Source organism: Diuraphis noxia, unplaced genomic scaffold (genome assembly GCF_037042655.1).
Source record: "Diuraphis noxia isolate RWA-SAM2 unplaced genomic scaffold, SU_Dnox_SAM2 contig0004, whole genome shotgun sequence".
Lineage (NCBI taxonomy): Eukaryota > Metazoa > Arthropoda > Insecta > Hemiptera > Aphididae > Diuraphis > Diuraphis noxia.
In genome coordinates this window covers 41,987,697-42,126,416 of record NW_028301714.1, presented here as the reverse complement: position 1 = coordinate 42,126,416, position 138,720 = coordinate 41,987,697, and the positions used below count along the sequence as shown (strand labels likewise).

General features: G+C 26.4%; 3 protein-coding genes across 6 annotated transcripts; 1 reads left to right on the top strand and 2 right to left on the bottom strand.

Annotated features, from left to right (window-relative positions):
* Window positions 1–3,920: 3,920 nt before the first annotated feature.
* l(3)07882 (Nucleolar protein 14 homolog l(3)07882) lies at window positions 3,921–9,046 on the top strand. 2 transcript variants are annotated; one of them, XM_015516778.2, is made up of 14 exons: window positions 3,922–4,176; window positions 4,235–4,381; window positions 4,464–4,602; window positions 4,693–5,009; window positions 5,078–5,226; window positions 5,305–5,402; window positions 5,649–5,921; window positions 6,763–6,944; window positions 7,020–7,172; window positions 7,230–7,394; window positions 7,494–7,829; window positions 8,431–8,570; window positions 8,635–8,790; window positions 8,870–9,046. In XM_015516778.2, exons 1-14 carry the CDS (start codon window positions 4,036–4,038, stop codon window positions 8,964–8,966), a joined length of 2,493 nt encoding a protein of 830 aa, XP_015372264.2. In that variant the 5' UTR covers window positions 3,922–4,035; the 3' UTR covers window positions 8,967–9,046. The 2 variants fall into 2 exon arrangements, with proteins under 2 accessions (XP_089083362.1, XP_015372264.2); XM_089227236.1 differs by lacking the exon at window positions 7,494–7,829 and having other exon boundaries at window positions 3,921–4,176.
* Window positions 9,047–23,438: 14,392 nt separating this feature from the next.
* Window positions 23,439–32,210, bottom strand: LOC149056078 (uncharacterized). Its single transcript, XM_089226542.1, has 3 exons — window positions 31,927–32,210; window positions 31,205–31,315; window positions 23,439–24,936 (listed from the first exon to the last, which is right to left on the bottom strand). Exon 3 carries the CDS (start codon window positions 24,860–24,862, stop codon window positions 24,476–24,478), a length of 387 nt encoding a protein of 128 aa, XP_089082668.1. The 5' UTR covers window positions 24,863–24,936; window positions 31,205–31,315; window positions 31,927–32,210; the 3' UTR covers window positions 23,439–24,475.
* A 1,762-nt stretch (window positions 32,211–33,972) lies between these two features.
* On the bottom strand, window positions 33,973–133,603 carry LOC107167631 (G protein-coupled receptor dmsr-1-like). Of its 3 annotated transcripts, XM_089227402.1 has the most exons (4): window positions 133,176–133,603; window positions 98,017–98,079; window positions 46,416–46,843; window positions 33,974–37,150 (listed from the first exon to the last, which is right to left on the bottom strand). In XM_089227402.1, the coding sequence occupies exons 3-4, from the start codon at window positions 46,826–46,828 to the stop codon at window positions 36,271–36,273; spliced, it is 1,293 nt and encodes a 430-aa protein (XP_089083528.1). In that variant the 5' UTR covers window positions 46,829–46,843; window positions 98,017–98,079; window positions 133,176–133,603; the 3' UTR covers window positions 33,974–36,270. The 3 variants fall into 3 exon arrangements, with proteins under 3 accessions (XP_089083529.1, XP_089083527.1, XP_089083528.1); XM_089227403.1 differs by lacking the exon at window positions 98,017–98,079 and having other exon boundaries at window positions 33,973–37,150; XM_089227401.1 differs by lacking the exons at window positions 98,017–98,079; window positions 133,176–133,603 and adding an exon at window positions 95,539–95,606 and having other exon boundaries at window positions 33,973–37,150.
* Between the last annotated feature and the right edge of the window lie 5,117 nt (window positions 133,604–138,720).

The following is a 138,720-nucleotide window of genomic DNA, read 5'->3' as shown; positions in this document are numbered from 1 at the left end:
TTTTTAATAATCTATATTATAGATTCTATAATATATCCTAGACAGATAAGCCGTCTCTGTTCAGAATCGTTTTTCGTATACAATGATACATATCATTGCATTCAAATTTAACCTACCCTAGTCAAAGGTCCACCCCACCCCCTAATGTACAGCAGAGCGATACCCACTTACCCGCTTTTTTGTTTATTATAGTTTAACTTAATACTTGTCTGGATTACTTTATTAATCTACTCCATTAAACATCCCACATAAATGTATAATTCAGTTATTCTTAGTGCTTTAAAATCCGGACTCTGATTATAAGTTATCAAACTTACAATTTTGTTTTAAAAAAAATGTTTCATTTTCATAATATAATAGCTATTTTTTATTTTGTGAAAAATAAAAATAGATATTTTATGTGGCTAATATACATTTTAAAATTCAATAATTGTATTAATATTATAAGTTGCAATAGTAGCATAATTAAAAACACACATCATCATAAAATCAATACATTCATCAGCACTCACCTCAGAATCAAAACTTAATAGTTCTAAGTGGATCTATATACCACCAATCATCATTATCAGTTATCACCCATAGGCCATAACTATTACTATATACACCACTACAGGTGTAAATGATACCATACTATAGATGGAGGCATGCCCATCTCCACCCTGTAAACAATTTGAAGCACCTGGTATAATCGACAAGACTGGAATTATCAATCATTGATGTTTGGTGTTGGTGTACGCATACGGAATCGCAAACCAAACCGTCGCATTTTTAGTTGTCGTTCGCGGATAAATATCTTTACTTAAAATATCAGATACCTTGCGTTTTTTAAAAATAATAATTAAATGCTGTTATTTTATGTATATATATATTTTAAATAAATTACACGCATATATATTTATCGCAATCAATAAAAATATTTTGAATCAAAAAAAACCTGAAATTATTATTATTATTGTTATTATCCAGGTTGCACATTCCATAAAAAACGTGCGAACGTTCGTTTTCTTCTATGCGTAGGTTTAAAACTTGGCAGAAGACGACAATGTCACAGGAGCGATTTTCAAATTTATCAATAATAAATATTGAAAGGGATCTAACAAATAGTTTGGAGACAAAAACAATTATTGATACATTTTGAGAAAATAAAATAAGAATTGAGAAAATTAGTATTTTATTGAATATTAACTTAATTAAAATATTGTAATATCATAATAGCATATGAATTTATTTGTGTATTTATTTATTTGCAAGTAGCTATCCGGTTTATAAGCTTTTGGGGGTGCGGGGGCGAAGCCCTTGCGGCCACGCGGGTTAGTGTGACTTATACAATTCTAGCCTCCCCAAAAAATTGAGTATCTGCGGTCATTTGTTTAAGTGTTAACACCAATATATAAGAAAATCGCTTAATGTGAAATCCAGTGAAAATCCAATATTGTAAAAATTTAATTTTAATTTCTGGTGGACATTTTTTTTGTGATAAAGAGATTGACAAACTTGTAAGGAATCTTGTATTACATTTTAAAATATTAGATTTAAAAATAAAATTTTTTATGAATTTCTATCTTAAATAATTTGTGAATTTTCGTGATTTTTATGTATTTTATCAAAATTCAAACTTTGAATGCTTATAAAAAAATTGTGAATTTATTTTATTTTTCAACTGCTATTGTAACAATATGTTAGGGAGACTTGTATTAAATTTTCAAGCTTTTCTATCCAACAAATACATTTTTATCGATATTAATGTATAGATATTTTGAAAATTGCACGGTGTATAGAAATACTTAAATAAATATTTGGTGAAAATGTCATGTAATTATGGTTATTTGTCTTTAAGTTATATCAAAAACCAAAATCGATTATGTCGAAAACTGATTGTGAGTAAAATTTCCCGTTATCCCCTTAATTTTTAGTTTGTTTATCCCAATTATTTAGTTAAATATAAAGAATTTTAGATTCTGAGCGGAACGATGAATGTATTGATTTTACCATGATGTGTATTTTTATTTTTTTTTTTTGTGTCTGTTATCACGTTTTGGGGCAGTAAAAATGCTTCGATTTTTGACTTCAGTACCTCGTTTGATCAGAAAGTGAATCTAGTTGGTACTTTGGGGGTCAAAAGTAAAAAATTCTAAATACTTTTCTAAATAATCGAGAAAAACAAACTAAAAGTAAAGGGAAAAACGGGAAATTTTACGCACACTCATTTTTCGACAAAATCGATTGTGGTTTTTGATGTAACTTTAAAACGAATGACCATAGATACATGAAATTTTCACCGAATGTTTATATAAGTATATTCTATCCACCATGCAATTTTCACAAAATTTCGACTTAAGTTGAACTATTCATAGGCATTTGAAATTTTCAATCATTATTAGTTTTTTTTAAATTAATATCGATAAAAATGTATTTGTTAGGCAGAGAAGCTTGAAAATTGAATACAAGGCTCTTAACACATTGTTACAATAGCAGTTGAAAAATAAAATAAATTCATAGTCACAATTTGTTTTTATAAGCATTCAAAGTTTGAATTTTGACAAAATACGTAAAAATTACGAAAATTCATAAATTATTTTAAGCTAGAAATTCATAAAAAATTTTCTTTTTAAATCTAAATTTTGAAAATTGAATGCAAGATTCCTTACAAGTTTTTCAATCTTTACCACAAATAAAAAGTCCACCGGAAATTCAAATTAAATTTTTATGAGCGTTTGAAATTTAAATTTTTACAACATTGGTTTTTCACTTTTAACGATTTCCTTATTTTGGTGTAACTCTAAAACAAATGACCGCAGATACTTGAAATTTTGACTGAATGTTTATATAGGCATTTCATATATTTGATAAAATTTTCAAAATATTTAGATTTGGTTTGAGCTGTTTACTGACATTTTAATTTTTCAACTTTTTTAGCTTTTTTTTCTATAAATATCTATAAAAAATTATTTGTTCGGTAGAAAATCTTGGAAATTTAATACAAAGCTTCTAACAACTTGTAACAATATCAGTTAAAAAATATTAAAAATACGTAGGCACGATTTTTTTTTTATAAGCATTTAAAGTTCAAATTTTAATATAATACGTAAAAATTACGGCAATGTTCAAATTATCTTAGATAGAAATTCATAAAAGTTTTTCTTTTTAATTCTAATATTTGAAAATTTAATACAAGGCTCCTAACATATTTTTACAATAGCAGTTGCGAAATATAAGGAATACATAGTTACAATTTTTTTTTTAAGCATTCAAAGTTTGAGTTTTGACAACATATTATGTAAAAATCACGAAAATTCAAAAATTATTTTAAGCTAGAAATTCATAAAAAATTTTCTTTTTAAATCTAAGATTTGAAAATTTTTAGTAATCTATAATATATCCTAGACAGATAAACCGTCTTCGATCAGAATCGTTTTTCGTATACAATGATATAATATCATTGGATTCAAATTTAATTCCATCCATTACAGTAACCCACTTGTAACATACTGTACAGAAGAGCGACATCCACGACTTACTCGCCTTTTTTTCTTTTGACCCCTCCAAAGGCCCAAAGTACCAACTAGATTCACTTTCTGATCTAACAATTTAGGTACTGAAATCGAAAATTGAAGCATTTTTACTGTTCCAAAACGTGATGACTGACACAAAAAAACAACACACATCATGGTAAAATCAATACATTCTTCGCTCCGCTCAGAATCTAAAAGATTATGTTTTATGGAAATGGAACAAATATTCGACTAAATTGACCTTGAAATAACCATTTTATGGTACAAAAGATAGTGATCCGGTTTCTTCCATCTTATCACATTTTTCCAAGATTAAAAAAATACGTTATCAACGTTATGATAACTCATACTATTGTTATTTTTTATAAATAATTTTATCATCATAATCATCAATATAATATGATAAAATTAATTCTTAACACAACACAATAACACGTGAGTTACTGAGTTTTAACTTTTGAGTTTTGAATATTTGAATAAGTTGGCAATTTAATACTGTTCAATTTACAAATACTGTAAGATGAAAGTTAAAAAAAATAAAGAAAAACAACTTAATCCATTTGAGCTACACATCAACAATAAGAAGTTCACGATATTAGGTCGTAAATCCAAAAATGAAGTGGGTAAACCTGGCGTTGCTCGATCGAAGTCTATTCAAAAGGTATATAAGAATTTTTGTGTCAAAATGCATTTAGAATCATCATATGTTTTAATTTCAGAGAAAAAAATCATTATTGCTTGAGTACAAACTTAAAGATAAATCAAACAAATTTGTTGATCGTCGAATTGGTGAAAAAAATCGAGCAATGACAGCTGATGATCGTGTTATTGCCCGATTTACTGCAAGCAGAGTTAAAGCTCAAAAAGTATATATATTTATGTATAATTGTTATTTTTATAATCATGATAGTAATAATTATTTATTATAAATAATTATATTTTTAAAAGAAAATGAAGTATAACTTGGGTGAAGAAGAGGATCTTACTCATCATGGTCAATCATTATCTACCATTGAAAAATTTGAAAAGCCTATGAGTGATGATGATTCTGATTCAGATGATGATCGCAATGGTGGAAAGCTAGCAGGTTCTGAATACATTTATTTATTTTTACTGTTTACTTTTTATTGCATATCTTTTGTATTTTATTTTATGAATAGTGTATAATTTTATTTAGCCGAGTTTGTTGAGAAAGCGCATTTTGGTGGAGGTGTCTTAAGTCGAGCTGGTGAGGGCGAAACAAGCCATCGTGATTTGATTGATAAATTGATAGCCGAATCTAAATTGAGAAAGTATGAAAAAAAGCAACTTAAACAAGAAACAAATGAGCTGACTGAACAGTTGGATAAAGATTGGAAGGAACTCATGCCTGTTGTACCTACTAAGAATCGAGGCGAACAAGATATTGAAGACGAACCTCCTGCTAAAAAGAAAGTTGATAAAAATTCTTATGATGTTTTAATGAGATCATTAAAATTTGACCGTAGAGGAATGGTAAAATATTTAATTTTAATTTTAATAGTTTTAACAACGTTTATCTTCTATATTTATTTATCTGGTAGGCTAGTGATAAATTAAAATCTGAAGAAGAAATTGCTAAAGAAGAAAAAGAACGACTAGAGAAATTAGAATCTGAAAGATTAAAAAGAATGAAAGGATTTGAAGATGATGGTATTGTGAAACATAGGAGTGCTGACGATTTGGACGATGGGTATATAATATTATGTTTTTTATTACATTTTAATGGCTTTAGGATTATTATTTTCATAGTAATATAACTTATGTTTAGGTTTGATTTTGGTGACGATGAGATACAGCCTTTAGCCTACAACTCTGAAGGAAAACCTCTAAACACTGATTTAATTTCTGTAAATGAAGAACAAAACGGTAAAATATACTTACATTTTATGAATAAAATTGTTCACTGTGTCTAGACTTCTGACTATGGTTGGTTAGATTTAGTTGTCTAAGATGTCTTATGTCTGGCATACATAGCATTACTTATAAATTATAACATAGTGTAATATTTTTGTTTTATACATTATCATTACCTAATTATAAATTAATAATAATTGATTTAAACATTTATTTTAATTTTATTTAATATCTTAATAATATATAATAATTTTCTAGGCTTGAATGATGAGGAAAATATTGATGAAAATGAAGACGATGACGAAATGGTATCAGATGAAGAAGTAGAGGATGATAGTGAAAATGAAAACAATTTAAATAATGATATGAGTGATCTTAAAGAAGATGATGTGAGTTCCAATGATGAAGAAACAAATACATCCACCACAAATACAGATAAAAATAAATCAACCAAATTATTTGTTAAAAAATTGAAAGAAAAAAAAGTTTTAATGGATGAAGCAAGACAACAATTACCTTATACTTTTATAGGTAATGTTTATAAAGGGCGATATATTATAATATGTGCATTGTCTGTTTACTTGTCCCAAAATATTGTACATCGTTTGCATCATTGATGGATTATTTTTTGTGCATTGTCTGTTAACCTGCATTAAATTATCATACATCAATTAAATGCCAATCAATATTCTGAATAATATAAGGGTACAAAAAAAGCACTACATGATGTATAATAATCAATATTAGAGAATGAATAATTTAAGATTTTTAAACATAAAAATAAAAATAGTAAAAATGCATAAATATTTATTGTTTAAATGTTGACAAAATTCATTAAAAACTTGAAATTTTAACTCTACACCATTACATTTATACTTGGTATCACATTATAGCTTTGTAATATTTAAAAATTTAATATTATGTGAGTATTATTTAGTAATTTTAAGATCAAAGTTAGAAAACAAATTGCGTTTCGGGGGTGTACACTTTTTTTGATTTCTGTTGTTAAATAATATTGATGTAAAAATGATGTAGGACCTTTTAAACAGTCAATGTGCAATTGATTTATAACTCTAACATTGAACAATGCGTTATTGCCTTACAAAAAAGGTCAGAATTAACAATAGTGATGCGCAAACTACAACCGGTGTTAAAAAGTACATCTATTATCTAGATTTTAGAATGCTATCCTAAATAATATTTATAGTTCTTCATTTATGATATTTTTTATTAATTATTTAAATTTTTTCCAATAATGACTTCAATATTATGTATATTTTGTTGGAAAACTGTTAAAATTATCTAAAAGTAAAAATACCCATAATAACTCAACTAGAAAAATAACTAAATAAAATGTATATTTAAATTTCAGTTCCTGAATTATATGAAGGATTTCAAGAATTATTGGAAGATAGATCTATTACAGAGCAAACTGTAATTATTGAGCGAATGATCAAAGTAAATCATCCAAGCTTAGGCAATGATAACAGGTCAAATTTACAGCGGCTGTATCCTTATCTTTTTCAACATTTAAATGATAATTCTTGTTCTATAGTGAGTGTTATATGTTATACTCTTCAATTAAAAAAATTGCAGTTTTTTATATTTATTATGTTTTGTACTTTTTAGGATGGTTGGAAGATACTTAATTTATTAGCTCCACATCTGTATGAACTAACACAGTTTTTTCCAGAATATGCGGCCAAATGTTTAATTGAAGTATTGAAAGAAAAACATACCGATTTTGTTGATTCATCTCTAAAACAGACAACTTCAGATATGGTAATATGAATATAATTTAAATTTTGTTACATATAAATTATTTTGGTTTTTTTTTAGTTGATTTTTTTAAAATTGGTTCCTTTATTGTTTCCCACGTCTGACTATTATCATCCAGTTTGTACGTATGCTGTTATGATAGCAAGTGAGATTTTATCTCAAACCAAAATTAAAAAACGTTCAGATGTTGCATCATGTTTATTGTTAACAACAATTTTACTAGAAGTAAGAATGGTTCTTAAAAATAAACTTAATTAAACAATAATGAAGTTATATCTAATAGTTAGTTTTGATTAACGTTTTAATCTTTTGTATTATGTTTAGTATGTTCAGTTGTCCAAGAGATACATACCTGAAGTAGTAAATATGTTACGAGGAATGTTATTAATGGCTACTGAGAACAGTTCTATTAGTTATGTACAACAATTCAAGCCTAATATGAAAATACTAACTATAGAAAATAACAAAGCTCAAACAAAATGGTCAAAAACATTGAGCATAAATGAAATATTCAGTGAAAAAAATATAGATACTGAATTTAAAATGACTTCATTATATGTCATATTAGATTTGGTATTTAGGTTTAACAAATTATGTGAAGATATACCTAGTGTTAATGAAATTTGGGCACCCCATTTGTCGATTATAGCTACATTAAAGGTTATCTCAGATTTATTATTTTTATTAATTCTAACACTATCAACAATTTAATAGTTTATTACTACATATTATTATAAACTCAACAATTTATAATTGTATATTTAAAAAAAATTGTAATTTAGAAGCATGTGTGAAATTAATTATGTAATACTTGAGATTAAGATAAAGTATGAAGAATAATATCGAGAGAAGTGTATCTAAGAACAGAAAAATTAAACACAATAAAAAATTATGAGACGTATCAAAGTTAATTTCTTTGATACCCAGAGGAGAGATAATGTAAAGAAATGCAGAACAGAGTAGATAAATTTAAATGAGAGACTATGACTGAGAAAGAATATATAATGAGGGGACTTTTTTTTTAAGTAATATTATGTATTGTTAAATTTTAATATTTTGTTCAGTAAAAATATATTCTATTTATTAGTGATTACAATGTTTATAATCTACTAAGTATTTTAATAGTATTTTTCAAGTATATCTAGGTATACTGTATCAAGGGTTGCAATTTGTTATATTAAGTGCTTAAAAAGAAAATGCATTCTTTTTTAAAGCCAAAATTATAAGCACCTATAATATATTTTTAATTGTATTTTCTTAGATCAATTCTGAAGAAATGAATGCACAAATTGATAAAACAAAGCTGCAATTACAAATGATCGATAAAAAATTAGAAAAACTTCAGACAATATCTAATAGACCAAAAGCACTTCGCTTGTATGAACCAAGAATTCAAAAAATGTATGTTTCAATAATCAGTAATATAATAGTTGAACATATTATTTTTAACAATCTTTATTAATAGATACGATGGCCGTACATTCAAAACTGAGTCTAAAGAAAAAGCTGAGAGATCAAAACTCTTGCATCGATATAAACGTGAAATGAAATCTGCTGTTCGTGAAATTAGGAAAGATAATAGTTTCTTGTCTAAACTCAAGTACCATGAACAGACTAAAAGGTATGAAAAATATTTTTATTCTTAATCATTGCTGATAAATTGTATTTTGTTCTCTATTAATATTGTTATTATATTTTAGTGATGTGGAGAGGCGTAATAAAGTTAAGCAAATCTACAGTTGGGGTGCGAATCAAGCACATGAAATTAACAAGCTTGCTAAAAAAAATAAAAAATAAAACTTCTATGATTAATTATGTAAAATATATTTGCCAACACACCAATAAATTAATTATTATATGGTTTATCTTTTTATTAATGGTTTGTGTTTTTATTTAATTAGATAATTATATTCTTGTGCCTATCTACTTAATATATTTTAATAGACTTGAGTAGAGCCTAGAGAGTAACAGTTTAATGATAATCTATATTTTGTTTTATAATTGTTTTCAGTGTACCTTACTAATTTAAAAAAAATATTAAATTATAAAATTTATTTTAGTAAAATTTGTTCTTTTGGATGGGTATCAAGAGTTAGAGTAAAAAAGTTTTTTAAATCATTTGATTTTAAAATAGGAATTTAACATTATATGCGACTAGGTACCTAAAAACAATCCTTATTTAAACTCTAGTTGTATATATTATTATGTATTAAAAAGATTTACTGATATTTAAGAAGAGAAATAATACATCACTGTGGAAAAAAAAGTTAGATTAGGTTTATAATTGTTAAATAGTTTTTTTTACAAGAATAAAATAGGATATTATACCAAAACATTTGGTAGTTCTCTACCATTTTGTAATTTTGATATTTTACTGTTGAAAAACGTCAATTAAGTATTCAACCAAGTAGGTAAGTTATTTAAACAAAATATGATTGACAAAATTGCACAAATTCCTGTCATAAAGTTTAGTGGTTTGAAGTTTAAACATGTAATTAAATAGGTTACAGCTTACAAGAGGAAGTTACAGACTCAACTGTTGTAAGTTAATTAAGGAACTATTGGGACTCTATAAAATGGTTTATAATGAATACCTAATGAGTTATGACCAGAGCCGGGTTAAGTTCCAATGCTGCTATGGAGCAGAACATTTTAGCTGCTTACTCCCCCCCCTCCAAATTTATAACCAGTTAAAACTATTTTAGGAGTATAACTTATTTATGTATCCATAAATACACCCATATAAACAATTTTTATAAATAAAAATAATTGTAAGAACATTGTTTAATGAAAAAACAAAAAAAGTTAATATTGAAATGATATAAAGTTATGAATTATTTTAAAAATATTTCTTAGGTATTGAACTACAAAAATAATTGATAAAATTCATTGTAACATTTTATTTTTCAGATATGGGTAATTTAGATATTTTGACGCCTCTCAAAATTTGCGCCTAGGGCTTAGCTCTTTTTCACCTGGGTTGATGTGGCTTTGGTTATACTGGTCATGTAAATATCCTTTTTATTCAGAAAAAATCAGAATTTCATCAAGCAAGTGATATTAACAACTATTACTATAAAGTTGGTAATTTGGCAATATACTTTCTACATAGAAACATTAGAAACATAATATGCTTTACAATAATCTAGTCTACCTACTATTAGTACTATTTGAAGAAAATCATAAGTGTTTTGATAGAGACAAAGAGACGATTAAATTATTTGATTATATCAATTATCAAACTACGCATCGGTACTTACTGTAACTTATTAGTTCTTACTAGTTACTAAACGTGACAACTCAGTTTTAACAATTCTTTTGAAATTTTTAAATCTAATATTATTTATTAATTTCTTTAAACTGAGTTTAATCTAATAAGGTAACTATCATTTGATTTTATAATTATTTTAGAGATGAATTTTGTATTTAATTGAATTTGTATGCCTATAATAATGGTGTTAACCCGGATTGATTTTTTTGTTTTAAATAATTGAAACTTTAAATATTATAAAGGTTCTAAGACCTACATAGGCAACTACCCTACTTACTAATTACAATAATTTTATAATACAAATTGTTCTTATTATGGTGAAAAATGCAATTCATCGATTAATAGTAGGTACGGTTTCACATTATAAGAGAGCTTACTTAAGGCCTGACTAAATAATGTCGATTTTAATTGTGGGTTAAAGTGTAGGCGACTATTAAACCAGGATATTTATTTCAGAAAAGTACGTGTTCAATTATTGGTTGGTCGGCTATCCTTTGTGCGAATTTCTAGTGATATGATAGCTTGGATGCAATTAGGTAGTGACAGTTTTTAGATTGACATACTGATTGTATTGCACTTGGCATTTGGTATGAGAATGAGAAAACGTGGTCAATGCGACAACGTTCAACTTATCCTAAGACTTAAGTGTGACGCTTAAGCTTTAGAGAGATTGCGTTCAAATGCAAAAAGAACATTTTTTAACTCCACAGATGTAAAAAATGTGTACTGTAAAATATATTTTTCAAATCATTTACCGGTAAGTCGTTTTGTAGTTGTTATTTGTTAAATATGGATAAAGGTTATTATTATATTAAGGTTACGTTTTTACGTATTTCAATAGTATTATTGTTTTGTATTGTAATATATTTCAACTAGTATTGTACAATATTTAAATTTTAAAGGCTGACAGAATTGAACGGCGTACGGCAGTAGAAAACTAGTAAAGTTTGACCAGAAGCTACCAGCGATTAGGTATTTATTTATATGTCGGTATTTAATGTGATTATGAATAGAAGTCGATTATGAATATTAGTATACTAATATAATATAGTGTGTGTACGTCATGAATTTTTCAACAACGGTCGACGCCTGACGAATTTAGAAATTACAAAATCGGCGGATTCGATGTAAGCTTGAAGTATGGACTCATAACTATTTTCAGTGCGTTTAGCGTTATCCAAAGTTATTATGGTGCAAATGTACTTTACTGTCGCGATGTGCATAAAAAAAAAAATATATATGATATATCATAAGCGTATAATAGTGTCAATTTAAAGTGGGGTCGATATCATGCTCCATGGCCAATATATAGTAGTACCACAAAATAGTAATAAAAATAAATGCCTTCTTCATCAAAACCGCCTGAGCATGACGAAACAAATGCTTTCGGCTCTCCGGAATCGTTATATAAGTACCTATTTGCTATTCTGACTGTCAAAGATCACAGCAGCGATGACGTCGATAGACCTACTTACGTTAAGTCTTAAGTGCATTTTACGCACATGCACATGAGTGTACACAATGCCCGATTTTGTTCATTATTTAATTTTATTGTATTTCATCTTCAATCTGTCAGAAACAAACGAGTTTTAAATTAATTTTAATGTTAAATTTACGGGCGAATGTAAGTTCTTACACGGTGAAAAAAAGGTGTAAATATGCATATATACGATGTATATACGAATAAATATATGATGATTATTAGGGTTCGGAATTATATTCTTTTAAAATAGCCAAAATAAGATACTAATAATATTCTCTAAAAAAGTTGAAAATATTCTTGAAATATTCTTTAAAAATCATAATAAAATATGCGAAAAATATTCTTTTTTATTAATATATTCTCTTGAAATAAAAATATTAATTTATATGCAAAATAATACAAAAAAAAAACTGATATAAATAAGTATATGAATATGATTAAAAGTAATATGTAAAAAATAAGCAAAATAATACATGTTAATAAAAAATTGATTAAATTATATTAATAACAATAAGTTATTTTTAATTACGAAAATTTTTGAGAGCAGTTAACAACTATATTTTGCTCCATGTGTTCTGGTGTCATATTTGTATCACGGTCTGTTAATGTTTTTATATGTGCTAAATGAACGTTCGACGTCAACTGAAGTTACGGGAAAATTAATCGAATATATGTTCTTTATTGTACCTACGAAATATTCTTTTACCTTGAAATATTCTCAAATATGCTAAAAAAAACTTTTGCCATTAATTAATCGGTTTCATGATTTGTAAAGATTTCGAACCCCCACCTGACTGCATAGCCTCAAAAAAAAAAAAAAAAATGTGCAAAAGAATATATTCCGGCCCCTATAATGATTATACAATATAATACAAATCGCATAATGCATTTCACAAATAAATATTTGAAGATTAAAAATCTAAAAAAAAATCGCCTTTTTTGCTCAAAATGAATGATACATTCGTGACTTTGTATAAGTGTAAAACTGTATATGATCAGCATAGGCGGATATGTACGGACACACGGATGTTTCGGACAATACTAACAAAACTTTTAAGAGAAATAACTATAGACGTACTTTTTACTGTGTATAGTTATAACTTATAACTAGTTTTAAGATTATTAAACCAAAATCAAGTTCAATATCATTTTAAACCGTGTATAATACCTACATGATAACTACTGATATCAACTATGACAGCTGCTGCTGGACGCTAGTGTTTAATCACTGATAACGGATGATATTAAAACATTATAATATTATGTACCTATTGTATAAAAAATCCAAGAAAAAAATCCACAGAAAAAAAAGCCACGGAAAAAAAGTCAAATTACAATAATTAAATATATAACAATTAAAATTAAAGTATTAAATTAGGTATTATTTAAAAATTGTTTACACATTATTGGTCAAATATATAAAAAATAATTACATTTAAATATATAAAAAAATAAAATCTAAAGTATTATTCAAAATTTTTAAACATTGGTCATATTGTATACTGTATACATATATATATGTATATAAAATGATTAATACACAGGTGATATGTTAATTAATTTAAAAATTTTAACACAGTTGATCGTACTGTATTGTCCGTATTCATATATAAAAATAAATTTGTTAATATTATAATATACATTGAATAAAAATAACATAATATTTTGTGGATATTATCTTGAAATCAATTGATTTTTGTTTTACACCCTAGAAATGTATAAGTATAATGTAGTATATACGTTGTATAGGGTGATTATTTTTTAAATGTACATGTTGCAGTATGAACTATAATATGCTATCTTGAAATAAATAAATTTATGTGAATTTAAATTTTTTGTAATATACAATAGGTACATATTATAATGTTATAATATCATCCGTTATCAGTGATTAAACACCAGCGTCCAGCAGCAGCAGCAGCAGCAGCTGTCATAGTTGATATTAGTAGTTATTATGTAGGTATTATATTATAGCCATTATAGGAGATGATAGGCGAAGTGAAGGTGGGTGGTTAAATGCGCCGTGACACGTTTTAAAATTTCGCGCCCGGGCCAGGGGCGAATGCAGGAAAAAATTTCTGGGGGGGGGGGGGGGGGTTGAAAAAATTTAAAGTAGGTATTCTGAATACCGTATTCATAAATATCATAGTATTCATACTGTATTACACTTTTCTATATTTTATTTTAGTCACTTATACTATATACATTAATATTTAATGCATATATAGTATACATATTACATAGGTAATAATATAATATCATAGATAATAATTAACAACTATTTATTACAATTTGTAGGTTAGTGTAGGTTAGTTGTAGGAATTTCCGGTAGACGGCAATTACACTCGTCGTCTGTCTACATTACGTACATCATCGGATTGGCGGCCTTCGATGTCGATCAGTTATTAATAAGTTATAATATACTGTCATACTCACTTCGAAACTGCATTATCATACATTTTATTGGTGATTTTACTGTATCCATTAATTTACAAACCACGGGAGAAGGGAAACTTTTTAATAACTAATAATTTATTTTAATTTTTTTGAAATGTTATTAGTAATACACTAATACATTTGTTGGTCAGATTATTTATTTTTTGTACCTACTATTTCGGGGGTTGTTTAAACACCTACCCCCCCCCCCTGGCCCGGGCCCACCCAAAATTTTCAAAAACAATAATTTACATTTTGAATATTGGCATTCAGGTTGTTATTTTAGAATTTTTACTTTAAGTTTTAAAATTGATTTTATCAAATATATTATATATTATGTACTAATCGTGCATGGGGAGTATAACAAAACAACATTATATCTATAGGTACCTTTTATAACAGTGGTGGCCAAACTTTTTTTAACTCGGGCCATAAAATTTTTTTCTTTTTAAGTCATCAGAATTTTAGGTATAGGTATATCATTTTATATTTAACGACGTTTTTATTGTAATTAATAATTTTAATGACTTTATTTAATACTTAACTTAATAATTACTACAAATGAAAGAAAATTAAATCGGCTTACATTTCAAAAAATATTTTTAAATAAATTATTAAAACACATATAAAAATAAATATAAACTATTCAAAATATCGTTTTACACTTAAAAAACATATTTTAAAATGTATTAATTTGTTAATGAGAACTATGAGCTTGTTTCTGTTGACAGAGGATCTTTCGCGGGCCAGATATTAAATGATGGCGGGCCGTAGTTTGGACACCACTGTTTTATAATAAGTTATTATTAATAACATGCAATTGCCCGTATGATTATAACTTAATTTTATCTAAATATGATGTACCTATTCCGGTAAATAATTATTTATTAGTGTTAAAATGTATAAAATTGGATCATCACTTTTACATCTATAGTATCAGGCTATAAATCAGAGCCCAGAGATAGTGGAAACACTGGTAAAAAAAATAGTTTGATTATTGCAAAAAATGTTTTAAGGTATGAAGTTTAAACATAATCTTATCCAACAATAAAAATAATATGGTATTTTCATGTTCAACAACTTAAAACTTAACGCAAAACACAACATCTTATGTGTATTTTCATCCATGGGCAAGGTAGGGCACTTGCCCTCTCTCCCCTGGACAAAAAATATTAAATAATTACCAAGGCAAATTATTTAGATAAATTTAGTATCTTAAATTTGAGAATTTTTTTATCTTGATCCCTCCTAAAATTTTACCTATGGACACTCATGTTTCTATCGTGTTAGTAGACATATTAGGTATTATAGGCGTTTGACATCTTTAGTACAACTGAAACAGTAATACATAATATATTGTACGAAAAAATGATTAAATATAAAAATTATTATTTTACAATTTAGTAGAATAAAAATTTTATTGACTTATCCCATTCCAAAAATATTATAAAGTTTATTTTAAACAGTAAAGGTTATTTTAAAAGTAAGCTAGTGAGTATTAAGAATAAATGTGAAAGTATAGTTTTCATTATTTTCATTGTTTTATTGCGTATAGGGCTATTCTGAGTATAAGATAGCTGTTTATCAATAATAACTAAGAATGCATTTAAAAATATTTTACCCTAGGCTGGGTAAAAACCTTGAATATTTGTAGGGGTGAGATTTATGATTTGCAAATTTCGGGAGTGGACTTGCAAATTCTTGCTAATTATAACGAGTGTTTTGACGCTGGTTTCGAATGTTTCGGATAACCAGTAAGGGCCGCGTGAAGTTAGCCCTTCTTTGCTTCCACCCCTAATAATTAGTTTATTATTGACTGCAAATTCTGGGATATCACTTGCTAATTCTTGCTAATTACTTGCAAAATTTTTTAACTTGTTTTAAATAAGAATAAGGGCCAGCTTCATGGACGTATTTTTCCATGTAACTCAATATATTTTTTTTTTTAGCTTTTATTAGTACTGGACTATTTATTTATATTTTTATAACTAAATGAAAATTATTCTTGATTAAATCTTAATTTTACTGTATTATCTTTTGTGGTTAAATTTATGGGCCCACCCAAAAAAATATTCCTGGATCCGCGACTGAATTCAATACTACAGACCAAATATTTTTAGGGTTATTGATATACTTATCAATATACAATCTGAAACGCAAATTAAAGCTCGAAGTCATTTTAGTACACTGAGATCGAAAAAAACAAGAGCTCCTCAAAAAATCATTTACGAGTTTTCATCAAATAATAATGAAATAGTAATTTAGTAGATAGTAGATATAAATTACAATTTACAAATATTAAATAAAATCTTAGGAAGGTACCTACTTTTTTTTATTCAAAATACACTTCATCTAAAATTATTAATTAATTTCGTAGGCTTTATAAAGAAAAATAGGTTTATATTAACGTATATAATTGAAAATGGAGTAAAAATATGAATTTATTTTATTCAGATATATCGCTATCTTTTGTCCTATATAGGTACATATGTAACATATAGATTATAGGTATCTATTTAATGTCATATACTCATATGATTTTATATCAAAATGGGATCACTGAATTGAATATATTCTGAAGTTTACAGATTTGGTATCTCAAAAATGTGTCAATTGAACAATATCAATAAATAAGTATACAATACTACAGTATATTTTTTTCGGGCACGGAGAAAATATTTGTAATAAAAATAAATTATCCTTTTTGACACGTGTTCTACATTTTTACCACATTCATATTGCCAAATTTTTAGTTTCCAATATTTTTCAATATCACATTTTGTTGTACAAATAGGTACTTGATATTATAAATTATAAAAAAATCTTATTTTAAATATTGAAAATATCTTACTATACAGGGTGTCCCGCGAGGATTTACCCATTGCGATATCTCATGAAATAATGAAAATTCTGGTTTTATAATAAGATTCATAGGGATAAGAACTACAATTATTTCATTTTTTAATTTGTTTTAATGTTTTTGTAAATAATTTAAAAAATACATTTTTTTATTTAATTATTTCCAAAAAAATTAATGATAACCATTTTATAGAGTTTATTTTTCTGAAAATATTGACGTTTCAAAATTGTATTTTCATTAATTTCCTGATTTTTAATATTTTTTCTAGTTTTGAAGAAATAAAATATGATTATAAATTTATAACTATTAGGAACACGGAAAGTATTCGGCCGGCCGTATGGGAATGCGTGCGGCACGGTGGGTCACATGTTTGATAACATTATGGTAATAAATAATTCGCAATTTTTCTCGAAACTAAAACAAATATTAAAAATCAGAAAATAAATGAAAAAAAAAATTTGAAACGCCAATATTTTCAGAAAAATAAACTCTACGAAATGGCTATCTTCAACTTTTTTAGAAATAATTAAATGTCAAAATATATTTTTTTAACTTTTTTACCAAAACATTAAAATATGTATTAATTGTAGTTCTTATCCCTGTGAGTCTTATTAAAAAATCATAATTTCGATATCACCATTATTTCGGCAGATATCGCAACGGGTAAATCCACATGGGACACTCTAGCTGTATATTAATTTTAGAGACTGAGTACCAATGTAGCATAATATTTTTCAACACTTAGAATAAGTTTTGGGTTTATAACATTTTTTCTTATAATATAAACAGTTTTGAAAAAAATTTTACGTTTATAATCGAATCATTATCTAAAATTATTTTTATAAATATGTTTAGTATGTATGAACCGTGATTGAAAATAATAACTCAGAGTCCAACTGTTTCCATAATGTTTACTTACGTTATTCAAAATGTTTTTTAATAGCACCAGAATATAAAAATTGTATGTTTAGTTTTATGTTTAATATAGGTATGGATTTGAAAATCTTATTCTATAATTTACCATGTATTAAACTGTCGTGTACAATCTCTGCATTATTTGACAACTAATAAGTTGTTTACAATGAATTATAAGTAAATAATAAATTATTTTTGTTGTGCTATCTATATCATATTATAATTGTAAGATGTATTGCGTTTAAATATATTGGATACTGATAGTTTATATATTCATACGAAGACCAATCACCAATATGTAAGTACTAAATAGTAAATACTTGATAACACTTTAAATATCGTTTTAGTAATAAAAGCTTGAAATTGGCATGGCCAAAACGAATAATAAAACTTATAGTTTTCAGCAAGGGAAATGCGTTCTGTGGTTATTACTTTTTGTGAAGTACCTATACAAGTCCCACCGCCATTTCATCGGTGCTGTATTTATTATGACCACTGTCTAGTATCTTAAGGAAATTGTAATTTAAGTGTCCAACTGTCCCAATAAATATTGTTTATAGACTCGGAAAACAGAAGTGAAGATTTGTTGTGTGTACTTACCTGCTGTAGTCTGTAGCAAGGACTCTCGTACAAATATAGCAATAGTCCTATTTCGCAATTCAAATAGTAAAACACTTGAACCCTCTGAATTATTTTGATCATGGTTTGAATGCAAAATAGCAAACAGAAAAAGTGGTAGATACCCATATGAAGTTGCTTTCCAAACATTTTTATTTTAACTTGATGAGTTATTTTTAGATTAACTAAAAAAAGCTTAGTTATTTAAACAGTAAATAAAACTCTAGTTAAGTTTTAAAGATAATTAGAAAATCAACTAATTGATTAATGCCCACCTTTAATTAGTAGATAGGTAGTGTAAATGTAGTATCTAATGTTTCTAGAAAAAGCCGTTTTAATATTTAGACGTCATTAGTCTAAAGTATTAAATATCAATGTAGAAACTGAAAAACATTACTGTCAAAGCGAAATAACCGCAATTACTTGGTTTAGGGTGTAAATGATAATCTAAATTATATAACTTCTGTCAGCACCATATTCGTCTGGAGTTGAATATTTTTATTAAATAAAAATGTAGTTTCGGTATTATGGACGTTAAAAACGTTTAATAACTGATATCTATGGAGTTTTTAATAATTTATGTTTAATTCAATTTGTTGACGAATGATGGCTATATCCACTGCTATGATAGGAATATAATTAATAACTATTATTATTGTATGACTGAATGAGCAAAAATAATAACGCTAAGAGCTTAATAAAATGTTCCAGACACCCTTTACATTGCAATCCAATAGAATTAATTATTTTGTTTTGACATGATTATTTCGTTAGCTGAATAAAAACTGAGTTAGTAATGTACAGCGTAGAATAAAGATTAACGAGTAAGGTTTCCATGAGGTCTAGCCATACGACTATAGTCTATATTTATTGATTCATTGAATAGACAGGTATTTTAGATTTGTGTGAGAGATGAAAACAGATAACAATAACATGGATGCATGTAAAGATGAATATACAATACAACAGAAATAAAAACGAAATTGGATTGTCCACGAAGTTGAAAAAATTACCGTTATTTTATTGCTGGGTTATTGTTCACTAAGAGTTTTATTTTAATTTTCATGTCACGTTGCAATGAAGTAAGGAGTTATAACGTTTTATTGGTGAGGATTTATGCTACGTAATAGCGTATATTTTATAGATTATCCCTATAGATCAAACTGTAAACTGACATATTTTGAAAATGTAAAATCCAAAATTTGATGGCTAACTTAACCTTCGGAGTTTCTTAATCTATTTTTTTTAAATGAGTATTACACAAAACTATACAATTACGATTTGAAACATATCATACCTATAATAAAGTAGTATATTACATTAATAGGATCTAGGTACAATAGGTACATAACTAACTGTTTTAAAATAATAATTATTATTAGTGAAAAAATACAAACTGTGTGCAGAAAAGCTTAAAAGAAATATAAACTAAAATTAAATATACCTAAGTAAATTTATATAATTTAAATCATGGATAGATATTTTATAGATATAGTTATAGAAAAAACAAGAATATTATTTAAGTTACATACTGTGATTAACTTGGACTAATTGCCAACACAGGTATTATTTCAACTCATAATTAACTTACATGGCCTAAGTGCTGATAATTTTTATAATAATTTATAGGAAAAATAATAATATATGATTACAATCACCTTAGGTTGTTCAATATATTATTATATAGGTAAGTGATAACTTGTATGAAAGTAACGTTGGTTATTTATTACAATATGGTATAATATTATCTAGTAAAATAGCAACGTAAATTAAAACTATGAAAATGGCTTTAGATATAGTTTTTACTATAATTTTTACATAATATAACCATTAGGTGTTAACGGCAATTCCTCTTTTTCACAAAACAAAATATGTACCTACACATAAACATTTTTGTTAAATACATATTCGTCTCGCTACATATAGGTTACAGTATATGCTCAGTGGCCAGTGCTGCAAAATAATTTAAAAGTATAGGTACTAAAATCTTTTATTAGTTAGGTAATCATGTAAATAATAATAATAATAATATAGAGAGTGGACTATTGAGTGATTGTGTGCCTGAAGGAAACTAAACCCTAAAATCAAATTTGATATTCACGGTATGAAATTAGATTATAGAAGGTTGTCGGACTATGCACTAAGTATACAATATTTTTAATGCGTTTTAAAATCTCTTTCTAATATTTTATATTATAATGTAGTCATATAATAAGCACTTTATAAACACTTCTGAAGATTATTTTGTCTCTATCCTATTTTTTTCTATCCCAAATATAAAATAAAGCGAGAATATGAAAATTATTAATAAATTGATCTGGATTATTAAGCAGTAAAATTTAAATAAATATTTTTAGTTTAAGGTGTTGTTAACTGTTAATACTTCTCTCTAAGACCATATACTTGCTAATTAGTTTATATTTTATATTGTATAAGCATACATAATTAAAATGATCACGGTTGCATTATTTTTATTGTAGGAAATAATTGTTTGGATGAACAATAATTATTAATTATTGATTATTTAATGTAAGTATATCATAGTTTTTATTGGAGCTTAATTAATTATTAGTATAGAAAACAGCAAAAAACATGTGCTCAACTTAATTTTTAATTAAAAAAAAATGTACATATTGGTTGACCGTAATTGATTATTTACCCGGACAAGTGATGGTAAATGGTAATATGAATAGAATATAAACGGATCGAGTACCTCGTTAGTAGTTACAAGATATTCGGTATGTGTACTAACCAATAAATATCATCTTATATAAAAGTATGTTTATACGATGTATACTAATATAAATAACAGTTATTTGGTGAAATTTTTGGCTGAAACAAAGTACTTATCTAATAGTATATGAATTCATTCCATAAGATATTTATACAGCTTATTAATGTTTCGCTCTAAGTTGTAGGCTTAAAATATAAGAATAGATAGTTATAGAGTATTCATTTGGGTACATTTTCAAACCAAACTATTAATTATTTTTACGCTAGAAACAATATTAGTATTATCTATACAGTGGCATATACGTAACTTTTATGTGGATTTGGTTCAGATTTATCATTTATGGAGAAAACCTATTATTCTGAATATCTATGAAAACATTAATTTTTAGTTAGTTTATATTTTTATAATTCATTAAAAAAATATAAGGTGTAAAATAACTTTAGGTGACATTCAATCTCCCAAATTTAATTCCCTAACGGCTTATTAGACAAAATGTCCTTATTATAATGATTAAAAACATGTATATTAATTAACTACCTATAACTTAATTATGTCTTAAGATATCAAATAATATTGATCACAATTCTGCTTAATAATAATTGTATAGGTAACTATAGTTATTGACAAACATAATTTTCAAAGTAAATAGCCAATAGCTAATCGGTTAAATGCATTACATTTTACAATTATTCAGCCTATATTTAAAATTGTACCAATTGATATTTTAATTAAAATTAAATAAAAACAAACTAAAATGCATTTAGTGAAATAAATGTATTAAGTTATATTATAAACTATTATAAACTAGTAATTAGGTAATATATTTATTGGTTTTGAGCCTAGCGACTATGATTATTAGCTAATGTTTAGGGTTACGGAGAGGTTGGTATTGTTGGTACGGTAGGTTGATAACACGTGTGCATACGTTAAAAATTCTTTCCACTAAGAACCCGGATGGTCACCCATCCGGGAACTAGTGGCAGCAACAACGCTACGCCAAGCCACATAAGGCAATACAATAGTTTCATTATATTTCAAACAAAAATGTAATGTTTTTCAATCATTCAAAAACTATTAGAAATTAGAATATACATATATGTTATTAAGTTTAATAGATAAATATATTGTGGTTTGGTGTGGTACGACCGTACGCTCACCTGTGGAAACACTCAGAGTGTATACTTAGTATTTACCTAGTCTACCTACGTACCAGCCGGCGTTGCTAGCTTTCGGATGGTTGACCAACCGGGTTTTAGCAACAAATCCTTGTTACAATATATATAACACATGTTCCAAACCAGCCACTCCCCTTCCCCCTTACAAAACAGCTTATGCCCATGGTTGTCGAGCTTATGATTAATAAAAAAAATTAAATAAAAAAAAGATACCTAAGTACTTATATAATTTTTTTCCATATACTTTTAGCTATATTATTTTTAATGATTTATAACCAAAATATTATTTAATATTTAAGAAATTCCAACGGCTTATTGGATATTCATAATTTTACAATCATGGCGTGATTAATACGTATTATGGTATTCCATACTATATAGTGAATATAGGATTTATTTATTTTTAGAAAATAATAACGTTCTGCATGACAGAATGTTAGAAAGATTTATGTAAGACTCTTTTTTAAAAAAAATACCCATTTTAGAAACTATTATAAATTTCTTCCGTATTTTTATTTCAAAAATAATAGCAAAATATTGGCAGGTTAAAAGTTTTTTTTTTTCTTATGAAATATAATATTATTAAGAAATAAATAAGTAATAACTATTGGTACTTAAATTGAGTGAGGTTGATGACCAAGTACCTAAATCTAGATAAATAGTTTAAAAAAAGTTTTTTTTTTAAATAATGTATTACCTATTGAATAATTGTAATTTGTACGAAAAAAAAAAGGAAAACGAATTTAATTAAAGTTAAAAGTAGGTATATATGTTACGGTGAATGTTAAAAATTGGTAATTGACGTCGTTGACCGGGGAATGACGGAATTTATCAAAATGATTCGATTATGTAGGTAAATGTTGTAATAAAACACATTTTAAACTCAAATTTACATCTTTCTCCGGTCATTGACTTTATTTACTAAAGCTGGTGGTAAATGATGATAAATCTCATAATCATTTATTTGTACAGTTTTGATTATTGACATTTTGAACTACACAATATTTTTGCTACATTGCAGTCACAGTTTTTAGTGCCAAAACCAGTTTTGCAGTTGCATCAATTGAAGCCTTGATTACCAGCTATACCTTGTCCTGCAGTTCACGTAATGTTAATTCCTTCTTTTTGAATCTTGTTGTTGTATTCAAAATTAAAATAAAATATATTGTCACCTCTCTTTTTACTGTCGATAATTTTATCGATTGCTGCTTTAAACTTATTTCGATTCTCCATACTTTAATATTATAATTAATTAAAACTACAACGCTATAATTTAATTAGGCACAAATTATTACAAAATATAATTATAAAATGGTCGAAAAAAAACATTGTCTCAATAAGTTACTATTTTACAAAATACCTATAATTATTGTATTATATTGTTATTATAATGTACCTTTTTTTTTAGGTTAAATCACTACATGGAGGCCGAACTGTTTTCACATTGCTTAGCCCCCATGCAGCATCGTTTATTTATAAAAGATAAATATTTACACATCGAATTAGTCATGACAATTTAGAGATACCCCTTTCTCAGCAAGCTAGTATATATGCGAATACCCCTATCCTGTTATGACTTTACAAAGTTATACAATTATGGATAGAGATAAGCGGGGTTGAATCCGCTGTATCCCCTCACAGCAATTTATATACAATTATAATATATTTGTTCTTTCATCGTAGTCTTCTCGGGCCGACCAAGTCCGCCACCCTGGACATCTGGTTCTGTTGCCTCTTCTCGGACCGGGCTAAGCCATCCATCCTAGACATCTCGTTCTGTGAACATCTTCTCAAGCCGGCCTGAGCCCGCCGCTTTAGAACCCCGTACTGTTGTATTTATCGATCCGCTTCTGTGGCCTCTCCTCTTCTTCCTTGACGGTAAGAATGTTTTCTACCATCTTGTAGAAGAGTCTGAGGGTCTCTTCGGCGTAGCAGAGTACAATCGCCCTTTGATGGCCATCTGCTGGAAGATCTTCGAATAGAGGACCGCAGAGTATGTTGGGCACGTCAGCTGTTGTCGGTGGGTGCCCGAGACACGCGCGGAGGTCTGTACGAAGACCGTTCCAGTTCTCGCAGTGGAACAAGGTGTGTTCTGCGGTGTCCGAGAGACACTGGCAGTGAATGCACCTTGGGCTTGTGGCCCTAGTGAATCGATGGAGGTAGAACTGAAAACCGCCATGTTCAGTGAGCGCCTGAGTCATGTGGTATGTCCAGGGGACTATTGGAGTCGTCCTGTTATGCCCATGACTAGATCGTGGATGATATTATAATGTACCTAATATACAACACATAATAACACGTCTTATCTTATGGTTAAGAATTATGTTTTTACAGGATACCGTGCAAACAATTAATGTTTCTTACTATTCGTTTTCTTGGGACTCCACAAGAGAATATTCAGCGAGGTATAGTATTGTTTTTTGAGAAATAAACGAATAATAATAATAAAAATAATATGTTTGGTTAAATTTCATTGAATTTGTCTTATTAGTTATTGACTTTGTAGCCCATGCGTGGCAGTTATTGATTGGATTGCAAACATTTTATATTGATATTACATGTGAAATGTAGGTTTAACACTTTAACTATTCATAAATCATAACTGATAAGTGATTAGTATAGTATATGTATAATTAATAATAAATACCAAACGAATCTAAATTCGTACAGTCCTAAGACTTTGAAATTCAGTTTCACATTTACCTTTATTAAAATATCGTATAGGTACATTGAAATAGTAAGCATATTATAATAAATTATATTTAATAGTAGGTATACAATGTTAATAAATATTAAAATAATAGAAATCATAATATAAGACCGACGACAAACAGAATGAAATCAAGCAATATTTAAAAAACAAATTGGTTTAAATTAAAATGAACACTATGATCAGCTATACAAAAATCATAAAATGTACCTAATACAAAAAACTTTTTTAATAGCAATAATTATAGGTTAGATAACTTTAGATGATAGTTGAAGATAAAAAAAATCAAATATTAATTTAAAAAAAAATCTTCTATTATAATATTTAATATTAAAAATTAAAAGTTAATATACCCAAGAATTTAAATTTAAAAAATAGTATTTTTGTTTTTTATGTGGTATTATAATTTTTATTCACATGAATATCTCTAATCGTTTACCTCTGGGTAGTGGGTACATATTTTAACGAATACGATAACGAATATTATATTGTTGCATAGTAAATTAAAGTTGTTAGGTTTTACCTTGAAAGTCGTATATATATATTCTATAATTTAATTCAAGTAATAAAATGTTAGATAACACTATAAGCAAGCCACATTTAAGTGTATATTATGAATAATAATACCAAAGTACTTTAAAAACATTTTAAAAATTTATTTATTATTTCACGTTTTTGTATAGCTACAACTTTACACTGACACTATTTCTTTGTGCTATTTGTGCTTTAGACTTTAAACTAATGCAGATATTTAACAACTAATTTTTTAAAAGTATTCAAATAAATTTGATAGTCTCATTACTTTTCTTAATAATTAGGAAAAACTAACAAACGGTGTTAAAAAGACAGATTTACGTAACCTGCAGGTCTTTCGGTAAACGGAAGTATGATTATGGAGGATAAGCTCTAGTTGATAAGCCTCCATTATCGGAAGATAGTGAGGCTGAAGAGAGAACTGTCGTAACCGTGATAGAGGATTGGTTGGACTTTGAGTTGGTCAAAAACTCTGCCATCTGCCGATATATTTTGCATAAAGAAACCGGAGACACGTTACTTCCAATACATCGACAGTGTTAAGTTGCCTCCGTTATTCATTAAGATAGCGTGGAGTATAATAGATGTTTAACATTATGTAGATAATATACTATCTGTAGGATTTGAAAGTCGTACATAAGTTGCATATTATCTTTGATTTTTGTTCTCGATTGATAGTAAACCGCACTAGAAATTGTACTTGTACTATGTATAATTAATTCCATGCTTTTTATTTTATAATTTAATAAGTTATGTCACAAAATAAAATATACAGAAATTGATGGTAAAATTATACAGTATTATACTGTTTATGAGTTTAGCATTCATTCAATCTGGTCTGTAGTTTACCTATTGCCACCTGCGAATAAATTAGTGCAGAATACAGTTATAATCTAAAATGTAACTTATGTAATTAATGATTATGTAAATAAGCTTTAGAAATTCCATCAGCTGGCTTTTTTCATTTGTCTACTTATGCTTTGTAAATACTTTATTACATACTTATATTATAATTATTATGTTGGTACAATATAACTATATATCTGTCACACATGAATGAATTATGTATAATGATTAGGAAGGTGAGCATTTTTTTCATTTATTTAGTTAACCTGTACACAAATGTTTTTCTGATTTGATGTATCCTTCCAGAAGGTACGTTTTTACTTATATCGTACATTATATTATATTATTAATAATATATTTTGCTTATATATATAAATTTATAAATTAATAATATTAAATTACTATTAGAGAATTTGAAATTTTGCGTTTTCTGTGAAAAGTCTAATACATTTATGCCTTAACATATACTTTAATTTTATTCAATATAACTGTATACATGTATGTTATACGTATTATGTATATACATAACTTTCTAGCTGATTACTGTCGTCAACTCATACAAATCGTATTAGGGCTTTGGTCAAAGTGGGTTAGTATTGTACTTTTGTAGACTAACTAAAGAAAGCACAAACTGAAAACGAAATACGAGGCATTCTTATGAAAGTCAAGGAATGTCTCTCCAAATAACCGAATTACAAGGATGATGATAATGGATGGATTCTCGGACTGTTAAAATTAAGTTACTAACTAGGTATCCATTAGTTTCAAACATCGTTTTATGAAGAAATTGTCATATCAATTAAAATAATTTGTGCACGGTATAATATTTTGTGAACTCTACTAATAAAAGTTCTAAATTTATTAAAATAATATATGTTTGTAGTATACATTTATCAATTATCATTATATTGACTAATATAATAAAATTACTATACTTATGATATAATAAAATTAATGCGAGAGTATTTTTTTCTAGCAATAGTTTTTAAAAATTAAGGTAAAATGTTGATAAAATCAGAGTTATTTTTAACGTCATAACTATTTCCGTGAAATACAAGCAAATTAAAATTATTTTAATTTTATATTTAATCTATGAAAGTGCCAAAATAAATATAGTACCTAGTACTATTGTTTTTTCTTTAATCTTTTTAATCACGACGTATAATAAAATATGTATGACTGTTTGGGTTTTATTTACTTACTTTGAAATAATAATAGTGTTAAAAGGTTTTCTTAAACCGCTTTCTGAATGTGAAGGTGAGGCCGAAACCCTAACAGGTGGTGAATATTTTGAAATGTTCACAACCCATTATTTCCAGGCTTAATGGATTTTTTTCATTCACACGCATAGTGAAAAATATAAGACAACGATGATAACAGATGTGGCAACTCAATTCACCTGATGTATATTGTATTATAATGTTTGAAATATATGTTAAGTTATTTGTTTGATTTAACAAAACCTAGTAAAAACATAGTAATGTTAGTTAATTTTATGCATGCTCATTTTTTAAATTGAAAACATTAATTAATAAATAGTAAAAAAAAAAACACTCAATACTTAAATATTGATCGCAACTTGAAAGTTATATTTTATAAGATACACAAATATGTCATAAATTCATAATATCCAGTTTTTTTTAAAAAATATGACGCATTTTAGTTATAATATGTAACACGGCGTTAAATATAGGCAAAACACCAGCTCTAGTGTTCGGAAGATGCGTCATTACATATCTCGTTGTTTCTCGTAATAATCAATTTTTTTTTATAAAGTTATACCTAGTAGGTATTCCAAAATATTAACTTCTTATTTTGTAATTCTGTCTTATTGGCTGGCCATACCTATTAGTTATACTAACAAATAAATTGGTAAATTTTAAATTTTTGTACAAGTTATAGGTAACTATAATATAATAATGGAACACCGGGATGATGTATATTATATATCTGTGATTGTAAATATCAAACTGTTAATAAAACTAAATAGGATGGAAATTATCAGTAAATGAATCAATTAAATAACACTGTTTATTTAACTTCATATCATATTCTTTAGTTTACACTTATTTCATTTACGAGTTTCTAAAATAAATAAAATTTCCTCTTTAATATCGTTATGAATAAACTATAACCCATTTTTTATCACACTTGTTTTTTTTTTTTTTTTTAGAACTGTTAAAATTATTCCAGATGTTATGCATATTTTCTAAGTTTGATTGTGGTTTATTATTATCACCTTGAAAGGTTTTAATAATATTGCATTTATCAATTTTGGATTGTAATAATTAGACACGACTTGGTGATGTGGTTACACTTGTCCCATTTATGTTTACAGACTAAAATTTTCTATGTAGTCAGAAGACTGCATTTAATATAGTTTGGCATAATGTTACACACATTCATTTCCCTTTAGAAATAGGTATATGAATAAATAATTAGTCTAACGTAGAAACGTAATGCTTACTAATTAAAATATAATTTCCATTGTTCACGTTGTAAAAACTACTTTTGTAGTTGATTATACTTAGTTGTGAATTTCAATTGTACAATAGTCTTATAATACATTGATGAATGGTAGTACGTATTAGTATACTACGAAATAATTGTTCTTACTTATTAATTAAGGGTAAGTATCATTTTCTTTTCAAATATAATATGCTTTATACATTTATGTTAGAATTGAAACTCTATAAGTGTATTGAAAGCGGTGGAGCGAGAAATATATTGGTTTTACAATTAAATGAGATTTTTGTGTATGTCTGACGTTCTACATAGAAGATGAAAATATTTGATTCAGTCAGTAGTCTCCAATATTTTGGATGGTTTTCAGTTGAAAATTACGTGACAGTCTATTCTTCATAATTAGGAAAACTAACAAAATACTTTGAAGAACGGAAATCACTTAACGATAACGTAGCATTTGCAGTTTTTAACATGAATAATGTGATATATTATTTTGTTTCTTAGTTCTAACCTTTGGACTATGACCTTCCATATTTTCACCAAATTTTGAAACTATAATTTTCTTGGAAAAATATATAAAAAAATATTATGTGTTTTTTTATTAATTTATAAACTTTTAAAGTTTATAACTTTCTTCAATTTTTGTTGATATAGTTTGTTTCTATGTCAAAAAGCTTGAAATGTGTTAGATATTAATAATAGTTTGTTTTCATAAAAATAAAAATATCGAAAGTTTATACTCACAGTTTTATTTATAGTTATATAATTAGAAATTTTAATTTCGATATTTAAACGTAAAATAATATTTTTTTTCTCAAATTATGTTAGTTATTTTTTCGCAATTCAAAATGTATGATTTTAGGGACTTTAAACTTTTGGCATATCATATAGTATTGTTTTCTATACACAATAATGTTTTAAAAATATTTAGAATAAATGTAAGATATACCCGTCTTTTTATTTGGTATGTTTAATGTTATCATCAATATAATATATAATCGAGAGTGAACTGTACATATTTATTGAAACCTCTAGATACGACTACAAACATTTTTTTTAAATACCTAGTTCTGTTTAAATGTCGAGAAATAAAATTCAAAACTTTGACATTATTCAGCTTAATTTTAGTGCGATTTCGCGACCAAAATGTTGTATTGTCATATGTCAAACTTAAATGTTAACGTTAAATAGTGATCATAGAAAATATTTTAGAATTACCACAATATTAAATATTGATTTCGTATGTTAATATAGTAATGTACTGCATTAATCAGAAAACATAATATACTTTTACATGACATTGGCCAATCATGTATGAATAATGTTTTTTTCTATTGAATGACTTTGTATAATTAGTTATATACGATACACCTACATTTCAGAATTATCAACCCTTTCAGTCCAATAAATTTTTACCAAATTTAGATTCACATATGTTACAACAAAAACAGTTTTACATTACAACGTTTCATAACATATATGTAAATCAACAGCAGCTGTAAAACAAACACTTTTATGAATAACAAAAGTCTACATAATTTTCTCAAAATAATATAAACTAAGTTTCAGTGATTTTTATTCAATTTAAAAAGAGTTAAAGTATAACTTTGTTGGTGCTTTTGTTAAATTTTGAAAATAATAAACCATTTATTTAGCAATAGATGTTTGGATGTAAAAAATATTATCATTTCAAGTCATAAATAAATTTTAAATTAGCTACTATCAAAAAGTTTTATTGGGAATAAATCTTAGGTTGTATTTAAATCAAACAAAGCATATCGAAAATAATTAAATGTAAATTACTAAAATTTGTATTGGATTTTTGTTAGGTAGGTAGTTATTAGTGTTATTTATAAATTCAGGTAATTAATTGATTATTTACATAATAAGAATTGTCTTACGCTATGGAAAATGTTTCTACGCTCTACATATAAATACTTATTGGCAAATATTGTTAATCAATTCTAATCCTAAGCTGTATACTTACACGTACTTATAATGGAGTTTTATCCTATACTTAAATAAAATTGACCTGAATCTTCCGCTCTGCTAAATAAACATTGAAGTTTGAAATTCTGTCCTATAATCTTTTATGAATCTAAAAAAAAAAACGTTTTTGATTAGGATAATGGCAGAATATAAAATATTGTTATTATTTTGGCTGGAGTGTTTGTAATTTATGATGGGAATATTGATTTAAAAATTATATTCACATCATTAAGTTGTTTTAAAAACAATCTGTATGCAGTGTTATAAGAAACTTTGGATATCATTCAAAAAATATTTACTTAATTATAAATTGACACTTATCGATAACATAATGAAAACGTGTTTAATAGAATATTAATTTTACACGAATTTATTAGATGTCAACATTAATATTATGGAATCAAGTGCCTAAAAAGAGAATTATAATATTAATATAATAATGGTCACAAATATCCATACTGTTAACTATATTAGCTTTAAAAATAAAAATACTTTTTCGTAATAGTACCTATATATATAATGTTTATTATCTTTTAAAACATTGAATTAGATTTATAATTATTTACTGATACACAGTAAATATAATTCGTTTTTATTTAAAATCAAAACATTTTTAATACCTATTAATTATAGATACGTATAAAAATATTATATAATATTGACTATTACTATATATAATCGCAGTAGGTAGTCAAAGAATGACAAACGTAATATACTTACGTAATCAGGCACTTATCCAAAGTTAAAATAATGTATAAATTGAGATTTTTTGGTTTGAAATGAAAAGTATAACAATTTACTTAACGAATATTGAATATGTTTTGATAATAGTAAAACTACGATTTTTTGGTTTATCATATTATTTATTTTACAACATGCGGAGTGTAAACTGTCATCTAGTTGATTCCTTGTGAATGATCATAGTCACCAGTAAGTAATAGCATGAGGAGTATTTTTTATAAAACTTCCATTAAGGCTGTTGTAAAGTGGTATTCATAAAGCACTGACACACACTCGAGTGCTTAATGTTTGTTCCAACTCTACTTCTAAGTGTAGTAAGTTGTTGTTTATAAAAAGAAAAATCGGGAAATATCCACGCAACGAAAATAACAACCAGATAATAAACAAATAAATAGGAAACGACGAAAATCTGTCGTTTATAAATTATAATCAGAATTGATTTACGCTTAAATAATTTAAAAAACATTTTTAATTTTCTAATGAGTTTTTAATAATACATTTGTTTTTTTGTTGTATTTAATCGAATCGTATTAAATTTGTTATTATTCCTGGTAAAATATATAGGTTTTATATTATTATCTTGTATAAATTATGTGATAAAATATCATCCGATTTCAATCAATATAATGGATTTTATTTTATTGATTTTGTTATTTGAGTAAACTTGATAACCATTAGATATGACAATTACAGTTTGAAATATAAGAATATTAAACATTAAATGTTTTACTCAATACATTAAAACAGATAGCTTGAAATCGAAATACAATTTTTTGATTTAAAATTCAACATTGCTTATTGATATTAGTTTTTAATTTCTATAAATTTAAAATATTGTATCGATTTTATAATTTCATTGTTATTGCACGATATTGACTAAATTGTTTTCTGATTTGGAATTATATATATATATATATGTATATTTAATATAACATTTATATTATATTTTTATTTTTCTTATGTTTGCAATATAATTTTTACATTTTTCAATTTTAATTTTAATTTTTACTTAACGACGTGGAGAATCTCGTCATTTGGGCATTCTATACGCGTCGTATGAAAAATAAACACCAAAATATTAGTATTATTATAATTACCTACTGATGAATAATATTTTAAACATATTGAAAATCGTTTAATTTTAAGCTAGAATTAATTTTTATAAAAATGTATGAATCGATCATTATTTATCATTAATCATTGGTTTTAATATTATTTAATTTAACTTTACTTCTTGAATATCATAAAAAAAATCAATTTTAATTTTACATTTGATTTAACATAGACAATTATATAGGTACAGTTTTTATCAATATTTAAAATTATTATTGAAATTGATTTCAAGCCCTGCATTCAAATAATAACTCTTTTTATTTTCATCAGAGGAAAAAAGCTAGCTATCGAATTTTATATTTAAGTATTTAAAGCATTACTTTTTTTTTATGGTATTAATAATACTTAAAAAAGAATAGCTACTTACTTACAAATCTGCGCACACTAAATATAATGAGTAATACCAATACGTAACAAAAAGATACACTACCAGGATGACTTGTTTAAAGTAGATGTTCATTATTGATATTACTTCATATGTTAGTTATTTTTAGGATTTTTAAGATTTATTTATGTGATGGTTTACCTATGAAATCAATTAAATGTTTTTTATGCCATATAGCCATTTAGTATTTAACATTGGAGTTGAAGTATCTGAAGAATAAATACTGAAGATAACCTTCCAAATAAAGTTAGTCCAAACTAAAGCACATAATTTTTTTTTATTGAACATTTACAAAATATAATGCATAATTTTAGTACATCAAATCTTGTATATTATTTTTACAAACAAAACATTAGAAAAACGATTAGTTAGCTACGATCTGTATAAACATTGAACTGTTTATGATCAAAATTTTGTTTTTTATTAATTTTACTTAATAAAACATATTTTATTATTTAAAAAAAAAAATTCGTGCTAATAATATTTTAGTTACAAAAACATTTATCAAACGCGAACAAATAAAAATATAACATCTGATAGGTAGTCTAAATAGTTTAAATTATAATTTATATACCTATTTTATATTTAAACTAAATGCAGTTTACAGAATTTTCTAATTTTATTGATTTTAATATAACAGTATTTTCATCATAATGATTAATATATGTTTAATGTAAAGTAAAATTATTTAACTATTTACCTTGTTAATGTATAACATTGGGTAATTAATTGTAATTTTTAACAATAAAAACATATAAATCCAATATTTTAATAGAATTTGAGTACATAAATAAACATACCTAATTTATAAAATCTAATTTTTTTTTCATTAATCAATAATTGGATTTTGTAAATTTAACATAGTTAACATTAAAGTTTGTTAATATTATTAACCATTATATTTTGGTGTTATTAAATATAATATTCAACACTATGCGGTTAGTATTGGTAAGTCACTTTTATTATTAATATTACGGAGTAAATCTATTGCTGCTTAGACTATTGCTAAATACAAAATATATGTTTACTGACATTTTTGATTTTCTTAACAGTAATTATAATAATTACATAATACTTTTATGGCAATGCAATCTTCGTGCGGGTAATGATTTGGTTGTATTTTACTTTTGTGTTGAAAAATTTAAATAATATTTTAAGCTTGTTGGCAACCACAAAATATGTTGAAAAATTCTCTAAAATTTAGAGTCTAAACTTTCAAAAATGGTTGTTAAAAAATATTTCATAAGAAATCTCAATAGAGTTATTGTTCATTTATTAGGTGGTAATAACCTCATGAAAACACCAAAAACATACAGAGGTCAGCCTTATTTGTCCAGCCTACACTAATGAAAACACTACATGAATAAAACTAAAATGGAATTAAATGTGATATTTTTTTATATTCAACAATTTTACTCATTTTGAATACTATAAGTAGGTAATCATTTTAATTAAGAAAAAATGAAACTATCGAAATATTCTGTTGAATAATACATTGTATATCAATAATCTAAATCGAAAGTTTTTACTCGATATTAAAAAAAAACCTTCATAATTATCGTTATTTTTAAATATTTATACTAATTATAATTAGTTGTATTCCGTGCCCTAGATTTACTTATTTATTTTTATATAAATATAGGCTATAATTGTCATGTTCGAGCTGTTACATTATTATTTAAACACTATTCGGTAGCCGATAGTACTTGATCAGTGTAAAGTAATTTGAACGGAATTCACTACGAATACGAAACTTAAGTCTTGCGGCCAACGGGATAGTGAAAAACGCTCGAAACATAAACAGTGAAATTGTTTAGTGCTAAAACAGCATGTAGATTAAAAACAATAACCCTGTGTGGTCGCTTTGAAATTATCTTGAACATTTAAGTATTAGAATTCTGAGTATTAAAGAGGCCCAACAAGTAACCAGAAAATGTTTATAAACGGGGTGATTCATCGAGTATGTTCATCCCTTATTTTTCTATAAGAATATATTTATTCAAGTTCTGATTTTTGTGGCTTTTATGTATTCTTAGAGGCCATCATTTCAAATTCTTAATTTTTTTTTGGTATAGTACCATTACAGGTGTAAATTATGACGATATATATTTCTGTTTTTAAATTGAGAACTTTTCATTTTTTTTTTTTTCTATAAATTGTAAAGTTGATAATCTTAACAAGTTAAGTTTTTGGGTTATTAAAAATCATAATGCTTGAGAATTATTTTCCAAATATAAAATAGATGTAATATTTAATTTGTACTTACTATTCTCAGAAAGTTATAAGATTATAAAATATTTTTATAATAGTATAAACTACAAGAATTTTCATATCAATAAACTCTTATATATTTGAACATAACGTTGAATAACTCAGAAACTACTCGTCGGAATTTCAATATTTAGATACTTGCATGAAAATTCCAAAAACAAAAATTAATTGCTAAATAGTTTACAGTACAAAAAAAAGTGGTTCTCAGTCGAAATACAAAAGTTGATATCATCATAGGCTACACCTAATCAAAAAGTATAAGAAATCTGAGTAGTTGAAAATATGCTATTTATTATGCAAATATACATGATAATTCTAAATATCAGAATTTGAATAGATTAAATATTTTATAGTATTTATTTAAAAATGAGAATTGATCATCCTTGATGAATCATGGCCTATATACGTTATAATATTATCGTGGTCGTTACCGTTGTCGGAGTTGGCGGTCAGCGGGTGGTGAGTGTTGTGTGATGTGTGTCACGTACACCCTATGACAACGACGATGGATCAACAGTGAGGGGGGGATCAAGGATAGTAACGAAGCTGTCACCTTAGACTTGCGTCACTTGCGTGGTGGTCGGGTTACCATGTGACAGAGCCTGTGACTCGGCCTTAGAGATCCAGGAAGGCAGGAACAGCAAACTGAACGTGTTGCGGAACTGCCGGCTCATCACGCAATACAGTATAAAATTGATGGCGGAGTTGACCAACGCCAACATGTCCATCACCTCGCCCATGTTCTGGTAGCAGTCCTGAAAGAACCGCTTGCCGAGCAGCAGCGTGAGCAGGCCTAGTATGCCCTGTGGGAACTCGGTGATCAGGAACAACAAGAGCACGGCCAACAACATCCGGGTGGTCCGGTCTGTCTGCCGCTCCTTGTCGGCTGACTTACGGCCACTTCCTGTCAGCTTGGCCCGGCGACGTTTGGCCTCCAGTAACGCGCATATCAGCCGCAGGCTGAGAACGGTTAGTGCCACGCACGGTATAATTTTGATGACGACGCTATACACCCAGAAATTGATGTCAGCCAGATACGTGGACGTGGCCAGGTCACTGACGTTGACGTAGTATAGGGTGACGTTGCGCAGTGGTCCGATGCCACTATGGCTGTCGTTTATGCCTCCACTACCTTCGCCACCACCTCCACTGGTGCCTATGCCAAAGCCTCCTCCGTTGGTGCTTCCTCCACCGATACCATGACCACTGTGCACATCGGTGCCATTATTGGCCCGCCGAAGCGCTGACTGCAGTACCGATGTCGGACGGTTACCGTTCGCGTCCAATATCTCTACTCGGGAAAACAGGTTGAACGATAGGTAGCTGGGTATGCAGATGATCGGGCACACAAGGTAGCCCAACGCGATTGCCGATAGGGTGGTCTCCATCCGGCACCATATCCGGTTGATCTGCGGATGCACTACAGCCACGTATCTGTGGAAATCCAGACAAAAACAACATAGTTAATGACAAGGGTGAATGTAAAAGAAGCACATTAGTTGCACCCAATAAAAAAGGTATAGGAATTGTGTCCAAAAGATTTGTGGTGTTACTCGTTTCTGACATAGCTTTTATCGGTTTAAAACGAAAGTTTGAAAATCAATAATTTTAATGTTTAGACAATTATGTACAGATAGTAATGACAAAAATAATCGTCTTATTATATATTATAGTATAATATGAGTAGTATAATTCACGTGTGTTCACAATTATAAGTGAAATCACTATAATTCGATAAAATGTTCATACATGCAATATGTAAATTGGGTTTTCTTTATGCAGTAGGAGTATTCAAGCCTAACACTAAATAGTTTGTATCATTAAAAGTATTTCGTTTATAATTTACATATTTATTATGATATTTAAAATCACATTTTTATCAAGACATTTAAAATTTCTGAATATAATGGATATTTAATTTTTTAACTATAATTTAATTATAATATTATTCCATCTAATACATATATTTATAATTGAATCATTCATATTTGTACCATGCCAATAAAAATATTGAAGTATAATCGTTATAAATATATAATGGATATTTCTGTGATATCGATGTATTATAATGATAAAAACATTTTTTAACTTTTGTGTACACACATTTGTTCACCATAATAAGTACACAATTCTCAAGGAGTATTTGGTGGAAAAGTCTTTCCACAAAAATTCACTTTGTTGAAACCGGATAAAGTAAAGGTCTAGATTTGGCTGCGAATTACGTCCCGTGGCACCTATTCCTTCCGAATTGCGTCCCAGGTATTTTCTAGGGTCATACTAATTGCATCCCGGATAGCTTTTGGAGTTATAGTAGTTGCACCCCGAATTATTTTGTGTATATCAAATGCGTCTCGTATATTTTAAAAACTAAATAATATTTGAGTTAACATTTTTATACAGACTTAGAAATGTCTGTAATAATAATTACATAATAATTAATATTACTAAACAGGTAGGTTGAAAATATTGTTTTTGCTTTTTATATTATTATATCGCATTTGTAATTGTTATTGTATAAAAATATAAGAGTAAGTAGTAAAAAATATTATGATATTGGTACAAATTTAAAAGACAAATTTTTATGAATTTGAATCTACTTTTTTTTTTTTTTTGATTGCAAATCTGCCATTACTTGTTTTAAAAATTGTTCTTTATTAATTATCGAGATTGTACGGTTCTTTAAGCGAGTGCTCCGTTGTTTTACATAAATATCAGTTTGTGACCTTTTCAGAATATTTATAAATTGAAAATATTTGGATGAGCATTATAAAACATCGCGTTGAGCTTCGAATGAAAAGCTTCACAACTATTTGTAGTTCATATAGTTGTAGTCGAGTATTCTGCACATAATGAGGACGCAATTCAACTCGAGAAAAATTCATGACGCAATTAGTATTATACCTTTTTATATGGGACGAAATTCGTACCTACCGCTAGATTTAAATAAGGAACCGGTTTTTAGTAGGAAAAACCATATCGAAGATCAGTAAAACAATTTCATAATATTAGTGGTTCATAAAAAAATAATAATTCGATAAATAATAAAAAAACATGTGAATTGTTGTTGAGGGTGATTACGATAAACTTCAACTTGCTTATTAACCACGAATCGAAATAAAAAATACATCCATGTATATTGTAATTTAGTATAATATATTATATCTCGCAATGTAATAGCCCAGAATTTTTTTATAAATACACAACACTGAATACTTCAAAACGAAAATAAACATTGTACTACCTGACCAATATAATGGGATGCAACTAAAGTGCTGCAAGAACACGTGATCTAACACGTAAAAAAAAATACATACATTAGTTTCTATTATACATTAGAGAAAAATTACGTACTGTTCAAACGTGATAAAAAAATAAATAGTTTTATTTATATATTTTTATTTAATTATTTCTAAATGGTCAAAAAATAATATAATTTGTAGATCCTTATACACAGATGTTAGAATATTAAACATACGAACTCATAAAATTATCTTAAAAAATTAAAATTCATATTTATTCTTAACAATGTAAAAAGTTATTACCCTTATAAATGTTTCATTTTTAAGTTCAGTAACAACAGCATTTTGTGATTGTATGGTAGATATTATTTTTGCTCAGCGTAGAAATTAACAGTTTATTTTTTTTTTGATCACATAAGCACTTAATTACTTAAACATCTCATAAAAAGTTTAACATTAATTACACAAGATAAAGTGTTATAATAGGGTATTATGGTAAAGTAATTATAATATTTTATACATGCCATTATTCAATAAATACATTCTATCAATTATTTTTTGATTTGTAAGAAATCAACATTAAATTGCTAATTGGAAGTAGGTTATTCTACTCTTAAAAATATGTTTTACTTATACAACATAATCTATTTTTTTGTGGATAGAATAAAACGTCGTATTTTCATTTTCGTATATTTTATATGTTCTAAAGATGTAACGTCTGTCACATGTTTGCAGGAAATCTAAAAGCTTTCACATTTTATGCACGCGACTTGAATTAAATGTTGTTTTCTTTTCTCTGTCGGGTTGCGTGTTATAAACTCGTGTATTTGTGTTTATTGAAATATGTTGGTAAATGCTAACTGAATATTTGGATGGTACCTATGTGGTATACAAAATTAAGTATAATATTATAATGATACGAATTTTGAAAAATTATGATTAGTAAATTGGTTCATATTATAATACAATGTAATTTTTTAATAAGCATTAGTATTGTGTACAATTCTCAAATTTGTGCACTTAGTACTTATTTGATTAAGCATTGAGGTACATAATATTAATTATGAATTAAGTAAAGACAGTATTAAAATATTAAGGATAACAGAATTTATCAGATTATTTTACCAAAAATATTTTTATTTATAGGATCTTCGATGAATGTAATATTTTTTTATCAAATTAAGGTGTTACAAAATACGCATATATAATAATATAAAGTATATATTTCTTTAAAGGTTGAGCTCGCTTCATACAAGAGTGTTGGATGTATATATGACTTATAATTTAAATATTTGCTTTTACACCTAGTGTTATCAGATAATATTGACCTGATTGCTAAAATCCTTGTTTACTTCATCCAAAAATCAGTAGTGAATAAGTACTTTGTAAGCATCGTATTAATATGTTATTATACCCTATACAAACCTCAACATAATTTATAAATTAATTTTTAGGACGTATAATTTGTTTGTTTTTAAACTTGGATTGCAAATCATTAAATCTCTATAATATTTTAATATATAAACAGCTTTCAATACTATATTTTGTGAAAATTATATGCATATTATATTTTATATAATCAGCCAACGTATTTTATAAATACAAATTAGTACCTATTTAAATTAAATTAATATATAGTTTAAGTGAAAATTAGTTATCTAAAAACTATTATAGAAAAATTTAATATATTAGTATAATACAAAGTCTTCAATCCACGGGCCGTCTTGTGTTATTTGAGGCCCCAAAACACATTTTATAACAAATATTTTTCTGATTCTTGGTTAACTCACCTAAAAAACTCGCTTAGGGTTGCAGCGCTGCCCTACGGCATTATCCAGATATGGGGCTCTGCCAAATATTTTAATACGAAAACAATTTAGGCATTCCAGTTAATATGTCTCCATGTCTGTGGTAAATTATCTCTGCGCCATGGTTCATCACGAATAAAAATATCCACAAAGATCTAAATATTCCATCGCTCTCTGAACTAACTAAATCTCACTGCATCTCCTTTCACTATAAGTTAATCCACCACAATAATCCACTAATTAAACGCCTGTCTTCTTTTAAAACCCCTAATAACCCTCAGAAACGTCTTAAACAAACCAGGCCTAGAGATCTTTTAATTTATTCGTCGGGTACTTGGGTGGTACTACAGAATGCTCTCCCAATCTGTCAATATCGCTATGTTTTTTGTAGCAAAATTTTTCATTGTATTTAATTATTGATTGATAAATTGTAATTATATTTAAATAAAAAAATAAAATAAGGATTGCATCGTCTCAAATACGAAAATAAAACATTTAGCTAAGGTAAAACGATGTAAATATCATGCAATTTTCATGCATGTAAAATGCATATTTTTCAATTTTTCATTGCATACAAATCCTAGCCCTGATTATAAATAATAATAGCCTACTTGATGCAGAGCAAGAATTTTACCAAAACGCGTAATTTTAGATGCGTCTGAGTGGATAACCGATTTATAAGTAACGATGAGTACCTAACGACAATTATTATATTATCTTGGCTTTATAGGAATACGCTTGTTATTATCATTTATTATATCTTTATTAGTATATTTATGGTTGTTAGAAATTATTATATGATGCGATGTATACCTACTTCTTTGATAAGTACATCTTAGTATGCAAAATACGTACGGAAAGCACTGACGTTGTTAACGCGATGGAAAATATTACGCGAGTGTATAGTGAAAAGGACAATATTTTATTAGGTTTAAATAATTATACTTTTTATGGAGATCGCATTACACAAGCTAGTGTAAAATGGCGATTTACATTAAAGTCGTGTACGTCAAAGCAGGGGGGGGTTGCAAATTTCATCTAACTCAGTCATGTTGGAAATGAATACAAAATTTAGGATTAAAGCCGGATTACATGGATCCAAATTCAGAAATTGGAAAATGGCTTCATTTAATTGTTGGTCTTTCATTATTACCCTCTAGTGAAGTAGACGATTGTTTTGTTGAAGATCTGATGTCAATTCAGCTTTTATCAGAAAATATTGACACATATATTTAATCGATTTAGAATTTTCCATCTTCACTGTGTGCTATGAATTCAATTGATTCAGAAAGGACTACCATTATGCATGTGGATCATTTTATTCGTTATTTTCGAGGAACTTTAGTGCCTTAGTGGTGCACAACCAAATATTTTTACTTTCATAAATGTTATAAAAGAAGTACAAACAAATACATACATTGTTATAAGCAATGTAAACGAAATTAAAAAAATATTACAAACCGCACATACTTAAACAAAAAAGCCAGAATCGAAGATTTAATAAATAAATATAAAAACAAAAATATCAGTAGATTAGATTTTGTAAAATCGGTTTGTAATTATTATAACAAAACATAATACTTTTGAATTTCGTACTATTTTTTTTATTGACAAATTATTATATTGAATATACAACTTATCATTATAATTAGATTATTTATTATGAATTTGACTCTTTAATTTTGAACTATTTTACTTTATTTTTATAATTAATTTTATATTTTATTTATGATTTTTATATTTACCTCCCCTATTTTACGAGCTGTATATTGTATTCGTGTATATATTAACATGTCAAGGCAACTGGTATATGCTCACATAGTATTCATATAATAGGTACCTACTATAAATTATTATACATCATACAATAATTTATAATATACACCTAATGACCTGATTATATTTTTAAAATATTAATTATTTACTAAATATAAACTGAAGAAGTACCTGTTATAAACAATGTCACGAGAATAGGCCATGCCGCCAGACTTACCCACAGATTCCTTATGGCAAAAGAAGATCACCCTATATGCCAAGCATGTGGTCATCATCTCACTGTGCAACACATAATTACGGAGTGCCTACTATATTAATAAGTTCGTCACAATCTCAACATTACCCAAAATCCCTGGACACAATAATTGGACCCAACCTGGACCAGAACAAATCTAGTTATCAAATTTCTTCAAACAACTAATTGAATTAAGCTAATAATACAATTGTAAATATGTAATATATGTATAACAATATGAAAATATGGAAACTATTTCTAATGGCCTGTGCTGCCGAACTGTATTCTAAAGATCAAAAAAAAAAAAAACATTGTTAAATTTTTTTTAAAAGATTGATTTTCAAATGTAAAAACATAAATTGAATTTGATGTATATTATATTGACTTTTCGTATTATTTGTGTATTTTTATTTTTTTTTTTCATTGAAAAAACGTAATACTCCATCGGACTTCAAATCGACTTCAATGATAAAGTGAAACAATCAATGACTATACCTACTCCTACAGTTAATTATGGCGTGGACCGATACAACTCACTTAATCTTGTCACTTTTGACCGTATCACGATTTCCACGTAATGTTCGATCTTAAATGCAAACCTTTAAAAAATTGCCTTTGTCCGAAATCCTAGACGAATTCGAAAAAATTAATGAAATTGTCCGTGAAAACCCTGTTGAAAAATAGTAAAAGAATTCTACAAACATAAATCCATGTTAACTTTGACTTTTTCACAACAAACAAAAAGATAAATTTTATTCGATATACTCGTACAGAATAGATGCTCTATAGAAAACATTCTTGGAGTAAACTTTCTTTACTACAGTTATGGAATTGTAAAGTAATATAAATATATATTTAAATTTAAAATTTTACTCACTTACATAATATGACTTATAGATATAATCATCCACTTGAAATCCGTAAATATAACTGCTTATAAAATAAAACAGTTATCTGTACAATATAGTAACTAGTTAATTTAATTATATGAAACTTCTATTGCACATAACTGGACTAAGCTATAACTATACAGGCTAATTGAAATTATTAATTTTTTTAATGTTTGAAGTTCAAATGTTGATGGTCTTTGTCTTTAATTTTTTTAGGTTTATATTAAATTTGAATTCTGACTATGAACTACATAAATATATCTCTAAAACATTTGAGCAATCACATAAATTAGCTCTATAGTATTTTTTTTTTATATTTGTATTTCCTAAGAAGTATAATCTCTGCTTATTCTCGTAATTGTATGTAAAATAAAAATAAAATTAAGATAACTAAATTATTGTTTATTAAATCATTTTTTCTTAATCATAAACATTTTAAATTTTACTTGATTTTTATAGTCTCAGACTTTATCTTAGACTAAATTATCTAATTTTTATAATCTGAGTATAGAGCCGTAGTAATAAGTTGTAAAAATAATTCGTCATTAAATTTAATCGAAATCTATACCTACTACAAGTAAAACACATATACCTATTATATTTTAGCGTCAGACAAAACCTACAGGGAATGTGATTTCACGGATTAATATTCTTTAATTTATTAAGTTTTTTTTACACATTTATCAGCTTTCCTATAATCTTGGATCATTTGGTATTATAATAACCGACACATTTATTTAGTATTCAGTGAACCGTATTACGGTTAGGACTTTTATCCACGAAAGGAGACAGGGAGAATATCATATATATTGGAAAATGTTCAAAAATAAATACATAATCTAAAAACATTTGAAGCTAGCAAACTGCAGGGCTTGAAAACCTATGGGGTTAAATAAAAAAGCTCATAGTTTTGGCCTAAAAGTTATGTAAATGGTATAGGTTTAATAATAAGTCTTGTGCACGGGGATACGTTCATATAATATAAATTATTCGAAAAGATTTCTGTTTATCTGTCCCTTTGGAAGTCTATAAGATAAACTGTATGTATACTGTATATGATATATTATACATTCTTATTGTATAAAGTAGTTTACAGTAGGTTCGTTTTGAATTGGGTTTCCATTGTTTTCAACCTTTGTAGACTTTAAAATTATAACGAATTTTAAGTTATAAAATTAAATACGTTTGGTGATTATAAACGATACCACAGGGTCGAAGCCTCCTAGGGTAAGCCTCCCAGAGCGTTTCGGATTTAACGAATGCTATAAGCACGATGTACATTGTCGTTTGTGTTTATTGTTTTTCCGTGATATGGGAAGTGGGAACCTTATGACTTTGGTCTTTATTTTCAGGGATTTAGAGGTGGAAATACATACATTATTGTCCATAATCTACAACCATTGTCCAATGTCATTCGTCAGTCAAAATCCATAATTTTTTTTTATTATATCATAATTTTATGTAAAAATCAATATTATTTTGTTGTGTGATTTCATTTTTGGTATCATTTCTAATAACATATTATTAATATAGTCTCATTATATAAAATTATTTTGTATCAATTAAAATCTGTGGTATGGACCTATGGTTAACACAACAATAGGCTGTCAGCTTCGTTGTGGATTATGGTTTATATAATATAGACAAAGATTATTGTTGTATTCATTGTACCTACTTATTATTTTGGAATTTGATTGATACAATGTGTCAATCTGATAACTGTTCAATATTCTAAAAGTTACAGCATATTCAAATTATTTGCAAATAAATAATGATTAGTAAAGTTGTGCAGCCTTTGAAAAATTATCCATAGAAAAAATTAAAAAACGAACTTATTATTTATAAAGTTTCTAAATCAGACAAATATTTTATGACTAAGAAACCTGAAGATTTGACACGTACTTCTCAAATGTTGAGTGTTTGTAAGTTCTTGCAAACTTTTTGTACCTATACAAATGGTTGCAGTGACAGATTTTGTTTAAGACAGAATAAGGGTGGCACAATCAAAACTTTACCTAGGACATCAAAACTCTAAATACGTCTTAAACAACTATGATAACTATATTGAACTCCTGTAGTCCCAAAATGTCATGGTAATAATAATATATTGATATTTCGTTACCTAGAATGAAATAATCTTCTCCTTGGTTGCCTTTCCTATTTAATAAGAAAATTGTTAAAATTGTTTGATATATTGACATTTTTTTTATTACTCTTGACTTGCGTGATGTTGAAAAACTACTTTTTATTCATCGAGTGATCCACTTATCATTTTAGGTAATTAAATATATATTTTTATTATAATATTAAATATTTTCTTTCGTAATTTTTTAATATTTGTAGGTACACTTTTTTTTTTTAATTGTTAATTTGTCTGTATTTCTCTATTAAAATATACTTAAAGTGCTTCACTTTAATCTAATACTACACGTTCAATGTACTCATAATAATATAAAATCGCTGTTTTACATTGTATTTGCAGTTTAAACTTTAAAACTTACCTAACTAAATATTCAAATGTCAACTTTTAATTTAATCATATAAATCAGCTCTGTAAATTGATTATTTTAGATTATTGAAATTCTAAATTTTTGAGTTAAAGGAATCTACAACTCGTTAACAATTATAAAATTTTTTTTAATTATAATGTTTTTGGGAATTTATGAAAAAATGCAATACCTTTCCAAATTCCCGAGTAGATACTATAGTATTCTAATTGTATTGTATTATAAATGAGAGTGATAAACTTACCTCCATACAGCTAGTGTGACCGTTAGCCATATGGATATGGTGTGGAATGCTTGAGAAAAGTCCGAATGAAGTAAAACGAACAGAGACCAGTTGTAGGAGAAGCGGTCAGCACGTGGATAGTTGGCGGGCCGGAGGTACATATGATAGGCGAACGGAACATACTCGACCATGACCAAAAGGTCGGCCACGGCCAGTCCGGTGAGTATGGCGTTGGTGGGCGAGACCATTTCTTTGCGTGTCAATACTGCGATGTTTAGCACGTTGGCAACCGAACCAAACGCGCACACCAACAGGCTGGCGTAACCGTGGTAGTGGACGTACACGTCGTGCAAGTTGACCAGCAGGTCACCGCAGTAGGGCGAGACGTGTGAGGCACTGTCACCAGCTCCAGAAGTCCCATTACCTTGCTCCATCCGGGCGGATCTCACCTAGAGGAATAAAATAGATTTAAAAAAAATGTAATTTGCAAACGAATTATTATTATGTGGTAACGAGTAACGACATACTTTTAAACGATTCGATATAAAATATACACAATTATTGAGTATTGACTAACTGACAAGCCTATAGATAATATATTATTTTGAAAAATATTTTTAAAAAAAACGTTTACAAAATATTTGAGTAATTGCATTGAATCTTATTATCTAAGCTATAACTTATAGCCTAGTGCTTCTCTGTGTTAAGACTTAATAAGACACGTGCTTAAATTCGGTATGAAGTTAAACAATAAAAATAATCGTACGCTCAGGATAGGTAGAGAAAGTTGTTGTCTCCTGAGGTCCATTTTATCCTACTAGTTCCAATTCTTCTTTAGTCATTTCGTTTCAGTCACTAATTTTGTTAGGAACCACCCTATTCAGTATTCATCGTATGATGCGTTTGGGAAGTAAACACCTAATTCTCTTTTACGTTTTTCCCTATAATAATTATTGTTATTATTAGTATTCTTACTTATTCTTACTATTATCTGCTATATTAATTGACAATAGTTAATTTTCCCTGTTTTTCTTGAATATTGTTGTTAATCTTTAACTGTGTTGTATTATTTAATTGCCGTCTACTAGGTACCTATGCAACTATTTTATATACTATTGTATTATGCTTCTATTGGGATTTTGTTCCCATGAAATAAATAAATATGTTAATTAATATTGTGTGTACTAATAGAATACATTTTTAGCAATTATAAAAAATTCGAATAGCAATAGTACTCATTGTCCGTATATTTGAATAAATAAACAAAATGTAATATTATGCATCGCCATGCTGATGCTACAGCGGGTTATTCGCGGGTGTGTTTAATCTGCAGGTAACGTTCCTTGCGTGCATTATAATATTTGTTATTCTATATTATTGTTTTTATAATTATTATACACCCTCTCCGGGGGACCCGTTACCGGAGGGTGTCAAAATTTGAAAAAAAGCTCCGTTACATGCTTATATATATTATATATGTATATATTTATATTAATATGTATATAGGACGTTTTATTCGCGCGGCAGGGATTAGCAATCGGAAGTCGTTGAACTCGCCCCCGACGACGCTCAGTCACGTTCGTTATAGTCGGTCGGATAAAACACCCTTTTCGTCGTCACGATTGTGTATGGCCAAGAATGTAGAGGACGACGACGTGGAACTACTGTATTTTTGTTGGCACCGAAACCTTCGAATTCTTTTTCGACTTAACCATATACTTGTATTATGTATTTATATCGCACGATATTGTTGTATGGCACCGCACGACGGAATATTATATGATATATGTTATACGTGTGTACCTTCTGTATAGGTAATATGTATAGTAGGTATGACGCATGCGCCGCCCTTGTGTATATAAACCTCCGAATGGAACAACCAACCGCAAAAACTCTTCACGCAGAATATTATACATATTATATTTTATGATGCGTGTGGGTTGTTAGTTGTCATATATTATAAGCGATGAAAAATATTACAACTCGTAGAAAATTAGTTAGTAGACAATTCGCCGTATGGTGTCGTTTAGACACTGGAAGTGTGAAAACATATCCATATTATTATTATTATATTATAAGTTATAATTTATAACTGTTATACTAAAATACCAATCTAAAATCCGGTGACGTTGTATTTTACACTTAGTCTTGATAAGTGGTGGTGGATAATAGGTTGGGTTTTTATAAGACCACGCATATTATATTAATATTCATTTTATAATCGTTTGAGACAATACAATCTATTGAGTATTGAATATAATATGATGACGATACATAACAAAAAAAGCGGGTAAGTGGATGTCGCTCTGCTGTAAATTAGGTGGTAGGGTCCCTCTGATTAGGGTTAGATTTGAATGCAATGATAGGTATCATTGTATACGAAAAACGATTCTGAACGGAGATGATTTGTCAGTCTAGGATATATTATATTTAAATATTGTCATATATTCTATTTTGAAACAAATATATTATTTTTCAATTAGGACGCATTTTGCATAAGGCATGGTTAATCAATTTTTCCAAAAACATTGCATGTAGTTATCATAATTCATAATACCTTAAATTATCATAGATATACATATACCTGATTTCAAAAAAATTTAAAACTCAAACGCTCAAAACATTTATCCTATAATGACGCTTCAAATTTTCTCTATAGCTATTTGAAGCAAAACTTATGTAAAACTTAGTGTTGAATTTTTTTAACCTTAGATATAAATACAAACAATTTTATGAATTTTGAACTAAAAAATAATTTGCAAATATTCATGGTTTTGACGAATTTTCGTCAATATTTGAACTTAAAATGCTAATAACAAAAAATTGGGCCTATGTATTCTTATAATTTTTTCATCACTATACGAATAACTTATGAGGAACTTTGTATAAAATTTTATCGACACTTCAAAAAAAAATTTTCAGAAAAATTGAATATTTCAGTTGTTTATAAATATCTCAAAAAAAGTCTATTTGAAAATTAAATCATGTAAAGAAAATGCCAATCTAAATAACTGGTAAAATTTTCAAGTATCTACGACTTATATTTTTTGAATAATAACAAACATTTAAAATCGTTTATTTGCTGAATAATAAATTATGCACATGCAAGAACAAGGAGAGTGCATGTCGGCGTATATGTGTCGGCGTGTATCACTCGGAGGTCGGTGAACGAGAGGGGGAATCGACGGAGACTAGTCCCCCCCTCCATCGACTCATCACCACCCCTCCAAACACCATCAACTACGATCGGTAGTACGGACGGGGAAAAAAATTACGCATTCAATACGCGCGTAGTTCGGTAATTCAACACAACGAACAACCAACTACGAACATTTTTTTCGTCACATCACCTAAAAGCACCCGTTCACAGATCCCCAACCTACACCACCCCTCCACCAAACACGCTCACCTCACCGGGGACACGGGTGTTCAACCACACGGGTGACGGGGATGCAAGTGCACACACTAGCGCACATGCTACACACACCCACGTTTTAGGTCAGCCAGCGCGAGTAGAGCATCGGAAAGGCACAGTGACAACTGATAGGGACAGTGTGGTAATGGCGGTTAACACCCACTACCAAACAGTCGCTGTCCCGGTTCAGAACCAGTTGTACCGCACTACCGATTTCCTGGACAAAATTCCCACCCCCGCGATCGAACACGAATTTCCGTCAGGCTTCGTAACTGCCTTATTAGATTTGCAGACGCAAAATCGTACGTAAACCCGACCGTAGCCCGTGTTGGGCATTATACATATAGATTAAATTGTCTAGATACAATTTTTGTATATTTTATCTCATCTAGGTAATTTTTAAATGCTTTATCTATTATCTTATCTAGATAATAAAAACGGTATTTTTTTTAAATTATCAAGATAATTATTTACTGAGTTGTGTGTTATTTTTTTTTTAACTTATTAAACAAAACTTATAACAATTAAAGTTGTTGTCTATCACCACTATCGCAGTGGGTACTACTACCACAATATTACCATTTTCTGTAAAACAGCTGTCTCAATTGTCTGATACTGATATCTACGGTAGCTGCAGTTTATCAGCAAATGTTCAAGCACTAACTTTTTTAGACATTAAAAAAAAGAAACAAAAAATCTGCATATATTGAATCAGTATCCAATTGTAAAATAAGTGTTTCTCAAATACAATACGACTTTACATTCCTCAGTCCCAGTTGAGAGATTATTTAGTGCAGGCAATCAAATGACACCTCGAAGAAATCGTCTAAAAAACAACAATTTTGAACAATTACTATGCTTAAGATCAACTAAAGAATAGGTTAGGTTATTACTTATTACTTATAATATTATATTCATGACCACAATAATTGACTAATATTAAACATAAGTGTAATATTATATTTTAATATTTATATAAATTAAAAGTTTTTTTTTTTTTAAATATGCAACCAAATGAATCAAACATTACAAACTACCAATCTGTTTATATGACATAAAATAAATAAAATATCAATGTAAATTTACAGTATATTTTTTTTTATATATAATCAGCTATTAGCTAATGTTTATTTGTTATAAATTATCTAAGTATTATCTAGATAATTTTTTCTTGAAATTATCTATTATCTAGATGATTTTATTTAAATGAATCTATTATCTCATCTAGATGATTATATTGATAAATATCTATTATCTTATCTAGATAATTATTTGATTATCTGTGCCTAACACTGACCGTAGCCCGTAAATACGGCACACAACACCAAGCATCGCCGTGTCAAACAGCCAAGGTCCACTGGGGTGCCGCCGATCACACAGTCGAGGCCGTCGCAGCTGCCAACGCCAAGGCCGCCACAGCTGCGCAAGCTACACCAGACACAACCACACACCGACACCAGTACAAGTGTACCCCGTGTGGTGGTTTGGCGGGGGAGTACGCAGCAGCAGCCAGTACAAAGTACAGGCACCACCGCGACCGATCTACGACTTTATCAACCACCAACGCGGGTGACAACGACGCGACACCGTCGACTCTCGCTCCACGCCGAAAAGGCTAGGCGGGACGGGAAGACAAGTCGCGCCGGACGAGTACCGGCCGTCGGCCACATCGGCGACTTTGGCACCGACCAGACTGCGGACACGTCGTCGCAACAAGGAGCTTTTTCGTCCGACCGTTGAGACGCGCACACGTCCGTCGACGAAACCGACTCACTAAAGCAACTGGCACCAGTCGTATTCATTTTGTGTGTTGTTCGTTTTTGTGTGTTCAAATAAAACGCAACGTATTGATCACCCAGAGCGACAGTTGTTTTTGTTTTAAGTGTCACCTCTACCTACACCAATCACCACACCTTGACCGGCCGACGCTCAGCCATATCAACACCGTCGTAGCCGCGTCATGACGATAAATCGTTATCGTTACGCTATTTCGTAGAAATTTAAAATTCAAATGCACCATTTTTCAACTTCAAAATTACTTGCAAATTTTCACGTTTTCGACAGATTTCTTAAAAATTTGAACAATAAACGCTTATAAAAAAAAAATGTGACTAACTATTTTTAATTTTTTTTAGCTACAATAAGAACAACTCATAAGGAACCTTGTATTAAATTTTTAAGGTTTTTTGGTCATGTAAAATTTTTTTACCGACACTTCAAAAAATAATTCTCATAAAAATCGAAAATTTCAGTGGACTATAAATATCTCAAAAAAGTCAAAATTTTTTGAAAATTAAACTATATATAGATAACACTAACATAAACATTTGGTGAAAATTTCAAGTATTTACAGTTATTAGTTTTTGAATTACAACCATATAAAAAAATCGATTTTCAGTCGAAAACTGATTTTGCGTAAAAATTCCCGTTTTTCTGTCATTTTTTTTCTGTTTTTCTCGATTTTTTTGAAAATTGTTGGAAAATGTCTACTTTTGACCTCTATTATGCACCAAAGATATTCACTTTTACATCGAAAACCAACCCCAAAGTTTGAAATTGAAGCATTATTTCGACTAGTTATGCTGTACACAGACACACACAAAAAAAACACACATCATTGTAAAATCAATGCATTTATCACTTCGTTCAGATTCTAAAAGATATATAGGTATTGTATATTATCTATACATTATATATATTTTTTAAATTATTTTTGGTTAACTGATGATGATTATGACTTTTAGTTCATGTTTCATGGTTCTAATTTGTAGTCAACATTGTGCCATGTAAAAATACTATTTTTAATAATATAATAAATTTATATCATATCAATTTTTTCTCCGTAATTGTACAGTTATCGAACTAACCACAGAAAAAACGTATTTAAAAACATGCACATTTCAATGTACAAAATACTGACTCATATTTACCACACATGATATAAAGGTGGTTTTACTATTCTTTGAAGGGAGAGGGTCAAAAGGGTGTTTTAACAAAAAATTACTTTCTCCAAATGCCGTGCCTGGACAAATAAAATACATGTCTGTGCACAGACAACATTTAAAATTCTCGTTAGGATTTAGGCTAATGATTTGAGCAGTGTAAAAATCATAAGTGCTCATCGCCCAGCATCGCTTCAAAGTTCAAAGTTCTAAGTGACTGCTGAGCGAGCTACACAATAATATCAACATTAATAAATTACATTTAGATACATACACCAACATAATATAAAATCTTGGTTTGTCCGTAGAGTTTAAAAATTAAATTTCATACAAATATTATCATAAACGAAACTATACAATTTTAAACACAAATAGTGGCTGGTAATATAAAAACGATAACTCTGGTGGTTAGGCTATATCTGTTATCGCTCGCCACTCTCAAACATGCCATCGAAAGTCGTTATCGCCACCCCAAAAGCTGTAAGCCAGCTTACTTATTACATAATATGATCTTATAATTTTTCGATAACACTGAGTGGCACGAATAGCACTCGTAGATAAACCACTATATCTATATGGTTGGAGGGGAGTATTATAAGCGCACAACGATTTAAAGTTGTTGCGCGCTTTATTATGCGCGTTATTGTGCTTTAGATTATTTTGAACGGTACATGAGATAGTTTTTCGTTCAAAAATTTTGCAATAAGAGCACAATATAAATAAAAATGAAACACATTCACTGCAATATATTTATATACATTTATATTAATTATAACGTGAATATCGCGAATGGTGTGTTTTTTCTCCGCAATTGTATTTTGCTTCAAGGAACGTCGTCCAAACGAATATAGCGTAAGTCGTGGTATATTAAATATTCGGCGTAACAGTAAACAAATATGGAACTGTTCTACTATATCTGTCACGTGAACAATGACAGCGTTGTTTATTCGACGGATGAAAAATACCATTTGAATAGCACCATAAATTCAGTGTTGTACATTATTTAAACAAACCATCTAGAGATAATTTTATGTGACGAGATTTTAAATCTTATTATTGTATACATTTTTTTTTTTTGTGAAACAAATGTTAATTTTAATATGCATATTATTGTCTATTTATTTCATTTTATGATATAAGTATTTTATGTATGTTTATCATCATGGGTGTGTTTTGTGGTAGGAATTGTTCATTTGCTGTGTATATAATAATCGTATTAAAAACACAAGAATTTACAAGTCTAAAAATGAAAAATTAAAACTTTTAGATATACTATATATTTTGATATTTATGACTAGGAAAAAAGTTATTTTACAAATGCAAATTTTAAATTATGTATCTGTGTTTTTGTATACACATTTTAAGTCTTATCTTCGTACAATATTGAGCAATGAACGTACATAATATAAAAGTATATTTACAGGCTTCCGTTATAATAATTACTATTTTAACAACTGCACAGATGACGATAATAATATGGTTCTATACGAAACATAACAATAGCGTTTCGACAAAGAAATATTGACAAAATCCAATCTTGATGGATCCATATTTTTTTCAAATTCTACCGAAACTTCATTTATCTTTTTTTCCTGTATCATAAATTTAATCTTAAGATAGGGAATTTCCGAATACGAAACTCATCGTTGGCTAAATGCAGTTTTTTCTTTTATGTAAAAAGCAAAACGTATAGTAAGTAATAGCTCCATCACAAAACTTTACGGGAATATTATACAATTGAAAATAATCTTATATTCGAGTGATTGGACTTTAAATAAAATAATATATTTTTGTTTAATAATATATGCAGTTAATTTATATTTTACTTTTACACCATCACTTATTATCGTAAAACCAGATTTTATGAAATTATACAATATGACAAATTATGCAATGGAGTATATTCTTTTTAGTTCAGTATTATTTTGAATACATGTCCTGCATAACGTGTTTAATAATTATTGTATAAAAGTATTCTGTAAGATAGCTGAATAATATTTTAAAAATTGCAGAAAGGTACCTATTAAATGTAGAATTTTTTAAATAATAATAAGTGTAATACAATACAACTTGACGAAAGTATTATTTAACATTACATACAGTATCAATCTTGGACATTTTAAGGTATTCGTATTTGATGAAATATAAAATTCTAAAATAGCATTAACTAAAGATCTCATTTCAAATTCTGATTTGGTCACAGTTTTTTTTCGTCTTTATACAAAATGGATAATAAAAGTTCCGGCTAGAATTTCAGATTTCAATTTTAATTAACAGGACTTTTTTTTTTAAGTTTTAATAATGAATTGTAAAAAAAGAATATACAATGGAAGCCATAAAAAGATTTCTTCTATTTACAATATTATTAGACTTGGTAATTAAGTCTCATACTATCTTGACTTTTGAATTGTTCATTACATTTCAAATATATTAAATAATTAAGCATTTATTTCAGTTTTTTGTTTTAATGTATTTATTGATAAGCCAAAATAGTTGGTATTATTAATGCTGGGATCTGATTTTCAAATTGAATAAATAAATTATATAATGTTTTTAATTTATTCTTTTTTATGTATATTAAGTCGTATACATCATAATATTATAATCATACATTTTATTCAATGTGAGAATGTGAGCTTAATTATTTGACAGTTTCAATTTATGTGTTTTATACTATTATTATAATTTTTGATTTAAAATTAATTGTATATGTGGAAATTAACATACAAAACAATTATACGACCTTTTTGCAAAAACACGGAAACGTACCTAAAGGAAATGGAATACTGCTTTAGATGATACTTAAATGGAATAATTATTATTATACCTACTGAATAATAAGTCAATGAATCAAATAACTAGAATAATAGCAGTTATGTAAAAAAACTTTGCCACTAAACACAACACAACAATTTGTTTAATCATTATTTACATTGTTATTTATGTTTTTTATTAAGTTCAGAGTTATGCCATCAAAAGCACGTAAATTAATATGGTGTGCATGTGTGTATATCTAAATTATTAAGTTTATGACGTTGTTTAGATTTTAAAATTAAATTTAGGTGATTTCGTGTGAATTATATGCGTTAAACGTCTATAAAAAAGGTGAGGTATTTTGCTTAAAATCAAAAGAGACATATTGATATTTCCATTAACGAATTCTCGGCAAGTATGAATTTATATACTGAAACGGGCTGCACGCGAATAAATTACAGAGATGTTTGTTAGCTTTCGAATTCTGAAAGGTAGCTAGTGAATGTATGAAACATTTTGCAAATTTCAAAAATCGTCCTCTTTAATATCTGAAGCATATCTGAACATAACTTTCCTACACTATTTGTGGTAACAAATTTACTTTTCTTGATTTAGAAAATTAAAGGTGATATAGTCTGGGTGATATTTTTCACACATCTTTGACTTTCAATGTATTTAAAAAAAAATCTTATTTTTATCAGTTCTTAAGTTTTTATAAAACTTTTGTTTATTATTTAAAATTTAAAAATATTTATGTAATGACAATCGATAGACATGGATTATTTCGATGTGCATCTCACAATGACTTATTATACAATATTTTCTTCTATATAATGCTATGAAATTTTAAAAATATATGATGCATCCCAAAAGTATATTTTCCTAACTAAACAAAGTTCAATAAAACAAATAAAACAATACATAGTTTTAAAAAAATGATTCGGATACTTAATGTCTGATATAACAAAAACGGTTATTCGTCATCATCGGGTAAAGGTTTCATTTTATTAGATTACCCCTAATATTTTTGGATCTCATAAAATCCGGACCTTCACTACCCTAGAATAAATCTTCGAATACCCTCTGAATCTCTTAGTTACACAACACCTACGATTCAAATCCCTATGTCACATTAAGGATAGATATAATTTACGTAAATTGAAGAAGATTTGACATTGGCCAGCTTACAGTATCTATACGCTTAATGTCAATACGAGTCCAGGGAGAGAACTGACAGTTCAGAAAAAATAATTCAATATATGAGAAATCTAGCATAAAATATTTGAAATTCTAGATAGATTTATGAATAGAGATGAATAAATATTTTTTTTCAAGGAAATAAAAATATTCAAAACTAATAATCGGTTAAACTGTAGTTTATTCAATTTCTTAAATATAATTGTTACTATTGGTAAAGAAGTTTTTGTTATTTCAAATAATCAATGCTATTTAAAACGAATACAATAATGTATATTAAAATTAATTAGGTATATATATATATTATTACTTATAGCTGCAGGCTTAATTTTAGTTAGTTTGATTAATTTTTGATTAAATATTTATGCGAATTAATTCTGTCAATTTTCAAAGAATTATTAGTCTTAGGGATATCAAATCTCATTAGAGTACATATAGTTATTCAACATTTAAATTTCAAAAAATTCTCTTTTTTTTTTGATTTACTCAACTAATCTAATCGTATTAAAAATGTTCTAAAAGTTAATTTTAAATTCGACTTTATATTTTGTTGTGAAAAGTTCAATATTTAAAGGTAATTAGCAAAAATGAATAACTTAATCTAGAACCTAGATACGTATTATTCAATATAACTAATTTAATATTTAAAGCAAGTAATTAGAATTTTAGACGTGCTCAAAAAAAATATAGTTTTTTTACTTATCATTAAATTTGCATTGTAAGCAACAATCCGAATGATAATGAATATAATTTGTTTGAATAAAAAGTAATACATATATAATTTGTTCGAAAAGTTTGAAAATCGTTTACTACCACTGGTTGCCCTAATTATATTTAAAAGTTGTGTAAAATAAATTATTACAAAAAAAAAGATCATGAAAAATTTGTATAAAATGTTAACGAATGTGAATTTAAATAAAATGTGTTAAAATAAATGTGACGTAATATAAAATAGTTATAACGTTAAAAAATTTAAATACGAATAATAACTTATGAGATATCCTTGTTAATAATATTCTTACATTTAAATTTTATAATAGATTAAGTCACCCTAATATTTAAAGCTAACAACACAACTTTGATTTACTGAACTGAATTTTCAGAATTGATTCAAATTTGAATTATTAGCTTAAACAGTAAAGAGAAATTATCAGTTTAGTATAAAACGTAAAAAGTAAGAATATTAGCTTAGATTTTGAAACTATACTTTTAGTTTTTTTCCTATAGTTTCTTAACAACTTTGATACTTACTCATAGGCGTGTGCTGCAGGACTTTTTCGTTGGGAATGGTGCATGATAATTTTATAGTAGGGGTAACATCCTCCTTGTCTATTGCATACAGCCACACAGGATAACTACTATTGATCAAGGCGAAAGTTTTTTGGTTTAAAGTATATGTTTTATATTTTTTTGTAATACTTTATTTTCTGTAATAATTAATAACTATAATAATATTTGTTAATATATAATATTAAAAATGTAATTTATTTAAAATTTCACGCCACGCGCACGACTATATAGGTAAGTTCATTCTATAACGTATACCTATAATTTATTAAAACAATAAATTAAAAGCAAGACAAGAAAAATAAAGGTTTACTGAACCATCTATAATTTAAATTATATTATTCTAATCTTAAATCTAAATAATATTAATAATAATAATAATAAAAAAAAAAAACGATTTCTCTCCTACTTTTTTACAATATTGCGTGACTATAACGGTTTTGTACAACCTTATCCAAAACATATTTTTGAACAAATTACATTTTTAACACTTTTTATTCGAAACTTTTGATGCACGATATCGTCGTTAAGGTATCACTATTTTCAGTGTAATACTATTTACTGTCGTTTAAGAATTTGTACTTTGTAGTATTACCATATTAAATTAGTATAATTGGTTTAATTTATAGGTACATTTAAACAAGGATTTGAGTGCTAACTTTTTGTTCAATCGACATCCATGTAAAATGCTTGAGGAAATGTTCACAAAGGAATGACTCATTATTTATGGATTGTATAAGCATCAGACTTTTGACCAAAATTATCGCATATTATCCCTAAATTTCATAATTTTATTTAACTCTTCTAATCGGACAACATTATCAAATAAAATAACTCTTTGATTATTCAAATGAACTTTACACGAATGAAGTTTAATTATTATTATTTCTTAATATGAAATCTTTCTTAATATGAATCTTTCTTAATATTCGTTAGAAAATCAACGCATAGATGGTATGGAATTAATTATATTTTCAGATTCCTTAAGCCACGATTTTTGGGAGGCTGTAAACGGCATTATTTTGACGAAAAAGTCTACTAGGTGAGGATACGTTGGCCATCATCAATGCTGATAAATTACTTCTATAAAGGTTGTACAGAAGCAGTTTACCAAAATCTGGGCTGTGGACTGTCGCCCTGAATTTTGTGTATATATCATAACGAGTTTTGCGCTAAATACGATAGGTAACTTTTATTCGAACGACAGATGAGAATATTCCACAGAGTGACATTGACCTATAATAACTGTAAATTGATGTGCCACAGGTATTACTACAAGAAAAGTATTGTATTACTATATAGTATATACTGCGGTCTGTGAGTATAACCTTCTGAAGTTTTGCACTGTTATAAGAATTCAACCGTTCATTGGAATAAATAACCGAACCAAATCCTATTTGATTAACCTTATTGGTTACTTTTTTCGTTTTTAATAGTGTATTGATTAAAAATTAATAAAAACAATCAGTTCTAGTTATAATACGACTTTTCTGTATTTACTGTTAAATAATTACAAAACTCTGAGGGGCTCCTGAATTGCTGCCCACCTGTTCACTCAGTCCACTAAACTGTTGGAAACCATCCTTTCCTCTACCCCTGTAATAGACGGCGTCTCCAGTGTAAGGTTGAAGTCAAAGTGTGACAGTGATCATGGAATTATTTTACACGATGTGCTACGACTGTGAATCTTGTTAGGATCAGAATTTTTAGATGACTGTGTTTGAAATTTTGTTAGACATCGTTATTCTTATTCGTATTATAATTTGTTCAATTTCAATATATTTCAAGCGATATCGAAGTGAAAAAAATCATGTGTATGAGTATAATATTTTATAATGTGATGCGCTTGAAATTTTGCACAGATGGGTCAAAATACAACATCAAAACGACAGTGACATTAGGTTGTCACGTTTATTTCGAGTGAATTCTCGTGGTTTAAAAGGGACTTTGCATCACGGGACACGATAGACGTGGACATATTATAAAACATCGGTAATATCGAGGTGTATCGATGCGTGGTCAGCTTCATACATGGCGTACAGATCGTTTTTCATCACTGGCCAGTTGTTTCATAATTTAGACGCATATTTCGTCACACAAATGTATCTCGTTAACAATGACAATGGGCAGACGACTATTATATATATATTGCAATGAGTACCTACAATATTTTGCGAACAAGCTGTGTCGTTTGGTCAGTTAAAAAAAACGAAACTGAAATTTTAGTAAATATGACTATTTCCATGTGGTCATTAATTGGGGATACTTGTGTGGGAGGAGGCTAAAAGAATACTATACGTGGATAGTGGATACGTAGTGGCTTAAAATTAGTGAGAGTTGTAGCCCATAACAATCAAATAATGTATCACTTAAGCAGCATAATATTATATTTTAAAAATATATCTTACAAAACTTACGTAGGTATTGTAATAATAGTGCTAGTGTAATGCATATATAGTTATCTCTATTACCTAATGAGAAAAAAACATTTTTTTGTTAATTATTCAAATACAATATGGCATCTATGTCGAAATCCTTTATAATCAATATTTCAACCTTAATATGGCTGTTATCGATAGGTACATAAACCATTCTAGAAAACTGGTATTATAATTTTGAAATACCTTACAAAAAATAAATTATTCATATTTTTGTATAATTATTCTGTATGAGGGTTAGTTCAATAAAAAGTGAAGAGGCACTTAAAAAATGCTTTTTTGTGTAAGAACACAATTTATTATTATACTAGGTACATGGAAATAAAACTACTCACCAATTAATTTTTATAGTTAATTGGTAGGTAGATATCTAAAGTAAAATAATTTCCATGCATACATAGTAGATGTTCATTGCACATGGTATAAGACTGCAACCATATAATATTATGATACTGCATAATATAAGATAGAATTGTATACAATGTTATTTAAATAAATTCGTTATAGTCATTTATATTCATCTTCTATATTATTATAAGTATGTAAGCTGTTTTTTTTCATATAACTATACATTTTGAATTCTACCGAACAGATTAGCTTATTTGTTTTTTTTTAACTTAACAATTTGATGTAAAGATAAGTAATCCAAAAGTTCAAAAAATAATGTTTTTAGTAGTTATCGGAATTTTTTTAGTGTGTGTATTAAAAAAATGACGTTGTCGACACGGCTTTTATTATAACAGACGGTGTATGGTAGCGTTGCCATTGATTGTAATATTTTCACAGCTATTAGTTATAACACCATATTTGCACGGGACAGCTAAAACTTTAAATATTAAATAAAGAGTGTAGTTTTTTGAAAACATTACTTTAAAATAGTCGATATTAACTGCACCTATTATTAATTTATTTTCTTGACATATTTAACGAACTTAAGTTGGTATAAAATAATTTTGTGATATAATGTATTAATAAATAATAATAATTATAGTTATAAATTATGCCAAGGACTTATTTTATTTTACTCAGTTATCGTACATAATTTTCCGAAGAGGATGGTACCATTTATATACCCAATTATACCTTTTATAGTTCTCTTAGCCACCCCTCTATTCTGCTTAAGGGTATGGGATTTTTAGCTTTTCCAAATATTAAGATTTTATGTTCTTTGATTTTATTTTGTAATTTTACTTGGATGTAGTATGTACTATCAGATACAACCAATCTCATAACCATATACCTATACTAGTACTTCGGAAACTGTATGTTTAGTTACTTTTAATAATATTATACTGATATGCTCATGATATTATAACACACGATATAATGTTATGACGGCATGTATTCTGTGTATCGCGTTGTTTTTTCTCTAAGCATTTTCTGTGAAAAACAGGTTTCATTATATTCATCGTAAATCTTTGAAAACTTAAAAGTTAGACATAGGACTATTATGATGTTATTGTTATTTGTTACACAGTATTTAGTTTACTCTTGAGTTTACATTCATGTCTAATAATTAATTATGTTTGTCTAAACATCAGAGAAAATGTTTGAACAAAACTTAAAATAATGTTTCGCACTAAAGATCTGCTTAAAAAAACAATTATAATACTCTAAAAAATGTAGTATATATTTTTAAGAAATCTTATTAAAATATAATGTTATTGGAAAGATTCATGAACTCAGATTTTCAATGAAACTAACTTGACAATAATAATTATCATTTTAATTTTTACGTGATTTAATCATATTGTTCTCGTTTTGTTCTTCAGTACTTGAAACGAAATTATACAAGTAGGTTTGATTACAAGCAACTGTATCTAACATTCTTTCTGTTAAACAGACTTCAGAGCATCTACGTAAAACCCTATTTAGCCAACTATCAACAATCAAAAAAAAGTTTGACTCTAACCACACAGCATGGTAAAGGTTTGCAAATAAAAAAAAACTGATGTTTTATAATAAAATCTCCTCCATAACCTTTTTTTTTTTAAATTCATTAAAAATATTTTAAAACGTAATTAACCACAAAAATGCAGGTACCTAATTTAAAATGATGTGGAATTTATCTATAAAAGATTTATTGTTGCAGAATAATTTTTATTTACATAGAATCGTCTCACGATATTTTTTAATGAATATTTCTGATGAATGTCTGTTATATTTATCACGACATATTTTATTTATAACTATCTTGAATTATGGAATATTGCATTTAAATTTTCGTTTTGTAATAGTTAAAACAGAAAGAAATATGAAATATATTTTTAATTCAACATAACAATGTAGGTAATGTAATAAAATGAACAATGATAATAATTGATTCACGAATAAAGTCATAGACATTTCAGTGTATTATAATATATGACCTACAATTATATTATGATCAAGCAATTATTGGGATCTGGGACGCTAAGTATGTACTGTACATGGAACTATTTATTATAATAATATAAAATAATCATAAAATATATTTATAGTATTTTAAATTAAATTTGTTGTAAGTTTCTTAACTGTTACATGTTACATACTTGTCAAAGGTTGACCGACGTATGCAAAAATGGCTTTTTTTTAAAGGTCAAGTGATAGGCGAAGGCTGTTTATTTTAGTAAAAATTGGCTTACCAATTTTGGCTTGAATTATTAGGAATATTAAGCACCTTCAATTCAAACAAAGAGAAATCTTTATTTTAAAATAAAATAATAGTATTAGATTTAAAATTGAATAAGAAAATGATGAGATCTACAGCTATAGATAAATATACTACGAAGTTTTGGGGATTATGTGTTATATAATATATATATATATATATACAAATACACATACACATACATATATATGTGTTTTTTGTATATATAAATAAAAATAACTTTGAAAGTGATATAACCAAAAATTATTACTTTTGTAACAACGCACTTGTTAGTTTAATAAAACGATTAAAAAATATAATAAGATCAAATAAAATTAAAAATTGTATTATATAATCTTCAAGAAGTTGACAATAAATTGATCTTATTAATGATAAAACTTGTATAAAAAGATAAGCAAAAAATTCTTAGCTATAAACTATAATTTTAAAAACTAATAACCGAAATATATTTTTATATAAATAAAAATAAGTCTACTTTAAGACAAATAAAAGGTTTTACTGTAACATTTCTTGATTTTCAATACACAAAGAACAATAATTATTGTTCTAAAATATTAGTTAAAAGTTCAATTTTTATATTCAAATCTTTAAAAAATTGTTTTATTTTAAATTACCTCCGTTTCATTCCAGCATCTATATAGATATGATTATCTATTTCATAAAATGTACGAAACTTATATAACTAATATATTTGGAAAGAAAATTTAGAACAGATATCAATGAATCTTTGGTATTTATAAGGCGACATTTTTTTTTTTATATATTATATTACAATTTTACAAAACACATTATTATCCAAATTAAAGGCTGTCAAACGATTGAGAACATTTTTAAACAAAAAACGAATACACATTAATACAATTGAGAACAAATTTATATGCAATGTTCTCATGGTGTTTAATTGGTTACCGAACTTTTCAAAACATTGAACTTTTGTTAGCTAAAATTCAAATGTAATAAAAAAATTAAAAATTAATTCATGAAATAAGTTATAATATAACCCGTATATAATAACTCTAATAGTACTCTACTGTACTTCACTGACTAAAAAAAAAAAACATCTTTAACATTGTTATATGCAATGAAAACAATGATTTGAATCACTGAACGATTTTTTATTTTATTTACTAATTGGTTCACGTTCACTTTAAATATTTATTATAAGATATTACACATACGGGGTGCCTTCATTGGGCGACTTCCCCTTCCTGCCAATCATCACCCTCACATTTACCTATTGTATTACTATAAATACAGATTGTAAATATGTTTCATCAAATAAATAAAAATATTATTATAAAAAAAAAATAAAAAAATAAATAAAATAAGATATTACACATATATAAATTACTATTACACGATGCACTGCGGAGAGCGATATGTTCGGTACGCCATCCAATTTATTACTGTAGACAAGTGTCAATACTGAATATCCACACCTTATCGGAAATATTCATGATAGGTGGTGAGTCTTTCGAACAAACATCTTCATGGCTTAAAATTGATACCAAAAATATGGTTTAAGCCATGTCCCTTTTCGCTATTTGACTGGATTAGTAACAAATATCGAGTCTAATTGTTTGATATTATTATTTAATATAACAAAGTCGGAAAAATAACATAAATAAATTGAGATTTCAAAATATTAATAGTAAGAACTCCGTTATCATTAATTGTACCGTTTTCAATCGATAATTTTATAGAAATTAATGATATTGATGGTCTTATTGATATACAGGCATATTATACATGTATATGTTATTGATTATAATGACCAATAGCTATTTGTAGGTTGGCACGTAATGTGTGTGTCACAAGGATTTTTTAGCTAGTGGTCACCCATCCGGGAATTAGCTAAGCCGACCAGACCGTTCACTCAGAGCGCGTATGCAACTCAGTGTAGACACTCGGTCATACCAATCCAGAGTCGTAAACATTTTTGATTATTGAATTATCTATATATTATGTACATGCAAATATACCTATGTTTTTGTTATTTAATTATGGATTTAAAAAAACCCTTTTTATTCAATTTTTTTTAAGAAAAGCCCAAAATTTGTTATCGATACGATTCTAGTAGTAGTTATTTTCCTGAAATTTCCAACTTCAAAAATGTTAGTTAACTAATTTTAACAAATGATCGTAGTAGTCTTAATGTTATGATTAAACCTATATAAAAAATATTCACACAAGCATCTATAGTAAGTAAACAATGATTAAAATTGATAGTCTAATTAAAATAAATTATTACGATTGGACATAAGTTGATTCAGCCAAATACATGAATTACTGAAGTAGTAAACTAAGATTGAAAAATGTAACCCATTGTTTAATAAAAATAACTTTACACACTCATGTAGTTTAAAAATAATACTTGATTAAAACTGCTGATTGAAATTTTATCAGATATTTTTTGATTTTCTTGAATTGTCATCAATTAAGCAGCTTATGCCACTTAGGCTGTTTTCTTTTTTTTTTAGATCCTATTTTCAACGAATAGTCATCACTCCATACCACTTTTGTGGCATTATCTCACCCAATTTCATGTACATAAAATATAAACGTAAGTCAATTGGCTTATTAGTTTAAGCGTTAAACGTCTATAATTATATTGTAATAAAAAATAAAAAAACTGTAAAATCGTAAATTATTAAAATTATTAAAATTGTTCTTTAATATAAATAATAATAATAATAAAAATAAAATAAAATAATAATATAAAAATGTTAATAATATAAACGTTATAAAATTAAAACCATGTTTCTATCGTGATAAAATGTAATGTTACTCATTTAAATTCTGTACTAGCCTTATTTCCCTTGTAAAAATTAAGCTTAAAATGTTTTGTGTTCCGGTTTTTTTCCTTAATTGGAATAAATTACGTGCACGGGAGATTAACATTATTCTTTTTAGAGAATTAATATATTTGCGTACGACAAATTTAACATGTTATTCTATTCTATTATGGTTTTACGCTATATCGTGTAATAATTTAAAAAAAATATATATAACAATCCTAATATTGTAAAGTATATATTTTGAAATTGTGTACATAATATAGGTTATAATTACATCATAATATTATGTGGTAGGTATACGTCTTGTTGTCAAGAGAAGAGTTGAAAATTAATTTTAACTTTTCAAATAAATCTTTTGATTAAGTTTCGAGCCTTTGTTGTAGCTATACCAACATAGTGTTTGATTTTAATGAAAACATAAAATATAATTCAAAAACTTTTTTTCTTAAAAATTATGTCATCAAGACAAAAAATATTGATGTTTTTAACTATTTAACCTAAATATATGCATATATCTTTAGCTTTGACAAGTCATTATTAATAAAAACATATATATAGTGTTTTGCGCTTACTTAAAATAATGTTGCAAAGTATAATATTTCTAGCAACAAATTCGTTAGCAATATTTAATGGTGTATGACAATTTTTATTGTTTTTTTTTTGCTTTAAACGGTTTATGATTTAAAGTCAAAATCATTAGCCTGAGTTACACTGACATTGGCCCAACAAATATAATATTACTGATCATATAATCCGTAAGCTCGTGATGAAAAGAATATCTGTCAATTCGGGTACCTATTATCAGTTCGTGTCGGTATGCCCACTTTCGGTCTAGATTACCAAAAAAAAAAAAAAATGATTACAATGTTGGAATCTTGCGAATAAAATAGTTTTTTTTTTTTGTACAGTTTTTATTTACCTATTTTTTTAATAATTCATATCGAATAATATAATATATTATAATATTTATCTATATTATAGAAAATATAAACTTAACTAAATTAAGTGTAAAATATTATAAAACCTATAACACAGTTAACTATTTTTTTTTACATTTCTTTATTTCTTTATGACATCAATATAATTGTAATATCTAACAATAAATAAAATTAGAAAACATTGGATCATAAAAGTTATCTTAAAATAAATAAATATAGGTACAAATTTGTTTAAAGCATTTAATTTTTTATCTCTTTCTCTCGATTTTTTATCTTTGTTGTCCGAATAAACTTCATAAATATAACTAGCTGATGCGTTTCTCGGTACCTATAACCAAAGGACCAATATTCGTTTGATATTTAAATTTTTTTGTAGTTGTAGAGGCAGTTGTATTTACACTTGCATATAAAATTATCAAAATTACACATCGTAATGTTACTTTTATTAATTAATTTTCCCTATTTGCATAACAAACATGGATATATCCAGACGTGCAAAAATTAATAATGACGACTTTTTAGTTTATTTTACCAACCCAGATACATACTTCATGTTTGAGAAATCAAAAAGCTTTACGATAAATTATTCATTGTTTTAATTTGTGACAATAAGTATGAGTATAAATAAGTATATAATGTTTATAATTATGAGTAGTTATAATTGAGAATACAATATTCTAAAATGGTTATGTAAGTGTATAAGTCTTTTAACATTTGGTACAACAGCTATTAGAGTTTGTTTTAGGATTGAGTTTTCAAAATTATGTAGTGTTGTAAACTTTAATGGTTACATAGCGTTTATTATTTCGGCGTCCATTTTCTTAAATAATTTAAAACACTTAAAATATGACCACAAAATAAAAATAACTATGAAAACTTGAATAATTGTAATATATCTAGTACCTTCTACATCAGCGGTTTCCAAACTTTTTCCCATCGCGGCACATTATTATTAATTATTATAAGGCATGGCACACTTTTGATAAATATTATCTACTTATCGAATAATACGTATATAATTATGTTGGGTATCATTATCGTTATTAGGTAATAATATTATTATCTCTTGATAGCTGTACTTGTAGTGTGAAGTTTTTGTTTTACATACTGAAATTCGATAGTTATCAAAGGGTAAGGTTTTAAACATATTTTATGAAATTAAAAATGAGTTGTTGTAATTGTTCAATAATGAAGACCCAAATACCAATTTCGTAACTCAATTAAATAATCCATTATGGTCTGAAAACTTGCTTATCTAGCTTATATTTCTAAACATTTAAATATCCTTAATTCCAATATGTAAGTTAAAGATGAAAATATATTAACACCGTCTGATAAATTAAATGGGTTTTTATAGAAAATTAATCTTTTGATGTCACACGAAGAAAAAAAACAACTGCAAATGTTTCCATTAACAGCAGATGTTGATCCAGATGGAGAAGTAACATCTGATTTGATAATAAATCATCTCATCACTTTAAAAGAAAAAATGAAAAAATACTTCCTATCTTTGCCAATTAACAAATATAATTGAGTGCGCAATCCTTTTGCAGTAACATCAGATATAATATCACATCTAGGATTAGTTGAACAAGAACAACTTTTAGAACTTCGATCTAATCGTTCTTTGAAATTAAAATCTAATGAACTTAAACTGTTCCAGTTTTGGAGTTTTATTAAAACAGAGAATCTGATAATTACAGAAATTGCAATAAATATATTATTACCATTATAAATCATTTTATGTTTTTTTATAAAAAAAGTTCAAGTTATCGTGGCACACCTTCCAAATTTCACGGCACACCCTTTGGGAAACACTGTTCTACGTTATTACTACTGTTATAAATCATAATTATTAAAATTCTTAAAACTTCATCTAGTTTTGGAAATTATTTTCAAATAATTTTAAGATATATCGGGCATATATTATAAAATATAAACGTATTATTTTCTTGTTATTAATACCATTTTTACCATGGTATCTCTTATATCTAACTAATACCTATATTAAATAAAATATGTTTATTATTCAGAAATATATAATATTATAATATTATGTATGTTTATTGTTTAATTCAAAAAAAGTTTCGAAAAGTGATGTTCTTATATTTTTACACATTATTATAACATACTTAAGTACTAATTGAATCCCAACAAAAACACTTCGTCGACTCCGTGTAAAAAATTGCTAAGTAAAAAAAAACTAGTCATCTATAAGACTTCAGCATTATAAATATGTGATGTCATAAATAAATGCTAAGTTAACTTAAATTTGAAAAAAACTAGTAATTTATAATACTTAAACATTATAAAGCTGTGATATCAAGAATAAATGCTAAGTAAATTAAATTTTAAATTAATTGATTCTATCTCAATCATTTATTTACTTGGCTAGAATTTATTTTCTTTATAAATTAATAACTAAGACTTTTTTATAAAACAAATTTAGTATCATTTGTCATGGAAATTTTTTTAATAGTCTAGTTATGAATAGACATGTTTATTTGTCAAAATATATAAATTCTAGCCAAGTAAATAAATGATTGAGATAGAATCAATTAATTTAAAATTTAATTTACTTAGCATGTATTCTTGATATCACAGCTTTATAATGTTTAAGTATTATAAATTACTAGTTTTTTTCAAATTTAAGTTAACTTAGCATTTATTTATGATATCACATATTTATAATGCTGAAATCTTATAGATGACTAGTGTTTTTTTACTTAGAAATTTTTTACACGGAGTCGGCGAAGTGTTTTTGTTGGGATATCAGTAGTTTTTTTATAACATATTTTTATGTACTGGCATGTAATATGTAATTTTTTATGTTTTTATTAATTTATTTTATTATTATGTTTGTTTATATAATATACTCTAATTTTTTTTTAAAATCATATTCAATTTTTTTTCCATTATTATAATATGTACATTTTTACCCCCTCGAGGCCATCGTTCAAAATGTATTGCAGTGTAATTAAATCGTAGCCATTTATCTATTATCTTTATTAAACATTCATCCATACACATTGTATTTGTCGTTTTTTTTTTCTCAATAATTTCTCCTTTTTCGTAACTTCTGTTTATATGTTTTAGAAACCATTTTAGAAATAAAGAATCACAAATTATAATATAAATAAATAATATAGTAGTATAGCTGGTAGTATGGCCTACTACAATTACAACAAATAAAATGAGATGACAAATAAAACGTAGTTTTTCTACCGGCGCGGCGGCGGCTATACGCATCTACATCGAATGTCGCCAAAAATATGAATGTCATGACAAAATAATTTTAATTAAAATTTTTTTTATTTATTCATGATGAATGTCGATAACAGAAATTACGAATACGATAAGCAAAGACGCGGGCAACGGCGGGAACCGCAAGTCCGCAAGTCGCAACCGCTGCCCAGTGTACGACCGCGACGAAAATGTATACGGAATAGAGGGGGTAATACGGTCTCGTGCGCTGCTGCGTGAAACGTAATTACTAAAAACGGTCAAGCACAATATCTTTTTGCTTCAAAAATACTTGATTTTTTTGCTAATATATTCGTTATTATTCAACCAATTTTTTCGAAAATGACAAAGGTATAAGCTACAAATCATGCCCGATCTATTGATACCACAAACAGACCAATCCGTTCATTCATTAGGTCTGTAGCCCTGGCTAAAGAAAACGGGCAAATTTACACACATTCAATGGGCTCGTGTAATATACTACGGTAGTGACCGCTTCGCTTTTTTTTTACTTAGCTTCGCGCCACTACCGTCGCGCTGGATATGGATATACTATAATGGTCTTGTATCTAGTAACATAATAATATATTTGATGTTTCTGGATTCAGTTTATGTGGATCAAAATTATTATTATTTATTTATTCTTATTTTTAACTATTATTTACCTGCCATAAATACTTTATCTTGACGTATATCCATCTTAATTATTGTGAGAGTGAAAATAAATTCAAATATCTAATATAATACCTGCCTAGTGAATTTTTGGTCCTTGATATTATGCGTAGAAGAGCACAGTACAGAGGCTACATACTGCATCTATCGTTCATTATACGGTTGGCGTTATCGGGCCGTTAGTTTTAATTTACGTCCAGTTTCCCATAATATATATTTTTCATATAGCATCAAAGATATTGTGTAAACCTAACACATTTCTAAATATCCGACAATCCCGGGCCAAATACATAATATTTTTCCAAAATAATACCTACTAAATAATTTTTGTTTTTTTTAAGATATAGGATACCTACTTACATCTTTATTTTAATAGTTTATGCATATTATAATTTATTTAATTGCCAATTACAATTACCCATATAAAAACAACCGTTACTCACCCTGCTGAAGTTCATTACTTTAATATATACATAAATATTGGTTTTTAACACAACAATAGGCCAACATATTAATTTAGTATAGACACCTACCAGAATAATCAATACATTTTTTCTCTGGTAGTGAAGTGAATCGTTATATCAGGTTGATATATTGGCTTAGTATATTATATATAGTCACTTTAACTAGTTCAAAATATTTAGTACACTACGTGATGATATTTTATGTTATAAAATACCTGCTAACAGAATTGCACATTATTTATATAATCTATAACAAAAATATACATAATACAAAATCGAAACGTGTATTTTGTCAAATGTGATTTAACTAAAATTAAATTTTATTGAGATATAATTTTTTAAAACGACCAAACAGATTTATAAATATGTTGTTGTTAGGCTTATATTATATTATGATGAGTTATTATATAATAAATTAAAAATTAAAATGTTTAGAATACAATTACCTACGTAATTTATTGGCAGCTTTTTCACTAAAATAATGGTGACGAACTGTAAAAAATAAATTGTTTTTCTCTCGGATAATTAAACAGTTTATCTTTATAATTAACACACGTTATCTAAAAACCAATTAGACGGTATAAAGAACGTAAAATAGTTTATCTTTTTTTTTGTACTGAAAGTTTCTCATTCAATCAAAATGTCGAGTGCATATATTTTGTGACTGAGGAGTTTAAAAACAGCATGGCCCACTTAAACAGATAATTACGATAAGAAAAAAATGGTTTCTACTGATTTTAGTATAATAATTTTGTAAACCCACAGTTGGTATTATTTCTGTTATCTCATAAAGGTAAACTGATTAGGTCATTTAATTTTTATATTTAAAAACCAAACAAAGGCATTTGAGCACTTCAACAGATGATTAATACTTATCTCTATTCATTTCCTAGTTCATAATGTAAAAAAAAAAAGAAAAATATGACGATTCATAAACAAATGACAATAATCAAAATTTATCTTCGAAAACGGATTTCTTTCTGGATGAAAAAAAAATTAAACGTGTAAAAAAATACATACCATAATTTCAATAAAATTGTGAGTATTTTTGGTCAATGTACATTATTGTCTGTGCTTTGTTATAATTTTATCGATTAAATAAATATGAAAATATTTTGATGGGTGATAATACATTAATCTTATTACCTCAAACTTATATGAAAAGTTGAAATTATTCAATGTTTATATTTTATTTTAAGAGAATTAGTTAGCACTCCATGTTTGCATAAACAATTTTTAATTTTTGATTTGATTTTAAAACGTACTTAATGTTATCATTTGAATTATTTTCATAGCTTCATTAATCATTAGTAAAATATTCTGCAGTCTATACGAATGTATAAATGTTATAAAATGTATTTCAATATATTATCGCATGTATTTATTTATGTATTTGTAATGAATAAAAATATAATGTGAATTCATTTTTTACCCATTTATATATATATATGTCGTAGCCACTTCGTGAAATTGATCTTTTCATGAAAAGATGACCATTTCGTAGAATGGAAACACGTTTTTTACACTTTGTGAAACTCAAAAATATTTCACGAAATCACGAAATGGTCACTCAAATTTAACATCGTGTAATGTTTTTTATAAAGTGTTCGTTCACTTTATGTACTGAAATACAACATTTAACAACTAATTCTACCCTTATAGATTTAACTTAAATAAATATGTATAGTAATAAAGTTTATTTATATCATATTAATTTAATAATCTTATTGTGAACATTTTTTATTTATTAGAGCAGGAAAATTACTTTTGACAACGACTGTTACACTTTAGATTACCTTTAAAACAAACACATATTTTGGTCTGACAAGCACTTTTACACGTACAACTTTAAAATCTTTGACCTCCAGATACAATTTGGACAGTTTCACGTGAGGTTAATTTTTTATGATCATCATTATGATTATGACTTATAAAAATCAATAAATATCATCTACACATCTCAGATAGCTTGGTAATTGCAGGTTAGGTCTAATCGTATAGAATAATTTATTTAGATATAATTTTAGTATTTATTGTATTATTTGACATGGGCACGAGGTTAATATGGATATAATCAAACTTAACGTTTCCGTTAAGTTGTTCGTGTAAAAGTGCTTGTCAAACCAAAAGATGCGTTTGTTTTAAAGGTAGTCTAAAATGTAACAGTCGTTGTCACAATTCATTTTCTGCTCTAATAAATAAAAAATGTTCACAATACGGTTAATAAATTAATATGAAATAATTAACTTTATTACTATACGTAGTTATTTAAGTTAAATTGATAATGGTAGAATAAGTTGTTAAATGTTGTATTTCAGTACTCAAAGTGAGTGACCACTTTATGAAAAAAATTATACGATGTTAAATTTGAGTGACCATTTCTTGAAATATTTTTGAGTTTCACAAAGTGTAAAAAACGTGTTTTCATTCTACGAAATGGTCATCTTTTCATGAAAAGATCAATTTCACGAAGTGGTTACGACATATACATATAAAATATATAACTAAAATGTGTGACAAACTACTAGAATGTTTTTATTGCATTTTTAACTAAATAATTATCTAAAAATTAAACCCTGTTTTTTTTAGAAATTTTTGTAATTGGGTAATATTTAAGACAGATGCAATATATTATAATATTTAATATTACCTGTTTAATTGTACGAGTATAAATATTCAATAATATACGGATGGTGTTTTATTTATAAGTATTTAATGTTAATATAAAATCAGCAGGTAGTTAAATTAATTACACTTTTGTTTTGAATCAGTATGCATATTAATATATTATTGGTATGTGCAATGTTGCATGGACGTGAACTGATTACCAGAGCGTTATAATTTTATCTCAAAAAATAGTTGGATACTTCTTTCCAACTATTATAACCGATTCTGCCACATTAGTTTTATCCTCAATCAAATATCTAGTGGATTTGATTTACAATTAATTTTATGTCTCTTCTGCATCGTTTACTAGTAACTGAAGATTTTATATATTTTTTCTGGAGGAATAAATTTGTACACACTACTAAATTATAATATGTGAGTAGAACCAAATAGAATATTTATTTGCGTCATTTACATTTTTTGTTTATTTATTTATCTTTATATACATTTTATATGTTACATCACTGTAATGTTTTCAACGATTTTGTATATATTTTTTAGTCAGTGCTACTGAAACTATCAACTAAAGTGAAAAAAAAACATTAATAACACGAATAAAATAACACAGCATTTTATAAAATAAAATTGTAAATTTTCACATTATATTATATTAATTGAATTATAATACTGGTAAAATTACAGTTATACATTATGTAAAATCAAAATTATTTTTGATTTATTGAGATTAAAATGTACCGTGTTTTTTTTTTTTTTTTATCACAATATTTTTGATATGATATATATGTATAAGATAAGATAAGTAATTCATTGGCCAGAAAAAAACATCTTTATGGTGAATACAAAAAGATTAAATACAAAGATTGTTTAGTCTAATCACCACAAAAGTTGTACCTCTTGTTGGTAAAATAGGAGTTTCTAAACAGTTCTGGTCAAGTTCTTCAATTAATTATTCTTTATTTGTATATATATATATCATTACGTATATTAAATAAAATTAATAATTGTTAAACAAATGTATATTATGCGTATTAAATTAAACGAGATTCTTATGATTTTTTCTTTTGGATTATAATGCTAATAATATACTCAGTACTCACTAAATGTATAACTATAGTTACTACAGTAAAACATCTGAAAATAATCGATACAATATTTACTATAACAATGCACGCACCATGAAATAAACAAATAGTTATACATTGTGCTATTTTTTTCTCGTTTACTATATCTTAGTTCATTGTTTGTTATCTATCTCTGGTCCGCGCACAAAATAGACAAAACTCATTCACGTAAAATCGTTTTAGATTCTGTGAGGACCGATGAATGTATTGATTTTACTATGATGTGTGCGTATTGTTTTTATTTTTTGTGTCTGTGTACACGATAAGTAGTCGTCATAATGCTTGGTGTTTCAACTAAGTATATTTTCCGGTTGAAAATTGAATCTAGTAGGTGCATTTGGAAACTCAAATTTTCAAATTTCCATTAGTTTTCAAAAAAATATTAAGGAAAAACAAAACAAATATCACGGAAAAACTGAAATTTTTGCGCAAAATATGCTTACGAAAAAATAGTTCATGGCTTTTGATGTAACTTTAAAAAAATTGCTGAAGATACATAATATTTTCACTGAATTTTTATATTCCAGTGTTGTATAAACTACAAAATTATTGACTTATGCTGAACTATTTAAGTGTCAAAGAATAACGGGTATCGTATTTAATTGCGGTATCTACATAAAAATTATCACCTATGGAATATGAATAAATCATCATAATCATAATAAATTAAATTCACAACTTTCAGTATTGCTTTTCAATGAAAGTCAAAATATAAAACATAATTAAAAAAAAAAAATTGTTTATTATAAAAAATATTTCTTTATGAATATTTAATAATATTTTTAGACCTGAGGGTGAGTATTTAAGAATAGTTATACAAATATATTTTATACATTACATTCAAGCTTATTTAATAATTTAATGTCTACATTTGAGCAAATAGAAAATAAACAAACTAAATGGGAAAAATCAGTAATAACAGAACCGAAGTATAATTTCTATAGTAATTTTATTTCAAATTCACCGATGAATAACGAGGGAATATTTTAAAAATGTATTTATATCATTTGTTTTATTAATAGCGACTGGCAAGTAGATCATCATAATAATACAACACTGTTGAGATTGTTCTATATCAAAAGTAATTCATACTTAGTTTATAAATTGTATGGATCATTTTTTTATATAATGTATTATGTATGTATGTACTATTATTTCTGTGTAAAAAGAACTTACATGTAAATAAAAATGTTTTTTACAAAAAAAGTGTAAGATGTTAGACAGAAATAAAACATTTCCACACAAGTGTTAGATCTTTATGGATTATAATAATCACCCAATGTTAAAAGTTTGAATGTCAGTATTAATTAACAATAATCAATTTTTATCGAGAGTGTATGTATCATTTTTGTCTAAAAGCTATTTTATAAGGCACCTATTTTCTAATTTTAGAAAAAGGAAAAAAAGCTTTTTCAAATAACATATCACTTGTAGAGAATTATATAATCGGAGAAAGATAGATAGACGTAAAGCCAATTTGAAAAATTCTCTGAAACAACCCTCAACTTCCGTATAAACATAATATCAGAAGCTACAACTTCCCCTTTACTAAATTAAATTTCAAGTAAAACATTACTGATTTGTGATGATATCGTAAGTTTATAAGCATGATACTATAAACAATCCTGAGGAATCTTTGAGTTTGACCCATGGTAGTTTATTAACTGATACAGTGAATAATATTTCGTATAACTAGGTATTTCAAGCGATGAAATAGGAATATGTGATGAATTAAGAGCTTGGAATGTAAAATATAACGTTCTGTAAATCTTCCATGTTACAAAATCTCAAAGGATTTATAGTGAAATTCGTACTATAGAGAAATTTATTAAATTAAATAAAATAATTTTGCTTCTCATTTGGTTATGGTTCTCTAAAATATATCGAATAGTAGAAGTTCATTACACTGCAATTTCACTGTATCTTATAGTTAATTATTTAAAAAGTGAGTGAGTATAAGAGTATAACCCTAAAGATTGTTGAACATCTTAAATACACTTATAAAAAGCTTAACATTTTGTTAGTTTTATCTATTATGGCTATTCGATATTAAATAAATAATTAGTTCCCTTTTACATAAGTATAGATTGGAAATAGTTGATAACGATAAGTGCTTATTTAAAATTTTAAAATTAAGTGTTTTGAAAGGGAATGTTGTCTAACTTTAATTATTAAACGTAATTAGGTACCACTATTATATACCTGTATTATCTGTAGGCATTTTTTACGGTTTAAAAATAGTTTTTAATTCTTAACCTAGTTAAAAAAAAATATATATATTTTTTTAATCTAGATTTTATACAATCTGTACATAAAAAAAAGTATAATAAGCATAAATGATGTTATTTATTGTATATATATATATATATGTATATAGGCTTGAGTGTCTTGAGGGAAGAACCAACCAGCGAAGGCACTTCAGTAATAAAAATAAAATAAAATATGTGTTTAAATATTTCATACAGTTAGGATGAAATTCATATCAATAATTAGTTTATTTAATTTAAAAATTGAATTTATTGTGTGTGATGTATCAGCCAAATCTCATATATGTAATATATGTTAATTTATTGCTTTAACGCATATTTTTGATGTAATATATATAATATGTACTGATAAAAGTATTTGATAGGAGAATCATTTATTATCCATAGAAATAATATATCTTAAAACAAAATGTAAAAGTTTTAGGAAAAAAACTAATGATAATTACCGTAAAAGGACCTAAATATTAATAGCGTCGCATTCCATAGTACACTCACGTTTCATAACATATGATTCTAAAGAGTTTTATATTGATTTTATTAAATAGTCGTTATTTTGTGATGGGTAACCATGACTCTGGTATGAGAAATCCAAATTTAAACTTTTTTTGCAAATGATTTATTTTATTAATGAATAATATAAATCAAAATTAAAATATATTAACGTACAATTATATTTTGAAAGGTTTAATTAAGAAGAAACTATAATGATCGTGATTTATTAATTAAGTTAAATTACTAATCTTGTCAGCAGGAAAATGTATACGGTTTACCTACGTTATTTATTCATAAAGAAAAATAATATAATGTACCTAATCTCTTAAATATTTTTTTTCCATCATAAAATTGATCCTCTGTACATTATAATCATTATAATATATTTTATCAAAAACAATAAAGCACAATATACAATTAGATATATATTTCATAATTTCATAATGGTATTGTTATTGTATTTTTAGTTTGTATCCTTTTCACCAAACAAGATAATTGATACGTGGTATTTAGGTACATAATATAATCATGCCCATATAGGTAAATTATATTATAGCTAGGGCTTTAAATCGATTTTAATTATAATCAAACTTTATATTGTATATTTATAATTAATAATATTATAATTAAATAATATTTAAAACGATGATTGTTTGTCAAAATAATAATAATTTAAATTTTTTTTATAAAAATCAACTGAAATTTAAAACTCATATTAAAAATATTTTTCATTGATTGGTAATAACTAATACGCAATAATAGTAATATTTCATTTTGTTATTCCTGTTTCACGGTATCGCTAGATGACGCTTATAGAACATCTGAATGACAATTTCGCACACGTTTGACGAAAGTAGGTAAAGACCAAAATCGTAAAAATGTATAAGTTATAATTTAAATAAAAGATAGATAATCTTAAAAATGTATAACAATAAATCAACAAATAAATGTATGTATATTGTGCAAAAATACAAAAACTATAACATTTTAAAATCAATATATTATTTTGAATTTATTGAAGTAATTAAAATCTAATATCATATCAATAAGCAAAATTGAAATTAAAACCGAACAATTCAATTTCGATTTCAAGCCCTGTTATAATTATATATATAATATATATATATACTATATAGTTAAAACATTTTATGCGCATCAAATGTTAAAAATCACCATCAAATAACTTATATATTTTATAATATTTTATATTTAAACTTGACAGGGAAATACACAGCGGAATAACATAATAGCATAATCTCTTCCTTGCTATTTCACTACTCCAGTAAAATAATCAGATCGCTCCATTTCTTTATACTAAAATATATACTGTTTTTATCATTAAAAAAATCAAACCATGGGACTTGATATTTAATACGGAATAAGAAGTTATAATCTTAGATTCTGTCTTGCATATCTACCTGAGTTTAAGGACGACATTATTTACGCATACACAGTTTTATCATTATGAGAATATACACGAATAATAATAATATAATATAACTACACTTAAATTATTTATTAGAGATTGTTTTAATAGTGAAAATAAATTATTTTTAGTTTATCGTACGCTTTAATAATGATTAATGGGTTGAACTCTCTGGACCGAATGAGAAAAATCATATTTTTAGGAATGATTTTTGTTCTGACTTACCGTTACCGATAGACCCTGCTGTGAATCATCTATTTGGCGTAACTGTGTTCGGTGAAATATGTTTTAGAAGTTATGCTACGAGAGCTGTGTCAATACCAATTACTTTAAGTATAGTTTAAGGCTTTATATTCTCGTTTGTGTCGAAGTGAGTACTGAGAGCTCACCATTTCAAAAGAAAGTAATGGCAGTGATGTATTTTGGTCACTGTTAGTTATAATTTGTTATAAATGAGTTTGCTTATACAATTAGTGAGAAGAAATATAAGTTGGTGAGGTCGAGGGAAGGGTAAATATTTTTAAAGATATATTTTATATTATTTAGTTTTATCGAGTTTGAATGTTCCAGAATCTGGATTGTTTCAAAAACAATGGATATTGATTTTGTTAGAATAGTTTTTTTTGAATAAATCAGCTAGGTAGTAAAATCAGATATATAAAATATATTCCAAATACGCGAGAAATAATTAATTGGGGTAGAATGATATAAAAAATATTTAAAAGGTTTGTCTTCCATAAAACTTGTCTTAAATATTATACTAAATGTATTTAGAAATGTTATAAATATTGCAAAAATGTTCATTTTTAGTATCAATGTAATTTAAACGGTAATCTGAAACGACGTTAAACATTTTCTATGAATACTTTACGGAAAAAAAAACTACAAAGACTTATTTCGATCAGTTCATAAAATAATAGAACATAAAACAACGATTCATACCAGCAATAAATGTGTAGGTGTATGACAAAATAACAATCTAATCCGTGAGATTGCTTTAATAGCTTAGTTAACAGATGATAAAAACCTCGGAAAATATATTATATACCTTCATAAAAAGTAAAATACTTACTCTATTTTACTGTTCACATTTCCGCTGAAAAAAAGGAAATTTTACAATTTTTTTTTTTGTATTCAAAAGTAACTATCTGCCTATTCTATTGTTTCATGTAAACCATTGTTTTACATCATGTAACTTTATTACTTTCTCGAAATAAGACCGGGAATTGAAATGGAAAAAAATTGTAATTTTTTTTTATTAAAATTGGTGTTCCACACTAATCGGCCGCTTGACGGTTCGCCAACAAAGAAAAATAATTGCCTTAAGGTACGTTCAACGTACAACGTATTTTTAGGACTTAGTCGTGACGGCAGTACATTACCCGTCAAATGGCCCGTACAACCATCATGGGAAATTTACGCTGTACTGTAAGCATAGTGTTTGTGTTAAAATAAAATGGGCATATACGTACATGTATGAAGAATTGAACGTCGTCGTCAATAACGACGAGGGCAGCGTATACAAAGACCGACCGCATGCACAATGTGAAAAAGGATTTTTAGCTGAAACCGTTCGGGAAAAGCTTAGCGTGACTCTATTGTTCATACAAATAATGACCACATAAAGTGTAATAATTATATAGATGATACAAAGCATATCTTAACTTTACCGTAATAATATATGAATATCCACATCAAATAAGGTCAAATAACATCAATAATTTGTATAATTAGAATAATACTATATGCTTTTTGATAACACTACCAGAAAGTTATTTTTCGCATGTATTATGTATATGTTCACCAAAGTATACATTATTAGGACTTGTTTTTAAATATTAAATATATAGGTATGTACTATTTAAATCGCATGACTTTTTATTGGCACGTGGTCATTGCGTGGTTACCGTGAATTATTTTGATAAATAACTACGTATTTTTTTTTTTTTTTTTGTTTATATTTGACAACATGTCGACAACGTATTACTTTGTAGCTTATGTTTTCGTTTAATTTTGCTTATTAAAAAGTGCATATCCTATAGTTCTCTCTAATTAATTATTTACTTGTGTTCAATGAATATTCTTTTAATACTTTGGATAAACACAGTGGAACAAATATAAATTTGGCCTAAATTACTTAAACAAAATAAATAAGACAAATTGCATATTATATTTAATCTAAATTGCTTGGAAAACATTCGTTGACAAATTTAAACATTTGGACAGTAATTTTTGGACAAAACTGTGTTTCTTTTAATATTTACGGGAATATACCGTGATATATAATAATGTAATTATATGTACCTAACTTTTGATTTAAATCTGTTAATGTTTCTGCGTTTAAGTATGTTGGTTTAAATCAATAATTGTTTTGAAAAATATATAAAATTACGTTCTGACGAGATTTACTAAGTAAAAATAATATCGTAATTTATTTATTTGTTGAAAATTTATCGAAGTGTCGTACTACAATTACTTATTAAGTTATTGAACAAAATTATTTATATTCACAATAATTTGATAATGTGTGTACTTTTTATATCATCCAAACAACACATAAAGCATTCATATATAAAGTTCGAACAAAGATGATGTAGGTCGTATGCAAAGGTATATACCTAAGTCAAGATTGAAATCCAATATTGACAGGATGATTGCGTTAATTTGATTAAATTGTATGAATTCAGATAAAACATAAATGATGACCTATAAAAATCTACGGAATATGAATGAAATTATTAGATTAATCCCACAGAGGTGATCGGTATAAACATAAAAATAACGAATAATGGTAAAATGTAAATGTCGTAGCAGAAGATAGCGGATGCACGTACCTATAATATATCTTATACAGTTTTAGAACTCAAGACGGAGATAAAAAGAATCTATTCAGTCTTAACAAGACAACGGAAGAATCAACATGGGAATAATTCAGTCATGAAGACGAATATGCGATGCATCTAAATAGTGTTAGCATCTAAATCAACAAAATGCGTTGGCTATTCCGCAAACGACATTCATATGCTAATTTTAACTCTTGCTTGTATTCAAAAATTAATTTAGATAAAATATTTATATAACAACTTCAAATATAATTATTTATTAAATCAGTCATAAAAGTAAATAAATTACATTTAAGTTTTAACATGTATTCTAAAATTTGTTTGAATTCTCAATAACATGATTTTTATGCTTTACATTTCATAAATATTAATATTGTAATATCTATACGATTTAGAAATAATATAAGAATGAAATTGTTTGAAAATTTTTTAATCACAAAACATATATCATATACAATATGCATAATAAAATAAATATCAGCATTTTATTAGTATATTATCATAATGCCTAGATGAAGTAATTCAATCTATATGACGCCAAATTGCATCTAAACTTTTACTTATAATTTCAAAAAACGATATTTTTTAGATTCTGAGCGGAGCGATGAATGTATTGATTTTATCATGATGTGTGTTTTTTTTTTTGTGTCTGTCATCACTTTTTGGGGCAGTAAAAGTGCTTCGATTTTTGACTTCAGTACCTCGTTCAATCAGAAAGTGAATCTAGTTGGTACTCTGGGGGGGTCAAAAGTGAAAAATTCTTAACACTTTTCTAAATAATCGAGAAAAACAAACTAAAAATTAAGGGAAAAACGGGACATTTTACGCACAATCATTTTTCGACAAAATCGATTTTGATTTTTGATGTAACTATAAAAAAAATGACCATAGATACATGAAATTTTCACCGAATGTTTATAAAAGTATATTCTATCCACCATGCAATTTTCGACTTAAGTTGAACTATTCATAGGCATTTGAAATTTTCGATCATTATTAGTTTTTTTAAAATTAATATCGATAAAAATTTATTTGTTAGATTGAAAAGCTTGAAAATTTAATACAAGGCTCTTAAAATATTGTTACAATAGCAGTTGAAAAATAAAATAAATTCATAGTCACAATTTTTTTTTATAAGCATTCAAAGTTTGAATTTTGACAAAATACGTAAAAGTCACGAAAATTTACAAATTATTTTAAGCTAGAAATTCATAAAAAATTTTCTTTTTAAATCTAAGATTTGAAAATTTAATACAAGATTCCTTAAACGTTTTTAAATCTTTATCACAAATAAAAAGTCCACCGGAAATTCAAATTAAATTTTTATGAGCATTTGAAATTTAAATTTTTACAACATTGGATTTTCACTGTATTTCACATTTAGCGATTTTTTTATTTAGGTGTAACTCTAAAAGTCTAAAACAAATGACCGCAGATACTTGAAATTTTCACTGAATGTTTATATAGGCATTTTCTATATTTGACAAAATTTTCAAAATATTTAGATTTATTTTGAGCTGTTTACTGACATTTTAATTTTTCAACTTTTTAGTTTTTTTTTTTTGTATAAATATCGATAGAAATTTATTTGTTCGGCAGAGAAGCTTGATAATTTAATACAAGGCTTCTAACACATTTGAACTATAGAAGTTGAAAAATAAAATAAATTCATAGTCACAATTTTTTTTTTTACAAGCATTGAATGTTCGAATTTTGACAACATACGTAAAAATCACCAAAATTCATAAATTATTTTATGCTAGAAATTCATAAAAAAATTTCCTTTTATAGGTACCTATCTAAGATTTGAAAATTTAATATAAGGCTCCTCACATATTTTTACAATAGCAGGTGAAAAATAAAATTAAAATATAGTCACCATTTTTATTTACAAGCATTTTAATTTTGAATTTTGACAACATATTATGAATCACGAAAATTGGCAAATTATTTTAAACTAGAAATTTGTAAAAAAAATTATTTTTAAATCTAAGATTTGAAAATTTTTAATAATCTATAATATATCCTAGACAGATAAACCGTCTTCGCTCAGAATCGTTTTTCGTATATAATGATATAATATCATTGGATTCAAATTTAATTCCATCCATTACAGTAACCCACTTGTAACCTACTGTACAGCAGAGCGACATCCACGACTTATCCACCTTTTTTATAACTAGTTTTTAGTTTCAACTCATATATTTATCTTAAAATTTATTTTTTTGTGAAAATATGATTTGCGTTTTGTGAACTTTTTTAATAATAAAATATTTTAACTATACCAACCAACCAGTATTTTCTTTTAATTTTATAGAGAACAATTTCTACTCTCTGATACAATTCACATTTATCATATCAACTAAAATAATTTCTTATGTTTACTTATATCATTAAGTGAAATGTTTTGGTAAAAAACCAACATATTTTATCATCCACTCTGAATTTAAAAAAAAGAAAAAAAAGGTTAACACTATCATAGCACTCACCAATTTCCGATGACCATACTGTAAAATAATACTTAAACAAAACATAATTTTGTTAAGGGTATTAGGTACTTGAATTATTAGCTCAATTGAATACTTGAATTGTTAACTCAATATATAATAAAAAAAATATATACATATATAGGTACTTCTAGTGTATATTTTAACCTCCCTTAATGCGATTAGATAATTAATTATTTATTTTTATCTTATAAACTATACGTGCCTGGTATTGTATAGGTACTTGTATAGAACTAATGGATTTGGTGTTTAAGTATTCATCACGAAAATCTACTTGGTATGTAGGATTTTCTTTTTTTTTTCGAACTTAAATTAAAAATAAAATCATTAAATGTCAGATTAAAATACTCTTATATAGATTTTAATGGAATAAGATGTATTTAAAATAATTTTGAATTCATAGTGTTTGACTCTACTAATAACAACCTTTTAGTAAAAATTCATATTTATTAAAAAAGTAGGTTATAGATTTTGATTTTAATGACCAAAATATATGTATAGTTTATATTTTATTAATTGATATACATTATACAAACTACAAAGTGCTTTTTTTTACTGATTTAACCGCTTATGGTCTTTAAATAGGAAAAAAATATGTTCACGGCAAAAAACCTGTCAATATTAGTGATGTTTTTAAATATTGAAGTGTTAAAAAAAAGTCTAAACAAACTATGTCACTTTTAAAACTTCCAATAATTACTTGAATTTTATTGTTGGTTTCACGACATTATAACATATTTTACTACCTAATACTCAGAAATTTAATTTTAGTTAAATCATTTTCTAAATGAAGTTCACAAGAATGATTTTCTTTTCTAAACTTTATGGGTTTTTGTATTTTATCTCTTTCTTTTAACACTTTATTTTTGGCAGAAAAAGCGTTTCAAAAGTTCCAAGTATCAATGTATCATTTTGAATCGAGTGAAAATCGAATGTAGTATGTAGTTTGAATAAGTATTTTTTTAATTTCGCGGTAGCTTTCTGACCGTGAGAAAAAAAAACTGTAGATAAAACATATTGAAGAAATTAATAAATAATCTGAACGAGCTTAATTATTATAACAAATTTTTGCTCTGAATCTTTTTTCGAATATAACGATTTACCAATTGTCATTGCTTTCAAATTTACTGTAATAATACACTATTTTCCTACTCTATAATGTGAACATCAAGTACGTCTTCTTAGACTTTTTTTGAATATCATCCTGGTAAGTTAGATACAAAATGAACAGTTAAAAATTTTAAATGTCTATTAGATTCTGTATTAAAAATTATCATAATTCAGCAATATTTTGTTAGTATTTATTAGTAATGTTTATAATAATATAATAAATATGCGTGTCTTCTTCACAAGACTAGTATAGATTCTAAATTTTAGTGGTTATGACTGGTGACCGATTTGTTTGAAATTGTATAGGTACTCAAACATGATACATCAAAGTTAGAAACAAATGAATAACCTTTTCAGACAAATAATTTATAGTTCTACATAAAGGTCGTAGTTTGGAAACCAAAAATATGTCATATTTATTTTCTAAATGAAAAAAAGTCACAATTTCAAAAAAGTTATAAATTTGTAAATTTACTAATGTACAGTTATTTTTCATGAGTTAAATATAAATATAAACGTATAGTAATTTATTAATTTCAAAATATATACTGTTTCATTAATGTATATAATATATTGAATACCGTAACCTAATTAAATTTTTAATGTAGAAACTCACTCACACCAGGAGTGTAATCAGTGGACACCTTTCCCGATATATATTGTAGAGTAACCTTTTTTACATCACATAAGATTATTTTACAAAATTATGTTGATACTGTTTGAATTAAATAATTATAAAAAAAAAAAAAAAATGTGGGTACTCAATAGTGCAGAGTTCTTAGTTAGTAATATCTTAAAATCTAGAATCAAAATCTATTAAATATCAAAAATATATATTATAACAACAATGAAATTTAATGATAAATGAATGAAGGAGAGAAAGAGATATGTCCAATAAAATGATAATATAGTTGACATTCTAAATAGAAACAAACCATACTAACTATTTAAATTACATTATATGTTCATATTTTTATGATATAGGTATAGGTAATGTTAAACTTTTAACATTCATAAACATGTATAGTTTTTAGGCTTGCGTTATGCCGGATTATGGTAGGGGTGTTCTATAAAGTTTTTCAATTGTTTTAATGAATATTTTCAAATCGTATTATCGTATAATAAATATATTTTTAAAACAAACTAATAGTAAATAAAAATTAATTATATTTTAAACACTTTCATCACTATGATAATCCATCACAGATTTTATTTTGACAACAACATGATTCACACTTTACTCAGATAATATTGTATCTATAGAAAATTTGAATAATCTTTATAACACTTATTACATAGTCATATTTTTATCACAGAGATGATTTTTTTTTTCAAAATAGATTTATATATTTAAGAAAAATTGCCAACATACGAGTTCATATAACGAAATAACGTCAAATATTGTGTTTGATGAGATAAGATCATCGTTTAGACAATGATCAAAGCAAAGGCTGATGAATGTATTGCTATCACAATAATAAGTGTGTGAGTTTTCTATTTCTGATATCATGTTTTTAGAAGCAGTAAAAATGCTTCTATTATAAGCCTTTGAAAGTGATTTTTTATAGAATATTTGATCTAATTATTTTTTTAGGGTTAAGAGTACAAATTTGTTATGCTTGACTAAATAATTAGGGAAAATAAAAAAACTAGATGGTTAGTGGTTACTGAAAAAAAGCAAATCAATTTTCAAGAAAAACTCTCGCACCCTGTTGAATAGTTGGAATTTCAAAATTATAAATTATTAAAGCTAAAATATGAATTTAAAATATGCGAAATATTTATTATTTTCAAATGTATTTTTCTAGCACTATTTAAAGAAAAATTAGTCCGAAAATTTGGACTTCGATTCAACTTAAAAAAAAATTGTCATTTTTCAGAAAGAAGAATTTATCAAAATTTGATTTGTCAATTGTTTTTGATGAAGTCTTTAAAAAAATATAATACCTCTATCAATACCCTATCCCCTCTTAATAGGTATTGAGTAGTAGATTAGACGAAAAATATTATGATTAATATAATAACTTTTTTTTTATTCAAAATAGTGAATTTACAATCTATACAATGGTATAATAAGTAAGTGTGATGACAAAATAACAAAATAACATTAATTACAGAAAAGGAAGGCTCCCAGCAGTGCCACCTGACAAGAAATTAATATTTTAATTTTTTAGTATATTCTCCTAAGTTAAATTTAAGATAATAACTAAAGTATAAAATATTATTTTCAAATTGCATGGAATTGTGGACGATTGGAAAATTAGCACCGATACCCTAACCTAAAATTGAGGCCAACTGAATTATATTTCAACGAAGTTGGAGGCATTCATGGTACCCTTAACACACCCATTATAGTAACCTTTTCAATGGGCCATTAATATTTCAAAATTTTAATGTAATTAAATACAATACTTAATACTTCATACTTAATACAATTGTAATGTCAGAGAAATATTATTTGTTTAAGAGAAAACTAATATAATTTCTTTTAGTATAATATTTATATTTTCTTAAAAGTGTACTTACTCTTATTTCTTAGTTATTAACTCTACATGTATAAAGTAAAAAAAATAACCAAAAATAAAAGATTAAAGTACACCAAATAAATTATTTTTCTTCTTTTATATGACAAAAATAATCTTTAAAGGTATATCTACATTTGCTATTCAAAATTAATATTTTTTAGTGAAGTTAAAATAATTCTTTTAATGTAGTTAAATTATTTAATCCAACTTGTGTTTTATAAATTTAGATGAAAGCCATAGAATAAAAACTAAACTCAAGAGTCGGAAAATTATTCTTTACTCATAAAAAGTATTTAAGTACTTTTATTTTATGTTCATTTTTAAACATAGTTGAAAATACTATAAGGTAATTGTGACAAAAGAGATACGCTCAACCATTTGTACTTATAATATGTTATTGTTTTTTTTTTTATTATTTATTGATACGGCTTCAACATTAAAGTCATTAGCCAGGAACAAAACATGTTTACAAGTTATTTACAGTCATCTTAATATTTAAATAAAGGAAATACAAGAATATTACAAGTATATGGTGATAATGATATAAGTAACAATAATATATAATTATTTAGATTCTATTACATAGATTGGTTATTTTAATATATGTTGTTTTATATTTCATATATTGAACAGATGTATATGAAAAATAAACTTATAGCTACCAATATTTATGGATACTTAAATATTACATTTATTTTTAAACATTTTAAATGTAGGTAGTCATATAAAGTAAATAATTAATACCTATAACTAATTAATATTTATTTTTTAATAAGTGATTTATAGAAATAAACATAATTAAAGTAAAGTTTACTTCCCTAAGATTTGAAAATTCATATCTAATGAAGGAGAATGAATAACTTAGAAGTAATCAATTAGAAAATCATTATTTTTATATTTTAATTTTTCTGATTAACTTACGCGATTCGACAACATTTTGTTCAATTAATACTTGCCAAACATTGAAATATAAAAGTAGTTCAGCAGAATTATAATGTTACCAATTCATAATTTTAAATGTAAATGTTTTCTAATATTTATTCTTGGAATCACAATAATATGACGTTTATTATAAAAAAGTACATTACAAGACAGCTAGTTGACTTAATTATTGACTGTCACATTAATCATACTATTTTTTCCGTCGTCCAGGTACAGGTGGATGACTATGGAAAATATCAAGTGATCGTTTATTTGATTTGATCAGTTGTGTCGAACGCGACAAGGGAAATAAAAGTATAATGTGCACAATTTGGCCAACCGAGACTCGAGAGATTTCATTTTACCCAGGAAGGTTATTATTATTATTATTAATGAGGTACACTGTCATTTTGCATACAAATATGTAAATCTACCTCCCACAAATGCATACGCCACGCCATACACACTTGCGCATATATAAATAACATCTAGCCATCGGCGCTATCGAATCAATCAAAATCCCATCACAGTCAATAAAATCAATTCACACTGCAGAGTATCGGTGGGTTCATAATTTAACGAACACTTTTGCTATGCATAAATTCGATTTTTATGCAAATATCGATGGGCTATTGAGGTGCGAGGGAGTGGATAGGATGGATTTTAATATCCATAATTTATATGATGTATTATACTGAGTTAAAGGTCTAAAAATAAAATCAACAAACAAACTGAAATATAAAAAGGTGAAAAGTAAGTGTCGAGTGTACCTCATCATTGAGGAGTAAATCACCAAAATGTATGACGTGTTAAATTTAAATTCAGTGAAAAAAAATCGTTTTACTACAAAGAAAAACGAATCTGATTGATAGCGATCTGTCAGTCTATATTTCTAAGTAAATTCAGTATTATTATTGCTTATTAAAATACATTTTTACTGTATTTATACATTACAGTAGGTAAATACATAATACACTGATATAGTAGGTTAAATTGTTTTTTTGCAAAAAAATTGCATTCGAAAATGTCTTTTCGTATAAAAATGCAATGATATACTTTTAAAATTTCAAGTAGCAATGAGTAATATTTTTTAATAATCACAAATTAAATAAAACACATTAATTTTCGTTGAAATATATAAATTATGCCAAAATTTAACTTAAATTTCTATAAAAAAATTATTTTTTTATATTATTTTTTTGTTTTTTGGTTAAAACAATTAATACTTATAAAAACCCTTAAATTAAAATAGTAATAATCCTTAGCTATAAAAATTAAGCATTTAATACATCATCATAACTTAATATTTTTTTTAATTTTAAATTGTTTGTGATTATGACGAATTATGTCAATATTCGATGTCAAATCCTTTCAAAATAAATGATGTATATCTTTAATCTTATTAATTCATTGTGGTAAAATATATGAGGAACCTTCTATCAATTTTTTTATTGAGCAAACTTTTATTATTGATAATTAAATATAAATGGAAGCATTTAAAAAAAAATAAATGTCTATATATATTATATATATATATCAATTTAAAAGAATTAATATATTAATTGTTCATATATAGAGAATGCTATTTTAAACATTTGTGAAAATTTAAAATATAATTAGAATATTTGTTTTTGAGCCATAAAAAAATCAATAATGTTGAACACGGGTTTTGAAAAATTCCTGTTTTTTCTTATTTTTTTTGATTTTTGTTTTTTTGTGGTTGTATTTAAAAGTACTAGGAATTTTAATTTTTACCTTTCCCCCTTCTCCTAAATATTAACTAATTATGATTTTCTATCATAAACCACCTTTAAAATTGATAATAAAATAATTTTTACTCTTAAGTCCTAGAGGTTAGATTTAATCTAAGTATGTGCTTTTACCTAACTTAGTATCAAAATAAATCATATTTTAAATTACGTTTGGAAATCAAATGCATATGTAAGCAGTTTGTTCATATATTGAATACTGCAATACTACAGGTAATTCTAGAAGATCTAGCATGCTTAGTCATTAAATATATAACCACCTAGCCAAGCTCTAGTCAATTTAATGTTTTGCTTTAAAGTTTAAAATACAATATCATGACACTATTCTTCACTGATTTTGAATGAATACAGACGATAGCTCTACTTCATCCAGTTAGAATTTTTTTTCTTTAGAAATTAATCTAAAACAATTCTGGGTGTTGTAATATAGTTTGAGCAATATGTTTTTAATTCTTATTAAAACTATTTTTGTGGGATTTGAGTTCAAACCGTGGTGTTTGAGAATTATTCGTTTAAGAAGAAAGTACCTATCTAAAATGTTCAACAACCAAATAAATAGATAAGTTTTTTATCAACCATAAGTTTGTATGCCGTGTAATAGTATGATTTGATACTAAAATTTTAATGATTAAAATAATCTATAATATTTATATTATTTAACTAACATAACGAGGGAATTCAAAAAGTGAGGTGGCTATACAACGTTTTAAAAGTTCGTTAAAACTTCAAAACAAATGGAATCCTCTTAATAATAATAATCGCTGCATCGTGTAAACTAAGAATTAAAGTTCCTTATTATTATTAGTAGTATGGTCGTATGCGGAAAGTCCATTAACGAATCACCGAACCACACGTCGTAAATCTCCCGTAGATGGTGTGTACGTTCAAAATACAATGGATTGGCACATACGTTATGTTTCCCGTATTGTTGTAATTATTGTCGTTATTTTTTTGACAAAAAATAATATTGTATTGAGTCTGTCACATTACAATTGTACGTAAAAATAACACATTTATCAAAGATGTTTTTTGTAAAAAAATCGATGGAATATGAAGATAAAAACAACAAATATTAAATTTATTACAACAATATTTATCTTGGTAATTCTTAAGTGCTAGAAATTTAAAAATAGAATATACATTTGAATTTAAATTTAGAACATTGTTTTAATGTTTAACTTTTGACATTTCTCAGAAAGAAAATGTATTCGATTTATAAATGATTATATTTGTATAGACACAGTGAAAATTGAAATACCTAAGTTGAACTATTATATATTATAAATAATATGGGATGCAGATGACCAAGAATGTTATAGTATTTTGTTATACTTAAATATCTATTAAATGCCTAGTTCTGTATTTAACAACATTTATTCATTTATTCGTAATCGTAATGTTGGTAGGTGGGTATTGTTAAACGATGTACAATTTTACAATCAGATTTGTTGATCAATTGTTTAACTCGAATTTAACAATCACAAGAAGTTTAGGAACTAGTTGTTGTGCGAGATTATATTAGTACAGACAGTCAAAACGGTCGAATATTAATGCGCAGTAGAGGGTAAAAAGCTTCAAAGTCGTTTAACGTTTTAGATCTGATAACTTATTCTAGCTTTGGGCGGATTTCGCCAAAAAGACAAATGCTGCCTCTTGAATTTATATTAGCATTAAGTATTGATAAAACGATCCTTACACAATGGTATTAAAAATAAATTAAATAATATAGTTGAGTATGCCAAGGCACACGGCACGCGTTTTCAATTAAGAGGAGTGTGTCTGTATTGGTTTTTCGACGAACCATTCCTGTTTTCTATAGTAGTAAAAATTAACATTACATTTTTTGTGTAGTATACAAATGAAATGGTATTTTAGCACATAGTACACATTATCTTCAGAATGATATTTTTTTTTCAATTTCAAAAGAATGTTTATTATATCTTATTAATATTTTCAAAAGTTAATTTTTTTTTTTTTTATTAGTCTTCAGTCGTAGATTATTATGGCTCAACAATTATTACAATATTAAGGATACATATTATATAATAATATTAATGATAATAAATGTAATAGTAGTAATAGTGATATAGATATAGATAGACAACGAACATAATATAGCAAACAGTCAAGATATACAGTCATAGGCGCCGCCAGGAATTTTGTCAGGGGGTGTATCGTGCATAGCAGTGGTTCTCAACCGGTGTGCCGTGGCACAGTAATGTGCCGCGAGATTGTCTAGGTGTGCCACGAGAAATGTTATTAAATATGACATTTTTTTTTTAATACAGCAACAAAATAATATTTTAAGAACTAAATTATTTAAAGTAAACAAAGGAATATTATATCATAAAGTTAATAGATTTTTAATTATTAGTGAGAAATTTGAGCTTGTCGTTTCGTACACAAAAGTTCAATATGTGGTCGAATTGAAGACAAGCAGACACGCATTCCCTGATCAATGGAAAGAAGCCTCTCCCGTTTTTTTGTTTTTTATGTTTGTTAGTGTCGAAAAGCCTAACTTTCCGATGTTGTTATGGATGTCAAGTGCGTGAGTGTGCCGTGAAAACTTGTGATGTATAATAGTGTGCCGTGAACCAAAAAAGGTTGAGAACCACTGGACTGCATAGTATAGGTACTTTGATTTCTAAATAATGTTTAAATTATTTTAGTTAAATACGTAGAAATATTTTTTCAAATTATATGACGAAACAAAGTTATTTTTGTTTTTTCGTCGGATACAAAGTTTTTAATAGATAATTATGCAAAAAAATCTTTTCAATACCATAACATTTTTTTTTTAAATCCAGAGGGGTGCAATTGCACGCCCTTGTACCCTCTTGCTCCCCTTGTTACCTTGTATATAGCATAAAAGATTATTAATATTAATAGGTATTATGTAATTACGCGAGTGGATACATTTGGTATTGCTTATAATTGTGACTTACTTAATAGTGAAGTAAGAAGGGAAAAGAGGAGTTTTATGATATTCGAGAATTCGAAGATAAATGAGGTTAACAAAGTTTTGATCCTTGAAGAAGGTTGAGAAAAATTTTGACCTGAGGAAGCCATATGGGTATAAGACAGTTGATTGGTACCAGAAGCGGCTCTATAGTAGAATTGTATTTATGAAAAGCAGTACGTATGGGAGGCTCTCGCCTAATTGGAGGTTTAAAATTTTTAAGATTTGTATAATCGGGGCAGCCTTTGTCTTTAAAAACTTAAAAATCGAGACTTGGAATTTCTACAGATTAGACTAAATACAACGCATACATAAAATTATTTTTTTAAATAATTCAAACCGAAGGTATTTCTTAAGGGGATTCGATACCGTGATTTTCTGTCTTTGTCTAACACGCACGCGTAATAGGATTTTCTGCCAAACGTACCGATGGAAATAGTGAAACAACAAGAATTATAAAAACAGATTTGAATTTGTCGTCAAGACTACTTGAGATCGACTTTTCAACATTTTCGATATTTTCTTCCAAATTCCAATTAATGTTATGTTATATTAAAAATTGTCATTTTTAAATTTTTGTTGAAGTTAACATCAAAAAATCAAAAATGCGGGAAAGTCGATTTCAAGTAGATTTGATGACAAATTCAAATCTGTTTTTATAATTCTAATCGCTTTACTATAGCCATCGGTACGTTTGGCAAAAAATACGTCTAAAATCCTATGACGCGCATGTGCTAGACAATGACAGAAAATCACGGGATCGAATCCCCTTAAACAAAAAAAAAAAAAAAAACTCATTGTTTTTTGTTATGGCATTTTAAGTTTTAATTTCAAGACTATCAAATTTCAACAATTATAATTCATTCATTTTTTTAGAATGACATTCATAAAAACAATAGAATATTAAATACTGAGTTCATGCCGATGCTTCCAACGTACCCATTCACTTATAAAATGTATAAATAATAAATATTGTATATACATAAAATATAAATAAATTATATATTCTTCTAATATACTAAAGGATAGTTATATATTGAAGAAAAATTGTTTATTTTGTCCATATGTATTCAGGTATAGTAAATAATATATTTTAGGGCTTTACTTTATGACATTTTATATACATCAATAATAGGATTGAATAAAATATTTAAAAAAAAAACATAATTTATTTCAGTTGAAAAATGTATTGTTCGAAAGACACAACAACAGATATATGTAGTAATTAACAAGTGAAAATATAGTAATATATTATTTTGAATAATATGAATGAAATTAAATTGTATTTGTAGAATGTTTTGGCACATTGCGTATACTTATAAAAATAAATAATTCATTTTTGAGAGATAATATTTTTTATTTGTCTCCGAGTGATTATGTTCTATAATATGAATGTGTGAATACTAAATATTCCTTGTCATATGGTTCTCATAGTAAGTTATTTCATTGATCATGCTTTGTACGAGCGGTATGTCAATATATGATATAATATTAAAGAGTAACGACGTTCCACTGTCGCACACAGAAATGATAAATGTACAATGTGACGTTTGGGAATTAGCATTCAACAATACACAATATTATAAAATAATAATAACGTCTCGGTCACTTGAAAGCGACGGTACAGGTTATGTTATTTACTGTTTGGGCGTGTACTTATGGCACAATATAAATTTACACGATTCAAATGCATTGCTTATAAATTATGTGTCGTTTCAGTCAAAATATATTATTATGATGTGTACATATGCAGATCCAGTTAAAATCGTATTGTTTACCTGTTTGTGCATTTCAGGAATTCAGGACTCAGTGCGTTTATTGTTTAGACGATTTCACCACGATGGACAGTTTTATTATTCGACACCACTTAAAATACATATAACCACTATAATACAATATGTTTTCAATTTATTAATTTTCATCAAAATATGAATATGTTAGTACATAATATAAGTAACACGTAACATTGCATAAGAGGATCGTCAACATATTCCTATAGATATGTTGCTATCTATTATTGTAGTTTATCAATTGCTCTCAGTATTAGTGTTTAAAGTATTATTTATACTATTCATTTTTTTCATTAAATAATTTTTAATTCATTAAACAATTATTAACATTTTTTTAATACTATTTGGTTACTCGCTAACGATAAGTAATTAATAAGAAAATAAAGTGAACGTTTGAGTTACGATAGAATAAACTTTTTTAATTTATTTATCTAAAATGTTAAATGCGTTATGACTAACTTTTATACTGTCTACTTAGGCTATACTTTTTAATTACCGTACTTAAGATATTAAATGAAAATAAAATATCTGTTTTAGAAAGACGACCGATGAATACTAATATTTGTTGTTGGTCCATGAAAATGTATAAATCCTACTTCAAAGTTCAAAGCTTTTATTCCCATATTGTTTTGAATTGTGGAAATTGTATTTAAAACCAATGTTGTTGAAAATATAGTTTACCATTTAATTTAAAATATTACTATATTCTTAAATTATTGTTATGATAGGTGATATTATTTTAATTTCAACAATATAATTATAATGAGTGAAAAGAGATTTTCACTACAAAACACGTGTGTAAGGTAAAAAAGAAAATTACACTGGTGTGGTCTTTTGATTACTGTTTTTAAAATGTACATAATGTTATAACTTTATAAGTATTGGAATATTTGAATGTATTTAATCTTAAATAATTCCTACCATTACACATTATAAATGATAGATTTAAAGAAGCATTAACAAAAGATTTTTATCAAACTTAAATTAAAAATGAAATGTTATCATTATTTTCACGTATTATATTGCATAAATTCTTAAAAATTATTTCATATTCAAGACAGAGACACTAAGTGCAATATTATCTCGAAAACTCAGTAAATATGAATGGCATGTTTGTTATGCGATGGAAATCATGCATTGTTTAATGTTTATGACATATTATATTTTAAATATTTTGTTCAATGAAAAACTTGTGACCCTAAAATGCGAGGAAAATAAACACAAGTTTTTATTTAATAATACTTCAGGAAGTCTCGTAATTTTAATAAGTATGAGCATATAAATAAAAGCGCTTTTCCGCAACATTTGAGTATAGAGTCTAGAAAAACATCAAAATTCTACAAACGAATGGTAATAACACACAAAACCCGCACAGCTAAACGCACCTACATATAAATACTAGAATACTGTAGGTACCTATATAATTCTGAATTCTCTGCAGTCATGTAGTTTTATTGTGGCCATATGTCATATTCTTTATCGCCCATTGCCCTTTCACGAGTAACATTATGATCCGTTTTTTCCTGAGTTAATTATCATCACCTACATATTGGTTACAATTTTATTTTTGTAAGAAGGTCTGTAATACAGATAAAAAATGTATGTAGGTATATGTTTCGTGTATAGGGTTGTATACGTAAAAATAAAGTATTTTATACTTCATCGGTTTTGAATATCTAAATTCATGAAAAAATACAAAACTTCAACCATATTAGTTATTTTTTGTGAAGACATGCTCTGTTATATAGCTTTAAAAATAGCTCTAATCATTCTTTACAACAATAACAATAACCTTGGTACACATCCAAATGTAATTGAATTAAATTGTGTTATCTTTAAAACAATATTTGTTCAGATTTTTGAGGAACTTCATGTATTTTATTCAAGTGTTCGATACCATCCATTATTTTTCTCATTCATCTTCAATGTTTAATTACGTTTACTCATCGCAATCGGCTATCACACTAGGTAACTTTTTACGTTTCGATTGTTTTTAGTTTTATCACGTTTACTTTATTATAATCAAGTTGTGCAATTATTTTGAATTCTGGTTTAGAAAAGGTTATTGAGCTTACAACTTGTTTAATTATAAAAATTGAATTTAAATTATATTTTATCTGATCATTTATTTTAATAAAAAGTTCAAACACTGTCATATAATAATATAAGTAACATATATACATTATACAAATATCGGACATAGAATTTACGTATGATTATAATTTTATACAAACATTGCAAATTCTATTAAATCAGTCAATAAAAAAATTTATAATTTTTCAATATATTATATTTCTTATACGGCTATCAATACCACCCATGTGAAATCAAATAACAATTATTTACATATCATGATACGATTGTTGTAACAAACAACGTAATATTTGGTACGATTTATTATGTATTTAAATATTTTTAAAATAAATATAAGTTTTTTTTACTAAGCTAAAAAATATATATACTTACAAATGAGTGTTCACAGCCAATATATTATCCACTAAAAATAAATGACCGGATAACTACTAATTGCTGCAACATAAAATATTGATGACACAAAAATTAATTTGCATATATATTTAAGACATGTATTGTTTAGGTATATCATAAAATGAAAGATCTGCATAGCATGCTCATCCACTAGTTTTCGGAATTTTTAATTATATTTATAAACTGTATTTATAATTTTTTAAGATTGTTTATAATACTTAAGGAGTGTCTTATGAGAAACTAACTTCTGTTTATAAAATGAGAATCCCAATTTTCTACTTTAAGTTGTTTATTAAATCATTATTTTTTTAAATGTTGACGTATCAAAATCAAAATTTTGAATAGTTCAGCTTTATGTACTAAAACAAAATATTTGTATCATAATAAGTGTGAAAAATATACGGGCTACTGGTGTTTATTGGTATTTTTATGATAGAGAATTATAATAACTTATAGTGATCTATCAACATATTTTGTAATTTGTAAAATTGGTCCAAGTATAACAAATACTAGATCCAAAAGTACAATATATATTTCATATTTTTTAGACATTTTTTAAAAAGTACTGTCATCGTTAGTATCTTGTATAAATATTTTAATAACTAAGAAACTAATTATTTGAATTTTAAATTAGGTTCATCCTTTACCAACATTTTCAAAAGAATTATCCGCTAATAAATAGTTTACATTAAACAAAAGAGGAGTATTCTTGTTGGAAAAGCAGAAAAATGTGTTACCACAGTATACTCTTTTAGTAGTACAATATATAATCTCAAGAAATTTAAGAAACAATTTCGGGAGGCTTACTAAGATTACTCCTTTTAGCAATAGTTGTTTCATTCAGGAGCCATCAAATTATAAATTTTAACTAAGTTAGTTGCAAATTGTTGCAAAGAAATTGCAAATCAAAATTAAATAAAGGATTGAAATTTTATAAACAGATTTATATATTTGATTACGGATGTAAGTCCAATTACAAAATACAAATTAACTGTGTATATTAATAAGAAATTATATAATAACTTAAAAACTAAAAATGAACAGAATAATAGTAATGTAGATATAATAAAAAGTATTGAAGAAGGAAACCAAAATAATCAATTACGGAATCACCACTAAATAATATAGTTTTTTTTTTTTGGGGGAGGGGGGAGCATATATCAATGGGTTGTTTAAAGAGTCAAAGAGTCTAAAATAAACAAAAATCCATAACACTATGAAAATTAGCAACCTTAAACTTGATAAGACCTTAATGGGTGATGGCTATCTATTGTATTAATTAATTTTGTTTTTTTTCAAAAAAAGTTACTAATTAATTATTTTTTTGATCTAATTGATAATTTTTTATTTAAAAAGTTAAACATTTTGGTATATTGGTATTACCTCATGGAATTCTTAGGTCTTTCAATTTTAATTTTAAAACTAATAAAACAACGAAATTTATACTGAGCGGAAGCAATTACCTAATTTAAGTTCCAGATAATCTTAAAATATTCTAAACTATAACTAACTATGGAAGTAAACAGGCTAATGAGGAACATTGAAGGAAGATATATTATTACGCGTAGAGAGCTCATAATTTTCAATTAAAATAATATGAAGAAATGAAAGATGAATAAGAGGTGAGCGTCAGAGTCTGAGTTAATCGAGAACTGAGTTGACGTCAAGAAGTAAAATATTATTCAAATTACAATTAAAAGACAAGTTGCCATAGCTTTTTCGAAATGGAATATTTTGCCGATAAAAATTAATTTTTGGAATGTTTAGCAAAATTGTTATTTTTACAATTGGTAAAGACTACTGTTATGTTATAAAAAATGTATAAATAATAGCGTAACCAAATAATTGTTTTACTTTTATTCAAACAAAAATAATTAAGGTAGTGAAGGTACTAGGCATCTATTATATTAATTAATTCTAACTTTAATAAAACTGTATTATTGTATTTATTTCTTAAACATATGATTGAATGAACAACAATTTGTGACCTTTAAACAATGATTAGTATTACCTATTATAACTATATTTTTCTTATCTACGAGTACCTATATTGTATTTCCTGATAGTTAAGTTCTATAAAATAAATAATACTCAATCAGTCAACATTTTAAACTAAACGAGTAAGTTACTAAGTCACGCTGTTATGCTTATTTACCATTAAATAATTTTTCTCAACTTATATGTTGGTTTTAGAATAATGCACTTTTTTACCTGTAAAATACTTTTCGGGTCAGCTAAAGTGGTTAAGTGTTACAAAAGTTGTATATGACTGTGGAGTTCCAAAGTGATCACAAGTGGCACTTTAGAAGTTATTTTTGTAAATATTAAGTAGTCTTATAAATATTGAAAAATACATTAACAATGTTGCTTAATTGACCATAATCTAAGCGCTTAAAAAATGTAGTTATCTATTAAAATTATTAAAATACTTCATGGACACAACACGTACATTAACATTCAGCATATATAATTTGATTCAAATTATTAACACTTTTTACAGGTGTATCATTTCAGGTTTTTAATTGTTAGTGCTGAAATGTTTGTAATAAATTTTAAAATGATTACCAGACCACAATGTAATTGATATTGTTATTGTATAATATAGTAAATACCTATAATATGTAGGTGATGAGATTTAAAATGTAAGCAATTATAGAAATACAATTTTTCAACATTTTTTTTTCTTTTTATATTTTGATGGGAAATATAAATTGTTGTGATTTCCTATTATTATAATTAATGATTTTAAGTTCACTCTCTGTGGTTTGTAATTACGTATAAAAATACACCACTGCATTGTGTATTTAACAATTATCTTTTTATTATTATTTGTTCTCCATGTATAGTATATTATAATTTACCAACTACAGATATCAATTTTCTTGTTGGTACATGGTTGGATCATAGTCAAAAATTATATAGGTTCTAATTCTAATGCACATTATGCGCTCATGAAAAATAAATATAAATTAATCTGTATCTTTAAAAGTTTAAATATTAATTATTTTGCATCTTTAATGATTACAATTTATATGTTATAACATTTTTAGAAATTTCAAGATGATTAAAAAATATAATATTAAAACCATTTGAATCCGACTATTAACATCTTGGTAGTAATTAATTGTTTTCAAAGCTATATGAATTATAAACAATAAACCGTATTTAACAACTGAAATACTGACTGTAACTATACAAAAAATAGATAGATGTGTATTCAATGTATCAAGCATGATAATATTATTTGGTTGGAAAATTATGAACAGAAAAAAACTAATTAACTATAGGTATTTTGTTATCTACATCAAAAATGAGTGTAAATGGTATTAAAACTATTCATAATACATTTTAATCATGTAAAATCAATTATAGTATTTTATTACGAATGCCTCTATTGAATTGAATAAATTAAGAATTGTACAACAGATTTAATTAAATAATATTGTGAAAATGAGCATAATATAATATAATAATATAATATTTATACATAATTATAATAACTTTTATAACGTGAAAAAATCAAATTTATATTTTAAAAATATATTGTAATTTGTATTCAACAAATATACAATATAATGACATGGGTTTATATGGCTTGGTGGTTGGCGTGACGTTTTCTGAGGACAAACATAGGCCAGTGTCAATAGTAGGTACCTGGATGGGTGACCACTCGGGTTTTAGTTAGGAATCCTAGCTTCACATACACCTGTTCTTCAATCAACCGTAATCCCTTACAAAAACGTCAATGACAATTGTTGCCGATGCTTAAAATTTAAAATAATAATAATGAAACGATGAATATAATCTTAATTCATATTATATTTTTTATTTTTAGACATAATTTTAATTTATCAATATGATCAGCTAACACACTTAATAAAATCAGTACTTTAAGTAGATTAGGTGTATAGAGGATGAGTCGCATTACTTGCCAAAATACTGCAATATATAGCAGACGATTACCTTAATATATTTTTAAAGATTTTTAAAGAATAATTGGTGAGTCCTTTTCAACTTAACAATTGAAAAATAAGTATTTAAGTACCTATAATAAAACTTAAAAGTTATATAGGATGAATTGCATATACATATAGACATAGTACTAAACTATACATTTTACAGTTAAAAAATAATTGTTGATAAACTGATTATTATCTTTCTTTTTATAAATTATTGTAAATGCATGTGATTTATTAGAATATATATGAATTATTTATAGATACTAAAAGTAAAGTAAATTCCATTATTTATTTATCAATTAGTTGATCAATTTAGTAATGGCTAATATTAAAAGTGGCCTGAATATGATATATTTATTAGTCATAAAAAATATATTTTTTACAAATTATTATATACTATATAAGTAATGTTATATATTTTTTTTTTTTACATGTTATAGTTTCATCAAAATATTCTTTTAATTTATTTGTTTTTAATTATTATTATTTTTTTTTTTTTTATTATCCCCCGGAAACTAAGTCCATTGGAAAGGGGGTAGTACTGTAGGTTTTTATGGAACTGTAGGTTGGTTTTACACGTGGGTGAGAGTTTTGGCAGAATTTCTATTGGGGCACCCGTAGGTTTTCGCCATGCCCCGGAGTGGGGGAACGCGGCACTTGTTCTCCGGACACCGTGACTTGCCCAGAGAAAAATGCCACCCGATGGTCGAGGATCGAACCTGGTCCGGCTGTTTTTAATTATTATAATATATTGTTTTTGTATTTGTTTAAAACAAATTCACTTTTAGTTTGTTTATACTTTTTAACAAGAACCATAAAAATTTAAAATTAGATCTGGATCTTTTTTAGTATTATTTCTGAAACTAGCAGTAACTTCGAGAAAACATTTCTAAACTGAATGTTTAAAATGCATGATTTTTCGACCTTTTGTCAGTAAACTTTATGTTGACCGGTCAAAAGGTTAAAAATTATTTGAGTTTTACCAAATCTGTAACATAAAAAAAAAAAATAAACATTATAAAATTATGATATACTTTTTTAGGTTTTACATTATTTAGGTAATATTTACATTTTTTTAGTATATAAATTTCTATAAAATATTAAATTTTTTAAATGTTTTTAGTATTTTAAAATATTATCAATAAAATTAAACATTTCATCTTTTATACTATACAATCTTAATGTATAAATGATAATATAAACAATATTTAACATGAAATACCACTATTATATATTATTGGACTGTATTTACATTTTCACTAATGTATTATACAACTTATCCTAAGTTAGAGTAAATGAACCACAGTTAATACTTAGACTACATCTATTAATTATTATGTATAATATAAAAATAAACTATCATATTTTGAAATGGATATTCACAGAAATAAAATAAGTACACAAATCGTATGTAAAACAAAATTTTTTTTTTACCACTTAAAATACGTTATTTTTATACTCATATTTTATATAATTTAAACACCATATGCTTATGAATAATTTTATTTTGTCTATGTGGAAAACATAAAAGATTTTAATTTATCCAAATTGGAACTATTTCGTCATACTTAACTTGCATATTAAAATCTATCTTCAACATAAATATACCTATATAAGTACCTATATTTATTTTGTGATTTAATATTTGTTTATAGAGCATGCTAGGAAGTACCTATAGAATTAAATACTAATATTTGTTCCATTGAATCTACAAAAGTAAACTATACAAACATTTTATTTCAATTTTCAATTTCAAATAAATGAAATTGTTTTTGTTGATGACGTAATGATATGATACTCATACAAACATTCTCTTTTGGTAGGACATAAAAAAGTTGATGATTTATGTTATAAAAATTAACATGGTTATAAATCATTTACATATATAATATAGTAGTGAAATTCTAATTTTAAATCTGTAACATTCACAATAAATGATTATAATAAAAATTATAAGTTGTCACGTATTTTATTTTGTTTTAAATGAATATAGATGTTGGGTTTGATACCTTTTGTTATTATTTTTATTTGAATTTACCTTCAACAGAAAGTGGCTATTGAGAGTAATAATTATCATATATTTATTTACAAATTAATTACATTAGGTATAATATAACATTATAAATACACATACATCATAGTGTACATTTATTACTTATTCTATAGATCATTTAGATTTTAATTTGTTATGCTGATATAAACACGATAAAAATAATTATCTACAATACTCGTATTTAATGTTTTTTTTTTTTTTTTTTTTTTTTTAAAGCTTTCAATATAAAATTATTACAGCTGTATTTAATGTTTATTTAATTTAATTTATATATTGTGTTATTCGATTTTGAAATTGAAAATAATAAAAATGGGTATAGGTTATGTTTTTATAAGAATAAAAAAAAAACAATCGGATTAGGATCTCATATAATTTTCATTATTGATAACCTAATAAATAAATAATTTTCTTTCATAAAATATTATCCATTCAGCATAATATACTTTTTATCGCAAATTATTAAAATAAGCGATGATTTAATTTTGATGTAAAACTTCAGATTTTGAGTGGATCATGGAAAAATATGTATGGTTTTATTTTGATCTGACTGCTATTTAGATTTAAATTTGTTATCTAGGAATTTGAAAATTTTTAAAATGTAAAATTTAATTGAAAATGCAAATATTATTTTCATTTTTCACTTAAGTTGCCCTATGTTAGTTGAGAAATTACTAAAAAATTGGTCAACACTTTTTTTAAAATTATATATAAACCCCCTCGGCAACACAAACCATTGGGCTTAAAGCAAAATAATTAATTACATGTTAATTTTGTAGTTACTTAATCTAAATGTTAATTATATTTTTGTTTGAAGGTTTGCAGCTATAATGAACTGGATGATTTTTGATATTGATTAAGGGTGATTGCTTAGTACTTCTGGTAGTGATTCGGGAAGATTGTGTCTAGTTCGGATATTGTGGTATGTTCGGCATTCGGTGAGGATGTGGCTGATGGTGACTTGGACACCGTATGCCATTGGAAGTCAAAACTAAACTATTATAAAGCACTCAAAGGTACTCAACATCATGCATTTAGTTCTAATTTGAAACAAATTAAATATATATTTATATAATAATATGTACGGTGTATGAGTTATGAGTAACTTAATTCAAGTCTTTTGCTAACTGTTTTACGCAGAATCATTTTCATAGCATGCCATAATTTATGAAGAATTAAAATATAATATACTTATTAATAATAAACCAAACAACCTGTGACGTTTTGATTGAAACAAAACGAGTTAGCAACATTATATTTTAGTAATGTCTTTTTTTTACATAATTTGAACACGGCGTAAAATATAGGCAAAATAGGTACATTAATTTCTTCATATTTTAGTTATATTTTTGTGTCTTATTGAGCATTATTTGCATAAATGTTTTTTGGATTACCATCTATAAGTCCATAAATAATTTTATATTTTCAAATTAATATTATGTTGGTTAGGATTTAATACTATATTATTTTTAAATATAACTTTATTTTTTAAACTATTTTAATATGATACATAATATGAGCAATTATTTACAATTTAGTGTTGTAAATTTATATTAACTTAAACATTTTTTTATATCCATTTTTACAATAATAATGTATAGTTGAAAATTATTTAACTTAAGTGTTTTACAGTAGGCATAATATAATTTTACTATGGCATATGTAGTATAATGAAATATTATAGTATATTTCACAATAATTTCACGTATGTACACAATTATGTAGAATCATTATTTTTATGTTTCCACTTTTTTTTTTTTTTTAATTAGAACTCTTCATTGAATTTTTCTATTATTCCATATAATTTATTTGATTCAGTAGTACTTATATTAACCGTGTAATTAATACAGGGGTTTTAATAGTACTTTTAACATGTAATATTTCCTACTTATATGGAGAAGTTTATGATAAAAACTTTCACAAATAAGCTTATATTAAGAATAAAACGTGTCAAGTAAACAAACAGTTGGAAAACAAGTGGTTCAAATAAGTTTTTGAAACAAATAAAAACTTTTTCATTGAAAATAAAATAAAAGTGAAATAATTAAATGAATCGTTATATATCACAAGTTATGTGAATTAAATGTTAGGTTAATCTTAATAAGTCATACATATATTTTAGTATAATTTTTAAAATTCTAAAATTTATTAAAAAAAAAAATAATAATATAATTTTAATAGAGTGATTATGTTAAGTGATACATAACAGTTTAAATTACATAAAATATTTTTGTTTGTAAGGTTAATATCAGTGCACTAAATTATTTTTTTATTGTCAAACAATACATTTTTTTTATTATTACATCTATTTAGTCATTCGTGTTTAATGTATGATAAAAATGAATAAAGTTAATTTACAAACAAAACGATTTAGTGTATAAATCTAAAGAATCCTTTTGTCTGTTATCGATTAGATTTCACATAAAATACGAACATATACATTTTCGAACCTCAATCTATTCACCTCACCCGTCACTATCGGTAAGTAATAAAACCCGTCTGTGTATTGTAGACGCATTTGTATTTGGCGTAGATAATTAATTATGTAGATCGTACCTATATATGACATAATCGTATAACCATGTTAATATCTTGAATGTATAATTTTTGTTTTCATGTTAAACTAACGAGTCTGGATGCTGTCACGGCCGAATGGTAACCTAAATAATTAAATTCAGAGCATCTTACTGGGGTTGAATAATTAAAATAGGATAATATTCGATTACTTTATATAAATTGTAGTAAGTCTTCGCGGGATACTCGAAGTGTATAATGCAACATGGTTTTTGTATAAGTATTATAAATTATAATAACAATGTTGTGCAAAGACCGAACACGACCATAGTGACAAAGACGACTTTTTTTGGCACGTAACTACAGCCGTACTCGTTGCATAAATAATTATTTTCAATGGATTAGATAATAAGGTAGAACTAAATAGATACATACTATCTACTAACAGTATCTGTAGTAGGAATTTTCAGATTTTTTCAACAAATTTAGCTAAATTTTTGGACTGCAGTGTATTATATAGATGCAACCAATAACAATAAGAAGATTAGATTACTATCACTCGTAAATTAATTAATTAACTTACATGTAAGTAATTAATATATAAAAATTCGTTAAAAACTATTTAAGCTGTAGTATCTACGTATACACATGATTACTATTGTTTTATGATACAATATGAGAAGCAAAATGTTCAAAAAAATATAGTACCTAGATAATAATTAACATAAATGCATAATATTAAATTGTTTCAACACTCAAATATTCAGATTTTAGCAAATTAATTATTTTAGTGATTAATTTGAATTGGTGAATCCGTTATGCAAAAGATATGTTACAACATAGAAGACACTCTTTGTGAAAATAAAAACCTAAAAGTTTCTTTCGAGTTTCAATTTTTCTATTTTTTCCTTCAAATTTATGTCAACTACCCATTGGCTAGTAAATTAACATATAACCAAAGTTAAAGATAAGAACTGTGCTTTCCGTAATTTTTTACGATATTTAAAGTTTATGCAATACAATTTAAGTAATTTATAAAAACAAAACTTCTGTATAATATTATGTATGACGTGTACATAGCTCTTCTAAAATTTTGATTTTGTTCAAGATAGAAGCTACTAGAAGCCCATATAATTTTCATACCTTTAAGTTTGATAATCGGTCCATTCTCTCTATTATTAAAAGTTATTGCACAAAATCGGAACTTTTGAAAAAAAATTTGCTATACCATATTATGTTCGTAAGACGGAGATAACCAAGCCTGGCTCAAGCGCTTAAACGTACCTAAGAAGACTTAAGTTTTGTCACCCTTTACATTTAAATATTGCGTCAAATATTTATCCTGAAAAATTTCCACCAAGGTGTAAGCTTATGTCATCCAGCCCTTGATCCGGGCTTGAAGATAACACATGCTGTATATCAGCTTTTTGAGTTCAACAAATGAGGTTAGGCAAATACACCTGTGAAATACACATCATATATAATATGCCCAAGTGTTTTTTTTTTTTATAAAGTACTTAAAATATTGCGTACCTAATGGGTATATTATGTAAATGACACCTTTTTGTGTTTGATCACAGTGTGCTGCTTCAGTGCTTATAATGATATAATATATAGTTGTCAGTGGGAAGTCTTTGGATAACTGCCCGCATAGATAGTATTTCGTTCATATAATATATATAATACCATTATTATGTGAAACGTGTGTGTACACCGCAGAATATAGTTCATCGAATAGTCACTACAATATAGGTACACACACCTAATACATTATAACTAGGAAGGTGCAACGATCTAATTATTTTACAGTAATTATTAATGAACCCGCATTATTCCATCGACCGTTTATCCACCAAAAATATAATAATATAATCTAATACACAATATATTCAATTTATATACATTTTATGCTGCCTGTATTAATCTTAAACTCGATTACCTTAATATTGCTATATGAATTATAAGTCATTATAATAAAATATGCTCCTATGATACATGAAAAAAGTTAGTGGTTTTTATTTATAATCAATATAATTTAGAAAAGTTTAAGTTCAATTAAAAGAGATATTTTATCTCTATGTTTATCAGATAGTTTTATCGGATTTTTAACACATTTCACAATTCACTATTAGATGGCATGTATGTAAAAGGGAATTTGGACATTTGGAAATTTTTAGATGATTAAGCTTTAAAAAAAAAAGTCTGCTTAGAATTTAATATTGAAATATTTAATCTTTGTATTTATTATGTTCTTAAAAAAATCCACCTCAACCAGTAAAAAAATAACACTTTTATCCTCAAATGTAGTGATTTTGATTATTTCTTTTTATACACACTCCATTCCTTCAATGTACTATATTTATTATAATGAAACTATCAAAACAACATAATGACATCATTTTACTTTGTTTTTATTTGACAGTATAAAAAATACTTTTTAAATATAAACATTTTTAATAAATTCAATAATGAAACGTAAATCATTTACGGTTATTTAAGGTTTTTATTTATATACACATAATATATTTTATTCTTAAAAACAATAGCTGGTTAATTAAGATTTAACATTTTTTGAATTAATTAACACTGTTTTACCCATCATGTATACTATTGTGATATATGAACTCCATTCTCCAGCTATTTAACTATTCAACGGGCAAATGCAAGACATTGTTTTTTCACCTATACAATTTAAATTGATCACAAGACGACCAATCCTCGGATTTAAATACGGGTATTCTATTCAAAGTTAATATATGTGCGTTAACTGTTAAGTACCCGGATACAATGTGGATTTATTATCGTATTTTTTTTTGTATTGTTTCAAACTTTCAACTGAATACATTTAAAAGCCCCTCAGATGACAATAAAATATTTTAAATAATACAAAAAATATTTTATAAATTATAATAGATATAAATTTAAAAAAAAAAACGAAAAAACTCGAAATAATAATCATTAAAATAATCTTACGAAAAATAACGACTTATAGATTTATACAAGTTATATTACACTAAACTTAATAATAATAATAATAATGAAAAATATTTTAATATTTACATTTTAAATTTTATAAAATATCATCCAATACAATTTTTAGTATTATTAATAATAGTCACTGAGGAAATATGTACCTAATTTTATAAAATAGGTATATATAAACTATTTTTTTGCTCGATTCCTTGAAAAAACCTTTATTCTTTGATTAATTAATTACAAAATTACTGAATCTCAATAAACATTTCGTCCAGTGTATTTGTTATATCAATTGTTATATTAAATTTATATATCTTCATAAACTCTAAATTTATTATAGTGAAATTTCAATAAAATTCAATATTTTTTATCATATACATATACTTGTTCTTTGAAAACCTTAAAACTATTTTTTTTTAATTACTATAATAAACAATTATGAATTATGATTCTGATAGTGAAATATGAAGCTAATGAAATCACTATTTTAGCAATATTACAAATTAATATGAATTAAATATCGTATTTTCGTGTGACATATTATTAAAATTTAAAATTTTGCACAATATGCAATTGTTAAAGGAGTTATCAATTATCATTCTTCACTTTAAAAAGCACTCAGTAATGACAGTACTAGGTATTTTTGAAATATAATTTCATATTGTTAGTTTTGTCGGTGGCGTATGTGACGTCTTCTAGCACACGCTTTTAGTAATGATTCGGGTCTGAGTTTTTGTTTTTAAATAAGCACATATATTTTCCAAGCACACACTATAACTGTAATATGCTTTTCGATTCAAAAAACTTTCTACGTGACACATAAGTCATGAAAAAAAAATGAAAATTGAATATATTAGAAACAATGGAGTTTTTAATTTAATAGGAAAACATAAAATATATTTTTTCATATAATATATATATGTATATAAAAGGATTAAAAGTAAAAAAATTTTAATTGGTTCTTTGGTAATAAATTTTTTTTTAAATATTTAATTTAATAATTCGATTAATATTTTACATTTACAATATGTCAACATTATATTTCTATGCGTAATTCATTAAGTATAAATTACCTTGGGAAATCGTCTTTAAAAATACGCATAATTCTTTACTTATTTGTTATTAATTATATAATATTAACGTGAATAGATATTTTGAATTGTTTAAAATGTAGTACACAACTATGTTAATATGTAATTATTGTTTATCTACACTAATATTTTTGTCTAATTATGTCTAACCAACCTTAACTATTGTTATCGTCGTCTTACTATTGTTATTATTACTATCACTACTATACTGTTATCATGTTAAAATAGTCAAAAATGAATATTACTTATTATCCAAAGATGAAGATAGCTATCTGCTAGGAATGTCTTATTATGTAATTAATAAAACAACTATAAAATAATTACAACTAATATTAATCTACTACAATAGCCTATACCTAATTTATTTTAACAAATTATTCTCGTTGCTACAATATTCATAAATTATAAGACACAAACATAAAAGAAATTAACCACGTACCACTGTAAAACCAATTATAATAAATCAGTTTCAACTATTAAATATTATATTTTATTATTTTATATATAATAATATATTAAATATTATAATACGTATATTATGATATTATAAATTAATAACCAATCTATATCTTTTTTTATGATGAAAATACTTATATTGATTTCAATCTCTGAACCTTAAAATGATGAACATATTATTACGCCATTTACCAATAACATGTTAAGCAAACATAAATAATCATATATTTTCACTTTTTTTTAATGAATAATTGTCTTTATTATCTACCCTCGTAATAAATGTATGCCAAACATAAATCATAGAATTTAAACGGGGAAGTATTTTACATATAGAAACATATTTTTTAGGGTCAGGAAATATTTTAGCATAAAAATATATTTGTGCATATTATTTAAATAACAATAGAACCTAAAAATTTGTTATAATGCATAATATTATAGGACCATTATATTTAAAAGTTTTTAAAATGAAACAAACCCGGACTTTAGACTAATGATACTCGTAGATCATTGCATATTCAAATTGACATAATATTAGAACACATTTAAAACTGAAAATTCTGCTACCTAATATTTTGTTATGATTTTGTTTATGTAGGCACTATCTAAATTAAAATTCAACGCTTAGAATTTATATGGATATAGAAAATAAACTAAATATTTAATCACACAATACATATTTGTATTACAAATAAATTGTAATAAATGGGTTTTTTGGTGTAGTATTTAACTTTTGAAAATACTTTTTAAAACTATTATTTTATAGTGCTACAATCTTACATTAGTAAACTTTATATAATAAAGGATTTAACATCAGATTTGTTATATTGCTATAAATTATTATGGTATATTTATCTCGTCTTCTTATAATATTTTTTCTTTATATATATATTCACCTACTCCAAACACAAGTTATGATTATTTGGGCGGTATACTGTATTTTTATTAGGTACATTATTAATTGTAAATATTATTTTATAGTATAAATTAAATATATAAAAAACTTTCTTTCTACTCATTAAATGTATGATATCTTTACTTACATAAAACTAAAAACTACGATCTTAATAATAGACATAATTAATCAATTTTTAGTAAAAAATATCCAAATTCATAGATTAAAATTTTTTTAATTTCGTATTATACTTTATTTTATATAGAAAAATAAATATAAATTAAAACATTTTTCATTAAAACCAGACATATGTTATATTGTCTAACATTAGTAAATTATAGCTTTTAGTTTAGTTTCACTAATCGATTAATAAAGCAAGTAAGAATTTAATATCACAAACGAGTAACGACCATTATCGGTTGGTCAAATGTTCGTTCAAGTGAAACAACCAAAAAAGGATAGCTTTACGGTATAAGGAAAACGTTCAAATTGACTATGTGAATGAACCGAGTCGGTTTTTAGAAAAAGCTTTCTTGTGTAATTTCAGATACTCTATTTTTCTTTAAAAATATGATTTAGATTTAGCTTTAATGTTGCGTAGTCGTTAACTTGTAAATATTTATTTTTAATAAAAAATTTTACATCATGTTTGAAATTATCCAAAACACATTTGACATTATTTTTTCTACATTAAATATCAAACTATTAAATCTAATTGTAAAAATATAAAACTTCAATCATAATATCAAAAATGTGTATAATTATTTTAATTCTATAAGCAAAAGATAAAACAAAATAAATTAATATTAAATATTGATGCAATGAAATCAAACATTTGTAAAAAAACTTTCTGAATTTCAGATAAAATTAATGATACGATTTTTGTATGTTCCAAGTTATATTTTTGTTGTTAAAACTTTTAAAATGCATAAATTATATTTTTTCAAACAATTTTACTAATTTTATTTATATTTTAATATAATATCATACTTAAATAGTATCAGGATCATAGGTTTAAATTTTAAATTATATATAATATCCACGTGAGAAATAATGTTGGGACTAATGGGAATCCAGTATGTTTTTGTTCAATAAACATGTTAATGTTAATAATTTAATTTTTGAGTTATTTATCATTGTACAAAAACTAAAATGTCATAAGATTTAATTTTTAAAATTACGAGATAAATAATAATATTAAACAAATACAGTTTATATGCATTATGAAATAGATACACATAGACATGGTATAGGAACGTGCAATAAGTTTAGAAAATACTGAAATGTTTTTGAAGTCGGGAAATTTTAGTCTTGGTACTTTTATATGATCCAAAATTAATCCAAATACACTCAAAATTAACCTTGAATAATTTGTTGTTTCTTTGAAGCTTGGACGACTGGACAATAGTATAATTAATTTAATTTGTTTCTGGCTGTTGTTTTTTAATTGCATTATGGCTTTGTTTTATAAATAAATTCCATGGCGACATGGTCATTGTCTATTAAAAAATGTTTAATACACATCGTATTAATACTCGAATAGTATGCAAACTATAAGCTGACATACATCAAACATTATAGTATTTGCAAACACCAATTCCTACTATGTATAATATTATGCTTTAATAAAAAATGTGAACACCTTGTAGAATAATTATTTAAATCAAAACTTTTTTTTTTTAGCCCTCCACCCAGACAATATAAGACAAATAATAACCTTTATTACTAAGTCTATCTTATTAATAGAATTTAATATGTAACTTATTGTAAATAATTTAGAGTTAAGCCCATTGTTGCCAATGGCCATAGTCGTATATGATAAAGTTGCATGATATATATATATATATATATATATATCATGCACATAATGCAAAACCGTCATTCATAATAGATTTAGAAAATAATATTTCTGTCAAAAAATCTAAAATTAAATTATTCATTAATGGATAATGTACGGGATTTTATCAAATTAAGTGGTACCATGAATACCATTATAAATTAAAAATTAAACAAATAAAAAAAATTCTAACGAGTTAATTTCATTACTTTGTCCAAAAATGTTTTATTTATTCTCACAACTGCATAATATTTACTCATCAGAATAACTGTAACCCTTGTATTAGTAGTTCTAATAGTGACATATTGGCAAGTTAATTGCCAAGATTACATCTGGTCAAATCTAAAATTACATCGAACATTGAATAACATACACAATACTAAAATCTATAGTCCTTTTAGAAGGTTTCTGGAAACTTACATCTACTACTTAAATATATTATATATATTTTTCAATTGTTTTAATGAAATTTGAAAATAAAACGACAAAATTAAAATAGCCACAGTAGGTACAACATTTAAAACTTTATAGGCTCGAATTTGTATCAATTTTCCTATGTCAATTTCTCAACTTAATTATAAATTATACTTTTTGTGATGTACTACAAGATTGTGGAAATGTCGATAAAATATAATTTTTTTGAAACCATAATATAGATTCTGAAAAAATTGTTTTTGTCCATACTAATTACTTAAAAATGATTTGGTTTTCTAATTATTATCAACATTTCTTCAATACAATTTGTTTTATTATAATAAATTTAATTATTAAGATAGATTTTTTACATCGACAACTAGGCCATTAGTAAAATAAATTTTTTTTTCGTTACATTTTTAGTATTTTAAGTATACATTTTTTACATTAAATTAAATTGTACAATTCTGTTTTTTTAAGAATAAAATTAAGTTTTTTACATCCTGTGGGTTTGGTCCAAGTGCTTGACAGATTTGTTCGGATATGTGAAATTGATTTCGATACTGGTTGTATTTTTGACATTCAGTGATGATGTGGTTGACGGTTAAAAGCGTAAAAGTACGCTGCATGACTCACATAGTAGAGGACCGTCTTTACTCATCAAGTAGCTAAGATAGATTTAAACTAATTATTTTACTTATTCTGTAATTTTACTTTTATGTTTTGTGGATTATTTCTATTTGAATGAGATGTAATGTTGACGTTTTAAATGCAGTCACCATCTATACTAATATATACGAGCAATATACAACTCATATACGTGTTGATATTTCATACATAAATAATAAACACTGCCATGAAAGTAATCTAAGTGATTTTTTCTTCGTATTATTATTTCCCACAGTAATTCTGAACTACATGGCTCATGGGTCAACAAAAGAACAAACGATTTAACACCCCCGAGCAAAATAATAACAATATAATACCGATTTGTTGTTCGAAGATGGATTTTGGGAAAATTAATTTGTCGTTAAAACACTATTCAGAAAATGAAAACGTGACGATATCAATGGTCATTATTAAGCTGGGTTTTATTCAAGTATGGGTTTTTGTTCGATTATTCAGAAGCTGTAATATATTTATATATAACTCTCCAATTTTCATATCCGTGACTAGCAGATTAAAGAAAGTGAAGGAAATTTCGTTTTGATTATAATTACAAACACATTTAAATATTTGTCATATTTTATTTAAAATTAAACTGTTTATGAAAGAGCTCATTTTACAATTTTTAAGATTTAAAACTAAAAAGTGTTGTTATTGTATGAATATTTTTTTATTAAGTTCTTAATTTTATCTCCACTCTTTGAAAAATATAGTTTCAGATCAATTTCAGTTTAACATTATTGATTACCAATACTGCAATATCCACTGAATTGAAATCAAAGAATATGAACATATTAATTTACTTAAGCACTTATCGCATTTTATTCCTTACACTGGCTAATAATATATATAAATCAAACTATCTAAAAAAATTTGATAAAATTAAAAACTGCTAAGTTACATAGGTACTTGATACGATTACCTTGAACTCTAGCTTCTTGGTAAAAAATGTTTGTAGTTAACAACTTTACAGTTGAGCAACTAATATAATTTATAAATTTATAAAAAAAGGGGTTAGTATTATAAGATATTAAAATTGTTCTCTCTATTCAATAAAATTATGATCCTATTAAAATAGTAAAATGACTTAGAGATATTTTTATTTTATTATAACATTAAAATTTAAAATTTCCAGAAAACAAAATTAAATTATCACTAATGTGTTGATTGATATAAAATAAACATTCATAGTATTTAATAATAAATACTAGACAATAGTAATCTATCACCCACATCAATTGTCTCTGATTAATTAATTTAGTAGTACCTTAGTAATATTTGATTGCTTTAAACTTATATTATAATAACGCATTTCTAACACATACATAGCAAATAACAAGAACATAATGTAAGTGAAATTTATAGAAAATAATACTGGTAAATCTGTATAAAAAATGTTAAATATACACTTTTAAGATATTTTTAGCTTTTTTATAGTCAATAACAATCCATTGTACATTATTCATGTTTTCTTAACTCATTAAATTATAATTAACTATTTATTATCTATATTAGTATTGTGTATCGGTAACAATTATATGTATTAATTTAAGTTGATATTAGATTTGCAATCAATATTTGATAGAAACTGTTGTCTACTCTACAAATTTAGCTTTTGAAGACAACGATTTATATTATTTTGTCAAAGATATTTGTTTAATAAACGTATAAATAAATAAAATTATTATTACTATCCATATTAAAGTGTTGTATTGTATTATATGAAAATGTAAATTAAAATCTCTAGCAAGTGAAGTTTTTGCTGATTACAACTTGTTAGAATTTTATTTAAGATTCAGTTGGACAAACATTATCAGTTACGAGTTACGAGAACAACTCCGAATAGAAGTCATTTGAATTTGTGTCATAATATACTAATATATTTAAATTTCAATACTTTTAGTTTCTACTCTAAAATTTTTTACTTTTTAATGATAACTTGTATAAAATATGTATTTTGAAATTATTATTATTGTTTATTTTTTTAATATTGTATTTTTTACAATATATCATCTGTCAATATAAAAAATATCTAAAATACATTTTTTATTCTTATTTACCTACAACTATAATGGTTAAACTAAAACAACAAATAATAACTGCAGTTAATAAACAATTTTTTATACTTCGATTTAAACCTATGTCATCGTTATTTTCGTGAATTCTTATAGGGTATAGGTATCTATTACTATTATAAGAACCTTAAAAAGTTGTCAGATTATAAGATCTTGGCATAAGAACCGAATTTTTGAATTTACAGTCTGGTTAACATCAATTATATTATGAATATAATTATAAAATATATTAACATAGGTAATACAATTTTAATAATTGAATTTATTTTATACACAATATATATTACAATATATGAGATGTTATGATATATATAAATTTAATCTAATCTAGTTTCATTGCAATGTATACTATACATGTCTATCGCCATAATTCAAATTTTTTATTTAAATATATTTAAAAGATAACATTACCAAACAATTTACCAACAATAACTTCAGACTTCTTATCCTGAATGAAGAGAGGAATATATTGGTTTTACAATAATATTTTTACTTTTGTAACAGGTACTTTCGTTTATTCAAATTTGTAAACAATAATTAATTTACCTTTTAATCGATCGGTGTACATCACAAATTCGCTTATTGTTACGCGCATAATAATTTCTTAACATAATAAACCAAGTAAATGATACGATTGAGCAAGTTTGTTTAATGTAAACCAACTTATACAACAGATACAACTAATATGGATAAGGAAATAAGTAAAAGTCATTCCTTACGTTGCAAAATTTTCTCTTAGCGTTAGTAGTATGCCAATGGTATTAATGATTGTACAAAATACATTTAATTATGTGGTCTTTAGTACCATTATTTTATACTGTTCATAAGTATAATATGATATAGAATATTGTAAATTTAAAAACAATGATCGATCAACTGTATTTAAAAAAAACAGGTGGGATACATTAACTGATGAATAAGTGATAAATCACATTTTGTGTTCAAAACTTTTAAAGCTTATAAAATAATGTTTTAACAATACACAATTATTGTTTTTTTTATTTATAATCACTTTTTCAACTAAATAAACACAAGATACATGGTGTTTGATATTTTTAAGAAAAAACAATTTCAATGATAAACTCTTGAGTCTAGGATATACGTTTTTATTGAAAACCACTTTTAAAGTTATATATAAGTATTTTCCTCCCCGTTTTAACTGACATGCCGTGGGAACTAGTTTTTCAATACTTTCACAATACCGCCTGCAAACGTTTATTAATTGATAATAAGTAATAACAAACATAAAACATATGGATCCTACTCAGCGACCACGACAGTTTAACACTAAGTGCTTCGATGATGTATTATGAATTTATGACAACTGTGTGTGAATCTACTGTTTAGAATTTTAGATGTCATATAGTTATGTTATTCACATTTAGATTGTAATGATATATAATTGTTTGAGAGTTATTAATAGATATAATATTTTAATATTACAAAATTTAACCTTGATTTTAACGGTTTATTAATGCTTCAAAGTGTATATAATAATACATATCTTTACCATATGTTATGACTAACAAAGATTTGTTATGTCTCATATTTTTTGCATATTGTTAGAATTTTTTAATTTTTTAAGAATCATTAAGATAAAATATGCCTTAACAGCTACACAAATCATAAGATAAAAAACATAAACATAATATTTGGTAAATGTTAAATTTCTTATCACATGTATCTGATTAAGAATTATAATATAGATTTAAATTTTGTTTCGAAGAAGTAGATCAGTGGAAGAAACTTGCAGAACCCATATACATTTATCTGAGGTACATGATTGAATAATACGAGCACCCAAAAATCAAAGAAATTTCTGAATTAAAAATTGCTTCATTGAAAAATATTTTTTAAATAAAATCTAAACATTTAATTCATTTATGTTCTTAAATTCAAAACTATTTCTTTTAAATTGGCATAGTTCCTTATGATTAATCGAGTTTATTGAATTAATATAAATTTTCTGAATAATATCATCAGAACTATAGATTAGGTAAATAAATTATAATTAAACAGCAATAAGAATTATAAAATTAATAACTATAATAGTATAATAGTCAAGCGTTTTTTATCCAATAATTTATTTTATTTTAAATATATTGGATACAATATCAAAAAGGAATGTTTGGTTACCAAAAACCCCTCAAGATACATGTTTCTTATGAACCACCGTCATAATTCGGTTTATATCCTGGCCCTCTTCAGTGTATACTAACATCCCGTGGGTATACACATCAAACACGACCAAGCATAAACAAGCAAACCAGTAAAAAAAATGTTCAATTATTCTACAATGGCATAATAAAACGTCAATACACACACACCACGCATGTATGCACTCAGTACAATGCACACTGACACAGACACACTTTTTTTTTTTACGAGTTCCCATTAATACTTACTGTATCTTGAGTATTCTTTATTAGCTTTTAGTCATAAGCTGTTTGAAATTTCAACTAAACCATAAAAATGTTATTCCTTTCATGAAGTGTAATAACAGTACCGTCCATCAGCTTCTTAGTGAATATTGACAACTAAACCCACTAATTGTTAGAATATGCTTTAGATAAGATTTGGTCAGTGTACACTTAATGTTTGGAAGTGATCGATATATAATTACGATGACAAAAATTGAATTTGTGATGGATTTAACACTACAAAACACGACGGGTATGATACTGTTTAGCAACAGAGGTTATAGTCTTCACTCTTCGGTAAGCGAAATCACAGAGAATTCTAATATTAGTATTCAATCAATTATATGACTGGTTTGGGAAAACAAGTGGTCATTCTAGACTGTTGATTATATGTTGATGTTTATACTTACTATATATTTGTTTTTATTACTATAGTAATTAAAATATATTTATTATATTTAACATTTATTTGTTTTATAGTTGGTAGTATAATTTTTCAATTCACTTAAACATATTATGTACCTACTAGTTTTAGCCAACAATTATACAATTATTTTGAGAATCTCGGATGAATAAAATCATTATGCCATGACATAAACCGTCTTGATGTGAAAGAATCATAAACTAACAGAATTCATAGATTACGCTTTTAAACGTACAAAACGCTATCACAAGGTAAACTATTATTCAATAATATTATTGACGTTAAATCGACTATAAATATCTATTATTATTTAATATATAATAATATTATAATCTAAATTTCTACTACAATATTATATCATATATTTTATTTTACGTAACATATTGTGTGTTATTGCGCTAGTATGGCGTACATAATTTATTATTATGCAGGTTACTGAAGCGCGTGTATCGCATATTCACATTTTATATAGGCGGTGCAGCCGTTAATGTGCACGCCGATCACTGGATTTGGCGTGCGTCGAATCGGTATAATATTATCAATAACGATATCTCACGATGTGTGCCCTCGCTATTACCTCTGACAATTCTAAAGTGTATATACTAATAGGCACTCAACACCCGCCCTTCGGGTCTACGAAGCTCCACACTCCGTGCATCTGTTTGCCGTCATATTATAGGCGTGTCGTAATATCAATATTAATGTCTCGTGAATTTCATACATGCAAATGGAAGTGGTTTTTGTGCGTCTATAGTGTTATAACTGAGAGATGTTAAATAATATTGTGGAAGAACGTCGATAATCGGGACAAGTTTGTGATCCAGTTAAGGCACCCAATGCTTTCGTTTAGTCCTAAAAAATACACTCCATGAGAATAATGATTCTGGCTTATAGAATCGACCAAATTTGAGTATATATTTTTTTCTTTAACTAATAAAGGTAAGTATTATGTAGCCTACGTCCCCTTAGAATATTTTAATCTCAAACTTAAAATTAATCTTAAAAAAGACAATTTAAAGTTTTTCTTGTAAATTATTCCACATCAATTTTTTTAACTTGAATAAAAATCAGATTTTAGTTTGGTCTCTAGAAACTGTTATTGTTTGAGATAAAAAAAAAAAAAGTTTGTTAAGATCCAAAAATTCCAAAGCTCCAAAAATTTTACAAGGTCTGAGAATTTTTACTATGAAGTCGATTTCGTAAATATAATATATCGTACCGATGTCTTCCGTTCTCTAAATAGGCATCGGATAGTTTTAGAATAGTAGGCAATTATTATTTTTAAGATGGAAACTAAAATATAACATACAGATTATTTACAAGTTTTATAAATTTTATAAATTTTCGGAAAATATGGAAAATCTTCTTTGGGCCCCTTAAAATTTGCCTTGGTATTTAATACTATTGTAGCCGTTATAGGCAACTATACTATTTCATTTATTAGACCATATCTTTTTTTTCCGAAATGATGGTCCAACTGTATAATTTATTACTAATACGCTATAATTTAAGAAACATTTATGAAAATACATATATTACAGTTCAAACTTATTCAATTTAAAATAACAGGAAAAATAAAGATAAAAATTATTGTGTTGTATTATTCAATAAAAAATAGTAGATCCTACATTGAGCTAATTTTCTAACAGAAATTAATTTTAAAATAAGTAAATACATTATTTTATACATTTATATATATACTAAAAAAATAAAGCACATAACTACATTATTGGTAATTTAACACGCTAGTGTTTGTCCTGGTTAACTTAAATAAAGTTAAATATACTGTGGATTATATTCTTATTAGAAGATGTAATATTTTTTTTTTCATTTAGTTGAAACAATAAAAGAAAAATTCATTTTAAATTACTTTGTGTTATGATATTTTAAATGATTGAGAAAATAATTAAATAATAATAATTAAATAATATTTTATATAGTTCATCTTAATGAGATTTATAAAATATATCAATGTGATTTAAAAAATGTCAGATAAAATAATAAAGGTAACTGGTAAGTATATATAAAAAACTATTTTCAGAAATCCTTCTGGACTCTGAACTAAGAGTGCTATCGTCGTAATAATATTATCGTAAATTAATTAGAATAATCTCGTTAAATTTTGAACAAAATATCGCATATAATTATTGTCATGACGCATAAAACTCCTCAAATTTGTCAAACAATCGTTACGTATTTATTATTAACTATTTAGCATTTGATTAAAGATGTGACAAATAATATAGGCTCGAATGAATTTAACGAGAATTAGCAAAGTTAACGGATTTTTTATACTAAGTTACTTAATCTAATAACAAAAAGATATAAATAGTTAAGAACAAAATATAAACAAAAAGGATTTAAATGATTATTGAGTTCAAATCAGAAAAAAATAAACTTCTTAGAATGATGTAAGCATATAGGAAATATAGACAAAAATATCCGTTTAATATATTATGTTATTGTTAAATTCCGTTTTTTGCAATAATTAATAATATTTAAATTAAAGAATTTTCGGACTTTAAACGTATTGGTGGAAGAGTAAATAATATGTTTTTTCATTGCACGTTATGTTAGATTCATTATGATTTCGTTCGGGTTAATTTTCTCTAAACACAAAATGTTAGGGTAAGTTTTTTTTTAATGAGTTCAAATTAATTTAAAAACCATTTCTCTCACATTTTTAATAGTCTGAGAATTATCCATAACTTACTTGAAGTAGTTAAGCAAATAAGTGAAAAAATCGTATCCAGTTTTTTATTTTTTTTATCAATTCAGCGTGACCAAATACAGATACCTATTTTTGATACACACGTGATATTTTATAAATACTGGAGGGAAAATATATACACATAATGATATTAATACTTTATAATTATAGAATAATATAAATATTAACAGCGTAATGCAATTTTTGAAACCTATAATTTTTCTAAGTACCTAGGCCTAATGATTTTTATACGAGATAACACATATAATATTCTAGCTTCTTTTTAATACACTTTTTACTGTTCTAGTATATGTCTTGGAAAATATAAATCAAAAATACTGTTTTAATAATAATAAAATTAAAATATTTATTGAGTTTCAACGTAATACCTCATATATACACTTACTAATACGAGTTGGTAATCAGATACCCATTACACTTTTATTCTTTGCGCTTTAATATACTTTTTCACATATTTATTGCAAATATCCTTTAATATTGATTCTTATTACTTTATTGGTTATTGATCCTTACATTAAAATTATTTTACAAGAACGAAACGTCATGATTTTATATTTGGAATAATATTTTTTATTAATATTTGTATCAACATTATAGAATGTAGATATTACAATAAATCCAATATAATAGATTTAAATAGTAGACGGTTTTGATTTAAGTATTTTAATATTATATTAAATAGTGGGGTAATATTATTTTCTATGTGAACCATAATACAATTAAAATGTACAACGAATATGAATAAATTATAAGTCCCAATGGCATATTTATGTTAACATTTTAAAATTTAAAATTTATAAAACGACGGTCTATAAATTGTATGAATTTAAAAGTATATTAATGTATAAGTATAATGTACAAAATATACCAATACAAGGTTATTCAAGGTATAAAATAATTAACAGTTTGTTTTATATTTTGAAATACTGGCAATTAAATTATGTCTATGAAAATCTAAAGTTTCAATTTATCGTAATATATTATATAACTCCTACATTTGTTTCCATTATGGATATATGTCTTATCAGTTATCACATTTCCACTGGGTTTTACTTAATAGAGTTTGCTGTTATCGTATTCAATGGTGCACATTTAATTTATAGTAGGGAGCACTGGAGCAGGTACGATAGGTCATCGTGTTCATCCCAAGATTATAATAATCAATCGTTTTTGTAAATTGTCATTCCAGTCAACTTAGGCTATCCTAGTACAAGTTATGTACAGACACTGAATAATTATTGGCATAGAATATTACATACACTATTTAGTATTTTTGTCGCTAATATACATGTTTTCAAGTCTTAAAACAATTTTTAATATTTTATTCTTGATGATATGGTTTTTAGTCAGCTTAAGTTGTGTAATATATTTAGATACTTGATTAGACATTTTACTAAATGTACCTACATTTTAATTGGACAATATAACTAATAATTAAATTATATTTATAGCTTTATTTAAATACATTATTTAGTTAATTAGTTGGTTCTTGAATTAGTTAGTAAATAAGTACTTGGTGATAGCTTAAATTTGTGTGTTATGTTTGGTTTAAATTCTAAATATTAATTCACTGGTAAAAAGTAATAATTCTGCTAAAAACGAATATTAATGACAAATATCAAAATTAACTTTAAACTTTAAAGGAAATTTGAAATGTAATAAAATTACTAATATAAATAGATCATGAATGAAACTGTTAAAATAATACAATTTATTAAACTATATTTTAATGTATAAACATTTTGGGCAATATTCTTTTTTTGTAATTTCACAAAATATTTAGGACAAATAACATTTAATACGAATGCTCCGCATTTATGGGTTAAGGTATTAAGTGATTTATTGTGAATCGTAAATGATTAAAACACTTCTTTAAGTAAATGATTAAAAAATAAATATGATTTGTCCCTACATGACTAAAAAATATGCATAAATTTGGTCGTTTTTAAGGTATATATTCACAAGAAAGTTTGTAAAAAAAAAATTAGGGAGAAAAGAGGTAGCGAAAAAATGATGGGGCAACATTGTATATTTATAACCTAGGACACGAGTTACTATTGGAGGACTATTGGAGGATTTATTAAATTATTTTATAGAAACAAAGAATATACTTCTCATGCAAGGGATGTAACGTACAAAAATGTGTAGTAAATTTGGAAGTAAAAATATAAAACTTCTAATAGCTAATAAAAAAAAATCCTTTTATAAAATGAGGTATAAATAATTAATTTGTGCTGAGCTTATCAGTAATTTAAATGACTTGACATACTATTATTACAGTATAATAAAATTATGATTGTGTGTGTGTGTGTAAACGAATAATCGTTGTTGCTCAAAGTTTACACCAAATAATTATTTTATCATTTTATATACTTGATAACATTTCCAAAATATTTCTACTTGTTTCGAGTTATTTAATGGCATTTTATTATTATTATTTTTTTTTTATTATTATGGACATCATCAACCTGACAGCGTGTGTGAATTTCAACACGGATTTGATCATCTGACTCTTATTATTATAGATCAGAGCAGTATCTAATTGTAAGTAAACACTAAAGACAATGTGGTGTTAGTAGAACAAAAACAAAAAAGTAGTTATTATTATTTCAGATTCTGAGCCGAGTAATTAATATATTATTTTTACTATGATATTGTGTGCGTGGTTTTTTTAAATTATTTATTTTTATTTTTTCTGTAATCGCGTAATCAATCTTACCACACCGATAAACTCATACTTTTAAGTGTGACGCGTCCATAATCTAGTATAATATATTTTATTGAGATTTGGTCGATTTGGTCGATTTGATACGTAACAAAAAAACAAATGTTTAGTATTCTTTATGGGTCCCACGTGACACCACGATTTTGCACAGTGATACCATTATTCTGTTGAATTAAAAACTCGTACTTTTTAATATCAAAAATAAAAAACATAATATTACTGTATGTAAACAAAATATATATTTTATCGAAAAACTTAATGAACAATGTAGTGAACATAACAAATGAGTGCTTTAAAATGTTGAACAGATTATGCCGAAAAGATGATATATAATATAATACAATGCAAGTTGAAAAAAAAATAATAACTAATAATTTTTAACTAAAACAAAAAAAAAGGCATCAGAAGACTTGGCGATTTGGGTGATACGTAATGGCGATTGGGTGATAATTTCAGAAGATGCTAGTAAGTATATGGCTACTGGTCACCTCTACAACGTTATTCGGTCGATCCTGCGGGGCGTTTGAGAATCGCTGACGCGTTTGCCCAGGGCGCGAAGACGACCATGGAAGCGGACGGAGCCCGACCACGACAGTTGAGGGACGAATGATAATTGACAATGAATGGCTAGTGCGTGATGTTGTGTACTTAACGATTACTGCAGGTGATGAATACGATGAGCGTTGTGCTGGCAACACCAGTTACCTCAGCTCCCGAGACCCGGAGCGAGCAACGAAGACTATAAAATATGATGGGTACTGCGGAATCGGCGGTGACCTAACCGAGACCTCGTGACTAGGCCGACAGTGTCAGACAACTGGATGAAAAGGGGAGAGAATCTGTAGTGAGACTCTCCGTGATTTTCGCCCTGGGCACACCCGTCGGCACCTTGCAGTCTACCGGTGCCAATGGCCCCGTCGTGGAGTCACACATCAACGTAACTCTGAAACGTTTCGTTTCTTCGAGTCCAGTGCTATATTGACATCCATGTTCCTATCTACCCTACATAAATTATAGTCATCCATCACCAGATCACTTTGAGCTCTGCGGTATCCGTCGTCACCGTCGCAACGAGCCGTATTCGTGCGTTGCAGTCGTTATTGGTATCGTCGGGGCGGCGTCATTGCCCACGCCGATACGGCTATAGCCTGACCGTCGTCGTCGATCACAACCAAAGCAGCTAGGCATCCGCCGCACCGTCAGAGGGTCTCGCATGTCGCCGACCCCGGGCGCCTGATGTCTGCAATCCCGTCGCGCCACCGCCGGTGGCCGAATAACATGTATTATTGGTGACTTACCGCCAATCACCCTGTGCTCTGTCAGTGTGCTCTCAATCAGGGGGGAGTGACTTTCGTACGGTTTCACTTTGGGAAAAAAATCAACAACAAAAACAGCTAATTACGCTTACGGCTCTTGTACGCCTCTCCACACAGCGTTGATGATTCTCATCAAGATGCCAGGGCGCGGAGATGCGCGTATTGATGGAGTGGTTCCCGGGTCCAGCCCGACGAACAAGCCCCAAAAAGGGAGTGTGACCTCCTTTCCCCTGGTCGGCGTGACGTTTAACGCTTCGTCATTTCGCTTAATATGTTCTTTAAAGGACTGCAACCTGCTTCAGCGACGACGTTGCAATCACGTCGTCTGCAATAATGTTCATCTCAGCCGGTCCAATGTTGGAGGACTCGTCCGGTTGAGCGATTATGGTAGTCGACGAATCGTCACCTGTGAACTGCTTTGCACAACTCAGTAGACCCACCAAATCTCCATAAGTTACTTCCTTGTTGTAGTCATCGAATATGTGTAGCTTGGTCTCCATTTCATCGTATTTGATGTTGCTATTTTTTTGTCGATAACCTTTTTTATGATGGTCTTTTCAATGTGGTCGGATTTTTTGATATTATAAGATGCAGCCATTTTGCAGGTGTATAATAATGTACGTGTAGGTAGACAAAAAAAATCAAATGAACCATTTCCCGATTTCGTCGTAGACCAAAACTGATATTTTCAAACAAATCGTTGTTTATTAGTGGCCATCTAGTACGCAGTATTATTGTTATAATTGGCCAGCATCAGTTTGTTTTTGAGCCCGTTTATTTTTTCAAACACCATTATTATTATTATCATTATTATTGATATACCAACTTACCATACTTGGGCAGAGATATACTATTGTATTGTAATATTTTTATGAGGATTTGTCGATTTTCAATTTTAATTAAAATCTAGTCTTTTAGATTCTGATTGAAGCGATCAATGTGTACCTATTGAAATTTTTCAATAATTTTGTGTATGTAAGTGTATATAGTATTTCTATTCTCAAGATTTATTTTTTTCTGTGATGAAATGATAAAGGTGAATTATTCTATGGTTTTTTTGCTAGTGAGTGTTTTACACTAGCTGCAGTTTTCTATATTTAATTGCCTTACCGAAACCATTTACATTTATAAAAATATATTAACTAATGTCAAATGGCTTATAGAATTTACATTTACTATAGCAAATCATATTATAACTTGACACCATTTAAGTAATATATTTTATCAAATTCTGGGAATCAATAGCTGTTAGAAAATTTCATTATTTTCCTTGTGAAAATGAAAAAAATGTCAAAGTTAAACCGATAATCCTTGTTATTGTTTTACAAGAACATGTTCCACTCACACAAACATGTGGCCCAACGGGTGTTTTTGAGTGCTAGTCTGAAGATTTACGAGTAACCGATGACTTAAAGATTGCCATCACGGTATTTGTGGTTGTCACTAGCACACGCGGTATATACCGATCGAAACTACGTCCAAAAAATACTATATTATGAAACATTCGTCAACGAACCTCAGAGAAACTGGGGTATATATAATAATTAAAGACTGTTTTTGAGCAAAATCGATTCAAAGACGTATTATACCAGAATGAAACTTTTTTCGTTTCACCATAGGGAGATAGGGTTCGGGCATCTCTGTTGGAAATATCTGATAATCTTACTTTGTATGTTTACGACACGTGACAAACAGCAGATGCAAGAATTAAAACTTGAAACATCAAAGTTTTTTAATGTCAGGTTCAGAAGTCATTTTTAAAAATAATAAAAATCATAATAATAATGATATTTATTTCATAACATTTATTTTTAAACAGGTACATAAAATTATATAATAAATATTATAGATAATTAATTTTATGAATGTATTTATTTTTTTTAAGTTAATAAAAAAAGGTGTATTGTATGATATATACTTATTCATATTATAATTATAATATAATGTAGAGTATTTTGATAACTTAACTATAAAGATTCTTGATAAAAATATTTGGTAAAAATTAACATTTACTTAATTACTTATTTATATTCATTATTTACTGGTGTAGTCATGCCTAATATCAACTATTTAAAATATCATGCGAAATATTTTTATTAGGTATTAGGATTGATAAATTAAATGATTCCTATATCAAAAGATATAATATCATTGGTATTAATTTATCTATTAGTGATAATAGAAAAAAAGAGGAACCTAAATCAATGTTGATGTTGGATATTTTTATAGCTCCATTGCAATAACCATCAAGATTCGAGTTAGTGAAATTTATTTAAATATTATATTTTAAAACAACAGATTATTATTTTATGTTTCTAGACAAAGATTAATATAAATGTTGACATATTCTCAGAAAAAAACCATATAGGATTTCAAAATTTAGGTACCTAATAGGTATGATATTTTTTTTATTTACATTTGTGGAATTTCATAATTGGTATTAGACTTTTAGTTAAATAAACAGTTTCCTCTAACTGTGTAGTATTAATTCATAATTTGTCTACACGATACAGATTATTGCAATATTCTTGAGAAATTCTTAATTAATATCTTGATAATAGTTAATATGATATCATCGCATATTAACAGATTTTGAAGGAGCTGTACAATACTTAAATATAAAAAACAATTTATGATAATTTTATAAAATCAAAAAATGTATTAAAATACGAATCTGAAATTCTAAAATATAACTGTGATTAATTTACTAAAATCGTTCTTTACATTGTAGGATTGAAAATATTACGATATGTTAAGGATTCATTGCATATTAACGCTGAACAAATTATTAAAAAATTAATAAAATAGAAGGTAAGTATATTTTACAAACAAAGATGGTATAATATGCTAATTTATTATAGTTTATTAAATTAAACAATTACAAGTATAAATAAATATATATAGTGGGGTATGTATGTATTATGTGCGCATTCACACAGTAAAAAGTATAAAAATCAAAAAATTTTAAATACCTATTATTATATTACCAATAAATTTCTACTTTTGCTCAGAGTATATAAAAAAAAATTAAACCACAGTTTAAATAAAATAAACATTTACGAATAGATATATGAATTTTAATAATTATTTCTTATAGGGTATAACTTTATCTAGTTTTAATAAACGAAAAATATTTTTAAAGTGTTTTATTCAAATTATGATGAAAAAACGTATGAAACACTAGTATTCAACTTTATACTAATATTAAAGCATTATTATAAAATTGTGAAATTAATAAAAATATAAAAAAATATTGCCTGGGTTAACCTTAAATTAAATATATATATATATATATATGTTACCGTCAAGGATGTAAATTAGTTAATAACGTAAATGTCTAGCCAATATTATAAATCCCTAACATTAGTAGTCGATATTGTCAATGCCTAGGCATTAACAAACAATATAGGCAAGGTTGTAATATTCAAATATTTTGTAAAAACGTTTAGAACTATTACTAGGAACTTACCTTAATGCCTAATACTGAAAGGCAATGTGATAATTATGTTTGACGAAATTTTGCATCACTCAACATTTCATTAAGATAAGTGATAATTAAATTGACAAACTCTCGTCCGTTAACAGAATGCAAAATTGACGGTGCCCCAAAAGTAGTATAAATATCTAATATATTTATAGCGATTTCTTCAGCACGTTTTGACTTTAGAGGTCGTAATAATACAAATTTTGTAAGATGATCTTGGTAATTTAAAATAAAACGATAATCATTATAACATTGTGATTGCATGTCAATTATATCAACTTGTGCCCGAGAGTTAAAAGCTGTGTGCATAAATAGGCTTTGAAACCAAACCCTTTTTTGGATTAGGTTGTTTTTTTGACAATGTGAACAGAAGCTTAAAAAAACCATAATTGATCGTTTGGTAACATGTCAATATAATATATTTTAATTGAGCCACCATTCTATCTCTTCCCATGTCCAATTACAATATGAGTACTTAGTAGCATATATAAGACGTCGAACATTTCATAAACTTTCAAATATTAGAGAATTGTTCCATCTGATATTGGTTTAGTTATTTTTTTTTCCCAGCAATAGTCATAACATCGTACTTACGAACTAATCTACATATAATCTTGTGGTTTTTTTTTTTTTTAATTTCGCACTTTTAACAGCCTATATTTTTTCGTCGTACTGCATGATATAAATGTATGCTGTGTTATCGTCCCGTATTTTCTCATCAATTAATAAGAAAATTGCATTTTTGAATTTAATTTTTATTTCTTCGATCTCCATAGCAAAAATGAAACGAATAAAAAGAAACAAAAATGTTTGAACTCGCTCACATCGATGTCAGAACAAAACGTTTACGGTAATCTGTACTGAATGTAAAATGAACTTGAATTGTGCACCAACAAATCGGTCAACATTGAAGGTACTTACTATAAATAGATACTAGATACATTTTATCACTATCTTAATAAGTACCTAATGTACGTCCATCGACATATTAGAGCTAATAAGTGCGTACTGATCATACTTAGATGAACCGATAAATCAATTTTATAACGTAAGAAAATTTCTAATCCAACCAACAAATAAATGATTTTATATTTTTACCAATTATGCCTGAAAAAGTTCGGAGTTATTGTCATTACCTAGGAAATATTTTTAAATACATCATTGATTGATAATAACAGACATTAACTCCATAATTTATTTATGTCTTTGCCGGTAACATAAATATATATATACATATAATATGAAAATACAGTAAAACATAAAAGGGCCATTAATGGTTCACTACCGATTAAAAAGTGGTTATACTGAGTCATATATAATTTTAGTATTTTACCCTTTTTAATTCTTTTTTTAAATACGATTTCGTACATGAGTACATAATACGCAATGTTTAAAATATTAAAAATTAATTGTAATATCATGTATATAATTTTATCAGTACAATAAATTTAATTTAAATTTGTATTTCTTCCATATTCTATAAAATGTTTTTGTTAGTTTGTACAAAAACAATTTAGTTTTAGTTATCTACATACAATTATATAAATTAAATTACTGCTAATCAAATTATAAATAAACTGTAAGTTTCATGCGAATTTGCTTATTTAAATTATTTTTTACTAAATTTAAATCATAATTTTTATTCTATCAATTGAAAATAAATATAATATATGAAAACAGTTTTCTAATTTTGTAAAACAATTTTATTTTTGTATTAATATTATAGATTGCAAAAACTATACCAAATAAAATAACTTTACATATGAATTATGATAAAATAATTTTCAACCTATTTCATAAAAGTAATATGATATACTTAATTTATTTTTATTTGACTGAATGATTGAACATTAACAGTGACAGGCATATTTCGACTAAAATGTTATATCATTTTATAATAACTTTATCATTTATCTTATTCCATTTTTACTATTATCTTATGAAATAAGATAAATTACATATACAATTAAATGTATCAAATAAATTTAATCGTTGTGTTATTGACTCACAGCGATTATTTTTCATTATGCCATGAGCAGAAGACTTAATATACCTATACCTATTGTACAAATCTAACAATGTATAGACAATATTTCAAAATATTACAGGTTTTTCATAACGTTTCATGAATATTACACCCATTCAAACCAATCAAAACATGCTTTAATTGTTTTTTATTTTGCGTTTCATAAAAGACAGTTATAACATAATAGAAACTCTTTACCCACGCAAATACTTATACGGGTTGATTCACAAACCACGCTCACCACAATTTTTTCCTATAAAAATGAATTTATCCAAATTGAAATTTTCTTAACGTTTAAATACACTCGGATGATGCCAAATTTTATAATATTTAGATTTTTATATAATATTAAGACTTTCCTGCAGAGATACAAACTTATTTTTTGTCAACATTTAATTCACGCGTTTCCCATTTATTGATTATTTAAATTTTTTGAAAAAATTGATGTACCTAAATTGAAATTTGAACGAGAAGTTTTTTGAGTTATTTAACCTTGTGTGCCAAGGTAATAATAGGTCTGTGACAATAGTCATGAAAGATGTGAGGCTACGATGATTTTGAAAAAGTAGTAATTAAAACAAGTATGATTAATACTATAATATCTATTGATAAATCTATTTCATAATTATTATTTAGTATATTATGTTATAGGTAGGTATTATAAAAAGCAAAAATTACTCATTCAAATATTTTTATTTAGAAACATCAAAAAAATCTAAAAAACAGCATTAATTGCTAAATAAGTTTAAGTAAAAAAGGTTGGATCTAATTTGAAAAAAGAAAAGTTTGATCACCATAGGGTACTCCTTAAGTGACATACAAATCTAAATAAATGAAAACATGGTCTTTAAATCAAACATTAAAATTCCAATAATGATAATATGGTTAAGTACACATTTATGAAAATATAGAATTCATTAAAAAAAAAAAAATGGGGAAGAGTATACATGATGGTGAATTAGCCTGTACATATAGATACACCTAACGAGAATGGCTACTGCCGGCACGTAGGTGCCTATATATAAAATAATATATAAGACAAATCAAATGAAATATTCTGTTTGTGCGTAAATACTCACGTTTTTTTACGGGGGCCGGAAGAATATCCGTGGCATTGTGCTGTCCGTGTGCCGAAGGCAAACCGTAGATGAAAAAAATAATAATAAAAAGTGTTACGTATGTACTTGAATAAATCGTATGGATTATAATATATCGAAACTATAAATATAAACGAACGTGTACACAATATTACCGTGGATTAATATTTCAGTTATAAAACTGCGTGCAATTTAATATCATATAATCACGTGGTTCAGAGTTGCCAGGCGAGTTGGCTGGAGTTGAGCGACGCGTCGGAAAATCATGCGACTGTCGATCGCGACAACGACAATCGGTACGACGACGTTGCACTGTTACAACGTGCACAACAGTGGTCGGCGTGCGCGCGTAAAACCTTTCCGTCGGAGAGTATATTATTATTATTATTATTACTATTATTCTTGTTTTTGTACTAGCGGCGCGGCGGTCACACCATCTGCTCGCGAGTCGTGGCAAGCGATGACGACGGTGGTTGACGCGCGCAAGCTCCGACGGCGTCGGCGTTCGTCGCGTAGTAGTTCGTTTGAGGGCGGTCGCCGCCGTACGATGTGAAAAAAAAACGTATGTGGTGTCTGATATTATTGTAGTATTTTTACAGATTTTACAGATATATGTACCTATGATAATTATTCAAAGGCGTAATTTCAATTTTTTATACGGTGACACAAACATTTGCCGACAGGACAATAATGATTAATGTTAAACAATCCCAGTTTCCAATGAAAAAAAATGTTATTCTCTGCTATCGTATCTCACGCATAATTAATAATGCAGAAATATAGAGCATAACTTATATCAGTCAAAATATAATTTAGTGGTAAACTTTTAAGATGCGGCCCATTGGCCATTATTATCATTGTTTTTATATCTATAACCTCATAAAGTTCCGATTTGTCAGTCTCTCTTAGACAAAATGCGAAAACAATAAACACACATCGTTTCTCCAAAAAGACCTTGAATCTCGATCCTATGCATATAACTGATATGAACTCATCGCAGGCACTGGTCATTATTTTATTTTCTACTTGATGTGAAATCGCTGACTTCATCACTCCGAAAAAAAATTAAACATTGTGTTATAATACAGATAGAGATCTACCTCAGTTCACGCACAAATCGGCATCGATGTAGATCGCATCGTGAACAATTTCGACCGAGAAAAGCAATCCACTCGTGTCAGATTGGATATATAACATTATAAACTTTTATGATATCTAAGACATCAATCTATGACATTTACATCGAATCAAATGAGTATTTTTTTACTTCTATAAACTACAAACATATAAACTGGCTAGTGGTTGGCCATGATCTAAGTACCAGCACCTATCTATTATTTTCCTTTATTTTATTTTATTATAATACAGTACCTCGTACTGCATAAATGCCGTCAAAATCTATTTTTCCGTCTTAAAGCCTTTCCCGAATAAAGAGACAAACAGAAATCCAATAGTATTTACGAGTGATTCGTGCAATATAAAATTTAATCCTGTATTTTTGAATTTTGGGGATCACAGCGTTTAATTTGAATAGGTAGGTACTTTGCATTCATTTTAAACTTTGATATGCAATATAAATTTAAAAACAAAAAAGTGATCGTAAATAATTACAAGACATTCATTTTTCTAAAGCTTTGTGGAAGTTTTTGACACGATGTTAGAATATATGTTCATATTGATTTGGGTATGCTTATCCCCCCCCCCGTCTCCTTTCTCCTATATTTATATCAAGTTTCCAAGGCAAAAAAAATGTATTCTACCAATTAATGACAATCCAATATATAAATAATATATTTTTGTTAGGTAACTAAAATAAAAAAATATTTCCAAGTCAACATTTAGTGGTTGATTCCATAATTTACTATGTAGGTAAGTATGATACTATCAAGGATGGTGTACATTTTTATAAGTCGGTTCTGATAACTGGCTTTGTGATTACAGATATTTCTCCCTACATAATAAGTTTTACCTCCATTTAATATTAGTATAATATATAGTATATATAGACGGATCTGCATCATATTTAGGAATATTCGTCAACTGTATTGTAAGCGAATCTCCCTAAAAATTTTTGATATCAAACACATTTTGATATGCTTTTTTTGTGAATAGTCATTAATCAGTAAAAAATATTTTTATGTGTCCAATTCCACTCAGTTAATAATTTTATATTCAGATACAATTCTAAAGACTTATAAGTATACTATAAACAGTTACAAAATCTATTTAGATCGGTAAAAAAAAAAAAATTTGGAATAAAATATAACCATTTTGAATTACGATATAATTGCTGTTGTTTTTTCATATTATATAATATAATTATATACCATTTTACTTATCAAATATCTCGTAAATTACACACATCCTAAATGACATCCAAAGTTATAATTTGTTAGACTAAACATAGTTAAGTTGAAGTTTACAAGTTTACAAAATGATATACCAATGTGCGGAATTTACAAAATGTGTGAACTGGCCATTATTCACGCTTCGATAATGAACACCCCTATAATGCTATTATAATTTGTAATATTAATTATTATAATAGTATAATTATAATACATTATAAACAGACAAAGACGGTTGCCGGTTTTCATTAAAAACATATTTTTACATAGAGATGAGCTTCCTGTTACCGAGCCATACTAAAAAATACACCCCTAACCTCTTTAATTAACACGTGCATGTTTATCGATAATAACTGCAACTGACTGGCTCATTTTAAACAGAGCTATGGCTCTGATTTTAGTCGACGATGGTCGCATGAGGTAATACATTTTTTTTACGAAAGTCCATTTATTCGCAAAAAACCTATAGCTCGGGGAACACATATTATTTTTTCCTTTCAACCGATGTCCCCGAGACCACTACAATTTGGACTTTACTTTCACTTACATTCTGTCTAAGCCCGTTTCGATATGATAAGCTACAGTTTTTAAAACAGCAGAAACATTTATAACGGAATTTCATCACAATAAATAATCTCTTTTCGATCGGATTTATATATTTGGTGAGTGTACACTGTAAATTATTTATTTGAAACAATAAATATACGTCCGGTATTACCGGACCGGTAAACTTGTAATATTAATAAATAAATTCATGCATTTATCAATAAAAATTATCGTTTCATGAGTGATATATATTTAATATATTCATATTTGTTGTAATAGACTTACAAGCCTGCATTGGTTACCAATTACTTCTTAAAGTTATATTTCAATACTGTAGTCTGTAATAGATAATACTAGATATAAATTAATTTTTATTTTCAAACGTAAACATTTTTTATTCATGAAACAGTCTGAATTCAGAAATCAGTTAATAAAAAGTCTAAACCCTAAGCAGTATCTTTAATCTATGATTTCAACTAATCTGTCAATAATCCGTCGATTTTTATCAATAAAGTATCTTATTGACTATGGAGTTTAGCAAACAATATAATAACACAATTTAATTATAACCAGGCATACATTATTCGTTGAATAAAAAACAAAAAAATTTTACATATGGATTATATTAAACGGAATCATTATTTTTTTATTTTTTTATTAAACCTTGTTAGTACTAATAAGTTCTATTATAATATTCCTTATGCCGCATATCTTTAACTCCACCGAATTTAAACCTCATCAAATAATACCCTAACCTTTGTCGGCCACAATCATACAATATTATATATAATGCAAATCTAGTAGATAAATAAATAATTGGAAGCGATGATAATGCAGAACAATATTTGAATGTCACACTATAACATTTTATAAAGTTTTGCTTAGATTTTACAAACCAACACAGTTGTGTAAGTACACAAATACACTAAGTATAAACGTAAATAAAAACATTACAAATGTATATACACTAAATAGTATATACGGCAATGGCAATATACATACCAAAAATAATTCTAAATGAAAATCATAGATGTGTATGAAATTGAAGCATGGTCACACCTTGGTCTATATAAGTGTCTCCACTCATTACATCAAATACTACGCTAAACTTTTCTGAAAACTTTATTTTTATGTAATTTTATACAACCTCACAATATAATTTATTTTTGAAAATAAAATATAATTTTTAGATTTTATCATCGTTATCACTTTTTAATTTTTTATCATTTCTATCATTACATAATCTTTTAAGCTCATATTCTAAAGTACAACATATTTTGGTAAATATTTAAAAATGAATTTTGAATTCAAACTATTGGGTTATTAATTAGTAATATCTAAGTATTTAAAATTTAGAAAAGCGGAGTAATGAACCAACATTTTGGGTTTTATCGTGTGCCAGCTTTAAATTATGTAATCGGTTAAAAGTTTAAAACACTTAAAAATACAACACATAATCTTCACACGTTTTGCTTATAGAAATTTAAATACACTATGATTATTTAGATGCATTGGTCATTATTTAATTTTTGCAATCATTTAAAATTCAAAATATGAAAAATTTGGAATTTATTTCGAAAAGTTTAACATTTAACATTTGATAATTGATAACGTAGAGCATAAGACGATCACGATGATTTGATAAATTTTAGTTTATTATAATTTATATCGTTCTACTTATAAAAGAATAAATTATTAATAAATAATAGGTAGACAGTTAAATTTATTTTATATTCAATAAATGCTAATGGCCTTAGTAACCGATGCTTAAGATCAATTAACAAAAAAAAGATACGATTTCAGGAATAAGAGGTGATACACTGTCTTCAATTAAGAATCTTTTTTTGTATGCATTAAATTATCATTGAATTAAAATTTAACACACCCATTACAATGATCAGTGACCTAATTTGCAAAGTGTACTTCAACCCTATTATACATTAGAGGGAATTTCACAATTATTTTTATTTTTAAATGTCACATAAACTAATAGATTTATTATTCTATAATAATGAATCTTTCAGATATTGTTATTACATTTTACGCAATTTCTTTATAACTTAAAAATAAAGTAAGTTTAAGTAGGATGGAAATGTTTTTTCCAATAGATTATTTCCATGATAATAATATAACATTTTCATCATTAATAACTATATAGAACGTTTTGGAATAAAAAAAATTTATATTCCTTTATTATACGGTTATATGTATAATTCGTTGTAACATTTCATGAAAATATAACACATATTAAAAAAAAATAACAAAGAAAATAAAAATTTTGAAAGTACGTATAATATAATATCAGTATGATTTTATTTTTAGCTATTTTAATGGATTATACTTGTCTTGTTTATATCTATATCTATATGCGTTAGAAGTAGATTATTTATTATTATTATTATTATTATTATACTTATGTATTACTATAACATATAGTTTTTGTGTAGCTTCCCATCTCCTTTTTGAATGCCTAGACCAACCCCTGATATAAAATATTATTATTATTATTACTTTTCTTTTATCTGATACATAACATACTACGATATATGCAGGGTCATAAATCATTTCACATCAATAATAATAATGCCAAATTAAAATTTGAATGATTATTGACATAATTTCTGTGCTAAAAA

What these genes read in the sequence shown, in the direction of transcription:
- LOC107167631 (XM_089227401.1), bottom strand. An exon ending in GTCACACTAGCTGTATGGAG is followed by an intron (nt 37,151 to 46,415) that starts GTAAGTTTATCA and finishes GGATTTCCACAG; the next exon opens with ATACGTGGCTGTAGTGCATC.
- LOC149056078 (XM_089226542.1), bottom strand. Translation starts at nt 24,862, where the DNA reads ATGACTCAGGCGCTCACTGAACATGGCGGTTTTCAGTTCTACCTCCAT.